The sequence below is a fragment of the Gopherus evgoodei genome, chromosome 4 (assembly GCF_007399415.2).
Source record: "Gopherus evgoodei ecotype Sinaloan lineage chromosome 4, rGopEvg1_v1.p, whole genome shotgun sequence".
Classification (NCBI taxonomy): Eukaryota; Metazoa; Chordata; order Testudines; family Testudinidae; genus Gopherus; species Gopherus evgoodei.
Window position 1 is genome coordinate 32842319 of NC_044325.1, and position 127290 is coordinate 32969608.

At 42.1% G+C, this 127290-nt stretch overlaps 1 protein-coding gene across 1 annotated transcript; it reads left to right on the forward strand.

Moving 5' to 3' along the window:
- Positions 1 to 22296: 22296 nt before the first annotated feature.
- CATSPERB (cation channel sperm associated auxiliary subunit beta) lies at positions 22297 to 107957 on the forward strand. The gene is made up of 30 exons (XM_030559495.1): positions 22297 to 22381; positions 24372 to 24469; positions 26529 to 26681; positions 28023 to 28083; positions 30012 to 30107; positions 33007 to 33156; positions 39466 to 39558; positions 40539 to 40657; positions 43460 to 43492; positions 44086 to 44152; positions 46615 to 46661; positions 47443 to 47595; positions 51615 to 51767; positions 52401 to 52545; positions 54344 to 54495; positions 55808 to 55962; positions 57949 to 58142; positions 62699 to 63055; positions 67722 to 67861; positions 74322 to 74519; positions 78271 to 78381; positions 78972 to 79109; positions 79348 to 79525; positions 80590 to 80746; positions 81563 to 81734; positions 86276 to 86386; positions 88561 to 88699; positions 93826 to 93926; positions 96221 to 96295; positions 107748 to 107957. Exons 1-30 carry the CDS (start codon positions 22297 to 22299, stop codon positions 107955 to 107957), a joined length of 4041 nt encoding a protein of 1346 aa, XP_030415355.1.
- Positions 107958 to 127290: the final 19333 nt, after the last annotated feature.

Sequence of the window (127290 nt, forward strand, 5' to 3'; positions counted from 1 at the left end):
CCTTCTGATTCGCAGCTACTTTATTTCCTCAGCACCCTCTTTCTCCTCCCCACAATTGCACCTCTGTATTAGTCACCTGACAGGCCAGGGGTAGTCAGATATGTCCAGCTATTACTACTACTACCTCTAACCTGCCAAACAGTAAGTCATTGGGGTGATAACTGTCTTCTATCCTCTGGGACAAGTTTGAAAATTATTTGCAAATGACCAGCTGAATGACCAGATCAAAGAGGTCCACAAAAGCAGCCAGAGTATCAACCTTGTCACCTTCATCAACACATCAGCTTCTGGCAGAACATGTGAGTGAGAAATTTGACTCTGAGCTAGATCACAACTGGACTTCACTTCAACAGGGCTATGGCAGCTTAGCTCAGAATCTGGACCTATAGAGATGAATCAGCTCTCAAATCATAGAAACAACAGTCTTTGGTTACAAAGTGATAACCACGGTTACAGCAATGGATGCAAGAGTCACCATTCCTTACCCAGCAAGGCTGCAATTGAAACTCAGAAGTGGATATTATGGGATGAAAGTTCAGCTTCAAAGTTATAAATAGAAATGAGGAAGGAGATGCATGGCAAAAGTTTCAAATTGACGCTGATTATTCTTCTCTTTTCCCTTTCCCATGAAGCTCCATGAACTATCTGAGCTGAATATTTTAAATACTAGTAGTTAGAATATGGTTTTAATATCACTTAATAAACCTCATTCATTTTTTTTTAACTTGCTGAATGAGATTTCTTATTTTTTGTTGGGGGTGGGGGACGGCGTATTGTAACCTTTGTCGACGATTAGTGAGATACTTTGATAATTTCTTCTGCCTGACAGAACTCTGGTGTCAGTGAGCGGCAGGCTGACCCCTTTGTTAGTTGAAGGATGGCCTTGTGGGTAAGGTGCTGGAACACAAAACCCCAGGGTTTTATTCTTGGCTCTGTTCTATTTATTGTAATTTTAGGAAAACCACTAAATCTCTGTGGGCTCACAGGGATTTTGTGAGGCTAAATTCATTGAGAAGTGCTCAGATAAATGCTATGGGAAAAAATCTACCAATAAAATACATTTGGAATTACAGTAAATGCTACACATATTGTGACATTTGTACTATTTTAAACCTGTTTTTTTAAGTCCTAACCTTTTATTAAACAGTTTAGATCATGAAAACTGCACACATTTGTGTTTATTTTTCACTATTTATGCTGTTTGTTAAACTCTCTTGCATTTCTCTGAGCTCAATCAATGCAAATAGACTAGTCAAGTTTACTTTTCTGAGTGAATTACACATTTCTTCATACATGAACAAAATGTTTCAGTGTTTGGGCTCCTGGGTGTGTCATTCCCCAGGGTACAATCTGGACTGTTGAACAGCTGTGTCCCCTCTCACTCTTCAGTCTGGGGTGCCTTTTACACTGCTTGGCAGTGAGAACAACCATTCCTGGGCTGTTCACACACAGCATCTAGCATGAAAAATCACTCCCAGCTGAATATATGAGTGCTTCTAGACAGCCACTCCTGAATCATATTACAGAGTGACATCAGCAAATTCCCAGTCCCAGACTTGTCCCCAGAAATGTGTACTGTCCAGCTCTTTCCTTCTGTGCACTACAAGCTCATAGCAAGTCCATCATTTCATTAGTAGAAAATGGTATTCACAAACTCTGTTTCTCAATGGGGGTTCCCAAACACTTCAATCCACACAGACTTGCTTAGATAAAACAAGTTTAGTAACTACAGATAGATTTTAAGTGACTACAAGTAATGAGGCATAAAAGAATTGGTTACAAAGAAATAAAATGCAAAACTAATACCTAATTTATCAAGCTAAGTGAACTCACAGCAAAGATTTCTCTCACTATATGCTTACAGTAGTCTGGCTGGATCTTTCAGCCAGGACCACTCTCCCAGTTCAATGGTTCTTCTTTTGTCTTTCAAACATTTTGGATGCCGTGAGTAGAGATGAGGGGACAGAGGTGACTTATGTTCTCTGTTCTCCCTTGTTATAGCATTTCTCTTCTTTGAGAATCATCTTCAGCTGTGGTTCAGGCGATAGCAAGTCTGACTGCCAAGATGTAAATTTCTCGTTCACACTCTTCTTCCTGCTCAATCCAGTAATAATCCATTTGATTATGTGGACAACTCGCTGAGGTAATGCCTAACCTTTTGTCTCTGAGGAACTGATCTGCGCCTGCTTTTCTAAACTTGGAACATCTCAATGTCATTCAGTAAAATCTTATAACTTTACATGCAGTGTTGCTACTCACATTTTACCAGGATAGTAGTGCTCAGTAGATTGAGTTTTCGAAGGATACCTCACAAGACATACTTGGTACAAAATTTATCAGAGTCTTGTAAAAATGGTGACTATAAGGGTACAGGCTGTGACACAGGAGCATGTTTATTTGTTCAATAATTGTTTAAATGGATTTTTTTTCTTTTTAAATGAAGCCTCTATCACTGATAGGGTTTGTGGAAGTTTGTTCCAAAACCTGAATGTACAGTTCAGTTTGACATTGCACTGTCCATCTAACTGCAATGAGCCAAATAAAGTGTGATGTAAGCATGGGCAGCGTGTATTGTAGGCTTGGGGAGGCTATGCCTCCCCCAAGCAGCCCAGCATGGCTCTGCCCACACTCTGTCTGGAAGGCCCCCTCTTGTCCTGCTTGCTCTTCCCCCTTGGCCCCAGCCCAGGCAGGCTGGCTGCTTCTCTTAAGGGGAGTGTGCTGGTTGGTACTACACACAGGTCTAAGGTTGCCGCGGCCGGCCAGGCCAGGACTTGGGGTGACCGGGGCCACCCAGCGGTGGGGGCCACCAGGGTGCTGGGGCTGTGTCACCTGGTGTTCAGGGAGGAGGGAAGGAAAGACTGTTGGGGCTGCCCACCCGGCACTCAGGGGTTAGGTGGAAACTCTGGGCTGTAGCGGGGATAGGCGGTGGGGCCGGCCAGGGGCTAGCTTCCCTGAGCCAGCAGGTCACCCACTGCCCATGGATGTAAGATTGGTCAGATGTGAAGTTTGCTATTAGTCTACTCCAATGTTGTAAAATATTATTGTGAGTTGGTTAAACCTTGTCATGGCTTCAGTTAAACACACTGAAACTGATGGGTGTGAAGGTGTGCTTCATTTAAGACTGCTGTAAGAGACAGTTAAGAAGCCCTACCTGAAACAAAGCATTATGAAGTCTGCCCAGGCATTTGCACTGAGTATTATTTGGATGAGCATGTGGAACAGACAGCACAAGGAGTGATGTGCAGGGACAGAGAGAGCGCACAGAGATAAAACCCAAGCGCACACAGCCTGGAAGCAAAGCAATGTGGCCCTTAGCTTTATCTAAATCGTGGTGTACACTTAAAGTTTAGCTCAACCTAGCTATGTTGCTCAGTGGTGTCAAGCCCCAGACTTATGCTGATCTAATTTCTGGTGTAGATGAAGCTAGAACGATGAAAGAATATCCAGGTTGAGTAAATAGACTGCACATCTATTTAAACCATATTACCTTAAAAATGCAGCAATATTTCCATATTTATCTATTGATAAATTAATCTTATTGCTGACATCTACAGTAAGGATGTAGGAAAGCAAAGGAGAAACAGTAAAACACTAAATCTATGGAGCACCCCGTTCAAAACTCATTTTCAGTGGAGGAAATAAACATACTTCAGAGCAAACAAATTACCTTCATTTTTTCCCTCCTGCCTTTGCCCTACCTAATCCTGTGTTGCACATCACACTCCTCCTCAGTATGGGATGGTTTAAATTCTTTTATGTAGTTAACAAAACAGAACTTTACACTATGAGGAAAAAAATCATTATTAGAGGGTGTCTTTCAGCTCTTAGTCAGAACCTAAATGACTTTAGCACATAATAAAGCATTACAGCTTGATCTAATAAGGGAGGACTTCACTTTCATCATAGATTCTACGAAACCATTGCTTTCAGTAGCTCAACCCAAAATGTTCTGTTTGCAGCAATTTTCCCAGTCCCCTTTAGGCCTGGTCCATACTCGAATAGTAGGCTGGCATAACTACACTGCTCAGGCTGTTACCCAGGGTTCTTTTAACCCAAAGCTCTTAGTAACTTTTAGTCTGTGCGAGGAGGTGTCAGGAAATAAATCAGGGGAGACATGGCTGTCCGACAGACAGATGGCTGGCACAAACAGGACAATACAAGAGTGCTTTCACTTAAAGCTAAACTTTACTAGTCTCAAGCACTTACACACGTCCGCAATAAGATTAGTAAAACATCCCCAACCCTCAATAATTACCGAAGCTGAGTGCCGCTTTCGAGGGACACAGCGGCAGACTTCCGGTGGCCAAATCTTCCGTCTGCTGGTGGGGACCGCAAGATGTATCCAGAAGGAGAGTCCAGAGAGAGTTCAAAGGAGTCCCCAAACGAGTCCAACTATCTCAAGCTTTTTCCCTTTATTTATACATTAGTAATAGAATGACATGTCCCTTAAAGAAACCTTGTTAAGTAAGCAATTTCAATCATCAAGCAAAAGGTTCCTTCTGATTATTGATTAACCAGGTGTGGGTTTTTTCAGAGGTCTCAAGGCTGCAGACTCAATAGACATTCCTGAGGGCACATCCTGCTCTTTTAAAATGCATGTATCAGCAACTTCAACACAATTCTTATAAGGAAGGACGGGGGTGGGGGTCAAGCTGCCCTTGCTGTGGCACCCAAAACTCCTTCCTCTCCTGCCTTGGTCAAGATGAGATTGCTGAATGGCCAATTTACACCTTGCTGACTAGGTCGCCTTTAACAATAAGCCATAGTGGTTTTAGGCACTTTACTGGTTTGCCGAAGTTGCCCCGTACAAGGGGTGTGAAAAATTGACATGTCTGAATGGCAGAGTTAAGTTGATTTTAATCACAGTATAGATGGTACTAGTGCCTCTCAGGGAGGTGGATTACCTGTGCCAACAGGAGAACCCAGTATTGCAAATTTTCTTTACTCTACCCCTTCTCCCTTGCCCCTTTCCAGATATTGGTACTGGTACTACCCTGGGTGCTCTGTATGGGTCACTATAAATATTTAAAGGGAACATTTCCAATGTTTAAAAGACCAGCCAGATGACAAAAAGCACTTTCAACAGGAAATTAAAGCAAACTGCAACCCTTAAAATTGTGTTAATCTGGTGAAATGTTATGGGATCTTCAGCTCTGCAAATCAGGCCATTCACTGAGGTGTCTATATGGGTTTAGGTACCTAATTTCAAACTCTTGTTTAGGACAGTCTAAGACTATATAGTAGGTCAGTATCAGAAGCTGGAGTAGAATGCAGGAGTTTCTGACTCTCCCTCCCATGTTGAATTCCCTAGGCTCTAATTAGCAGGGAAATTCTTTACCACTTTTCCGTAAAACTTACGCTGTTTCATCAAATGCTGTTTTAAATAGATATGGCTATTCCTGCCTTAATGTTCATCACATACATTGCTTTGAAACTGAAAAATCCACAGAAAACAGGAAAGTACTTTAGAAACACATCAGCTCTTTAAATACATATGTAAATATTGTAAATCCTTTAGGGAAGAATTTAAACCAGAAAATCCAGAAGCCTGAGATCTTTGTATGGTATGTCAATGCAGGGAACAACATAGCTGTTAGCCTTATCTCTGTGCATTAAAATAAAAGCAACACTAAGTCCATCTGTGACTGCTGTTCACAAATAAACGTCACCTAGAGAGTCTCTGCTTCTACCTTTAAACTGTCTTCACCCCTCTATCTTGTTATAGTGTTTAAACAGCTAAGCAATGCAAATATGTTGGTGTAAAGTGAATGCCACAAAAACTCACTTATAAAGAATAAAACCTATAAAATCCTTCCTTTAGGAATTTACATTCTGCTCAATACAAGTAATTATCAGTCCATTAAGTAACTTTAATGCCACTATTACCATAGCATAGTGGTGTAGAGTATGCAAGACCCAGGCTCTGCATACTGTGCCTCATCCACTAATTCCTCATGGTCTGGGTCTGGCCCACATAAGATGTTTAGCTTTGCATCATAAAAGAAATGGATGAAAGTTTAAAATTGAGCTTTACTGACTTTCTTATTCTTGGGCCCTAACCTGTCTTCTTTGTCTCTCTCCCCTCCTTCCTTGATTTCAGAGGGAGTTTGGGGTGTGCAAGGAATGTATTTTCAGGCCACTCCTGCATTAATATGTATCTCCAAAGAGCTAGTGAAAGTTTTTTCAAGCATTTATTCAATGTCACTTTGAACTTGCTTTGGAGGCTTTAGTATTGATTTCCACTGACTCTATCCATCCTCATCTGCTTAGCTGATGACAAAGATGTTTAATAAAAGAGGATAACTGTGTCCACAGGAAAGCTGCAGTGGTATGCAATTGAAGGGGGATTTGTTCCAGCAGCGTGAGTTCTGGCTGCCTCCTGGACACATCCAGGACTGGATAGAAATTGGTGAGAATGCTTTCTTTTTTTTCCTTTGAGAGGGTGTCTCCACCCACACCACTATCATTTTCTTCTTTTACTTAACAACAGGAATCTGAAATCTCTGGTATTATGCAACTCTGTGGGGATTGCAACTATTTATTCATGGAGACTGACTAAGTTAATAATGTGGAACACAATACAGACAATAATAAAAACAATTGTTCTGAATTCAAAGCAGGAGTGAGAAAAATGTGAGTTGTTTTAGTGTGTTGAATTGATGGTAAATTTAAACCTGTTTCTGCACTGGCTTATTAAAGTTCAAAGTGTCATTCTCTGGTAATTTATGCCCTGAAATTTAAGATTTTTTTTTAAACGTAAGTCCTAATATCAACAGGAACATTTTCATAAAGTGAATTTCAGAAAATTGCTTGTGTTGAAACATGATGTTTTCATGGGTGGCAAGTTTGTAGAAATTTTGGTGGTGCCCAGAACCTGCCCCCCCCCCAACTCCGCCTGCACCTGCCTAAGGCTCTGAGAGGGGTTTGGAGGGGGGAGGTCTGGGGTGCAGGTCCTGGGCTGGGGATTAGGGTGCAGGAGGGATGCAGGGTGCAGGCTTTGGGATGGAGTTTGGGTGCTGGGTGCAGGCTCCGGGCTGGGGCAGGGGGTGGGTGTGCAGGAGGGGGTGAGGTGTGCAGGCTTTGGGACGGAATTTGGGTGCAGGCTGTGGGCTGGGAGTGAGGATGTAGGAAGGGGTGGGGGTGCAGGCTCTGGGAGGGAGTTTGGGGATAGGAGGGAGTGCAGGGGTGAGGGCTGTGGGGCTGAGGATGAGGGATTCATGATGCAAGACGGGGCTCAGAGCTAGGGCAGAGGGTTGGGGTGTGGGGTGAGGGCTGTGGGGCTGAGGATGAGGGGTTCATGATGGGGGGGCTCAGGGCTGGGGCAGAGGATCAGGGTGCAGGGGGATGAAGGTTGGGGCTGAGGATGAGGGGTTCATGCTGTGCGGGGGGCTCAGGGCTGGGGCAGAGGATTAGGTGCAGGGGGATGAGGGGTTCATGATGTGGGGGGCTCAGGGCTGGGGCAGAGGATTAGGGTGCAGGGGGATGAAGGTTGGGGCTGAGGATGAGGGGTTCATGCTGTGGGGGGGCTCAGGGCTGGGGCAGAGGATCAGGATGCGGGGGAATGAGAGGTTCATGCTGCTGGGGGGCTCAGGGCTGGGGCACAGGATCAGGGTGCGGGGGAATGAGGGGTTCATGCTGCGGGGGGGCTCAGGGCTTGGGCAGAGGATCAGGGTGTGGGGGGATGAGGGGTTCATGCTGTGGGGGGGCTCAGGGCTGGGGCAGAGGATCAGGGTGTGGTGGGGGTGAAGGTTGGGGCTGAGGATGAGGGGTTCATGCTGTGGGGGGGGCTCAGGGCTGGGGCAGAAGATCAGGGTGCGGGAGAATGAGGGGTTCATGCTGCGGGGGGGATCAGGGCTGGGGCAGAGGATCAGGGTGCGGGGGGATGAGGGGTTCATGATGCAGGGTCTCAGGGCTGGAGCAGAAGATTAGGGTGCTGGGGGATTTGGGCTCTGGCTGGGGATGAGGGGTTCATGATGCAGCGGGGGGCTCAGGACTGGAGCAGAGGATCAGGGTGTGGGTGGATGAGGGCTCTGGCTGGGGCTGGGGGATGAGGGATTCATGCTGCGGGGCGGCTCAGGGCTGGGGCAGAGGATCAGGGTGCGGGGTGATGAGGGTTGGGGCTGAGGATGAGGGGTTCATGCTGTGCGAGGGGGCTCAGGGCTGGGGCAGAGGATCAGGGTGCAGGGGGATGAGGGCTCTGGCTGGGGATGAGGGGTTTGGGGCATTGGGGAGGCTCAGGGCGAGGGCGGAAGCACAGGGTAAGGGCAGCCTGTCCTGCCAGTAGGGCTTGGCAGGCGCTAGGACCCTGGGGCAGCAGACAGCAGTTCTGCCGGGAGCCCAAGCAGGCAGGGGAGAGGTGCTGCGCTGTTTTCTGTTAGGAAGGGACACAGCGGGGGTACATGCAGGGGGAGGGGTGGCAGGCGGGGCCTGGGACCTGCTCCAGGCAGGGACGCGGCAGGGCGGGGGGAGGCCTGTAGGGGCCGGAGCCCGATCCAGGCAGGGCCGGGAGAGAGCCCCAGCTCCAAATATTGCTGGAGCAGGGCCCCCAGCCCTGAATATTCCTGGTGCTCGGGCACCGCAAACATATATAACCTGCCGCCTATGGGTGTTTTTATTGTACTTACAATAACACAGAGCTGAAAACTCTGCAGCCCCATGGCACAGTGGTATTGAGACAATGTAGATTTTAATGCCTAATATTTATTATGCATTTATTATTTCCTTTTCAATCTTGGTTAAATGTTCTTGAACTTTAAAACCCTTGGTGACCTAGCCTGAATGGCTGTTTTATACATAAAATTTTTAAGGCCTGATACTGTTGTCTTCATTCAGGCAAAACTTCAACTGGCTCATCTGGGAGCCATCCCTCACTGTCCCAAGTCCAAGGGCTGCAGGGCTAGGCCTAGAATGTCTGTGTGTTGACTCAGTGATGATCCTTTATTGCACCTTACTGACATATGGAAATCTTTTTCCTTTACAGAGCTTCCTGCTGGCACACGGGGTTTTCTGAAAATACATAATCTCGGCTCGTTATGCAATATAGTGCAGTCTAGTGCCAGCTCTTTGTTTAAGAAGGGTGTGAAAGGATTTGACCAACGAGAATGTGATGCCAAATGTTAACTGCAACGTCATTCAAGCACCTGCCTTCATGAATAATCCCGGATCCTCTCAAAGATGTACGTACACTTGGGACTCTTATCAACTTAAACATGAAACCAGCCATAAAAATCACATGACTCCTTTTTATCTTTAGTTAATATACTAAATAAGAACTAGTTTTTGTTTTATATGAACCATGAATGCAAAGGACTTATCAGACATTTAGTACTTCTCAAACTGCTTTAAACTCTGTTGTAGACAAAATTCCAATTGTAATAATTACATCTTGACATTGTAAATTTCTTCAGCTGTTTCATTTTGGTACCGCAATCTTCACTTCCCATCTTAAGCTATTGTGTAGTGTTGCAGGGTGCTGCTAAACAACTGAGTCACATCGGGGTGACTGTACTTCACTGGCTGTCAGTTATTCCTATATATCCCTTTCTTGAAATAAAAGGTTGTAAAGAGCTTTGGTTGTGCTTTACCAATGCACAATTATTCAGCAAGGCAACAGCTGAGCGTCTTTTTGCAGGACCTGACGAAAATGGATACTGAGTAGTCACAAGATTTTGGTTCAAAATTTTATTTTCTAACAATGTAGGGCCTTCTGCCTTTGCATGCTTATATTTATTTAGATAAAAAATGCCAGATCTGCTCTTCATTACTTCGGTGTCTCTTTAGTAACTTCATTGACATATAACAGTGAATTTGGCACAGTAAGCAAACTTCAGTTTTTGTATGTGTTTGGGCATATATGTAGAGTACTTCTAGCAATCTTTAAGATGAAAAGCACTGTGTGAAGCTAAGAAAACAGTACAGATTTTAGAAGATTTACTTCTGTATTTGTTGTCCATCTTGTTGAGGGCTGGGATTTTTTATGTAAACAAAGTTTAGATATGAACAGAGAAAGGGATTTAACAAAACACTGATTGCAAGTAAGGCTGCTTTTTGAAATGGTTGGCTTAGAGCTCAGGCTAGTTTAGGACTCCAGGTAGGGTCCTTCAGTAAACAAGTACTGCCTTCGCTATTCAGTCAGTGATTATGAATCTTTTAGAATTGTCGAATGCTCAGCAATGTAGAATTCAGAGGAAGAGGGTCCTTGTTGAAAGGTGCAATTTTGTATTAGAATTGTTTTTAAAAGCCTCAGATTTATAACAATGAAATTTTTAAGATGGGAAAATATAATATAGGTGTGAATTAGTGAAACCATTATCCCCTGATACAACAGTAAAACATGTTTCAAAGGTGACTGAAGTTTGTCATATAACATCTGTGTTTACACACACACGTGCATCGCTGGTATACTGCAAATGTCAGAGATCATCGGATTCTCTGTTATGAAGCTCTGTGTGTGTTTATAAAATGAAGTTATAGGTGGGGCTGGTAGTGTTTCCTATTATTAAGGTTGCCTGACACTTCCCATTATAAGACCCTGTTCTCAGTTGCTTATAACTTTGCTAAATTTTTATGGGCTGGGCTAAAATTTTCCTTGCTGGGTGTCTGCCTCAGGTTGAATTTGTTTTGGAAGATTTCACCCAAACAGTTCAGCTGATTCCAAGAATAAGGCCAGGAAAAAAATACATTGTTTTGCTCATGTTAAAAAAAAAAAGAGAGAGACCTTTTACATGAAATGCTGAAGGACCCTCTGTTTTAGAGTAAGGACTTGAAAATCGGTAAGGGGGGGGTGACCTTTGCATCATGGATGTGCTTTTTGCCATCCCACAAAAATCTGTCCCAATTTTGACAAGTTATAAACTTTTGAAAAATCTCAATTTGCACATGCCTAGACACTTCTTAGCTTTTAACAGCTTAAAATCTCCAACGTCCATCCTCTCTAAGCATGTTCCATCCCCTCTGCTGACTAGACTGCACATGAGCAACTGAATATGCTCCAAACCAGGGATACAGATGTGAAGCAGGACTTGCCCTGGAATTGCTGCTGCCAGGCACTGAGAATAAGCAGCCTGTCGGCCCTGTGCTCTCAATGATCCACCATCCATGCTGGCACCCAGGCATATGGAGAAGGAAGCCATCTGATTCAAATGCAGAGGGGACAAAAGCCAGACCAAAGGAAAGGGAAAGAAGTAGATTTGGAAAAGGAGTCTGATGAGATTGGGGTGGAAGGGGAGGAAGAGACAGAGTTGCCAATTTTGGCTGGATGTATTCCTGGAAGTTTCATCACATGACAATCTTTAATTAAAGATTAATCGTTAATTCCTGGAGACTCCAGAACAATCCAGAAGGGTTGGCAACCCTAGGGAGAGAAACTATGACCGACAGTTGGAAGAAGGAAACTGGGCCTGGCTGGTCAGGGAGAATGGGATCAGGAACCAGTGGGGAGAAATGGGGCAGAGGGGTAGGAGAAGAGAGAAGTCTGAGAAGCAGCTGGGGAGAAATGGAACTGGCTGGGCAAAAAGACTGGGATTAGAAAAGAAAAGACAAGAGACTGAAGGAGGAGAATAGGACTGGGTGGCTGGGACAGAAAGCTGATGTGGGGAAGAGACAAGCCTAGGACAGGGACAAATTGGAGGGGGTGGAATAAAAAGAGTCAGAATTGGGGAAAAAGGGGAAAAGGTCTGTGTTAACTAGAGCACACTCCCCATTGGAGCCTGGAGTGGACCCCAAGATGTCTGAGTTTCTCCATTCCTCTGCTGTGAGCAAATATCTGTGAAACCCAGTGGCAAAGTGTGTGCCCCATCCCCCACTAATGCTGGTCCACACAGAGGATGACAACCTACTATTCCTATCATTTTCTCCATTAGTTCAAGTCTCCATTAGCTCAAAATCTCAACAGAGGTCTGTGCCTTGGATCTAAAGGTCCAAACTCTGCTGATGACCCATGTAAGTGTTAATAAGATGCTACATGATGGAATTCTTGTGTTTTTCCGTTTGCTTTTACAAAAATCTAGGACATTTCACAGGAAAAATGTTAGAAGAACATTGAGATTGCAAAGTCAAGCACTCAAAAGTTAGGAAATACAAGAATTGAGGTTGCTCATGTGCATTATAACATCATCTTTAGTTACATGATCACATACTATTTTTTTTCCCACAAGCCCCTCCACCTCCTTCAGTACACAGTGTAGACCTGCTTTTGGGATGGATCAAGGTTGTGTAGTGAAGGAGACTTTCTGACTGAACCCTGGCTTTGTTATTTGAGTAAGATGGAAGATGTGTAGTGAATCAGGCAGGGGACTTCAGAAAGAAGAAAATATGGTCTGATGGTTAAGGTAGTTAAATACTGCTCTGGGTAATTGGATTCTAACCTTGACTATGCCATACTGTTCCTGTGTGATGCCAGCCAAGTCACTTAAACCAGACTTTTCAGAGGTGGTCATTAATGTGTGTTCCTCATTTTATGTGTGTTTTACTTCAGACCATGAGGGTCTGATTTGCAGAAGTGCTAAGCATTCACACAACTCCATCTGACGTCAATGGGAGCTGTACGTTGGATGTAATACTAAGTACTCCAAAAAAATCAGGTCCTAAGTATCTCACATTAGGCACCCAAAATTTGTGATGCCTTTGACTCTAATTTCTGTTCCTCTACCCATCTGTAAAATGAGGATAATAACATTGTAACCTCACAGGGGATTTATGAAGATAAATTGTTTCTGAAGCATTCAGATACTATACTGGAGAGTGCCAGAGAAAATCCCATGAGGAAGGCATGAATAGTGTGCAATACATAAGGCATGAAGCCACATGTGGAAAAATGAGGATAAAACAAAATATTGAGTAGTTGCTTATTAAATGAGCACTTTCCATCGTATGCACTGAATAAGGCAGGAGTCCTGTAGACACACTAGAATGTGATCATGTAATTAAAGACTGTATCATATCATATGCACAAGGGCAAAAATTAAGGTTGCCCAGGTAACTTTAATTCTGACATTTCCTAACTTTTGAGTGCTTGACTTTTCAACCTTTAATGTTTTAACAGGTTTTTTTGTGTGTCTTATATGAATATATGGGGGTGTCTGTGTAAAATATATATAGGAGTCAATCATTTAAAAAATGGTTAGTGATTTTGGGTCCCAACTTAAGACACTACAAAGGGCCTGATTTTTCAGAACATGGCTATTCAGCTCTTTCTGAATCACAGACCTCTTTAAAGTGTCAGATCACCTCAAATGGGCACCCCAAATCATTATCTCTTTAACATGTTTGGATTTCTTTTAAGTTTAACCTTAACTCTGGATTGATAATGCTTGGTTTTGTGATTATTATATCATTCCTGTAATAGATTTTACCCTAAATTATTGATCAATATGCTCAACCTACCTGTATCTTAATGTAGTTTTTGTCTGGGAATATAATTGCTTGAGCTGGTGGAAAGTTGTCTGATGAACATGTTGGGTTTTTGGCCAGAAAATTGGGTTTTTGACTAAATGCAATTTTTTTGGTGAAAGTTGCCTTTCTGTGGAAAATTTCAACTTTTTAATTGAATAACCAAATACCCCAAAACTATAATGTTTTTTATTTTTGGCCAAAACTTGAACATTTTCTATTTGGAATTGCCAATGTGATGCATTATGGGAGTTGTAATTTGGGTTTATCACTCTCCTCAATGGGCAGGGTTTCCCAGCCAGACTACATCTCCCAGGATACACTTCAGCAGATCATGTGGTGTATCTTGGTAGTTGTAGCCCAGCAAGGGATCCCAGGTCATATGGGGAATGGGGACATGAGGTATCTGAACTATGAGGCACCATGATAACATGTCTGAATTTAATTTTTTTGATTTTTGATGAAAGGTTGGTTTTTTTGGGTTGTGGCTGAAAATTGTCACATATTGGTTTTTTTGTTAGTTTGTTTTAATTATAGAAGTCAAATTTTTCCATCAGTGGATGGGATTTCCAGCCAGCCTTACAAATCGCAATAGAAATAATGAGCATCATCTCTCTCCCACTCTCCAGTCCCATCATCCTTACTCTTTCTTTAGATATTGCCTTCTCTGAGGTTGTAAATGGCCCTCATTTGTACATTTTAAGCTTTTCATTGAAAGGAAATCCCTTCTAAAGTGTTAGAATTGAGAGGACATGGCATCTTTCAGGATTGGTGCCACTACTTTCAGCTAACAGTTCCTCCAATTGACAACTAATTTGAATACTTTAAAAACCTGCTAGCTCAGGCTCTGTTTGTCTTATAATGATACTTTTGAAGATGTAAAGTGCTACATTTAAGCAATGTACAAACATGATCTAATCCTTAGAATATCCATTTATGAATCTTAAACAAATAGTCTTACCCTCATTTTACGCTATCCTCTTCATCTACCAGTAATTCACACTCAACATCTGGTTTCATCTGGAAAGAGCAGACTTACAGTAACCTCTAGAGTCACTTGACTCTGGTCCAAACAAACAATAATTCATAACAGAACATCTGTCTGAGAGAGACTGTCCACATTTGATGATAGATGTTTAATGGGCCTTAATATGATATATATATATATTTAATGGGTGTTGTTTAATCTCTCTAAGTATTTCACAGACAGACATTCCCCCAAAATATTAGGCTATTTTTTTGTTTGTTTTTTATATAAAAAAGTACAGCTTAGCTTTTTATTACATGTCAGAGAAACCATGACCAAGGTCCCCTGTATCAGAAGCAAATTGGATCTATATTTTGCAACAAGAACATAAGAATGGCCATACTGGATCAGACCAATGGTCCATCTAGCCCAGTATCCTGTCTTCCAACAGTGGCCAATGCCAGATGCTTCAGAGTGTGTGATATTCTATATCTTGGGGGAGCATCCTGTAACCCCTATATTCCTCATTTATATATAACTGTGATATTGCATAAATAGCAGGCCATGTGAGGTATCCAGGGAAAGATTATGATCTCCTGAAAGTCATTTTTCTATCTAAATATTTATATCATTAATGTATATGAAGTTATGAGAATGTGTTGTATGGTTGTCACTAAAATATGCTGTGGGTTTGGGAGGTGTCCAGATACTAGCTCTCCAGAGACAATATCAAGGGAGGTAACCAACACCTGGGTGCGTGCTGAACAGACATCTCCAGCAATTGTCCAGCAAAGAAGGTACAATTCAGTGACTCACTCACAAGAGACACATCAGGGTACTGCTTCACCTTGTGACTCTGCAGTGCTCACCAGACATGCCTGGACTTGTGTTCTCCAAGCACATGGACCAAGAGTATAAAACAGAACAGTGGCCACGTGCTTGGCCTTTCTCCTTCCCCCACCTATGCTGGAAGCAACAAAGACACTCAGAAGACTGAATACTATGAACTGCAATGTCCAGTGGGGTGAGAAAAAACTGCTTCATCTAGATGTTGCAAAGTCTAATAGGGTTGAGAGTTTAGACTGCGTGCTTATGTTTTATTTTCTTTTGGTACCTAACTCTGACTTTTTGCCTATCACTTATAATCACTTAAAATCTATCTTTTGTAGTCAATAAATTTGTTTAACTGTTTATTTTTACAGGTGAGTTTGCCTGACATGTTTGGTAAGGGTGTTTGCTCAGATTTACAAAGGCTAGTGTACCAATTAATAAATTTGCACTGCTCATCCTGAGGTACAAAGCTGAGAGCGGGGGGATCTGGTTGATGCCTTTCTCTGTGTGATTCATGAGTGGCTCTGGGAGCATTCATGCAATATAGCTGTGTGTGGGGCTCCACATGCAGTTATGCTGAGTGATAACAGTGCTTGGAGGAGCTTGCTGCTTGTCACTAGCAAAGCATTGTGAGAGACAACCCAGGTTGGAGAGTTAAGGGAGCACAGCAGTCCCAGGCTGCACACCAGAGATCCAGTCACAGAGGGAATGAACAGAACAGGGCAACCATCAAGTGATCCATCCCATCACCCATTCCCATCTTGTGGCAAACAGATGCTAGGGACACTTAAGACACTGCATTCTGGTGAGATACACTGCAAATTCTGCAGCAGCATTTACATTTAAAACTGGGAGTTTTAAAAATGAACAACATCACAGGGACATCGGAGTCATTTTGATAATAGATTCCCCACCAGGGAAGCCAGGTCAGGCTAGGGATAGGCACACTTGATGGATATAACTGCTAAAATGAATACAGTGGAACAGCTAAGTGTTGACATTTATATTAGAGAGACAAGGTAGGTGAGGTAATATCTTTTATTGGACCAATTTCTGTTGTGTAAGCTTGTCTCTTTCAACAGAATTTGGTCTAATAATAGATATTACCTTATCCACTTTGTTTCTCTAATATCCTGGGACCAATAGGGCTACAATAAGACATTTAATATTGTTATCTTTCATTTTCAGAGTCAGAGTTCATGGGGCAAGTAATTTTTTATGATTTTCTTCAGAGCCTTAAGGACTAGAAATTTATTTTTAAATGAGTGATTTTGCAGCAATTAATGGATCCTGTTGCAAATTCTCTAGCCACAGAATTGTGGAATATAGTATAATATTATAAATGAGTAAGAGTAAAAGTTGCACTTTTAGTTAGGCCATATAACTGATGGTCATTTCTTAACTTATCTATCTGCGCTTTACACTGCACAATGCGGATCAAAACCGTTTGACAGTTCTGAAGACATGAAGAAAAGCCAAATGAACAGAGATTTCTATGGAGAAATTAACTTGAATAATATTTTTCTCTTAAGCGCTCTCATTTATTCCACTTGCAAAATACTGTACAAAGAACAGAGTAAGGGCCTGATTCCACATTCCATGCACAGCTGATACTCTCCTTTAGTGTTCAACAGGAGATTTGGGTGTAACAAGAAATGTGGGATCAGGCCCAATATTTGTGGATTTTTACACTTTTTTGTGTAAATAATAAAGTTAGTTGAACTGCTTATCAGCTTTCTCAGTACTTCTGCTGTTCCACTGATTTCTCATTGCTCTATTACCCAGTTTTATTACCTGTTTAACTTGTCATTCTTACTTGGAAACTACTTCACATTTTAAAAGGGCATAGGATGGGTGTGAATTTGTTGCTCATGAAAGTGAGGAACTGCTAGCATAAAACAGGGAACTCATCTCGTAAAAGATTCAGCTCTCCGGCCCCAGTTTAGCAAATGACTTTAAGTATAGGAGTAGCCCCATTGGCTTCATTACAACTAATGGTTTGCAGAGTCATATCAGATGGCTTAGTGCACTAAGTGACTTTTTTACTCAGAGAGACTGATAAGTTTTCACTATTGAAACAATGCACAAGTTGGTAGGACAGAATCCATCTCCTCATTCTCCAACCCAGAGGTAAGGTGCCCATCTACTACTGAAAGCTCCAAAACACAAAGCTGAACAGCCACATCTTGCTTTGTCCTTTACACAGTTTCAATAAATAAATAAACCCATGTGTACTCCGTTTGCAGGCTGTTTTCAAACTTACATGAGTTTTGTGTTTGCAGGAAAACTCCAAACTTTGGTGATTTTGCCTGGTTTCTCATTTCATTATGAGTATTTCACAGGGCTGTGCTTAACACTATTCTCCAACCACAGCCTGGTTTAGTTCTGAAGTGTATTTTGGTACAATGGCCTTGGCCGGGGGGGCGGGGGTGTTAATGGCAAAGCTAGTGTACTGTGACCACTGCTTACTACACCAGTCATAATTGTCTCACTGTTTCCTTGTATTCCTCCACATCTGTTTGTTATAACTATCTGTTGTTTCTCATCATATACTTTGGGGCAGGGACCAGCTTCTCTTTATATGTGTCTACAGAGTGCCTAGCACAATGAGTCCTTGATCCCCGGCTGAGAGTAGTATTTCATTATTATTTGGACAATTGACCAGGACTTATTTACAAAACAAAGCGCGTCTCATATCTCTGATGATCATGTGCAACATTTTATTTTAAATGATGATTAAAATGCTTGTTTTCAAGACATGTTTCTTGCTGTAATGTCTGTGGATCACCAGCTTTTATGTTGCTGAGAGAACGGTCTTTTGGTTTTTTTAGGCCTCAGCGCTTAATTTGACATGTTACATTAGCCTGGACTTCCCCCCGTTTCATTTGCTGCCTTCTTTGGAGAGGATTGCATTTAATTTTATTTTTTCAAGCCATTTTTGAGTTTTGCCTGGCTGACCAGCCCCTTCTGACATGTCCACATTCAATTCATGCAGCCTCCATGCCTAGAACCACCTTCTTGGCTGGATCTTCCTCCTCCTCAAGGTCCTTTTTGAAACACACTTCTTTAATAAAGTTTTGTATCAACTATAGCCATAAGCATACAACAACCCCTTCCCTGTCTTCCCTGGTGTAATGCTCAAGATATGTGCACTAACCTAGCCAAACAGCAGCATAAATCTATTTTCTTCATCCTTCTTCACGTTATTCTGTTTGTCTTCTCATGGTGTATCTGTTTTCTTATTAGTACTGTCTGTAATTATTTATTGTGGGAGTGCCTAGATGCCTGAATCAGGATCCCATTATGCTACGAACCCCACTCCCCACTCACCCCCCACCCCAAAGATGGTTCCTGCTGGCAAAGGTTTATGATCTAGGAGAAAGTTTGAGCGCTGCCCCATGTATCTGGTGAAATGTTGGCCTTCTAAGGGGGAGGAAAAATAGTTGTGTTCTACTGCTACACAGTGGCTACTGTGAAGAACAGCAGAGAAATTTAAGTCTTGTCTAAGCTACGTAGTATTGGAATTATGATATGGACTGCCAGAGCTGAAATCCCAGACCTCTTGTGGTAGGAGGTGTTAGATTAAACTACACAAAAATTGGCCTCCTAGCTCTGGCTGTGGAATTCCAGTACAGGTGTGTGTCTTCAAGATTTGCTCAGGTTGGGGAAGCTTGTTTCTCTAATATGAATAGGTGAAATAGGCTAGCAACAATCAGTCTCTCTTGATCCACAATATCTACAACTGGATTTATGTCTGAGAAGATGGGTCCCCAAAGAAATCTTTATTTAATGATCATTCTGGAGGGAAAGGAGGTGTTTGATGTGTATCAGTCTTGGAGGGTCTGATACACAAAGTTCAGGTAATGCCAAAGTTGGGAGATGTTTGCAGTCAGTGTTCCAGTTTGGCTCATAGACGAGAGAGCAGGAGAAGTTAAATTTGGACCTGGATCAGGATCAGAGTTTTTGGACCCATTATTCCATTTCAGGCCCATTTCTGATTTTGTTTTGAAGAATTTCTGTGCTTCCTTGAAAAAGAACACTCAAATTTAAGGGCATCCACTCTGCATTCAGAATTTTTCATTTAATTAACTATGGCATTATTTGTATTGCCCAAGGAATTTACAATCTAAAAACTTAACTGTGTTATAGAAGTGGTTGGGAAGTTTTCAGCAAATCATTTTTATCAAAAAAATGCAAATCTGTTTTTGAAACAGGGTTAGTTTCAGAGAATTTCCCAACTTGAAGAAAAAGTATCAAAATTGTCTAAACCTTTTGCTTTGATGCTTCCTAAATGAAAAATCCCAGTTTTCCAATTCAAACTGATTTTGTTTTGAAATTAAACTAAGTAGACTGAAAAAATGTTTTGGAAAAATTAAAGGAAAAAAGAAAAATGTTCAAAATAGAACCAAAATGTTTTGTAATTATCAAAACAAAACATTTACCCAAACTGAACTCTATTTTCAGTTTTTGATCATGAAGATTTAAGATTTTGACTTTCCAGATTTGGGATGGGAAATTTTTTAAAATTCTTGAAAATATTCACGAGAAAGGATAACCAGAACAAAAAGTTTCTGTCCAAAAGAGTTTACAATCTAAGCATGAGAGAAGAGTCATCTGCTATTGTTCTCTATTCCAAGGAGACAATTTGAGTGCCCACAAACTCAAAACTTAAAGGAAATCCCATTGTCTACAGTAGTTTAAATATAATGTGCTGGAGTAGCACAAAAGAAGTCAATGGTTGATGTACCAGAGTTAGTTGTAGAGTAAACTTTGGAAAAAATCTTACATAAATTAATTTACCTGGCTGTGTTGAGGTATACAAACCCCACGCTGGAACAGTACCCAACCCTGCAGCTCATGCTCCAACTGGAGAAAGGGTTGAAAAGGCAGAAACCCAGCTCAGAAGACTGGAGAGGAATACGGACCTACCCCACAGGCTCCCACCAAAAGGGGCTAGAGACACTTCCCTAAAGTACCAGGACTATATGCTGAGCCCAGCATAGGGGCTGACAATTTGGTTTCCTTTTTATTTTTCCTTATCTGGGACCAGGAGTGTAGTGAGCAGTGCTTGTGTTAGAAAAGAGAATTTAAATCCTAATCAGAGAAGGCAGAGAGACAATAATGCTCTGCAGAGTACAGTACTACCTGAAAAGTAAGGCCTGAAGAATAAGAGCAATAAAAATGTCAAAGGTAACTAGAAAGTCAACCCAATTAATATTAATAACAAGGGGAAATGAACTGCAACCCAAAACGGGAAGAACGCATTAGCAACTTATTTGGATAAATTAGATGTATTCTAGTCTGCAGAGCCTGATGCCATTCCCTGCACCAGGTTACCCTTCCCTGTCAAGGGTCTCATCATCCTTTGAAGTAGCTGCTGCAGCATGTGCGATTGCTTATAAAGTCAATCATGTCTTCTTTTTTCCCTGCCACTTGGGGCAGCAATAATGCTGGAGCTAGCCCTGATCAGAGAGATGTGCCGCATTCACTGATTTGAGTGCTCACACTGATGTTATGGTCTCTATCCTCCAGCCATACAAGAAGAAAGATGGGCACATTTACAGAAAGGTGGCATGCTTAGAGGAAAAATATATAATGTGAGAGACTGTGTTTGCATTACACTTTTACTGATTCCCATTTGATAAGAGGTGTAAGAAATCACCCTATGAACTCAGTAACTTTCATGAGCAGATCAGGAAATCCCATAGGTCATATCAAGTTATTTAAAACTTATCCAGTCTCTTTCAATCCCCCTTCTTGTGTGGACTGGAGAGGAGGATGATTTAATATTGATTCACTCCTTTCTTAGTGATCCCAATCTAACTGGGATTGTCCTTCCTCCCCAGTGAGGAATTTTGCTTTCTTTAATTCAAGAGTCTCTTGGAGCAGAGTAAGGGGTTTTGAGCAGGCAGAGAGACCAGAGTATCAGTCGAGACAGCCATTGCGTGGATCGAAGAGCAGAATTTTGTCCTAAGTTTTTAGCTCTCTCTTTGTCATGCAGTGTGTCTGTTTTAATTCTAAAAGGAAAGAAACAGCTCCTGGCCTGGTGCAGGAGCAGCCTGTGTTACAGGATAAGAACCAATGTGTACATTAGCCTGTGATCCCTGTTAACTCAGTAATAAAGACATTAATTAAGAAAAGCCTGTTGTCAATTATGTGAAAGGGGGTGAACATAATGGCCCCTTGCCAGTCAGGCATCTGCACTACAGTTCTCATTGGCAGGGACTTCTCAGAGCCCTATGCCTGCTGCTCATGGAAGCATGGAGAAGAGCTGCGGCTCATCCATCTGAGGGGACAGTTGGAAAGGCCAACTGCCATCCTTCAGAATCCTGAAGCTAGTCCCGGGTTAAGGAACTGCTGATGGGCTGCTGCGGAAGGTAGGCATGACAGCACAGCCATGCAGATGGGGAAGCAATGGTGAAGAGACCAGTGTGGAGTTGGGGGGAAGAGAGGACTGGGTCTATTTTACTCGCTGTTTTAGAGCTGCACTCAGAGGAAATGAAGTGTCTTGAATACACAAAAAAACAAGAATAAAGTGAGCCAAATGGGGACAGCATAAAGAAGAAAAGATTAAGACATAAAAGGGACTTATCAAGGGTTGGGAAATCCTGATAGTTAAGTGCTGTATATTTTATATAACACCTTCTAGCCCAGGGTCTCAAAGTGGTTTATAAATATTAGTTCTCACAATGCCTCTGAGAGTTCCCATTCTACAGATGGGAAAACTGAGGCATAGAGAGACGAAGTGATTTGCCCACAGTCGCACAGCTAATCAGTGGCAAAAGTTAAACATATACCCTAAATACTAGTTAGCATTGTCTGTTCTGCAGCATTCCCTCTACAAGAGATAATTGCATTGTGGGGCATTGCAGGATTGGTAGCGTAATCCAAATGATAAAGAAAAGTATGGCACAGAGAAGTCAAGTGAGTTGCTCAAAGTCAGGCAAAAAGTCAGTGGTAGAGAAGGGAGTAGAAGCCAAGAGTCTTGCAAGTCTCTAGCATAATTTTTTTGGGAAACGGTCTCAGTTTCTGTAGAACTGATATAAGATTCCCATGATATATTGTTAAGATTATAAAACAAGGGTGGTTGTTTTGTTTTGTTTAAACAGATGGACTCACTGGTTTTATATATTGCAGTTGGAGCAATTTTAAAGATGCCTAATCTATCTTCAGGAATCACTTATAATGTGGAAGGCAAGTTGTGACATAGCTCTGTCAGGGGGCTTTCAGATATGTTAACTTACTGGTAGTTAGTGTACAAGGTGAATAGTTACAGACTCACATTCAGAGATGTAAAGTGGTAATATTGAAACTATCGGTACCATAGTGCTTTGTAAGTCATCATGGGCCTGTCTTCTATCATGTGGTAAGGTACCATAACATTTTTATGCACATTGGGCCAAACCATTCCTTTGTTCAATCTCATTTGATCTCTTTCCCATGCTGATCACTACAGCATTTGAGCGCCTTACAAAGATTCTATAATACCAGTAGTCATCACTCACACTGGATGCCCAGATACTGACACAGGCGAGATGCTTTCTTCCACCTTCAGCTTGCTAGAAGACTGTGCATATTCCTTTAAGATGAATCCATGCATTTGTCACATCCAATCTAAGTAATGTAACATTGCTTCTAGAGTTGAAGGTGGAAGTAATACAGAATCTCCAGCTTGTGCAGAATGAAGCAGTCTGTCTTTTCAGCAGAAGAAGCCATTGAAATCACATGACAGATTTCTGCATTCCCGTCTCCCTCCCAATTTGTTTTCAATGCCAATTTCTAGGTTTTAGCATTGTTCTACAAAGCCATCAATGGATCACAACCCAGGTTCATTACAAAATACCTAGCTACCCACAACACCCTGAGAAAACTGTATTCTGCTGGAAGACGACAGATAATGCCCAGAACAATGGCTAGTGAGCGATTCCAAATAATGCCTGCTTGGTTGGGTTGTGAGTATTTTGTGGTTGTTTATTATGATAGGAAAGCTTTTGCAAAAAGATGCATCTGGCCATATCCTTTCAAAGCAGTCAGACTTTGACTCAGTCCAGTAGCCACTGGTATTAAATTTGAAATCAGTGCCCTTGGACTCACACACACACACACTCGCAGCCTAACCAAGCAGAGCTCCTAGATTGACTAAGAGTAGAACCCAATATGAATGTCCACTATTGGCAAAAATATGCAGATTTAATTTACCACGTTCATCATACAGATACCCTTGTGGGGAGTGTTGTAGAAATGCCAGACAAAAAGAGCGTTGTACAACTTTTTCTAATTCATACCTGAAAATCAGCAGGCACTTTGGAATTTGTCAGGAACTAGAGCCTTAAAGATTGTTTTTTAATAGTCATCTGAGGTTACTGGCGTTATAGTGGACCACAAACTAAATACAAGTCAACAACGTAATATTGTTGTAAAAAAAGTGAATATCATTCTGGGATGTATTAGCAAGAGTCTTGTAATCATGATGGGAGAAGTAATTCTTCCACGCTACTCAGCACTGATACTCAGCTGGAGTATTGTGTCCAATTCTGGGCATCACGCTTTGGGAAAGATGTGAACATATTGAAGAAAGTCCAGAGGAGAGCAACAAAAATGATTAAAGGTCTAAAAAACATGATTTATGAGGAAAGACTGAAAAAACTGGGTTTGATTAGCCAAGAGAAGAGAGGAATGAGGGGAGACATGATAACAATTTTCAAGTATGTGAGAGGTTGTTGTAAAGAGGTGAGTGAGAAATTGTTCTCCTTAACCACTGAAGACAGGACAAGTAATGGGCTTAACCTGCACCAAAGATTAGAAGTTAGGAATAACTTCCTAACTGTCAGGTTAGTTAAACTCTCAAACACATTACCTTGGGAAGTTGTGGAATCTCCATCAGAGGTTTTTAAGAATGGGTTGGACAAACAACTGTCAGAGCTGATCTATGCTTACTTGGTCCTGCCTCAGGTCATCTGGACTAGATGACATATGAAGGTCCCTTCCAGTCCTACATTTCTATGTTTCTATGGTCAGATCCTGACAGATTAGCATAATTTTTTCAAATGTGCTTGCTAATTTTCCTTATACCTAATACAAGTTAGTACATTACCATTTTTCCTTTCCAAAATTAATATTTAGCTTTAACAGACATTTCTACAAAGGATATTTAATGATAAAAGTATATTTTTGTCTCCCTCAGTGAATGAGATTTCAAGTTTCTCTTGCTATACTGAACCATTAGATGATGCAAGCCCAAAGCCCAAGGTCATTAAATTGTACCTTGGTTCACAAAATTTGGTAAGTTCCCAAGGTAAGTTTTATATTTGCACTTGTTCAATGCATATAGACAAAAAGTACAGCACTGTGCTTAACTATTTTATTATAATTTGAGGACTGTGAATTAATTATTTTTAAGAGTTGAAGGTATTACCGTATGTGTAAACCTGTCATGTATAATGAGGACTTCATTAAAAGTGAAATAATTCTCATTAGATTGACTGAATGATGACCTCAAGGTAACAAATTAGACCTGAGAGTTGACCTATGGCATTGAAGAGTGCAATGATCTGGTATCATTCAAAAAGGTAATTTTCCCTAGATTTGCAATGGATTACTGCTTTTACGTAATATCACAGTGACCAAATAATATGGATATTTCTTCATCAGCTTACTTTTACTAATGGATATATTTTACAATAGACTGGAATTATCCCAAGAGAACTATTCCTTCCAATGAAGAATGGATATATGAAGAATATCCAGATTAATCAGTCACTGCATGTGTGTGTATATATATGCATGCAAAAGCAAGCTTTTGTCACTGTGATGGGGTGGAACTCACCACTGCGGCACCTCCTGCTGGCTGTATGGGGAATTAGTTCTGCACCCTCTTCTGGTGGTGTCTCACACACTGTCACCTCTGCTCTTGGACCCATGTCACTCCCAGGACCACGGTGTCCTCTTCATGACACTGCCCTCCAGCTGCACCACACTCTGCGTTCTCCCCTTTTGGGGGACCTGCAATCTCCATCTAGCCACTTCCCTCAGTGGTAACTGCAGTCCATTGTCACAGGGACACTTCCCATGTAGCTCCAGCACCCTCTTCTGCCCTTGCCTCAGCCTCCAGGCCCTAGCAGCCAGCCAGGAGTTTTCTCTAGCTCCCTTTTCTGCAGCTCTTCTTATATAGGCCTGCCGGGCCATGATTGGCTACTCCTCTCAGCCCCTTTCTAATTGGCTGCCTCTGGTGCAGCCTCCCTAGGGCTGCTTTTAACCCCTTTTCTGCCAGTGAGGGGCAGCTGCCCCATTACAGTCACCAATGTGACACTAAAAATGGCACATTGGTTTACTGCACATGCACAGTAGCACTTTTTAAAATATATTTAGAGTCATATGCACTTGTATTTCATAGGCAAATCAGGGCCACCCAGAGGATTCAGGGGGCCTGGGGCAAAGCAATTTTGGGGGCCCCTTCCATAAAAAAAAGTTGCTATATTATAGAATACTATATTCTTGTGGGGGCCCCTGCATGGCCCAGGGCCTGGGGTAAATTGCCCTACTCCCCCCCTCCGGGGCGGCCCTGAGGCAAATATGCATGTTCTACTATTTCAGCTGCAAAGGCTACTTAACTGCAGAACAGCATTTTGTTCTGTCTCATGCATCAATGGCAAGCTTTCCAGATTTCAAAATCTTACAGCCAGATCTTGATCTTAAACTCAAGCCTGTACTTTATAGGTGTGTAATTGTGCACCTGCAGTCATTTGCAATTGTAGTTTTTGCACACTATCGCTTTGATCATTTGCCTGCACATTTGTATGACTCTGATTGTTCAGACTTGCTTGCACAAATTTGTTTTCCTTTTACAGTTAGTGCATAAAAATCGTAGCTTCAGTGTGTAAAGCTTACATATAGAAGTGATGGTGCATGTGAAGTTGCTTTAAATTGAAGTTGTAATAACATAGGATTTTGTGTTTAATTACATTGTAATTACCTGTACTGACATAATCCAAACTCCTCAACTGACCCTGTTCTGTTAACTATTAATGAAGATTCTCCTTCAGCTCAAGTGGTAGGGGACTGTCCTTCTGAAACTAGAAGATCTTATTCATATGCCCACGGTTGACTTGAAGTTCAGCATGGCTGTAATGTGCATTGTAGTGAAAACTGTGAAGCCCTAGCTGGTCAAGGATTTGTTACTATATGTTTATTTGCAGGGCAAATTGATATGTGCAATCAAATCCCACTAATAAATCCACCTAAATTGGCCTGTTGAGTGGTTGATAATTTTGGTAACTGAAGCATGTTAGGGGAAGAAAGGTGTTCCCCTGCTAACAGTTTGTGGGTTTTTTCCTCGTCAAAGAAAATCAGCTGTCATTTATATAATGTAAATGAGGAGGATACTTTGGAGAACAGAAAAAAGCTTCTTCTGCTATATACCTCATCAGGGCTTGCTCCCACCATTGAGATCTTCAACAGTACCTATTCTGGGATCTTCTACTTCAGAATGAAGCTGGTAACATTTTGTTCTTTTTCAATACATGTTTGATAAACAGTAATTTGGCAAGCACTGGACAGTGTAAAAAAGCAATTTTAGCCAGTTCCTCTTATTTAACCCTTTTTCCTTCCTGCCAGGCTGTTGGATTACCTTTGCATTTCTGTCAGAATTAGATATAAATACAGAAGAACTACACTTAAATAAGGTTTAGTCCAGTGTAACTCCTTCATTCCTGAGTCTTTTTTATAGTTCAGCAATGAAGCGGGGAGAAATGGTAGTAGCAACTGAGCGATCAGGTTAGGAGTGGTGGCTTGGGCTATTTCTGAGCTATGAGCTATGGAATTTGGAGAAGTAAGGAATGGAGTGTGAGAGGTAGGCGGAGAGAAGTGGCAGCAAATAGGGGATGGGGAGAGGAACAGGAGGCAAAGCAGCATTCAGGAGAACCTAGGAGAGCTAGCTACAGGCCAGCAAGTCAAAAGACTGGCAAGCTGCAAACCAATTGAGAAGGAAATGCACTGGATTGGGATCTGGATGGAATGCCAGAGCCTTATCTGCACAGAGAAAGGAAGTGCTGCAACCTTTCAATGTTTCAAACTATTCTGAATGCACCATTTTAGTGACAGGTAGGAATTAAAGCATTAAGCCCAGAAGAAACAGAAATTCAGGTTCCAGATGCCACCCTTCTTCCCCACACTTTGTTCAGGCTTTGCAGGCATTTCAGAATAGTGGCTTACAGCCCAGAATAAGTATGACACAATCTTATTTCTTCCATTTTGGGACATCAATTGATGAGAATGTCTGAAATTTCAGCAGTGTTGAATCAGATCTGAATGCTGGTTCTGCTGTGGCTACCTATTCAAGCTATCCCCAGAGCTTTAAATGAGGCCTCATCTATACACACAAGTTGTACCACTATACTGTAACCCCAGGAGGTGACTGCAGCTTGAGCTGACATACCTGAGCTAGTTTTAATCTTGCTAACTTGGGTACTGGAGCAGGTTAGCCATAGCAGCACATGCTTCAGCATGGGCTTTACAAGCCCATCTGGAACCCTGGGTAATTACTCGTTGGGCCAAGTGCACTCTGCCATGGCTTCACGGTGAGGAATGGAATCATGCTTATTCTTTTCAATGAGTTTTATCCATCATCCACACATAAAGTGTGGATTGTAATGAATAAGTACCATAAGAGAGAGAATCTAACAGCAGCTTGTGTGATTGCAATGCTTCCATTTCATCACAGATGATTTAGCCCAAAGTTTTGACACCCTTTAAAAATAATGGGAAAAAGGGAAAAATAAAATGTGTGACTTAGAATCATAGAGAAATAAAATATTTAACTGATTTTTTTTAATGAAAGGAAGAAAGTCAGTCTACCTGGACTATTGATATCCCCAGAAGAAATATTACATATAATACAGGTAAAAACTATATTTTTAGTTACATACATATCACTGTCACCATGTTCTCCCTCAACTTCAACTGAAGCTTTCCTCTTCTTAATTTCAGCCCATTACTACTAGGTTTACCTGCTCTTTGCCTAGGGGGTGGGGGCTAGCACTGGGGCCAGAGACTGGGACAGTAGCTCACGATGCCAGCAGGAGGAGGACATAACACTGAGCCAGGATCGGGAGGGGTGGGCAGAACATGAGCCCAAGTGGGCCCCACCCACACCCTATGGGCTCACCCCACAGCCTGTGCACTCCAGGTGCCTGCTGAGCAGGAAAGGGAGTGGGGGGAGGCAGAATCTCCCATCCCTCCTGCCCCCCTACCCAGGTCACTGGATTCCTTCTGTGGTCCCTCCCTTTCATGCTAACTAGCCCTCCCGCCCTGCCTCTCCAGGGCATGGAATCCATCCTGTGCCCCTCTGGTCCTTCCTGTCCCCCTCCCATCATCCTCCCATCATTGCCCGCCCACCCAAAATCCAGGACCCACCCAGGTTTCCTGTCCTAGCTATGCCGCTGCTTTGTACCATCCTATGTAAGTCCTTTTCATTCTTGGCCCCCGTCATATACTTGTAGATCATGTCCCCATATAGTAATCTCTGCCCCATTCTGTAAATAGTTAGCCTTGTTAATCTTCCCTTACAAATCTAGTAATTTTTATTTTCTTTACCTTCATTTAATTTGTTAATATCTTTTTGATATTGAGTTATGCAATTCTGAATGAATTTCAGTGATAGCTGAAGGTGCTCATCACTTAACAAATCAGGCCAGAGTTATTTAGGTGCCTAAAATTAGGCACCTATTTTTGAATAACCTTTGCCAATGACTATCTTCTCCCTGGTTGAGATTTCATGACTTTGTGGACAAAATTACATTGGCATATTGCATTGGAAACCCCAGTTTGTTTTCCACTATCACCTCTGTTTCTTATAGTGTTACTGCTTTCCATATTCATTGCCTGCCTTGTGTATCTGTTTTTCATATTGTTTTTCCTCCTCTGTATTGGTTTTCACTTTCCCAATCTGAATCTTTTTGTTATGTTCTGTCCTCCTTTCTAACATATCTAGAAATATTTCTCTGCTGTCACTGGTGTTCACAGTTCCTCCTAGTGTAATATAATCCGTTAATTCGTTATTTGGTTTACTCCCACTTCTTTAAAGATGTTAAATAAACCCATGTCAGACTAGATAGATCCACAGCTATATTAGCAGTTGCCTAGTTGGTGGTCCTACAGCTCTTTTTCACTCTGTGTGACAGTGTTCGTATCTAAGACAATGCAGATAAATACTTTGACTAGCAGTCTGTGACACACTATATCTTTATCTTTTTAAAAATCCAAATATACTTTCTTATATATTCTCTGTATTGTGTCATCTTGCTACGTGAAATGTTGAGAAAAGAAGCCACATAAATGAATAGTCTTTGGGCCAGATCCTGATGCACTTCACTCAGTTTTATTCAGCACTTATTTAAGAGACCTTCCCATTGATTTCAATGAGTGTTTTTGCTAAATAAGGCTTCAGAATTCATAGAATCAAGGATAATCATAGAATATCAGGGCTGGAAGGGACCTTATCATCTAGTCCAACCCCTTGCTCAAAGCAGGATCAAATCCCAGACAGATTTTTACCCCAGTTCCCTAAATGGCCCCCTCAAGGATTGGGCTCATAACTCTGAGTTTAGCAGGCCAGTGCTCAAACCACTGAGCTATCCCTTTGGTTTCTTTTCATAAACAGGAATATTATGGGAAGTTATTCAGTTTGGGTGGCTTCAAGTTATGAGAAAATCCTTGTATGAAGGCAGACTGAAGAATGAAAAAAAAAACCTTCTTTGCAAAACACTTCTGTTGTGTCTTGAGAAGACTCTAAATGCTGTCCATTTGTATTCACTTTATGTTCAACCAGATATTGCTCCAATAGAGGAATGGTTTGTAAGATTCACCATGCATCATAGATTAAACATGTTTACTACTGAAGGAACACTACTAGATGTTTTTAGAGGTAAGATACATTTAGAAAGAGAATCATGTAGAATTCTGAAAAAAAAGGACCCTGTAAAAATGGAGTTAAGGATGATATTAGTCTGAGTTAAGCTTACACTTAAATCTAACCATTTTAAGATATGGAAACATGCTGCTAAGGCACACAAGTAACCTTAACTCTGCACTGTAGTGACACCATTAGGGAAAAATTGAAAAAAATCTTTAAAAATCAATGTATTCTACACATGCTAAAATGCCTTAATCATATTCATATACTTATTGTACAACCTCAGTACAGGACAGAGTTCATCTAAAAAGTTCTGTCTGTAGAAAGATATAACAAGATGATCAGTGCACCTTTCAGTTAATTTCATTAGAAAACTATGTCCCTTCTGTAGAGCAGGCTAAAGAGCCTTCCTAATTTCTTTATCAAGTCTATTGTCTTGTAACATGGTTATTATTGAAGAGGCTGGCAACACTGCCTAATTAAGGTTGCCCATACTTCCCATTAAAAATCTCCTGTTTTCAGTTGCTTAGAAGTTTGAGAAATTTCAGTGGTTTGAGCTGAAGTTTTCTATGCCTGGTGTCTGCCTCAGGCTTTTTTTTTTTTTTTTTTTAATTTCAGCAGTTTTCAAGAATGAGGCTAAGAGGAAAATATATCCCCCCCCCCTTAAAAATACTTTGAGATTATCTAAAAGCCCCCCCTGTTTTGGAACAGAGACTTAAAATTTGACAAAGGAGTAGCCTTTCTATTAGGCCAACCTCTGTGCTTTTTCCTGACCCTTTAAAATCTACTCAAATTTGGCCAAGTGTCACAGGATGCCTCCATAACTACCTGGTGAACCTCACTACCTGGCCAGTTCAGATGGTTCATAATCTCAAATGTACACCATGCCATTTATCTTTCACCAAGGCATGAATTTATTTCCCTCTTTCTTCACAAGAATACACAACACAGGCTAATAGCAAGAACCAGCTTCCCCGTAGCCCTCACACCTCAGCCCTGGCTCACCCACTGAGCTGAGCTCCTCTTGCACTGCTGTTGAGTTCCCCTTGCTTCCTGATCATCCCCTTATATTCTCCCCCAGTAACCTTGTTAGCTCAGTGATTGTCAGCCAGGTGCTCACAATCCCCAGAAAGTGTGTAATTGCCCTCAGCTAGGCTTCTGTAATGTCAATAATCAGGGTGATGCTGATAGTATCCTGTCACACCAAGTTATAAACCTTTGAAAAATCACAGTTTGCACATACTCAGTAGAGATTTCTGGACTTTTAACAGTTCAGATCTAGAGATTCCATCCTCCCTGAGCATGTGCCATCCCCTCACAGCTCCTAGTGCTGAACACACTATACATACACCATCTCGTCAGAGTAAATGAGTATGCCTCAGTTCAGAAGCTCAGAAGGACTCTCTGTTCCAGTCCTGGGTGGGACTATGCAATGTAAGTGAGTTTTCAGAGCTTGTCTCTCCTGTGCTCTCAGGAACACCTCCCACCTGCACCCAGGTAGTGTGGGGGAAGAAGCCATCTGATCTGAATGCGAAGGGGACAAAATCTAGAGCAGGGGGAGGGAAAGGAATAAATTGGACAGGAAGTCTGGAGAGACTGGAGTTGAAGAGGGGCAAGAAACTGAGGAGGAGTCAGAAGGGGAGATTAGAACTGACTGAGAGAGAAGATGGGGAGACCAGCTTTTGTGAGGGAAGGGGAGTACTGGTTGGGCAAGGAGACTAGGAATAGTAGTTGGAGGAATGAGACTGGGAGCCAGTGAGGGAAACAGGAGGGGAGGCTGGGAGCCATTTGGCTCGGGTAGAAGTATACTGAAGTTGGACAAGAAGCTGGGGGAAGGGGAGACTGGGAGTAGGAATGAGTGGGGGAAGAAGAGGGATTGAGGAAGGAGGATAGAGTTCTGACAAGGAGTTGGATATAGGGAGAGAAATGAGATTGGCTAGATGGAGACTGAGATGAGGAGCAACAGTTTGGATGAAGAACCCCGAGATGGAGACTAGAACTAAGAGCCTATGTAGGGTTGGGGAGACAGATTGGATGAGGAGTCAAGAGGGGACAATTGGGCCTGGCTAGGTAAGAAAGCTGTGGGGTCAAGAAATTGTGAGGTGAGAAAAGGGGGAACTGGTATTGGCTGGGAAAGGAGACTGGAACCAGGTGTGGGAAAAAATAGTATGTGAGCATTCAATTAAAGACTATGTCATAATGCTTAGGCACAAAGGGGCTAAAATAAAGTTGTATGGGCAACCTTAATTCTGGTACTTCTTAACTCTTGAGTTCTTGACTTTGCAATCTCAATAATGTTCTTTTAAATTGTTGTGTGCATAATTTTATTTTAAGCAGCAGGATATGCATTCTCCACTAAGCTGCATGCAAGTACTTTTTGCCATTGCACTTTCTTTTCCATGTGATTAACATGTTTTATATTTCAGTGGCATCCTTCATCTTAGGCCTGGTCTACACCTAAAACATTAAAAATGTTTAACACCCGTGAGAGACATAGTTAAGCTGAACTTAAGCCCCGGTATAGATACTGCTAGGTCAATGAATGAATTCTTCCATCAACCTGGCTACCGCCTCTCATAGGGGTGGATTTACTCTAGTGAGGGGGAAAATCCCTTCTGCAACACTGTAACAACTGTCTATGCTACAGCAGCATAGCTGCAGTGCTGGAGCTGTACCACTGTAGCATCTGTAATGTAGGCAAGCCCTTACATATGCGCTCGTCCACATGCACGTTATTTCTCTATTGCACTCCAAATGTGAAGCCACTTTAGGTTCAGTCTCTTATAACCAATTATATTTGTCTTCTGTTTATCTATGAAATATATAGGACAAGTGGTAAGGATGGTTAAATAAACATGTAGTGTATTCATGCTTTATATATTTTAAACATCTAGACTTGTTTCTTCTGCAGAGCCTCTTCTTCAGTGGCACCTTGGCAAACCAATAAACTCTACTGAAATTGATGCTCTAATACCCGATGTAATAAATATCACAGTGTCAAAATGCCCCTGCGCTAATGATGTGGCAGTAATTGCTCTTATATGCAACGATACAGTATATGGTAAGTTGTGTATCTGTGAGTTTGAATATATTCACCATAAATCTGTAGACCAGTGCAAGGCAACGTAAGTTGGATCAAACAGTTTGTACTATTCACATACTCTCCCTAGTTCTAAAATAAATAGAACCTCTTGCATTACCTTATGTAAACATCTGTACCCTCCCTTCCAAAATTAGACAGTTCAGTGACATTGTCTGGCCTAGTGTGCAATCACAGCCAAAAGGTGAAAAAAGAAACCTTCCAAAAAACTATATTTCTGTTATGCAAATCAATGATACCTCCTCACTTTGACTGTTGAATTTAGGGGTGCATCCCTTCATTTCAAAAAGGCAAAGCAGAAAGAGAAGAGGTCTGGAAAAAAGCAGCTGAAATTATCTGAGACATTCAGAGAGATTTAAAGGCCAGCACTGTTTAGAGGAGAAAGAAGGAAATAGGATTGTCACCTGACCTAATGAATGGTATAGAAAGTCTTAATTGGGCACTTCTGTTTTGCTCATTCCCAGAAGAGGACATTCTATGACATGCTTTTTTACACAACACATAAATAACTTATGGGTCTCAGTGCCTCAGATTCCCGGCTGTAAAAATGATCTGAGGGACGGAGGAGTGATGTAACTTGACCACAATCACTTATCAAGTTGATGGTAGAGTTGGAAATAAAACCAAAGTTGTCTCCCAGTCCAGCAGCCCGTCTAATATATCAGATATATTCTGATCATCATTTGGGTTCAGGAAAATAATTCCCAATAGGATAGTGTTGCACCCTTAGTTGAATTATGAAGGTTTTAAACCTTCCACTGAAGAAGCCAGCAATGAACCCTTGCTGGAGGATGGACCATTGGTTGATTTTTAGTATAGCCTTCTATTATTAGGTGTCTTTTGGTCCTGATAAACTTGATCACATTTAGAAAATCACTCTGAGGGTATGTCTACACTACCCGCTGGATCAGTGGGAAGTGATCAATCCAGTGGGGATGGATTTATTGCATCTAGTCTAGATGTGATAAATCAACCCCGGAGCTCTCTCCCATTGATTCCTGGACTCCAGCACTGCGAGAGGCGCAGGTAGAGTCAACAGGGGAGTGGCAGTAGTTGACTCACCACGGTAAAGACACCACAGTAAGTAGATCTAAGTATGTCAACTTAAGCTATGTTATTTACATAGCTGAAGTTGCGTAACTTAGATCGATTCCGCTACCACCACCACCACCCTGTGTAGACCCAGGCTTATACTCTGTTGTACAATATGGTGAAACTGGCTTTAATATCTCAGACAGACTAGGCCTGAGATGCAAATAAAAGTGAGCACTGCCATCTAACGGTAGATGTAGGAAATGCTGAAAAGTAAAACCAGCACAAACTTGCTTAACAGTAATTTTGTAAAACAAAAACCAAAGTAAAGATAGAGATATTCAGTAACTTACTATTGTTTAGCTATATCTGTTGGAAAAAGCAGCAGAGTTTATGGGTAATCTGGTCTGTCACACCATCATGGGAAGAGCTACCAAACCAAATGTTAATCCATTTTAGAGATGGGCAAAATGGTTTTATTTATTTACTATTTATATAGCACCATACATATTGGTCTGAATCCTGAAGTTACTACTCACTTTTTACTCCATTTTTACTCAAATCAAACTCCTTTTGGAATACATGGGAGTTTTGACTGAGCAGAGACTTCAAGATTCAGTCCATGGTGGTCAAATCATAATATAGAATAAATGAAAGGATTATGGAGAAAGGGATAAGTGAAAACCTTGCTGAAATAAATGCATTTTGAACAGGGATTTGGAGGAAAGTGAATTTGCAAGGCATACTAGATCAGGGAATCTGTTTCAGGCATAGGAAGAAGCATGAAAAGAGGTAGTCTCACAAGTTGTAGGAGATGAGAGGTGGTTTTGCACTTGCTTGTCCACATATAGACTCATAGACTTATAGACTTTAAAGTAAGAAGGGACCATTATGGTCATCTAGTGTGACCTCCTGCACAACGCAGGCCACAGAATATCACCTACCCGCTCCTGTAACAAACCCCTAACCTATGTCTGAGTTATTGAAGTCCTCACATCATGGTTTGAAGACCTCAAGGTGCAGAGAATCCTCCAGCAAGTATCCTCCATATATTCCAGTGTTGGTTGTCAAGATGAATTTTTTTGCTCAGCAGTGTCTGTTGAGGCCGCACTTGCACCCTATGTATCTTCATGCCTCCAACTGAGGGCATAAAGAGTTATTCTACCCCTCTGTTCCTTCTCACCATATGTGGCTACAAGTCAGTCAGAACTTGCAGTGTCTGAGCTTTTTTTGAGTTGTGTAGCCTTTTTCTGCATATGCGAATAGTCGTAGGTAGTCTGATAACACATACTTAGTGATTAGTATAGTTTTTGTCTTTTTTAATAGCATTTCCTTTCATCTCTTTGTGAGGAAACTAGTTTCATTTTGCTTGAGGGAGGTACTTTCAACACTGAGTTCAGTCACTTTGTATGATCATAAACCCAGGCTTTAAGAATTTCCCTTTGTACAAGGCCATAGTGCCTTTAAACTATGGACATCCTAGATGCTATTGTGTCTAAGGGAAGGGCACATCACGGGAGAGATGTGTCAGCTGTAAGTCACGTTCAAAGACAACCAAAGAGCCAGGAAAGCTCAGCTAAAACTTTTTCTGATGGAGAGATTGATGCATCCTTCCTCTGATCATGGATCCTGGGTTTCCAGGAACAGAAATATTTGAGCACTCTCATCTGAATGTGCTCCTGCTGCCTCTGCCACTTGTGTCTCTGATGTTCCTGTGCTGAAGGATTTGTTCTTCTTCTCCTCTAGTAAAACATTGGATGGCAGTGGGAAGAAGGAGCTTTAAGAGGAAAAAAACAGATCTCCTTCTCTGGGTCCTTCTACTTCTAAGGCCCATTAATCTTCTTGAGCATCAGAGGCCAAGGGTAGCTCATGAGACAAAAAAAGGTTCAACCAGTGCTCATTCAGGCACCAGTCACTTTATCTCAGGACCTTCATCTTTGGTGCTGAAGAGATCACCTGATAATGACACCTCAGTGCCAAGGAATCTGGTACTGATATCCCCAGTACTGACTCTTCCAGTAGCCTCTACCCCAGTACTGGTAATGGCAGCTTGCTTACCATAGGCACTATCATATTTAGTACCAAAGATTTACATAGCATCCAAAGACCTATCAGTCTCCTCAGTAGCAGAATCTCCCCTGTTACCAGTGGTAAAGTCACCTCTGCCAGTACTGGCCACTGTCTCAACTATGGTACCGAGTGCATTCTCTGTGAACTAAAACACATTCTACGGTGGCTCCATGCAAGCCTACTGGTACTGCCTCTCCTCTTAAAGAGGAATATTCTTTTTCCTCTTCTAGCTCAGAGGACAGTAGAGAGCCTTCATCTGCTAAATTGCTACGGTCAAGGTATTCAGGAACATTTACCCCTGGGAGAGATTCCCCTGGGAGAGTATTCCATTCATCATGTCAGCAGCAACCAGTTTTCACAGAGTGCCTCATGGTAGTGGCAGCTTCCCTCAGAAATCTATCAATTCAAATGTTCCCATAGCTGGATGATTGGCTTATTCATGGGAAATTATAGCAGCAAGTTGTGGGCTCCATTCAGCAAACTGCTTCTCTCTTTGGACTGGAAATAAACAAAGACAAATCAATAGTGACTGAAAAAAACATAGACCTCATAAGAGCCAGTCTCTACTCCACAACAGTGGTGGCTTATCTACCATCAGAGATTCCAAGCCATTTTAGACCTATGTTCCATCTAAGAGTTCACCCCAGGACATCAGTAAGAACTTGCCTCAGACTGCTTGGCCACATCGCTTCCTGCACCTTCATAAAATCATAGAATATCAGGGTTGGAAGGGACCTCAGGCAGTCATCTAATCCAACCCCATGCTCAAAGCAGGACCAATCCCCAACTAAATCATCCCAGCCAGGGCTTTGTCAAGCCTGACCTTAAAAACCTCTAAGGAAGAAGATTCCACCACCTCCCTAGGTAACCCATTCCAGTGCTTCACCACCCTCCTAGTGAAAAAGTTTTTCCTAATATCCAATCTAAACCTCCCCCACTGCAACTTGAGACCATTACTCCTTGTTCTGTCACCTGCTACCACTGAGAACAGTCTAGAGCCATCCTCTTTGGAACCCCCTTTCAGGTAGGTTTTTTCCATCCACGTTTGAAAAAAAGGTGAGGGAATGCTGCATACATTAGACGGCCTCTTATTACACACAGATAGAACTAGGCCACTCAGAGCATCCCCAGACTACTCATAGCATATAGAGATAGGGTTAAGGACCAGGTCTTTTCTACTCCAAGACTCTCAAACTGGATTTTGGTCTGTATCAAGCTATGAGTTGGCTTCTGTAATCCCACCATTAAGAGTCATAGCCCACTCTATGAGAGCACAAGCAACTTCTGTTGCCTCTCTGAGAAATAAACCAATCACAGACTTTATAGAGTAATAAGCATGGCCTTTAGTTCCCATATTCATCCAACTCTGTTCTGTCATGGAGCATCCAGACCTGATGCTGACTTTGGCAGAGCTGTCCTATGGTCATCATTTAGGTAGACTCTGAGTACTTACCTCCTATAATTTCACTAACAGTGAAATATATACTGTATATACACAAGCAACAAAGGAGAAACAATTGCTTACCCTACAGTAGCTGTGGTTCTTCAATACATGTCCCTATATATAGATTAGACTAAATACATTCCACAATCTGCCTCAACCTCTCCCCCATACTCGGTGCTATAGAATCTGTTAACATCAAGATTTCATGGGGCAAAGAATCTGAGGGCGTAGTTGGGGCAACACCTCTCTTCAATCAGAGGCATAAGGATATATAGGGCATAGACCCCCAACAGACAATGCTGGTCAAAAGAATCTATCTAGAGTGCAGCTGGTGCATGCACTCAAAAAGTGGAATATATATGGACAACACATCTTGAAGAGCCAGCTATTGTAGGGTAAATAACTTTTTATTTCATGAGGTAGCAAAGCCTGAAACTTCTCCCAAAACTAAAACTAAACCAAATCTACAATTTCTTTGCAATTTTTTTTCTTTTTAAAACTTTCCATACTCCTCTGCCCTTCCTGCTTTTTGGCCAGGACAGGAAAAGGAAATCTCATGACTACATTCATTAATGTCACAAAATTTCAGAGCCAGATGATCTACTAGAACTCCAATAAAGCCTGTTTGTTAAGATTTACACATTAGTTTTTGGAGTTTTGGGTAACAAAAACACTATCTGAACTTTTGTGCAGTTTCTCAGTCACTAATTTCAATGAAATCATAACATCAGTGCTTGAAATACAGGACTGAGACACCTGATAGAATTCCCACTGAAATGTTTATTGTAGCTGCTGTTCCAAGTTTCATTACAAACACGACATGGTCAAACTCAGCTGAGGAAAAACCTGATCCCATAAAAATGAATGGTTAAAACTGGCTTTTAAGGGACCAGGGCACTTCATAATTCATGACAAACTCACCGTGTAAATCTTTTCACTCTTGTCAGATACATCTTTCCTTCTTCCTTTTTTTATCTCTGTGCTGACTGACTACTCTCATTCCATTGAAATGCTTCCTGAACTTTCAACAATAACCCTCAAAAGCAAGATGTGCTTAGTTAAAATAAGGGAAGAAATCTGCACCACTATAAGTCTGGACCTTCATCTGGTCAGGTGCATTGAGCGTTTAATAAATAAAAATCACGGCTCAGTTTGTGTTCCTAAAAAGTCTGCAAATCCTTAAAATTAGTTCTAGTCTCACATTTCAATAATAAATATGGGTCTCATTTATGGTGTTCATATCAAAACTATGTGGTACTGATTGATTTGGAAAGTCACCATCTGAACCTGATTGTGGTTTCCCAATCACAGTATGAAAATGGGTAAAACTTGGCAGTTTCAACTGAGCTTTACTTTTTGATTTGGAGTTTCAGACCCAAAATTCAAGTTAAAAGCTCCAAAAGTGGTTCAAAACCAAGACAATGGAGTTTTCAAACACCTCTGATGTCTGTAGCCAGATTCTGAAGTCCTTACGCAGTTCTCGTTCACTCAAAAGTTACACAGAGTTGCTGTATTTGAAGTGATCAATAGACGATAGCATTTCCAACCCTGCAGTTAGTCCTATGAAGTCAGTGGGAGTTTTTCCAGAGTGAAGAGTATAGGATTTGGCCTCATATGATTATACCAGAAGATACTTTTACAAATTGTGAGACATCTGCTTTTAGGTTGTCCTTTTTTCCTTTCATTGCTACATCAATCTTCCTCTTCTTTTTTTTTATTTGTAGGAATTTATTTAGGAGTTACCCGGTCTGGATTTATATCTCGAGAAACACAGTGGTTCAATGTGACAAACAGCCTGTGTAGTCTCCTAGATGATGGTACTTCCTTCTTGTTCTTAATAATTTAACAAGTGCAGTGTTCATGATTGCTTGGGTGGCACATTCATTACGCTGTCATGTGAGAGACTCAAGTCTTCACTTAGACTTGTGTTGACAGAACCGTGATGGGATGCCCTGACCCATTTCTGCCCACATTTTTTGCTGCCCTTGAGGTCAGTAGAGATCATCTTGAATTACATCAAAATATAGCATAATGTGTATGTAATTGTCAATAACAAAATCAAAAAACTTAAGAAATAATAATAAAACCAAAATTTATAAATGCATAGCAGGCATGCATAGAGAAGGAAGGCCTGCTTAGATCAGTGGCAAGTAGTAGAAACTAATTTGAAATAGCCTTGGTCCCTTGCTGGACCACATTCTCAATCCCGACTAGAGAAAAGGTAAATATCGCAGGTAGTGCTTTGAACCCTGTCAGAGAGGAGAAAAGGACATTACAGAGTTGCCCCGGTGGTCCCTTCTAGCTAACTGGAGTGGAAAGTGTGCTCTGGAAAGGGACATCTTCCAGTGCTTTGTAAGATGAGAAGTACTAAAGTACAGGGTGAGTGCTGAGCTGACCTAGGAAGCTCTTAAAGGGTCCGTGCTATAACCTGCAAGGCAAAAGGAATAATCAGTTCCAATAGGAAGAAAGAGATATGGTTTTTGAAGCTATTCTGAAGCAGCAAAAAAACAATCCTAATTCCACTCTACCTATCCTTTTGGCCTTATTTTCAGGTTCAGGCTGGCCAGCTAAATGGCCTTAGTGTCAAATTCTAAAACCTACATGATTTGTAAAAATGTCTCTCATTATTTTATATGCTGAATCCAGAGGGGAACTGAGCACTTGTAATGATACCCACAAATGTTCTAAATGGCTAAGTGATTCTTTGGCTTGAGCGTAGACTACAGTCATGACAGATTTGTGAATGCACAAAACAAAGCAGTGATTATTCATAGTGCTGTTTTTTCTCTTCCATAAGACTGTGCTGGCCTTTCACTTGTGAATATAATCTTAACGAATAATCGTTTAATAATCCTCACTACATTGGGCCTTTTCATCAGTCAAGATCTACGCTATCCAACTGGAAGGATTTTAAATGTATGTGAGTTTGTTTATAAATTATGTAACTTATAAAGCCATATTTGCAAAGTTTAAGACAAATAAAAATTTGCATAATTGTGCAGTTATTTTTGGAGAAATCCTCGTGGAAATATAGTAAGGGAGATTTTAACTTGTGTGGCTAGCGGGATTACCTTTTTCTTAGCCTTTTAACATGAGATTAGGAAAGTAGGAATAAAGGAAGATTCAGAATTGTTAAAATTCAGAACAAGGAAATACAACTGTCCCATAGCATAATGGTTAATTTGTAGAGTAATCTTATTGTAAGAATGTTTTGTGAAAAATGTAGCACATTTAGTAATGCTCCTTTTAACTATTTATTAGATTAATAAACTTTAATGCCAGAAGAGATCTTTTGGGTCATCTAATTTAAACTATCCATACAAGAAGTTCCTTTACTCTGTTAGTCTGAAAGCAGGGTTTTCAATGGATTTGCTAACTTACATGTTCCGAAACCTACATATGGATGTGTTGACCAGAGTTGCTTTGCCAAAGGATTGGATCCATCTTTTCAAATGATTGGCTGTGCCACAAGTAACGTGGCAAGGCCAATTCATTTGATCAGCACTAGTGGTAAGTGGAAGGTTGGTTGATCACTTAGAATTTGATGCTGCAAGATGCTGAGCCTTCTGGTCTTCATCCAGAAAAGCACTTAAGCACACGCTTAACTTTAAACATGTGAATAGTTCCACTGAAGTGAAAGATATTAATTCTTATTTGCAGGCTCAATCTTTTTAGTCGCACACATATACTCTCTATAAGCAACTTATTTCGTTATGTCCCTAACTGCTTACAGTGGACCAAATTCTGAAATCTTCTTCTATTTTTAACTCCACACTACGATGCTTTCTTAGGATGTCCAGGACTGAGAGTCACCCTGTTACCCACATCCCTGTCTCAGTGAGAAAGACAAGCTTGTGCTGAATTGCTTGTCTGCTCCCTGACACCACCAGTCTGTTAGCTACTCAAACAATCTCCTTAGAGCTCTACCAGTCCTTACTTTGCCTTGCAGGTACAAAAGGTAGACTCCAGAACCTCAGCCTCTCTAAAAGCAACCCTTCCAGGTTCAGCCCCATCACTGGATGCTTTCACGAATTACCGGGTTTTGCTGTCATCAAAGGGAGCTATATACAGTACACATCAGCTTATTTGATTCAGCTGACCACTTTGCTTAATAACACAGCACTGATATGTATTATATAAAAACACAGAATAAGTTTATTCATAAAGAACAGAGATTCAAAGACTTAAATAAGTAGAGAGTAAGAATATTGGAACAGAAGTATAAGATGGCTCTTAGAGTCTTAACTTAATGTTAACAGCTCAAATCCTTGTCTGAAGTAGGTTCTCCATCTAAACAACTTCCCAGCACTACCACCGAGCATGGCTGGGATCCACTTTTTATGAATGCAAAATGTGCTGCCCTTCTTTCCTCCCTCGGTGGTGGATAAAAGCTGTCCCTTTCCCCCAGATACAGTCCAGTAAACCTTTGAAGTGTATTCTTTGAAGTGCACTCTAGATAAAACACTTCTTCCCACATTGTTAATTTCCTGTGTGCTCCTTTCCTGTTGACTTCACTGGTCTCTGATGACTTGGATGTATATGTAGCTTCCCTGTGTTTGCCTCACTGGGCTAATTTACATCAGAGACAGGGATAGGTGAATAGGCATGCTTCATTGGCAGAAAACCATTTGCAACTCTGCCTTGTTACAGCTTTAGAATATATTTCAGTATGTATACATAACTCCTTATACAGTGTCAGTACATACATTTCATAATGTATTAATGAAGAGTGTGTCACTGGCTTTCATTTAATACCTTAATGACACTACTTATGGATAATACCATGAAAGCAGGTTTTAGGTATAGTGAGTGGCATCAGGTTTGATAGGAGTTACTGTACAGAACAGCAACCCTTTATCAATTGGTGTTGGAGGTTCTGAGGGTCTATACTCACTCACTAAATGGTCATTTTGTCTGCAGTAAGGATTTATGGATTAAGATTTAAGGATTTGGCCCGATTTGATACTAGTTTACCTTATTTAAAGCTCAAAGACATGTCACTGGCCAAATTTTGTCCTTATTTACACCTGAGCTAATCAACAGAGATCTGTGTGGGTATAGCTGCGAACAAGAATTTGGCTCCATGTGCTTCTATATACTTTACAAAATGAAGCTATGAGAATAAAATTAGACTGACTGTAACTGAAATATTATATAATTAAAAACTCCTAATTACAAGTTGTCAAAACAAATCCTATTAACTTTTAAATAATTTGTACTGTACATGTTTCTACAGCTTGTTATTGCAGACTGGATAACCAGTGATTTTCAATGAGTTATATTGGAGATGGGCCCTGAATCAAAACCATGGATTCAAATATCCCAATAACTTGAAGAAATTCCAAAACCAAATTGAGATCTGAACTCTGGAGCTCAAACGCATCTATCATTTCTGTTAATCATGAACATATTTAATAACTGATAGGAAAGGCATTTCTTGATAAGACTGGTTGGAGAAATTGAATATGCTTATATTCATGAATGCCAAGAAATGCCCTCCCCTATTGATTTTTTATATGTATATTATATGCAAAAAACTATGCTAAAAGAACATTATTAAGGTTGAAAGTCACGCATTCAACATTTAGTAAATAACCAAAATTAAGGCTGTGTGTGTGCAACCTTAATTCATCCCCTAGTGCATATGTATTATGATAATCTTTAATTACATGATCACATACTAGTTGTACTAATTTTTTGCTTTCTTTTTTTCCCTAGTTCACCAAACCAAGCTTCTGTGGCTTTGAAAGGGTGAGAATCTTGGAAAAGCAGTTTTCTTAATTTTCTGTTTGCTTTACATGGTTCACAATACGAGATCACTTTACACAAGTGAATTAATATTTAAAAACCCAGAAATATTTTGTAATTTCTGGGTTAGAACACACAAATGCCTAACAGTTCACAAAAACATTTTAAGTTAGGCCAGCCTACTAAGAATATACAGCAGAGTAGAATTGTAGGCATGCACAATTTACTTTCTCAGATTTGAAACTTGGCTGTAGACACTGAGTAGCATTATCACGGGATCTTTTAATGACTACCACTTATCAAGGCTTTAGTTTCACATGTTGTTTGAAAAATTACACCTCCAACAGCTTTATGTTCAGGCCTTTCTTATTCCTGACTTGGAAATTCAGGAAGTGGCTGTATTCTCCGACTCTTCTTTCCCCATCAACTTGTATTTATTCTTATCTACATTATTGATCAAGCCCAACCCTCCTTGCACCCTCCAGTGCCTTTGCAGGATTCTTTAATGCAAACTAAGCCATTATTTATGTACAGAAAAATTACATCACAAAGGGATGCAATTATTTTAATTATATATTTCCCTCTGTTTCTCACAGGATGATTATTTCAGCGCAAATGTATGGTATAATGTGCAATGTCTAGCTAATGCAGAGAGCTATGAAGGTGAGAAGTTCAGATGTAAACATTTTTAAATCTATGAAATGGAGGGAGAAAAGGAAAAAATAGTAAAGCATAGTTATGAACTGAGTTGTGTTCGCATTAATCACTTAACTTGGGGGTTGCACAGGAGTTCGGCACCCATATCCCACTCAATTTCCATGGAATTTGGGACCAAACTCCCTTAGGATCTTCTGAAAATCCCAGCCTTAACTATAAAGTGTCTTTTTAGTTTAGGGGCTGATCCCCAAACCATCTCCACAACTTATGTACTCATGAAAATGCTAAAAAACAGTAGCAGGTGCTGTGTTCTTCTTTGAGTGGTGTCTCTGTGGATGTTACATTTAGGTGCGTATGTGTTCTGCACCTTTGATGGGAGATTTTTGGGTAGCAGTGCATGTTCTCCCATGCATGTGCCACAACATCCTTGTGCCCCATACCAGGCTATATAGGCTGCATGGGCAAACTTCCTCAGTTCCTTCTCACCCACCTGCATCCCAGAAATGTGCCTGTTTTACTGTGTATCTGTTCTCACTCTTTATTAGTGTTTTTGCTTATAGTTAGTTTCTTAGTCATAGTAGATTAGTACCTGATAGTTGGAATGGTATGTTCCTCTTTTTTCTTTCTTTTTCTTAAAATATGTACGTTGTGCACACACACATACACACTTTTATTTTTATTTTTCCCCTATTGAGGGGTTTGAACAACTTTTTCTTCTGTTGGGGATGCTGGGCTCCACTGAGATGTAAAAGGTCTTTCTCTTGTCAACAAGCAATCCCTGTTAGATGACAGGCATTCCCCCTGCATTCTTGTTTGGGAGGACTCTCACATTCCCAGCAAGTGTAAAGTCTGCTTTTTAAGGGAAGATTCCATAAAACAGGGAAATTAAGTACAGATCTATAATGATGGAGCATGCCTTAAGACTGGCTTTGGATCAAGTACAGAAAACCCTCTATATGGGGATCCTCTCTGTCTGTCAGTGCCCCGTCGTCATTGAGATCACAGTGATTGAGAGCTTCCAAGGGGAACATATCCCAAATTTGTCATTTACCTTACTCATTTGTTAATTGGTTATAATTTCCCAGATTAGTGGACCACTTTAGTGTAAGAGAGGGGAGTGGGGAAAAAGGATTAAAACAGGAGGTATGGAACAGAATACAGTAGAACTTCAGAGTTACGAACACCAGAGTTACAAACTGACCGGTCAACCACACAACTCATTTGGAACTGGAAGTACGCAATCAGGCAGCAGCAGAGACAACAACAAAAAAGTAATACAGTACAGTACTGTGATAAATGTAAACTGCTAAGTTAAAAAAAAAAAGGAAAGTTAAAAAAAAGATTTGACAAGGTAAGGAAACTGTTTCTGTGCTTGTTTCATTTAAATTAAGATCATTAAAAGCAGCATTTTTCTTCTGCATTGTAAAGTTTCAAAGCTGTATTAAGTCAATGAAAGAACAACCATAATGTTTTGTTCAGAGTTACAAACATTTCAGATTTACAAACAACCTCCTTTCCTGAGGTGTTCGGAACTCTGAGGTTCTACTGTACATATATCTTCTTGCAGATCCACCTCCCCTCCAAGCCTCTTCATCAAGGGGAAATAAAAGAAACAGTTATCCTAAAATTGTTCCCCATGTAGCTAAGTGCCTTTTTGACAGTGCTTTCTGATCTTTCAGCCGTTTTCTGTTCTCACTTGGTATAATGACGGCTTAGCTGCAGGAGGTTCTAGCTTTGCAACAGACAGCTTTTCACTTTTTCATTTTTAGACTTTTCCAGTTATCCTTTGACTAAAAAGTACTTTTCATATCTAAAAAATATTTTTTTATTTTACTGCTCTAACCCTTAAACTCACAGATTTTGAAGAATCCTCCTGAGGATTCTCCCTTTAAGAGGGACTGCCACTTAAAGGCTTCCTGTCTCTCCACGAGTGCTGAGCCAAACTCCCAGCAGCCTTCTTGGAGTTCCCTCAACCAAAAGTGTTATTTGAACCAAACCCTGAAGGGGATTTTCAAATGGTGGAGGAGGACACAATGTAACTGACCTAAACTCTGGTGGGATGGAGAATCAGGTAGAACTGGAACCCGAAAAAGAACCCAGGGAAGAGTCTCTGTAGGGTTGGATGAAATGTGGCACATACCACAGAGGCAATCATTTCCTTTCCAACCTGCCGAAACCCAAATCAGCTTGTACAGGTTCTCCCTCTGTATAAGGAACAGAGTTGGTGTATGTGAAGGAGGGAGTATAAATTTTTTATATATATGATATATATATTATATGAACTGATATAAGCCTTTATTTTCAAAAGTGCTGAGCATGTTGGGTACTGAGCTGTTTTGAAGAACTGGCCCCAGTTCTGGGAAATCTGTCCCATAAAGATGAAACCATACTGGTCTTTTTACAAAACTATATTACAGCTATTGCATGCTGACTTCAGTGTTTAGATAATACCTTTGTTTTTTCCCTAGTGGATTACATTAGTCTCTCATTCAACAAAGATAAGACATTAAGCCAGGTATGGTAATGCCGTAAACCAGGTAAGGTTTGCACTGGTTGATCGTAACTGCAGTACTAATGCAACAGTATTCCCATTGATATCAGTCTATATTTTTAACTTCCTATTTCTGTGTCATTTTTCTGTCTGAACATGTAAAATCTTGATGTCATAGCTCATTAGTAAAAAGTCGGCACGCTATATGTCTCCCAGTTAGTTTCCTAGCTTTAAAATTGCTTTCCAAATTAATATGCAATACCATTTAGCTCATACTATGACCCCATTGATACTTCCATTGGGTAACACAGGTGGCCCCAGCACCAATGTGGATCCCACTAAAGTCAATTAGGCTCTATATGGGCACAAAGGGCTGTCTACATGGATGTAGTTGCAGCTTAAAGGGCCTAAAGTTGCAATTGTTTACTTGAGCTGCTTCCTTAATACTCCAAGAAAATTCTCATTAATTTCCACGTACTTACTAGTTCCCATTTGTCCATATCACAAATCCAATGTAGAGGTTGGCTTCCAGATAGTTGTCAATTTCTGCCCAAAAGAAGAAACCCAGGAACTGAATAAGACTGAGTTTGGTCTTGCTGAAGGGATTTGTGCGAAGGCTTGTGCAGTTTTGTTAGTCTCATGCTCACAAGCATTTCATGAAAGTCGATGGAGCTGAGCCAATTTACACCAGCTGAGGATCTAGTCCTCCATTCTGTTCTGAAACCAAGCTGATGATACACTACATACAAACCCATTCAAACTTTCACCACATTGAGTTCCTAATCACATATTTCCTTCCTCTTAGGTATCTACCTGTTTCTATAGTAATGATCCATATACAGAATGGTACAGTTGTTTGCCCCATAGATTTCATGGTGGAAAGACACTTTCTAGACGAGTAGTGGCATTTCTTATTGACTATCAGCAGAACACTGGAATAGGTCTTATAACTGTTCAGGTACAGTATGGAACCCCAGGCATAATTTCCACCACTTAGCACATCTGCACTTTAATTTATAATCTAAATTAAATTGTCCATCCTTCCATGCCATTCTGTTGTTCTGTTCAAGACAATGTTTTTTGGATAAAGGATGCCAAACTGTATCAGTGAGTATTAGAGGAGGGGAACTGAAACTTAGGAGATCTGAGTTCCATCCCTGACTCTTGCACTGGTTTGCTTTTTGGGCAAGTCATTCACCTTTCTGTGCATTAGTTTTCCCATCTGTAAAATGAAGATAATAAAAAATTATTAATCTACAGTGACATTCTCCCCTGTGCAGAAGTCCAGAGCAAGGCCTGTATTGGGTGGAAGTGGTGCATTGGCTTGGTGTTGGACTTCTGCACAGGGATGAACTTCACCCTAGTGTTTGCAAGTACTTTTTGAAATCTTTGCGTGGAATGTGCTACAGAAGTGTGAAGTAGTAATGGGATGTTTCTCCTTTATTTCCGTATATAAAATGGGTCCTTCTTTAGGTGCCTTGCACTGAAAAAAGGTTTTCTGTGCAAATAGCTCTTCACGAGCAACTATATTTTGACGAGGAAAATCAAACATTTAATAGCAGTTCCCAGGATGTCTTGTAGCACAATTGGAAACAAAACGCAGCTCTCCTGGTTCCCAGTCCTCTGCTTTATTCACAACCCCTTTTCTATCTTTTCTAAATGCCACAAAAGCCTTTTCCTTCAATTACTAGAAATTAGGGAATGTTTCTATTTGAACACAAAGACCCTATTTGCACACAGACTGGCTAACCTAGTGAGGAGGGCTTTAAACTAGGTTCCACGGGGACAGGTGAGCAAAGCCCACAGGTAAGTGGGGAACATGAAGACCTGGGAGATGGGTCGGAAACAAGAGGGAGCGTGGGCTATAATGGCAGAGAGAAAGGAGGGTCAGGGCAAAACTGGGAGGCAAGATCAAACCAGTATCGTAGATGCCTACATACAAATACGAGAAGTATGGGTAATAAGCAGGAAGAACTGGAAGTGCTAATAAATAAATACAACTATGACATTGTTGGCATCACTGAAACTTTGTAGGATAATACACATGATTGGAATGTTGGTGTGGATGGGTATAGTTTGCTCAGGAAGGATAGACAGGGGAAAAAGGGAGGAGGTGTTGCCTTATATATTAAAAATGTACACACTTGGACTGAGGTGGAGATGGACATAGGAGACGGAAGTATTGAGAGTCTCTGGGTTAGGATAAAAGGGGTAAAAAACAAGGGTGATGTCGTGCTAGGAGTCTACTACAGGCCACCTAACAAGGTGGAAGAGGTGGATGAGGCTTTTTTTAAACAACTAACAAAATCATCCAAAGTCCAAGATTTGGTGGTGATGGGGGACTTCAACTATCCGGATATATGTTGGGAAAATAACACCGCGGGGCACAGACTATCCAATAAGTTCCTGGACTGTATTGCAGACAACTTTTTATTTCAGAAGGTTGAAAAAACTACTGGGGGGAAGCTGTTCTAGACTTGATTTTAACAAATAGGGAGGAACTTGTTGAGAATTTGAAAGCAGAAGGAAGCTTGGGTGAAAGTGATCATGAAATCATAGAGTTTGCAATTCTAAGGAAGGGTAGAAGGGAGTACAGCAAAATAGAGACAATGGATTTCAGGAAGGCGTATTTTGGTAAGCTCTGAGAGCTGATAGGTAAGGTCCCATGGGAATCAAGACTGAGGGGAAAAACAAATGAGGAGAGTTGGTAGTTTTTCAAAGGGACACTATTAAGGGCCCAAAAGCAAGCTATTCCAATGGGTAGGAAAGATAGAAAATGTGGCAAAAGACCACCTTGGCTTAACCACGAGATCTTGCATGCATGACCTACAAAATAAAAAACGGAAACTAGGTCAGATTACAAAGGATGAATATAGGCAAATAACACAGGAATGCAGGGGCAAGATTAGAAAGGCAAAGGCACAAAATGAGCACAAACTAGCTATGGGAATAAAGGGAAACAAGAAGACTTTTTATCAATACATTAGAAGCAAGAGGAAGACCAAGGACAGGGTAGGCCCACTGCTCAGTGAGGAGGGAGAAACAGTAACGGGAAACTTGGAAATGGCAGAGATGCTTAATGACTTCTTTGTTTTGGTCTTCACTGAGAAGTCTGAAGGAATGTCTAACATAGTGAATGCTTATGGGAAGGGGGTAGGTTTAGAAGATAAAATAAAAAAAAAGCAAGTTAAAAATCACTTAGAAAAGTTAGATGCCTGCAAGTCACCAGGGCCCGATGACATGCATCCTAGAATACTCAAGGAGTTAATAGAGGAGGTATCTGAGCCGCTACCTATTATCTTTGGAAAGTCATGAGAGATGGGAGAGATTCCAGAAGACTGGAAAAGGGCAAATATAGTGCCCATCTATAAAAAGGGAAATAAAAACAACCCAGGAAACTACAGACCAGTTAGTTTAACTTCTGTGCCAGGGAAGATAATGGAGCAGGTAATCAAAGAAATCATCTGCAAACACTTGGAAGGTGGTAAGGTGATAGGGAATAGCCAGCATGGATTTGTAAAGAACAAATCATGTCAAACCAATCTGATAGCTTTCTTTGATAGGATAACGAGCCTTGTGGACAAGGGAGAAGCGGTGGATGTGGTACACCTAGACTTTAGTAAGGCATTTGATACGGTCTTGCATGATATCCTTATCAATAAACTAGGCAAATACAATTTAGATGGGGCTACTATAAGGTGGGTGCATAACTGGTTGGATAACCGTACTCAGAGAGTAGTTATTAATGGCTCCCAATCCTGCTGGAAAGGTATAACAAGTGGGGTACCGCAGGGGTCTGTTTTGGGACTGGCTCTGTTCAATATCTTCATCAACTACTTAGATGTTGGCACAGAAAGTACGCTTATTAAGTTTGCAGACAATACCAAACTGGGAGGGATTGCAACTGCTTTGGAGGACAGGGTCAAAATTCAAAATGATCTGGATAAATTGGAGAAATGGTCTGAGGTAAACCGGATGAAGTTCAATAAAGACAAATGCAAAGTGCTTCACTTAGGAAGGAACAATCAGTTTCACACATACAGAATGGGAAGAGACTGTCTAGGAAGGAGTATGGCAGAAAGAGATCTAGGGGTCATAGTGGACCACAAGCTAAATATGAGTCAACAGTGTGATACTGTTGCAAAAAAAGCAAACATGATTCTGGGATGCATTAACAGGTGTGTTGTAAACAAGACACGAGAAGTCATTCTTCCGCTCTACTCTGCTCTGGTTAGGCCTCAACTGGAGTATTGTGTCCAGTTCTGGGCACCGCATTTCAAGAAAGATGTGGAGAAATTGGAGAGGGTCCAGAGAAGAGCAACAAGAATGATTAAAGGTCTTGAGAACATGACCTATGAAGGAAAACTGAAAGAATTGGGTTTGTTTAGTTTGGAAAAGAGAAGACTGAGAGGGGACATGATAGCAGTTTTCAGGTATCTAAAAGGGTGTCATCAGGAGGAGGGAGAAAACTTGTTCACCTTAGCCTCTAATGATAGAACAAGAAGCAATGGGCTTAAACTGCAGCAAGGGAGATTTAGGTTGGACATTAGGAAAAAGTTCCTAACTGTCAGGGTAGTTAAACACTGGAATAAATTGCCTAGGGAGGTTGTGGAATCTCCATCTCTGGAGATATTTAAGAGTAGGTTAGATAAATGTCTATCAGGGATGGTCTAGACAGTATTTGGTCCTGCCATGAGGGCAGGGGACTGGACTCGATGACCTCTCGAGGTCCCTTCCAGTCCTAGAATCTAGAGTCTAGAGAGACCAGTCAATGAAAAGCAAAAATTTGTGTCCAGTTACACAATAATGTGCAGGTTTCTCTCTCTAAGTTCTGTGTATTACTGTCACTTGCCAGACATAAATTTATAACCACTTAAATATGCTGTACATTCTGTCTCTTATGATAGTCTCTAGCTAGTGGTTTAATGACTGTGCAAAATTTTTACCTGCCTATGGTTAATATTTTTTTCTCTTTAGAATAAAGCACTGGTCTCGGTGTACAAGATAACAGACCACAAATTGAACAGGCAAACAAAATTTCCAGTATTCTGGTTTCCAGACCCCAAGTTTTTGCCTTTTGGAATGTTTTTTCACCCAGGAAGTCACTTTCTCTATGTTTATGGAAGCCAGGTGTGCATCTCTGGGAATATATATGGAAGTGAGGTATAACTTTAATGGTGATTTTTAGGAATGAAAGGTCCAGTTCTATCCTTCTTGATGAAATTTTGTAAAACTCCTATCAACTTCAGCAGAAGCAAGATCAAATTGAGAAAATGTCATGCATTTTCTAACTGTGGGAAGAAATAACTTCTCACAGGGCCTCATTCTGCAGTGCTTGCTACCACTGAACAGAGTCTGTGAATAGTCTCATTTAAATCAAGCGAGACTTTGTGGGGTGAAGTACTGCTCATCTTAAGTAAGGATAGACCTTTAATTCCAGGGGGAGAGGGAGAGAGGAAATACTCAAGAAGTGAGTTATACTTAATTATGAACAAATTTTAGTTACAGGGAAACGTATTGCCAGATAGGGGTTATTTTCTAAAACATCAAGTTGTAGATTTTGGGACAGCCTGATATTTCTGTAATACTTATGTATGTATGCAATAAAATGTATTGCATTTTTATAACTGTGAGGCTGGGGTGTTTACTTTGATTATTTCCGGCAAATGTTAATTTGAAAAAGATTCTGTCTCTATAATACTCTGTGAGCAAACTATGAAGGCAGATAGCAGTTCAACAGTTACACTAGTTTCTTTTCCACAGGTCTGGTTTTCTGATGATGGAGGCAACACTTTTATGTTGTTAATCACTCTGGAGAATGAAATAATTATAAAAACAAATACGTGTGTTTATAGTCACTCAGTTGCATTTGTGACGGACAAGGGAAACATCTTCTTTACTAAGGCAGGTGAGGAACTCAGAATTAGTTCTGCAGTGATCAGGAACTGACCCAGGGCAGCTGCTTTGCTAACCATGCACCGGGAAAAACAGTTAAAGCTAGTTCTTTGTTACCATTATTTTACAGTACATTGGCTGAAGGGATACAAGAAGTCTTTTAAACTGCTACAAAATATAATTATTCAATTCATATCTTCTGTTAAATTCTGAACCAACTGTCATTAGGTTGGAAAAACTCTTTGTATTGCTAACATTAACATACACATCTAAAACTGCAAAGCAGATAATCTGTTTGGGCTGAGCATCAGTAATGGTATGCTCCACACTGTGACTGAAGTCAGTGGGAGTTTTATAAAAGCAGCAAAGAATCCTGTGGCACCTTATAGACTAACAGACGTTTTGGAGCATGAGCTTTCGTGGGTGAATACCCACTTCCTCAGATGCATGTAATGGAAATATCCAGGGGCAGGTATATATATGTGTGCTAGCAAGCAAGCTAGAGATAACGAGGTCAGTTCAATCAGGGAGGATGAGGCCCTGTTCTAGCAGTTGAGGTGTGAAAACCAAGAGAGGAGAAACTGGTTCTGTAATTGGCAAGCCATTCACAGTCTTTGTTCAATCCTGAGCTGATGGTGTCAAATTTGCAGATGAACTGAAGCTCAGCAGTTTCTCTTTGAAGTCTGGTCCTGAAGTTTTTTTGCTGCAGGATGGCCACCTTAAGGTCTGCTATAATGTGGCCAGGGAGGTTGAAGTGCTCTCCTACAGGTTTTTGTATATTGCCATTCCTAATGTCTGATTTGTGTCCATTTATCCTTTTCCGTAGAGACTGTCCAGTTTGGCCGATGTACATAGCAGAGGGGCATTGCTGGCATATGATGGCATATATTACATTGGTGGATGTGCAGGTGAATGAACCAGTGATGGTGTGGCTGATCTGGTTAGGTCCTGTGATGGTGTCGCTGGTGTAGATATGTGGGCAGAGTTGGCATCGAGGTTTGTTGCATGGATTGGTTCCTGAGCTAGAGTTATTATGGTGCGGTGTGCAGTTACTGGTGAGAATATGTTTCAGGTTGGCAGGTTGTCTGTGGGCAAGGATTGGCCTGCCACCCAAGGCCTGTGAAAGTGTGGGATCATTGTCCAGGATGGGTTGTAGATCCTTGATGATGCGTTGGAGGGGTTTTAGCTGGGGGCTGTATGTGATGGCCAGTGGAGTCCTGTTGGTTTCTCTCTTGGGTTTGTCTTGCAGTAGGAGGCTTCTGGGTACACGTCTGGCTCTGTTGATCTGTTTCCTTATTTCCTCATGCGGGTATTGTAGTTTTGAGAATGCTTGGTGGAGATTTTGTAGGTGTTGGTCTCTGTTTGAGGGGTTAGAGCAGATGCGGTTGTAAACAGTGGGAGTTTTGTCATTGACTTAACTGATTGCAGGACTGAACCTTGGGGCTTTGAGCCTGCAATGAGCATGTATGCACTGATCCCTTGAGCCAGGCAGAGCCTCTTTGATGATAATGAACACACGGGCTTATCCCAGTGCTCAGGGCAGAATCAGGACCTTGTATAGTATGTGCCTTAGGAGATAATCATTCAATTACATTTGTTTGTGATTTTGTTCTAAACAGTTTTTATTTATTAACTTACCATAAGCTTGTTTCTTCTGAGGCAGAGGCCTCATCCTGAGCCATCACAGCTCCCTCGGAAGCCAACAGCAGCCTTCAGCCCTATTGCAATAAACCGAAACTCACTATGCTACCGAGTTTTGCTTGTGCAGGTGACCTATTTTCAGCATCTTCTCCTACGTTCTTTCTCTGTAGGTTTAGAAAGATATGCCAAGCTTACGACATCAGCACACAATGTTTTCAATTTGTACTATGACCACTTGGGGTCTTTAAATATAATTTCACTGAATGAATCAGTCTCTGATAGTCTGGAAATACACCTGCTTGATGTTATCACTCTAATACAGGTTAGTTGTATAACAACATTATCAAACTCTTGTAGAATACTTTTAAAACCACTCCTGCCTCCCCAGGCACAAAGTTTAAGGACATTTCAAGGAAATTTCAAGGAATCCACTCTCAGCCTTTGGACAAGCTACAAGGCTGCTGTGAAACCCCTGTCTGGGTATTTCTAGTCCAGGACCTGGAATAAATCACAGACCTTTCTTCACCTTTATGCTGAGTACAATTAAGTGTGGATCCAGTAGTCCATCTCTCCATTCCACTTCAAACATCATCGTCTGGCTCTCCTATTTGGATTCAGCACAGGTTTGCACAGGCCTTTCCCCACTAGCAGATGGTGCAATGCTATGCTTGAATAGAGCAGAAGGTTTTGAGTGTGCCCTCCACACACAAGTGGATTTCACCTTAAATGGAAGAGAGCCGAATCACCCAGTGCTGCTCACACATAGAGTGGGTGCTGGTAAATTGTATTTCTTTTTATATTGTATCTTTTATGCCAATTATTTCTCAGTGCTTTGCAGAATTTGAGTTTAAATAGTAACATTTTAATTAAGTGAGCAGAGCAATTCCCAAGTATATGGTGAGACGGAATAATGTACTGACTAATACCAAAAGAAGAGAAGGCTTAAGAACTATGAAGAAATGAACTTTCTTTCATAGTAATAGACAGAAGCTCATGATGCAGGAATAAGAAGTGGGAGGCTGAGTGAAATTTAGGTAAAATCTGATCAATCTATGGGCCTAAGCAACATGGTTAACCTAAAAAAAAAAATCACATTTCAATTATAAATACTCCAGGAAATGTGACCGTCCATAGTTGCTAATAACGATGTAGTAAGAAGTTGGCATAATACCTGTTAAATCAAATGGGCAACACGTAATTGTCCAATAATATAGTCCTTGTACTTACTGGGTTTTTTAATTACTATTTAAAAAAAATAATCAGTGAACTCAAAAGAAATACCTTTGTTGCCATTTAAAAACATTTGCCAACAGTTTCACATCTCAGATGCTGCAGTTTTCCCTTTACTTAGCAAAGGAAATAACTGCTGTACCTCAAATACCACTCTCTTAAGCTTGGCTACTGTTGCCTTTTTAATGGGATGGTCTCTATATTTACAGTGTCCTGTAGGTGTTAGAAAACTTTTGTAACATTTTATATGGAGGGAAGGAACAGATTATTTGAAATGTCCTTATTTTACTAATTTGTCTTTATTCAGTTTTCAAGGCATCAGCACAATTTTATATTTTACATTGTTTAGGCAAAGAAGAATAAAAAGAAAAAGGATAACAACTACTATATTCCCTCCATTCTAGGAGGACGACATAGGTTTTGATGGCCCATTGTCGCCACAATACATCACTGAACAGCAAATGGTATTTTTGGAACATATCCCATTGAATGCAAAATCAAGAAGTGTTCAAAAGTCAAGTTTTTATGGTCTGCACAAAGGCAAGGTGTTACAATATTGGTAAATAGATGAACTCTTGCTATATTATTAGTATCAAAGAACATTCAATATTTTCATGTGGTAATCATTTAAAAGAGCATTGCTAAATACTTTTTTTCATAGTTGGTATTTTATTAAAATGTTTTATATACCATTTTAGGAATGTGGAAACATTGGCAAAGAGCTGCCCTCAATCATACTTTCCAAATCTATTGGCTTCAATGGGGTTACCGGGGTATAACCAAGGGCAGATTTTAGCTGGATATGGATTTTTCTGTCAATTTTTACTTTTTCCATTCTGCAAAGGATGGGTACAGTCTTGGTGTACTCCAAGCAAAGCTTGCACTGAAGTCCTATAGATGGTCAGTGGCCTTCGGAAAGTCTTTCTTTACCAGATGGTTAGCAGCAAACATTGCCCTCTAATTGTCCAATGGAGCAACATCAGCGGCAAACAATCTAAATAAAATGGCAGAATCATGAAAGAGAGCCATAAGTGGAATTTACTAGGATACCATTAAGTCCAGTGGGAGTTCAATGGTAGTTTTATTTAATTTGGGACTGTAGTATCTAGCCCTTACATTTTGTGTGTGTGTGTGTGTGTGTGTGTGTGTGTGTGTGTGTGTGTGTGTGTGTTATAGTGGAGCTTGGATTTATTGCAGCTTTTTATTTACTTGCTTCTTGTGTACACTAACATCATGTGTTAAATCAGCACAACACTGGTGCGAAGGGTTTTTAGAAATAACTGACAGCACATAAAACTTCATTTTGGTCTAGCTCCTGTATTGCTTGTGGTTATTTTTGGTTTTAAATTTTGTAAATGAATGTAACGCTTATGAAAATGTCCTAATACTGCTCTGCCAGTTTACATCAACTCTGCTTCTCCAGCCCTGTGCCTCATTTGCATAGCAGCAGACAGTCATAACCTAATTATGTGTTGACTTTGTGTTGAATGTAAATGTCTGTTAGAGCGTTCAATATCATTAAAGACAGTTTCTCTGTCTAATGGGCTAAATCTTACCTTCTGGTTGCTGTGTGAAGGACATTGTGGCAGTACTAGTGAACAGGCATCCACCTGACACAAACCGCCACCACTACAACCCTTTGCTTGCCGCAGCAGACAGGCAAAGGACTTCATAGGTAAAGAAGCTAATCAACTATGTCAATCAGCAGTTATGTTTTAAATATACTTTGAGCTCTGCAGCAAACTACACTTCCCCACTTTACCCTTGCCAGCAGTCACCTGTCTCTCTTCAGAAATAACAGTAGAAATCATCAGTATAGCCTCTTTCACTCTTCTTTCCCTTTGCATCTGGATTGAGTTTTTTCAGCTGCAGCTTTCTGATGCACCAAGAATTTACTTCAAACTTTGTCTACATTATGGAATTGTTACAAAAAATTGCTACCATTTCTAAGACCAGTTCAGCTGCAGTGGTGATGGGACCACTGGGAACTCTAGTACCCTTGTTTCTCTGGCTCTGGCAGCATTTTTAGCACCACATGTGTTAAAACAACATGGTGACTGAAAACAGCTGCCATCATGTGAGAGCCTCTGCACTAAGTTCTCCAGAGGCAGGACCATAGTAGAAGAGGAGCAGAGTGGCAGTGACTGCTTTTACAGTCCATGGGCTGGAATAGCAACTTTAGAGGAGTTGCACTGAAGCTCCATAGCCTGCCTGCAGGTTAGGAAGTGAATTCTATCTCTGCTACTCGCACCCAACATTGGACACAGTCCAGTTGTTCTGGCTTTGTGTTGGAGACAGACATGGGTAATTTCTACTCTAATGGACCTGACTAGCACCTTAGTTCATGACAGCATATCCATTCAGGAATGGTGTTTAAACATATGCTTAGCTGTCTAAACTTATGCTTAAATCCTATTGAAGTCAATTGGATTTATGTCTCTTCTGTAAGTACTGTTGTGAATAGGGTTGGACTTAAGCATGTGTAAATTCTTTAATTAGCGAATTGTCTAATGTAATAACAAATATATGCTTCCTGCCCATGTAGGCCAAGTGGATCAGCTACAATAGTCAATGTTTTCCATCATGAATATCCTCCACAATATTTATCCTCTGTCATCGTAGACGTTCTGGAAAAGTTTCCCTTTGGATCTGAAGAGAAAAACTCCTTTATACATAATTCTTTAAGTATTTTGAAGGTGTCAGACACCACCAGAGTTAAGCTTCAGCTTGTTTCTGAAGGTAAGTTACAGATTCCATTGATTCTGTACAGTAATGAGGTACTTTTTTTTTTTGGAAAATAACCTCTTATATGACCTTCTACAAAAAAAAAATCCCCATTCTAGTAGTCTGAATGTACACTATATTTAAGCTGCAGATAAAGGAATTCACATTTCAGTGGGGTTAGTTCTCCAAAAGCATAAAACTGAATTTCTTTTCTATTTCTTCATGGCTAGATATCTCAAATCCTTCTCTGAGTGCTTCTCTTTGCTTTGACAAGCAAGCAAGTTCTGGGCACCAGCAAAGTGGTTGGTTCTAAAGAGTTATTCAGTATTGGCTAAATCAATGACTCCACTACCAGTACTAGCTACTTCTTTCCATGTAGGATTAATATAGCAAGTGCCTTCTCCTCAATTGACACCAGCACCAGATAGATTTATTCTACCCCAGGATCTCCTAGTACCAAAGGAATTAGAATCTCTTCTTTTGTCAGGAGATATGCACCTGTCAATATGAGTCACAAGACTGTCATCAAAACCAACTGAATCTTCAGTACTGACCAGAGCATAGACCTTACCACAAATTACTCCACCTTCTACTGCATGCCACACTTTTGAATTTGATGTCTCATCAGATTCACAACATAGAGATGAGAACACACAACCTTATTTTTCTAGGAGTCCCTCCCCAGAATATCAGTCAGAAAGGGTATCTTGAGTGTCCAGGCAGGATAGAGATGCACAATTCCCCCCACAGCAGAAAACCTTCTACAAGAAGGACATATGGGAAATGCTTCCTCGTGAGTGACAGTCTACATTTGGTCTGCTTCCTCGTGAGTGACAGCTATCTCCTGTTTTAGATTACTTATTCCTAAAAAATAGGGGGCTGTCACTGAGTTCCATTAGAGTGCATTTGGCAGCTATTAGCAGCTTTCCCCTCCATTAGAAGGTTTCTTGATTATTTTTTTTCCCTCGCCCAATGACATAGGTTTATCAAGTGGTTACTGAAACTTTTTCTACCTATTGAGATCCACTTTGGGATCATAATTTGGTCCTTATAGCACTTGAGTCCCCTGTTTAAGCCTTTAGCAAGATGTTCTTTTCTACATTTGCAGTGAAGACATCTTTCCTAGTAGCTATTATGTCAGCTAAGATGAAATAATATCCAAATTCTACCTTAATTAGGACATTCAATTACTAACATTTTATCCTAAATTTCATGCCAATCTTGAAGAAGCAAGATTTCACTCATTAGAGAGTATTAGCCTTTTATCTCCAAAGACTAAAGTCCTGAAGAACCTCCCGGATGCTCTTTATTTCATTTGCAGAAAGGTGCCCCTGTTTCTACTCAGATTATTGAAATCGGTTTTAGGGTGAATAAGAACATGCTCTAAAATCATGACATTAGACCCCTCCCCCAGACTATTCTTAGAGCTCACTCCACTAGACTTCAGTCTACATCTGCAGCCTTGTTGAAAATTATCTCTATTATAGATATTTGTAAAGAGGTTATTTGGGGCTCTATTCACACTTTCTCAAGACATTAGGCTAGAAGTCTAGAGACTTCTGGATTGGAATCCTCTTTTGGCAGGGCAGTACTTCATCTGTACTAGATAGGATGCTGAACACCCAGCTCCATAATTAGTTTACTGCTTGGGAGGCATTTACAGTGGAAAACCCATAGGGACAATTGCTCAGAGAGTTTACCTGTACAGTAACTGGTGGTCTTTAAGATGTGTTGTCCCTGTTGATGTTCTACTACCCATCTTCCTTCACCTCTGCTTCAGAGTCCCTAGCTTATGCTGGGTACTGTGATGGAGTGGCGATTGATCCTGCCACACTACCCTTTATACCCTTGGAATGGTGCACAAAGATAACCAGGATGCATGTGTGGACCAAACAGTTATTGCTGGCAAAAATCTCCAATCAAAAACATATTGCATGCATGCACATCTGAAACAGAACACCCATAGAGACAATGCACCTTGAAGAACTCTAGTTACTGTACAGGTAAATAACATCTCCTTTCTTTTCCAAAATCTTAAATGTTTGAATATCAGACAGGTGATGATTTCAAATTGCACTACTCTATTCTCTTCCCTGAAACTCCATACAGGTAATGTTCTCTAATAGTTAGTGGTATTTCTAGTTAATATTATTTAAAAATTTAATTTAAAACTTGCTAGTTTCACTTTTATTTCGAGTTATCAACTTTTAAATTCCATCTGCCTTCTCTGATCAACTTACTACTTCATTACTTACATATCTGTCTTCTATAGAAAAGTTGGGGGACAACTATATAGGTTTATTATTACTTAATATTTATATTATGGTAGCACCTAAAGGCAACAACCTCACTGAGCTACTTTGTGCCAGGCACTGTATAAATACAAAATAAATGATAGTCCCTGCCCCAAAGAGCTTACTGTTTAGGGCCAAATCCTTTAACCTGGAGAATTCAGGACCTGTGTAGCAAGGAAGGGTTGAAACATCTAGAGGAGGGGGAGCAGGAGCAGCTATGAGAATGGGAAATGTAAGAACCAGCCTCCGATTTGGAAAAAGATGACTCTCCTTTTGCTGACCACAGAGGTGCCATTCCAGATGGTGCCAGCAATTGGTGCAGAGGAGAGGTCCATAGAGAAGTGAACATCATGGGTTTTATCATTCCCAGTACCAAAGTAAAAGCTGTCAGGGGTACATGAATCTGGCATGGTACTGAGCTCTATAATGATCCTGCTGGTTCTTCTGTGTCCACCAGCACCAATAGCATTGGCTCTTGTACTACTGGCGATATTGGCACCGACTGGGTCAGGAGATCCCTGGCAACCACAAATGCCTTTAGCATGGCTGGTACTGAGATAGTGTCAGTATGTGGTGTGGTGCCACGGATGTGGAAGGAGTTCCTTCTGGCTTTGGACTTGACGTCATCCATCTAGGTGCCAGAATCAATGGTTCTATCTTCTGCGGTACCGAAGCAGAGGAGTACTTAGACTTAGACTGCACTTTACTCTTATCCCCATGCCTAATAGACTTCAGTACCAATGATTTCCCCTGCTTCTTATGCCTCTTCTTGGGCAATGGTGATGGTAAAAGCTGTTGGGATTCAGACATGGTATGCACAGGTGCATCACTCAAGAAGAACAAAAGTATATATACCAATTGGGGGGAGGGATAGCTCACTGGTTTGAGCATTGGCCTGCTAAAGCCACGGTTGTGAATTCAATCCTTGAGGGGGCCACTTAGGGATCCAGAGCAAAATCAGTACTTAGTCCTGCTGGTGAAGGCAGGGGGCTGAACTCAATGACCTTTCAGGGTCCCTTCCAGTTCTGAGAGATAGGTGTATCTCCATATATTATTAAACAATGAAATCAGAACTGTGTTAACAAATTTGAGACAATTTTCTCTTGCTTCATTGTTAATTATTACCATAAAATATTCATATTTAATCCTTTTATTACATGGTGTCCAAAGGCCCCATAATGGTAAATGATATCTTCATATGTGTTTGTATATCTGAACCCTGAAAACCTAAGGAGACAAGTGACATAAAAAGAGTGGAGGGAGAGAGTGTTAGAAGCACAAACACACTGAGAATTCTGAGTTGTTTGCAGACGTCCTCATTTTTCTTTCAGAGTAGCCAAATGAGCAATATTACCACCACTATTAACATATTTTGAAAAGTCATTGTATTCTAAACCCCAATTTTCACTCCCTCTAAACACTTCCTTTGAGTCTGTAACTCCCCATGTTTTTTTCTCAGCCTCAAGCTGAAACTGGACATTTTACAACCAGTTCAGATGAGCTGTCCTGGAGTTATACAAGCATGAAAAAAGTGTCTGTTTTTTTTATATAGATATATAATCTTTCAGTGGAATCTAGCTTGAACTCCACTCAAAATGCTTGTTTGTTTGTTTGTTTTTTAAGAAATGCCATGGACTTAGTTTTCCCAGAGGAAAAATGACTATGACATACTTAAAGAAATTTATGTACAAATAAATTATAAGCAATTGAAATAGTGCCACTGAAAGAGAGTATATTGCCACCCTTAAACTTATTCCAGAAATGGTCATTTGTATCAATACTGAAAGCTGCAAATTCACCTACCCAAAAATGCCCTTCTATAAACCTAGGGCTGGATGCGGCCTCCTGCTGCTGTGCACAAAGCAGCTGCAAAACTGGCTCAAGCAACTACCCGAGGGTTTCCTCAGTATCAAAACCCCGTGTTGGAGTAGAGCTGGAGGTGCAGCTCTCATGTCATGGTAAGAGGAGGCACACAGCATTTCACAGGATCAGAGCCTATGTTTAGTAAAATGTATCGCAGTTACAACAAACACAAATGTTTGAAATCCAATATGAGTTTTTATTTCTAAACTTACTTATGAGCATTCTTTATTGAAATTATGAGCCAGATTTGGACACCATGATTCACACTGAATAATATGTTAATTTACATGTGGTCATACCAGTGAAGGAATAGGGTACTGCTCAATTTTAGTAAGGGTGCCATAATCTGGCCCAAGATTTGCATACTAAAAATTACTGAACAGAAAATGTAATTATTCTGTTTTCTTAATTTAGATAATAGTTCAGAGAACATTGTTTCTTCAAGTCTTAATGTATTTAAATCTTCTGATATTGAGAAGACTGTGGTGATTCCTGGCTTTAGCAGCTTCCTGATTGTTGAAGTTCTGGATAGTCTGAATGCTTTGGCAGATGCCACCATGCCTGAGAGAGTGCCTTTCAACAAAACCTTTACCTCAGACATGTGGTTTGTGTATGACTTTGGCACTAAGAATGGAAGAAAATGGAAGATTATAGTAGACACCTGTAGATACTGGGTACAAGAACTTAATAATCTACCACTAAATGCCATTAAATACCTGGATCTTACCCAAACCTTCAATTTTGGTTTCAGAGTAACCCCTGTTAATACAGGTGAGACATTTTGAATTTTGTTTTATCTCTTGAGCTCTATAGTCTGAACACAAAACATAAAATAGCTATGAGGCTGGTTTGGGTGAATTTTATATGATAATGGCCAGATACTGATTTCAGTTAGATGTAAATGTGGAGTAACTCCAGTGAAGACGATGTCCTACATTTCAAGCCCCTGCCACTTGCTGGAATTATAAACTGAAATTATACATGGTTGTTTTGAGACAAAAGGAAGTTTTTTAACCATATTCTGTTTACCTCCACTCTCTCCTCACCCCCAAAACTAAGCACCTTAGTATGGCTATTGTAACATTAAAACATTTTGACAGATGGTTTCTCTTTGCACTTATAACTAGGTTAATTTTAAACCTTCAAATTTGCTATATGTGATGGGTTCGGTCACAGAGACCCCCTTGGGACTGTGACCTAATGTGCTGAAATTACCTCTGAGCCTGGTTTCCCTGCCAGTTTGGAACTCCAGAACCCTGCCTTGTTGAGCCAAACACATTAGCCTGCTGCAGCATAGACCCAGGGTCTGGGCCACACCCCCAACGCTGCAGGTTTTAAGTGAAAACAGCTCTGCAGGTTACTTGACTCCAGCACCCAGACACCCAGCTCCCAATGGGATCCAAATCCCAAATAAATCCGCTTTACTCTGTATAAAGCATATACAGCATAAACTCATAAATTGTCTGCCCTCTATAACACTGATAGAGAGAGATGCACAGCTGTTTGGGTTTACTAATAAACAAAAGTGATGTTATTAAGTATAAAAAGTAGGATTTAAGTGGTTCCAAGTAATAGAAAGAACAAAGTAAGTTACCAAGCAAAATAAGGCAAAAACATGCAAGTCTTAGCCTAAGAAACTGATTACAGGTAATATCTCACCCTCAGATGTTCCAATAAGCTTCTTTCACAGATCAGACTTCTTCCTAGTCTGGGCCCAATCCTTTCCCCTGGTACAGTCCTTGTTAGTTCCAGCAGACATCTTAGGTGTTAACTCGGGGGGTTTTCATGACTGGCTCTCGCTTTGTCCTGCTCCACCCCCTTTTATAGCTTTGGCACAACGTGGGAATCTTCTGTCTCTTTGGGTCCCCACCCCGCCTTCTAAATCAAAAAGTACCAGATTTAAGATGAATTTCATTATCAGCAGACATAGTCGAATGTCCCTGTGAGACCTCATTCTTCATTACCCACGGGCTGGCCCACATGTACACAGGAAGCCATGCAAGTAAATAAACCATTTACAACCAATTGTCATAGTCAATGGGAATCATCAAGATTCTAAACCACCATTAATGACCTAAACTTTGCATATTTATAGCTTCAGATACAAGAAGGATGCATGCATACAAATAGGATAAACACACTCAGTAGATCATGAGCTTTGTACTGATACCTTACAAGAGACCTTTTGCATACATTATATTCACATTCATAAACATATTTTCATAAAGCATATGGAGTGCAACGTCACACTATAGACTTAAGGGCATGATCCAAATTTCATTATGTCAACGAGAGTCTTTCCATTGACTTCAGTGAACTTTGGATCTGGCCCTCTCTTCTTAGCAAAGGCAAGTAGATTTTGACATGCTTGGAGAAATACAGTTGAAGAAATTTAATTCAAAGGTGAAGCTGAATTTTTTTCTTTTAAAATGTGTTTTCATTGATTTTTCAATTACATATAAGCAACAGATGACACTCTGACTTTTGGACCCTTTTTTAAAAATAGTTGGCCAAAATTAGATGTATGACTAAATCAAACCAAAGGAATAAAATAATAACAGGAAAGAGAACAGGAAGTGCCAGAGACCACAATGATTAAATACAATTTTTTATGTAAACAGTGCAGTATGGGTGCTTTTTCCACTTGTGTGTTAATCCCCAGTGTCACTAGGCCAGGCTTCTCCCCAGCTCCAAAATATATGCTGCCATGTCAATTGTCTTGCAAGCAGGGCCAGTGCAAGGATATTTTGCACCCTAGGTGAAACTTCCACCCCTACTCCCCCCCCTCCCCCCCCCGGAGCATTGCTTATTATAAACTTTCAAAAATGAATACTGCATAATGTGGCATTGTTACTTAGAATTAATACACATTCGGCTTGAAAATGTATTACTTTAATTATTTAGACTACATATTTAATGAAAAGAAATGAATAATCTGACAGGGTGTGGGGCTGGCTGGCTTTAGACAGGGCAGGGGATGCAGAACTGGTTGGAGATGGGGTGCGGGGTTGGCTGGAGATGGGGGTGTGGGGCTGGCTGCTTCAGGCACAGGGGTGCAGCAGGGGCTGGCTGGAGACGGGGGTGTGGGGCTGGCTGCTTCAGGCACAGGGGTGCAGCACAGGCTGGCTGGAGAAAGGGGAGTGTGGGGCTGGCTGCTTCAGGCACAGGGGTGCAGCAGGGGCTGGCTGGAGAAAGGGGAGTGTGGGACTGGCTGGCTTCAGGCAGGGGGGTGTGGCAGGGGTTGGCTGCAGGTAGGGGGTGTGGGGCTGGCTGCAGGGGGGTGGGAGTGAGGGAGAACCACCCACCAGCACTCACCGGCAGCATGGCTGGGGCCAGGTCTTTGCACTGCCCCCCACTGGTGAGTGCTGGCCTGGCCCTGCTGCAGAGTTCAGGGGAGTGGAGGCGGGGCAGAGCTGAGCAGAGGTGGGGGCCGTGTGGCAGAGCCAGAGCAGCATGGAGCAGTGCTGTGCCTCCAGCAGCCGGAAGAGGAATGACGTCACTTCCCGGCCAGCCGGAGCTGATCAAAGCTGCAGCGCCCCCTCGCACAGCAGTGGGAAGAGGGTTCCACATTTAGCTGGCACTGGGTGAGCATCCCAGATATTCTGGGCACCGCTTTTTGGTGCCCTCAAATCTTGGCGCCCTAGGCGGCCACCTAGTTTGTCTAGTGGTTGCACCGGCCCTGCTTACAAGGAGGCTTACTTTCTTAATAGAAGCCAACAAATAAAGAGAAAAACAATTTTAACTCAGTCCTTGCTTTCAGGTTGCTGCTCTACTCGTCTCAGGGCCCTCTGGCAGGTTCTCAGTTCTTAGCAGCCTCAGGGCTGTCTCCCTGAGTACCAACCCCCACTTTGTTCCAGAGGACCTACCAGCTGTATTCCAGTGTGGCTCTCCCTCCCCAGGCACAGCCTGTGTCAATCAACCCCTCCTCTTCCTGCCCACCACCAACACTTTATAGGTACAGGGGTAGCTCAGACCTCTTTAACTGGCTACACTGAACTCACCTGCTTGGTCCAAGGGAGGTAGGCCTAGTCTTTCCTTAGGGACTAACTGCTTTGTGACGCCCAGTAAGAATCAAAGAAAATTAAGAGTTGGTGAGAGTGTTAGAAAATTAGTGTCAGTATTTTAGGACTTGTTCCTGCACATTAAGTAGCTTCAGTCTTGTGAAGAGTCTCCTTGACTTCAGTGAGTGTCCTCACATAAGTCAAGATTCTCACATGTGTAAATGTTTGCAGGGTCAAGCTATTTAAAAAGATAACTATCAGAATCCCTGGTATAGATCTCTCCCATACATGCCAATGTAAGTGAATGTAGTTGCGTGGGTGTATTTGATAGCAGATTTTGACCCTAAATCTGCAATTCAATCCCAGGTTGAAAATTTTAACCTTTATGATAGTGTGGTTGATGATGTACAAAACAAAGAGCAGCACAGTACCTAGGCAAGGATGTTGCATCCTAAATTAGGGGTACATAACAGTTCCTACACATCTGGTGGGATTTTCCAAAGCACTCAGAGAGAGATAAATACAGGTCCCACTGGAAATTTAATGAGACTCGTGCTCCTAAATTCCTTAGGCACTTTTGAAAATCCCATTTTAGTGCAATATATTAGCAGAGGATGGTCAAATTGCTAAGTGATGCAGAGTTCTTCTTCCTTTTAACACACACACACACGCACATGCACACGCACACGCACACTATGCATTGAAGAATTAATGTTGGTAAGCTTTGTGGCAGAATTCTGTTTTAACAAAGAAATGGAATGAAGAATGAATGTTTGGAAAATAACAGGAAGCATGATATTCTAAGCAAAAGAGGTGGCATGGAAAAAGGTGCAAAGGCCAAGGTGGGTGAGGCATACCAAAGCTGCATTGCTGAGGCCGAGTAACAATATTGGTGAGAAATGAGAGCTGAGATAAAGGCCAGCATAAAATTGTGCAGAGCACTGAGAATGAGGGTGAGAAGCTCGATTGTGAGAGCGTATCTGATTCAAAGACAACGGGAGTGACATGATCGAGTGGTGAGATGGGAAGATGATTTTAACAGCAGCACAGACTAGAAAGAATGGGATGAGATGAGAAGCAGGGAGGCCAGAGAGGAAGAAGTCAGGAAATTCTCAGCTATGGTTCCCACAAAAATCTGTACTCATCTATGTAAGGACACATTACAGTAACAGGTCAACTAACCTGTTCAGCCAAACTAAAAAGCGACTACTAATGTTGAGGAGGAGGACATTCAGAACTGAGAGTAGGGGATAACTCTTGCCTGTTGATGCCATATGGACACAAATCTCTTCCCTTTGAGTGGAGCATTAGATGGCAACTCTGAGTTCAAACTTTGAGTCCTGTGCTTAATTGTTCCTCACTGGAGTTTTTCCTGTAGTAAGGGAGCACATGGTTCCAAGTAATTATGATCTTCATTTCTGTGCTTGATTTCACAGCCTATCCAATCTTTCACATGCCACTAATGAAGCTAGTAGTTGGAAATCCATCCATATTTAAAGTGAAGACAAATGATTACTGGGATGACACTGATAGTTACACCATGGAATTCTCTGTTACTAACAATTTTTACAAACAAGTAAGAGCAGACAAGTAGTGAGTAACATACTGGCTCCTACAATAATATCTTTCATTTTTTATTTAGCAAAGTTTTGATAAAGGGGAGCAGAGCAGATGATTATACATTGAGAGAATTTACACTTCTGTAGTGACTGGGTCATGTAGAATATCTTTGTTAAAGGACTTTGCTATGAAACATTTTCAACATTTAATCAAAATTTTGTGAATATCTATTGCCTGTTGACCCTCAGTCCTTGTGTAAAGTTCTCATACATGTCACTGCGAGTTCCATCTATGGAATGAGTATGGCTCAAGAATCTATCTAGTATATATAATATAAAATTATTGCCAAGTGACATATTCTTTTTCACTTGTTTCTGTTCTCCCCCACATCTCTACCCTTAGTGTAATTTGTTATGCATTTATATGATTCATTATCAGTGCAGTTTATTTTCTAACTTCTTCAGGGCAGAGGCCTTGTTATTCTAGTTGTCTGTATGTGGGTCTACATGAGCATATTGCCTATGAGGCGTAAAAGATTAATGGAGATCAGAATGTAGGCTTCGAGGCCAATTAATATTAGTGTGAATGCCCCACAGGGAAGTGACACTGCCATGCCAGAGCATGGAAATCTTAGATTAATGATGGAAGAGTTACCCCCCCAGGTTTCACCTTGACAGTCTCTTTCTAAGCTTTCAGAGTGTTTGATGTTGGGGTAATGTCAATATTTGTCAAGTAATATGGAGCAACTCAGGAAAAAATTACCCCTTTGTAAAGTTTTTCTTTTTAATCTTTCACCCCCCGCCCCTTCCATTGCTGTGGGCTTTTTCACAAGCACAGGGCTGCCCGGGGGGGGGGGGGCAAGTGGGGCAATTTGCCCCAGACCCCCACGAGAATATAGTATTCTATGGTATTGCAACTTTTTTTATGGAAGGTGCCCCCGAAATTGCTTTGCCCCAGGCCCCCTGAATCCTCTGGGTGGCCCTGCACAAGCATGGCAAAAACACACAAAAATAAAATCAGCACTAGTGAGATAATGACTTGTCTACCCAAATTCATATGCTATATGTACCCACATTAATTCTGTTAATCAGAACATCCCCTCTTTTATCACGTCATAATCCTTAATTCACCCCCTTCCCCAAAGCATCCTGGTTAAAAAAAAATGGCCTTTACAGCATGACCAGAAAATTAACAAGCATGGGCTGTGGTAGATTAAGTGGAACTGTGAATTCCTGAGTCAAGGATGCCTCACAGGGCATGTCCTACCATCCCCAACCCTTTCCCCTTCCCCTTTAAAACAGGTAGCTTGAGTACCCCGCTGATCACAACCATAGTCCTATTACATGTAGAGAGAGGCAGCTGTTGTGGTAATTAAGCATAGAAATTTATCGCAATTGTGAGCTCAACTGTGAGAAGTGAGTGCAAGTTTATAAACTATCCCAATAAGCTATACAAATATTGATGGGAAAGGTGCAGAAGGGAGACAGACTGAATTAACCCAAACAGAAAGGCCTACTGATCTAAGTCAGGGACTTTATTAAGATCATGCCTGGTATCCAAGAGAAGTGTGGGTCCAGAAATCAATGAACCAAAATCGATGTGTCGGAATTTAGTCCTATTAGACAAAATAATGAAGAGATGGGCTATTTCACCTATCATCCCTTTTGGGGTTCTTCAAAAAAATAAGATTAGGGGAGGGAATTCAGATGAATGGAAGTGAATACAATAATTGCTGACTGCATAATTGTACCTGTAACTGTAATTGCACAACTTCCTGGTTCAACTACTGGAGGAACCAACCAGGGCCATTTTCCTCTTGACCTGTTGCTTACAAACAGGAAAGAATTGGTAGGGGAAGTAGAAGCAGCTGGCAACCTGGGCAGCAATGACCACGAGATGGTTGAGTTCAGGATCCTCACAAAAGGAAGAAAGGAGAGTAGCAAAATACAGACCTGGACTTCTGAAAAGCAGACTTTGACTCCTTTAGGGAACTGATCAGCAGGATCCCTGGGAGGCTAAGATGAGGGAGAAAGGAGTTCAGGAGACCTGGCTGTGTTTTAAAGAAGCCTTACTGAGGTATCAGAAACAAACCATCCCGATGTGCAGAAAGAAAGCAAATAAGGCAGGCGACCAGCTTGGTTTAACAGTGAAATCTTCAGTGAGCTTAAACACAAGAAGAAAGCTTACAAGAAGTGGAAACTTGGACAGATGACTAGGGAGGAATATAAAAATATTGGTCGAGCATTCAGGGGTGTAATCAGGAAGGCCAAAACACAACTGAAATTGCAGCTAGCAAGGGACATGAAGGCTAACAAGAAGGGTTTCTGTAGGTATGTTAGCAACAAGAAAAAGGTCAGAGAAAGTGTGGGACCCTTAATGAATGGGGGAGGCAAACTAGTGACAGATGATGTGGAAAAAGCTGAAGTACTTAATTATTTTTTTGCCTCGGTCTTCACAGACAAGGTCAGATCCTAGACTGTTGCACTGGGCAACACAGTATGGGGAGGAGGTGAGCAGCCCTAAGTGGTGAAAGAACGGGTTAAGGACTATTTAGGGTATGTCTACACTACTTGCCGATCGATGGGTGGCGATCAATTTATCGGGGATCAATTATCACATCTCATCTAGACACGATATTTCGATCCCTGAATGCGCTCCTGTCGACTCCAGAACTCCACCAGGCTGAGTGGCAGTAGCAGAGTTGACAGGGGGAGCCGCAGCCATTGATCCTGCACCGTGAGGATGGGAGGTAAGTTGAAATAAGATACGTCGACTTCAGCTACGCTACTCCAGTAGCTGAAATTACATATCTTACATCGACCCCGCTCCCTAGTGTAGACCAGGCCTGAGAATAGCTGGACATGCACAAGTCCATGGGTCTAGATCCAATGCATCTGAGTGTGCTGAGGGAATTGGCTGTTGTGATTGCAGTGCCATTGGTCATTATCTTTGAAAACTCATGGTGATCAGGGGAGGTCCTGGATGACTGGAAAAAGGCAAATATGTGCCCATCTTTAACAAAGGGAAGAAGGAGAACCTGGGGAACTACATACTGGTCAGCCTCCTCATCTCAGTCCCTGGAAAAAAACATGGAGCAGGTCCTCAAGGAAACTATTTTGAAGCACTTAGGGGAGAGGAAGGTGATCAGGAACAGTCAACATGGATTTACCAAGGGCAAGTGTCATAAACAGATAGTTAAGGGTTAATGTCTCTTTTACCTGTAAAGGGTTAACAAACAGGGAACCAAAAACACCTGACCAGAGAACCAATCAGGAAACAAGATACTTTCAAATCTCGGTGGAGGGAAGCCTTTGTTTGTGTTTTGGGGGTTTTTTTTTGTTCCCTCTGGGTCCTGAAAGGGACTAGACGTGCAACCAGGTTTCTTGCCAATCTCCCTGCTCTTATATATTCAGAATAGTGAGTATTAAGTAGAAAGGCGGTTATAGTCTTTTGATTTTCTGTATTTGCAAATGTGTAGTTTGCTGGAAGTATTTTAAATTGTATTTTGCTGGGGGGAGGCTTCTCTTTAGTGTCTACAAGCTGAAAGACCCTGTAACTTTTACCATCTAAATTACAGAGACAACTTTTACTTTTTTTCTTTCTTTTTATTAAAAGTTTTGCTTTTTAAGACCTGTCTGATTTTTTTCTCCCTGTTGAGGCTCAAGGGAATTGAGTCTGTACTTACCAGGAAGAGAGGAGAAGGGAGAGAGGAAAGGTAGAATCCCTTTGTTAGATTCACGGAGCTTGAATCTGTCTATCTCTCCAGGATAGCCCAGGGAGGGAACGCCTGGAGGGGGAGAGAAGGGGGGGAAACAAACCTGATTTCTCTGTGTTGTGATTCAAGGAGTTTGAATCACAGTAATCTTCCAGGGTAACCCAGGGAGGGGAAGCCTGGGTGAGGCAACAGTGAGGGAAAGGGTTTACTTTCCTTGTGTTAAGATCCAGAGGGTCTGGGTCTTGGGGGTCCCCAGGCAAGGTTTTGGGGGGACCAGAATGTACCAGGCACTGGAATTCCTGATTGGTGGCAGCTTATCAGATCTAAGATGGTAATTAAGCTTAGAGGAATTCATGCTGGTACCCCATTTTTTTGGACTCTAAGGTTCAGATTGGAGAAATATACCATGACAGCAAGTCATGCCTGACCAACCTGATAGCCAGTTATCTCATCACAGAAGGTACTGTAGATATGGGGAAAGCAGTGGACGTGATATATCTTGACTTTAGCAAAGCTTTTGATGCTGTCTCCCACAGTATTCTTGCCAGCAAGTTAAAAGAGTATGGATTGGATGAATGGACTATAAGGTGGCCATATTGTCGGGCTCAATGGCTAGTGATCAACAGCTTGATGTCTTCTTGGCAGCCGGTATCAAACGGAGCACCCCGGGAGTTGGTCCTGGGGCCGGTTTTGTTCAACATCTTTATTAATGATCTGGATGAAGAGATGGATTGCACCCTCAGCAAGTTTGCAGATGACACTATGCTGGGGGGAGAGGTAGATATGCTGGAGGGTAGGGATAGGGTCCATAGTGACCTAGACAAATTGGAGGATTGGGCCAAAAGAAATCTTATGAGGTTCAACAAGGACAAGTGTAGAGTCCTGCACTTAGGATGGAAGAATCCTATGCACCGCTAAAGGCTAGGGACTGACTGGCTAAGAAGAAGTTCTGCAGAAAAGCACCTGGGGATTACAGTGGATGAGAAGCTGGATATGAGTCAGCAGTGTTCCCTGGTTGCCAAGAAGACTGACGGCATATCGGGCTGCATTAGTAGGAGCATTGCCAGTGGATCGAGGGAAGTGATTATTCCCCTCTATTTGGCAGTGGTGAGGCCACATCTGGAATATTGCATCCAGTTTTGGGCCCCCCAATACAGAAAGGATGTGGACAAATTTGAGAGAATCCAGTGGAGGGCAACAAAAATGATCAGGTGGCTGGGGCACATGACTTACGAGGAGAGGCTGAGGAAACTGGGCTGAGTTAGTCTGCAGAAGAGAAGAGTAAGGGAGGATTTAATAATAGCCTTCAACTACCTGGAGAGGTGGTTCCAAGGAGGATGGAGCCTGGCTGTTCTCAGTGGTGGCAGATGACAGAACAAGGAGCAATGGTCTCAAGTTGCAGAGGGAGAGGTCTAGTTTAGATATTATGAAACACTATATCACTAGGAGGGTAGTGAAGCACTGGAATGGGTTACCTAGGGAGGTGGTGGAATCTCCATCCTTAGAGGTTTTTAAGGCCTGGCTTGACAAAGCCCTGGCTGGGATGATTTAGTTGGTGTTGGTCCTGCTTTGAGCAGGGGGTTGGATTAAATGACCTCCTGAGGTCTCTTCCAACCCTCATCTTCTATGATTCTATGAAAGGGGAAGGAGTGAGCTTTCACCATTGTGGGTGCTATCCCCACTATCTCCTGGGATCCTTGAATCCAGCATGATAGCATTGTGCTTTGGCAGCCTGATCCTGAGAGATCCTGGCCAGACTGGGCCAGAAAGAGGGACCTAGATAACAAAACCATTTCCACCAGCTTTGGCTAAATCCCTTTTTATCTCTCTCCTTTTTCTTCTGTTTAATAAGAATTTGGTTTAGCTAGTTGGGACTGTATATTTTGCAATATTGCTATAAACTTGTGATTAGAAAGGCAATTAAAAGCAATTTCCTACATTGCCCCGTGCTGGAACAAATATGCCAGGTCTCCAAGTGGCTGAAAATGTTGTTTCTTCAGCAGTGTGATTGCAAGTGAGATTCTACACCAGGGACAGAAGCTGCATTTTCTATCTTTATTGTTATTTTCTCTTCTCTCTTGTGTGTGTTTGTCATGTTTTGTCTCCTACGAAAGAGGTTTGGACTTTAACAACAGCTTCAACCTATCACAACGAAGTTCTTCTTTTCTCCAAAAGGACAATTATTACCATCTTTAATTCCATCTAAGAGACGTCAGACAAGGGTGGCAGGGGTGGGGTTCCTTCCAAAGATTCTCTCTCACTAAAGGGAAAGGGAACAAGATATGTTGTTAAAAGGAAACCTTTGTTTAATACTTTACATTTCAAATGCTTTAACCATTTTCCCTTCTGTTTCTGTACTTTCAATAAAAGATTTGTAATGTGTTTGCCCTGGTACTAAGCAGGCTGAGGTCTCTGTATACCAAATCCCGAACCTTGTTTAAAACTGTTTAATGTGGAATGGTGAGTGGGTCATGTTAACAACTTTGACTTTTTGGCCCCATATATTCCATTTAAATTAATACAAATTCTCCAGATAAATGGTATCAAGTCATACAGATTAAAATTTTCCCCTTTAACTCCACCCAGCCAACCAATCAGAACAAATTATGAAGCATTGCTGTGTCTAATGGTACAGACCATTCCTGAAGAAGACTGTATAAGCTATAGGCCATTTCTAGCTATATTTGCTATGTTCATTGTAATGGTATATTGTATATGTTTTGGATATACTCATTTATTTTTACCATATGAACTTCCACAGGGTAAATCTTCAATGGCTGTCATTCTCACAAAAGCATCACTTGTTTGTGATGTGTCAACAATTGTGCTAACAGTGAAGAGTGGCTGTTCATACAGTAAATCAATGCACTACATTTCTCCAGTTTCAATCTCTGCCCAGAGTTGGCTGCATGGGGACCCAAAAGACCCATATGGTTTCAAACTCTTAAAACAGTTGCCGGTAAGAAATCTAAGTAGTCAGTAAATCTATATCCAAAGAGAGTAATGTTCAGCCTCTGATTTTGTGCATCCACTTTTGTAGAAAACACTGATTTCACAAGAAAAAGTGGAAGCGCTTATTTGCACACAAAAGTTGAGGAAGTGAATATATAAACTAGTGTCATATTTTTGTAGATGATTTAGTTGTGCACAAAAATGGGTGTGCAAAATTAGAGGCCAGGGCTTGAAAGTTGGATCAAAAATTATTATATTTTGTTACAAATATGCCATCAATATTTAGTATGTTTAGGCTGAGTAAATCAAAATGTTTATAGAGTCCCAGGCCAGAAGGGACCACTGTGATCATCAAGTCTCACCTCCTGTATAACAGGCCATAGAATGCCTCCAAAATAATTAGTTGAATTAGGACATATCTTTTTATAAAACATCCAAATTTGATTTACAAATTGCCAGTGATGGAGGATTCACCATGACCCTTGGTAAGATGTTCCAAGGGTTAATTATTCTCACTTCCAAAACTTTTACATCTTATTTTCAGTCTGAATTTTTCTAGCTTCAATGTCGAGCAGTTGAATCATGCTATACCTTTGTCTGCTAGACTGAAGAGCCCATTTTCAAATATTTATTTCACCATGTAGATACTTACAGACTGTGTTCAAGTCACCCTTAACCTTCTCTTTGTTAAGCTAAATATATTGAACTCCTTGAATCTGTAAAGCATGTTCTCTAATCCCATAATCATTCTCATGGCTCTTCTCTGAATCCTCTCCAATTTATCAATGTCCCTCTTGAATTGTGGATACCAGAACTGGAGTCAGTATTTCTGCAGTGGTCATGCCACTGCCAAATACAGAGATAAAAAAGCTTCTTTACTCTTAGTCGAGATTCGCATGTTTATCCATACCAGGACTGCATTAGCCTTTTTGGCTACAGCATTGCCACACGTTTGGCTGATTATCTGCCATGACCCCAATATATTTTCAGAGTCAATGTGTCCTAGGATAGAGTCCCCCATCTTGTACGTCCAACATTCATTGTTCCTAGATGTATATATTCACATTTAGCCATATTAAAACTCATATTCTTTGCTTGCACTCTGTTTACCACATGATCCAGGTTGCTCTGTATCAATGAACTGTCCTCTTCATTATTTACTACTCCCCCAATCTCTGTCATCTGCAAATTTTATCAGTGATGAGTTTATGTTTTCTTCCAGGTCATTGATAAAAATGTTAAATAGCATAGGGCCTAGAACTGATTCCTGAGGGGCTCCACTAGACATCCATTTGATGATGGTTCCCTATTTACCGTTACATTTTGAGATCTACCAATCAGCCAATTTTTAATCCTTTTAATGTGTGCCTTGTTAATTTTGTAACATTCTGTTCTTTTCAAAGAAAGAATCACATGGTATCATCTCAAATGTTTTGCATAAATATAAGTATATTTCTACACAATTACCTTTATCAATCAAACTTGTAATCTCATTTTTTTAAAAAGATATCAGATTAGTTTGAAAAGATCTGGTTTCCATAAACCCATGTTGATTGACATTAATTATATTACCCTCCTTTAATTCTTTATCAGTGAAATCCTGTATCAGTCACTCCATTATCTTGCCTGGGACTGATGTCAGACCGACAAGCTTATAATTATCCAGGTCATCCCAATTTACCCTTTTTAAATATTGGCATAATGTTAGCTTTCTTCTGCCAATTCCCCAGTGTTCCAAAACTTATTGAAAATCAACATTTACAGTCCAGGAAGTTCGCCCACCAGGTCTTTTAAAACTCTTCAGTGCAAGTTATCTGCTGATTTTAAAATATCTAACTCTAATAGCTGCTGTCTAACAGCTTCCTGATGCTAGTGGAATAGAAATAGTGTCAATGTTATTATCATCATCATTATATGATATGACAACATCATCTGCTTTTCCCCAAATACTGCACAGAAATATATATTGAATACTTCTGCCTTTTGTGCATTATTATTAATAATTGTATAATTTCCATCAAGTAATGGACTAATACCATTGTTAGGTTTCTTTTTGTTCTTAAGAAAAAAATTTTATTACAAAAACGTATTTTATTATTGTCTAACTCTGCTGGCCATAAATTTGTCCTTGTGTCCCTTGGCTTCTCTTATCAGTTTTCTACAATTCTTAGATTCTGATTTATATTTATTACTATTGACTTCTTTTTTCTTCCATTGGTTATATATCAGCTGGGAGGAAGAATTTAATCAGAAAAGACAATGATAATTGGGAATTGTGTAAGATATAATTATTCTTAAACAATTCCCAATTATCATTGTTTTTTCTGATTAAATTCTTCCTTCCAGATGATTTGGTTCATAATTATTTTCAGCTTTGTGAAACTGCTCCTTTTCGAGCACCAAGTATTACTGATTTGGGCTTTTTTCTGTTGCACATTACAATATGATCAAGTTATGATCACTTATACCAAAGCGTCCATTAATTTTTAGTTCTGTAATCAATTCCTGTTTAGCTGTCAAGATGAGGGCTAATATAGAATTTCCCCATGTTGGATGCAATACTGTTTGAGTTAAGCAATTGTCATCTACAATATTTAGAAATTCCAAGGACGTTTTAGTACTGGCAGCATGAGACCTCCAGCATGTCACTCAGATTGAAGTTCCCCATGATCTCACAGCTTTTTTCCTGACACTTTGTAGATAGGCACTACAGGAGTAGGTCATCCTGTTCTCTACTGTGACTTGGTGGTCTGAGGCAGACACCAATTAGTATCCTATCTTGTGCATTATCATCTGTTAGGACACTTGATCTCTAAGCATTCAAGAGCATTTTTTTCAAAGTTGTCAGTGACTTAGAAACAGCTAATGCCATTTTTGGCAAACAGAACCACTCCCCTCCCCTTTTGCCCACTCAATGTTTTCTAAATAGGTTATAATCATTGCTTTTAACATTCTAATCATAAAAATCCTCTCACTACATGTTAATTCATGATTTCAAGGCTACTACTGTCCTCCAGAATATTTTATTTTTTCTCTCAAGATTCCTAAACTCCACAGATACAGAAGCTCTGAAATGGGATTGGAAGCAGGGAGAAGGGCAAGATAGAAAACCAAGTTACCGAGTTATGATATTATTAACTTGACTATTGAATACCTCATGCTTGACACTGGTTTATTTTATACACATCGCCAATTCATATGACTGAATGGTTCATTTTCTAACATGGCTTTTTAATCATGTGAAATGTTCTAGATCAGACTTAATATTGGACAACTCTGTAATATCTTCATTGTATTTAAGATACAAAATATACAAAACTTTGCACATTGTTAGACCCATATTTCAAACATAGATGCCTAAATAAGACAACCAAATCCCTTACTAGGATCAGCATATAGACATGTCAAATGTGTATGCATATGTGTCAATTTGAACATTCAAATATAGGATCTGAATGTTCCATTTAGATGTCCATGTTTGAATATTGAGTCCACTTGGTTTATAATTCATTTTATTAAACATTATAATACATATATTTTAAGGAGATAGATACTTTTCCATTTGGGACAACGGTGGACATAGAAATGTGATAAAAAATAAATGAACAGGTCAGTTTTGTGTCCTCTGTCTTATTAATACCATATACATTTCTCCTGCCAGTTATTCTGACATTAAGAAATTCTTGGATCATCCTTTTGACTACATCTGAATGTATATTTATTCCATATCCATCTCTCTTCTGTTGTATTATGTACAGGTAAACTACAGGCCTCCATCTAAACTGGGAATAGCTGTTCCACTCACTGATAACTTTTATAATGCTGACCCCAGCAAACCTAGAATGAGAGATTATTTTGCTGGATCAAAAGTAAGTCTTCTCTAATCATTTCACTGCTGCTGAATGTTCTGGGATCATGGGTGCTTTCTCAGGCTGTAAGCTAGCTAAGTTGAGGAAGTAAACATGCCACTGACAGCCCAGCCAGCGGGTGGCTGAAAACAATGGCTAAAACAACATGGAAAACCAACTCTCAGTTCTCAGCATGTCCCTCTATCCCCACTCCGGAGGCAGTGAGACATTCAAATGACAAGAGGCTGCAAAGAATCTCAGATGCCAGGTCACCAGAGGGAAACCAAACAACTCTCTCAGTATGCACTTGTAACTGCAGAACACTGACCAGGGAGGAATCAATAAACCATTTCATGGAGGAAAAGGCAAAAACAGCCTGCAATGTGCTGGGTGTTTGTGAAACATAATGAAAGAAGGAGATGGAGTTCAGCTGGAGGGATGGAAGCATGGTCATTCTAGGAAAAGGAAAAGGCACAAGGACAGTTGGAGGAGTCGGATTCATCATAAACAAGGAATGGTCTTCAAAAATTGTCTCATGCCATTTGAAGTCATCGCGTATCAGGGTGCTTTACCTTCGACTGAACTGAAATAACACCCTTAAAATCATCTAGATCTACACTCCCACAAGTGCATGCGAAGATGATGATGTGGAAGGATTCTATCAGGAACTGGAGGAAACCCTCATTCAGAGTTCCACATATACGATTCTGATGGGAGATTTTAATGTCAAGGTGGAAGAAGGAGAGAAGGTGAAAAGTTCATAGGAAGGTGCAGTATCGGAGAACGAAATGCGTAAGAACGACTAGCTATATTGACAGAGATGAGGAGAAAGTTCATTGGTAATACCTGGTTCCGAAGGGAGGCTAACAGAAGATGAACCTGGATCGCACCAAACGCGAAGACAAAAAATGAAATTGAATAGTTTCTGATCGATACATAACGCATTGTGCAGGATGGCACTACTGAACTATCATTCAATATTGGTAGCAGTCATGCCTACTGAGAGCCAGATTCATGTTCACTGTGAAGGAGGAGAAAAAGGTGCTGTGTATGGCGAACAGAAGGCACCAACCAGTAGCTTTTGACGAGGCAATTCTGAAGGAAAACATTTCTAGGGAAGATTGGAGCCTCTTGAATGACTGCGACGATGATTATGAGAACTTCAGTAAGAAACTGAAGAGACTCAGCTGAACGTGAAAGACCAAGAAGAGCTAGCAGAAGAATCTCGGTGAATACAAAGACTTTATGGGAAAGAGGAGGAAAATGAAAAGAAATGGTAGCAACAGGCTCAAGTACTCCCTTCTCTGCAAGCTCATACAAATTAAGTTGAAGGAAGACTTGGAGAAATTTCGAACCAAAAAGCCCCTAAAGTCTGCTGAAGATCGTAAAAGTCTCAAAAAATGCAAACAGAAATTGGCATTGTACAGGTCATCATTATCAGCTTTGAAAAACAGGGACGGAGAATCAGTAACTGACTGAACAGAGATGGAGGCAATCTGCAGGGATTTCTATACCCAGCTGTTTGCATCTCATATAGACATCCCAATGCCATCACTTCAGGAAACCAATGAACACATACTTTGGGTTCTCATTAGCGAAGTCTGTCACGCAGTCCATCAAATGACAGAGGGGAAGGCTCCAGGTAAGGAGGGTCTGACAGCAGAAGTGCTTAAGGTGGGAGGTCAGGAACTTTGGAAAGCTCTTGCACAAAGGTTCAGCTGCTACCTGGAAATCCAGATGATACTGTCCAGTTGGAAACAGTCCAATACCATCTTGCTACATAAGAAAGGCAATCGCCCAATCTGCCTGCTTTCACATATCTATAAATTGTTCACTAAATAATAAATCAACTGTTGTGAAACCTGGATGAACAGCAACCTAGAGAGCAGGCCAGCTTTCGAAGGAATTACAGCATGATAGATCACCTCTTCACTCTAAAACAACTACTAGAGCATTGAAGGGAATATAAGCTCCCTTTGTGCATTGACTTCATGGACTACGAGAAGGCATTCGACAGCACAGAGACTAACACTGTCCTTGAAGCTCTTTCAGAACAGGGCGTCAGCGTGAAATATATCACATTACTAAAGGAAGCAAACTCTGGCTGCAGCACGGACATATCGCTGTTTAGTACTCCCCTCCAAATCCCCATCGAGAAAAGTGTGAAACAAAGAGATACAGTTTCACCAAAATTTTTCACAGCCTGTCTTGAATCGGTTTTTTGATTAGCAGACTTGAAAGGTGGGATTAATATCAATGGAGAGCGGCTAAACCATCTCAGGTTCACAGATGATATAGTGCTGATAGCCAAAAATACAGCCCAGCTTGAGAGAATGCTTAAAGAACTGAACACAAAAAGTAGTAAAGTCGGATTAAAAATGAATCAGTAGAAAATGAAATACATGAGATCAGATGTTCTGCCAAAAACCCAAATAACTCTTGGAGGAGAACAGATCCAAGAGGTTGATAAATACGTTTATCTGGGCCAGGAAGTCAACATGCGACAAGATCAGAAAGGCGAACTGTCACGCAGAAAAAAAGCTGGATGGTACGTATTCAATGACATCAAGGACATCCTCCAAGGAAAGATCAGGAAAACAACTCATGTGAATCTTCTCAACTCAACCATGCTTCCAACAACGTTATATGGCAGCAAAACATGGTCGCTGACGATGACTGAAGAACATCAACTATCTTTCACACAGAGGGCAATGGAACAAACATTTTTGGTCATTTCTCTCCGTGATCACATCCCCTGTGAAATAATTAGGCAGCAGTCTGGAGTGCGAGACGTTGTTGTTGAAAGCAGGCTCAGCAAAATGCAGTGGGTGGGACATGTGGCCCAATTCAGCAACAACAGATGTATATCCGTGTGGTATCTATGAGAACAGAAATGGCCATGCGGTCAGCCTCCAAAGAGGTGGGATGATTTCCTAGCAAGCATGGCGAAGGGTTGCCAGAGTGAGAGAAGATTAGAAGACGTGTTGTGATTGGCTCAGTTTCAACTGAAGAAGGACTGACAGTCTACGCAGTCTATGCTGCATACTTTGATGGAAACTGTAGTGTACAACTGTGGATCCTGCAATGATAGAGAGGAAGGACAGTGGAAACTGACTGGCACTACAGCTGCTGGAAACTTTTTCAATGGAAAATGTCAGTTCCTCAAAAACATATCCATTTTGATTAAAATTTTGTTGGGAAGGTTTTTCAGATCCAGGATGGAAGTTCTGGTGAAAAATGAGGTGAGGGTGAATGGAGGAAGAGACCCATCCCAGAGTAGCCAGGTGGTTGAGGCACTCACATCGGATGTGGTTCAAGTCCCTGCTCTGCCTGCTTTGGAACAGGGACTTGAACATGTGATTCCCACATCCCATGTGAGTGTCCAGCTACTGGTCTATTGGATATTATAGGGTGGAAGTGGAGGGGTCTCTCTCTCTCATTAACTTGATGACAAGGCTGGTCAATTTCACAGTTTCTATTCAATGATGAGCAGAAGTGAAACTGACAAGGATCATGTCTATTTCAATAGCCGCTACCAGACCTTGCAGCATTCCCAGCTTCACTGCAGTGGGAGATTCTAGGGAATATATTTTGTTTTGGAAACACCATACTCTTTTTCAAGTGGTTGCAGAGATGTATTCCACTCAGGTGTGCATGTGCCCAGCACGCTAAAAAGGGAGAACTTTGCTTAGCAGTACCTGTCAGGTAGCACATGCGCCCTCACACCTCCTTTTGGTCCTTCTCAAGGCTATATAAGAGTGACACTGCCCCAGCTCTCCTCAGGTCCTTCTCACTCCCACAGCTTGGTGTCACAGTGGCTTTCTCTGTGAATGCCTGTAAACAGTTCTAGATAGTGGTAGTGGTAGTCCTCTTACTATTTAGTTAATTAGTGTGATGCTGGTAGCACTGGTGCCAGCTCTTGCCAAGGCTGTAGATGTCAGCTGAGCACTGACAAATTTATAGCTGGAATCCAGACCAACTTGTATGTATGTTAGTATTATTCAAGGCCAGTGTTAAACTTGTACTGATGTGTTTAGACTCTAAAATGCTTGTTAACTGCTTCATGCATTAATCTTGTAGTGTCTGGATCCCATGCTATTAAGTAGGGCTGTCTATTAATCACAGTTAACTCATACGATTAACTCCAAAAAATTAATTTTTTTGAGTTAAATCACACTGTTAAAGAATAAAATACCAATTGAAATGTATTTAATATTTTGGATGTTTTTCCATATTTTCAAATATATTGATTTCAGGTACAACATAGTATACAAAGTTGACAGTGCTCACTTTATATTATTTTTATTACAAATATTTGCACTGTAAAAATGACAAACAAAAGAAATAGTATTATTCAGTTCACCTCATACAAGTACCATAGTGCAATCTCTTTATTGTGTAAGTGCAACTTACACATGTTGATTTCTTTTTGTTACATAACTACTCTCAAAAACAAAACAATGCAACACTTTAGAGCCTACAAGTCCACTCAGTCCTACTTCTGGTTCAGCCAATTACTTAAATAAACAAGTTTGTTTACATTTATGAGCGATAATGCTGCAACACTCTGATGCGGAAACTACAGAACCCGAACCACCAAAAAAGAAAATCAACCTTCTGCTGGTGGCATCTGACTCAGATGATGAAAATGAACTTGCTTTTGGTCTGCACTGCTTTGGGTGCTTATTTCTTTTAGGGCTAACCCAAGTTGCTCCTAGGATGTCTCTGCTTTGTTTCCTAGTTCCAATCCTGGGAGAGTTCAAACAGGAAAGTAAAGAAAAATTTCCTGTTGGCTATCTTTCCCTCTTCCATGGGCTTATAGGACAGCTTCAGATTTGCTCTGCCTCTCTGTCTCTGTCTCTCCTTTAATACAAGCATTCAGCTGTGATGGTTTCTTCTGCAGTCTCAGGACTGCCTGAACTGATTTCAGATTGTGCGCTGTTTCCGGTGCTGCCTTCAGCACTGCTTAAAACTCAGTGCGCAGAGGCAAAAATCAGTTCCTTTTACTGGTACAAAGAGATCCCTTTGGCACTGATGGCAATGTTGGCTTGTGCAGTTTCAGTGCAGACCAGATCTACAGGTTCAATACTAACATTCGTTCCAGTGCCAACTGTCTGTGCAGCCTCAGTATCCCTACTGGTACACAAGGCACTGGTTACCATACCATCTTTAATACCAATGTGGTCCACATTTTGAACCTCAGTCAAGTATGGGCACTTGCTGACTCCACCAGGGCTGGCTCCTCTGTTGTCATCGGACTATTTGGAAGATTCCTTGTGTTTGAGCTCAACGTCATCTACTGCCTCTCTCTGTCCTTCCAAGTACCAATCTTGAAAGTCTTTGAGGCCTCCAGGGAATCACTATCATTACCAGAACTAGCACCATTCCCACAGTAGGGGTAGTGGCTCCCCTGAGTTCCCACCAGACTCCACTTCAAGTTGTTTATAATGTCTTTCTCTTGTTTTCCCTTTTTAAGCTCCTCCTCTCCAGGCACAGCAAGCCTTACAGGTGTGCCTAGTTAGTGCTGAACAAGCCCAGAAGAGCTCATTAGTCTCCTCTCTATTACAGTGAGGGTGAACTTTGGGATGCTTCCCAATCTTCAAAGACCCAATCCTCTGCTCATTGCAGAGCAAGATCACTGAACCCTCCTATTGTCTCACTTTCCGACTCAGCTAGACTGGAGTCTCATACTCATTGCTCCCTCTGAGTTATTACAGTCTGAAACAGTATTGCAGGAGCAAGCTTTGCTATAGGAGATTCCACTGGCTCCTCTTCCTTCCTCATCTTCCTCACTGGATGATTCAACAATGTTGGATTTGTCTTCTTCTGTTACTCAAGACCCTAAGTCTTATTAAGATCTGTTGAGGCGAATGACTACAGCCTTGGGCATTTAGACAGCGTTTGCTCAGGAGAATACCCATAAGTTGGTGGACATTTTCCAACCATTAGCTGCAGGAGCTCTCCCTGTAAATGAAGCTCTTTTGAAACACACAAAGCATATGGCTAAGCAATACTATGTCCCTATGCAAGGCTTTGAGAGTTTCTACTCCCATTCCACCCCATACTCTCTCCTAATAATGGCTGCAAATGGGAGGTTGAGACAAGAGAGATTCAAGCTGACACCTGAAGATAAGGCGACTAAGGGGTTAGATTTAATGAGAAGGAATATTTATTCTACCTTGTCATTACAGATGCACATTGGTAATCAGCAGGCACTGTTATTGAAATACGACTTCCTAAATTGAAACACCATGTCTAAATTTATAGATAAATTGCCAGAAAACTCCAGAGTTCAAAACTGATTGGCTTTACAAGAACCAGGATCCAGTCTTTCATGAAAACACCCCACCTCCACAAGATGTTTCCTCAGTGAATGGATCCAGAGTTCCTCTTATTAATCTGTGTTATACTGAAACAGTCTTTTGTCTCTACTCATAGGCAATGTGATCCCTCTGTTGTAATGTTCCTTTTTTACATCTAGCTGGTTTCAATTGTTTACAATTGTCTCTGATAGTTTTCCATTGATAGCCTTGCTCCATCCCAAAATTAGATAGTTGCCTTGCATCCCGCCTGTTCGAATGTGCCATCACCAAGACATATTTTTATCCCTTGGTAACAAAATTCACTCCAAGAACATACTTTCTATATAGTTACATTTTTCCTTAAATATTATCCATACATAATTATTATAGGCCTTGTTACAAGCTATCTGTCGATGCCTTGCAGGTTACCCCTATGGATAAATACTCTTCAAGACATGTGTTTGGAGTAGTGAGTCTGTCAGACTGGAGATGAGAGTTGTTTTCAAAGAAGAGAGGATCCTTTGCCAAGGGGCCTCTGTGTCTCAATGGGCCACATCTACACAAGAAACCAAGCAGCTTCAGTCACGTTTGTCAGTGACGTTTCCATATTTGACATTTGCTGGGTCACTACCTGGTCTTCTGTGCATACCTTTACCAGACACTATATTATACTATTATGACTGCATCTAGGCTAGATAACAAATTTTGGAAAGTCAGTTCTACAGTTGCTGTTTAAATAGCCTCAGAGTCCCACCCCCTTCTATTACTGCTTGTGAGTCACCGGAGCAGCATACATGTCTGCAACCACTTGAAGGAGAAAAAACAGTTAATTACTAGATTGTGACTGTTGTTCTTTGAGACGTGGATGCAGATGGTATTCCATGACATATTCTCTGTACCTTCCAGTGTGAAGGAACTGAGGAGGATCAGGGCAGTTCCACCCTTAAATAGCCTTGGGAGGGACCAGAAAATAAGGCATGAGGGTATATGCACAAAGTTCTCTGTCTTCAGCACACTGGGCATGTGCACATCTGAGTGGAATATACATCTGCCCCCGCATCTAGAAAAACAGTTATGGCACAAGTAAGTAACTCATTTTTCAATGTTTCTGAAATAAAATATCATGGGATTTCAGTTCGGGGAAAATTTTTGAAATTTTGACTTTTTGTTTTAGTATAGAATTTTTTTTTCCCCAAACTCAAAAACATTCACAAAATTAAATTCAGCTTCCTGAACAGCTCCAGTTAATATAATGTAACATAAAAGTCAAAATGATATGGTCAAGATTAAACTAAACATTAATTAAATATTTTGGGAATATTACATTTCAGGGAAAATTCTGAGATTTTGTTTTTTTTCAAAACCACATGAAATGAAACCATGTTTTGCAACCTCATAATTTCCCACAGAATGTAAAATCTGAATTTTGACCTTCTCTGATACCTAGATTGGTCTTTAGCAAATCACACATTTACATTTTAAAGCTCTCTAATAAATGCAGATAAATAATTGCATTTGTTTACTCATGTTCTTTCTTTTTTAAAAAAAATAAATCTTGTTTTCAGAATTTAGGTAGGAAAGTGAGGTAAACTGTTTTTATGTCTTTTCTACAGAATTCTGGAGCCTACAAGCAGTGTGCTAACAAGTCAACTCGAGCAGAATGTAACTGCAATGATAATGAGAAACTTTCCTTTTTTGTTGCTTTCTCAGATTGCAAGGAGAAGGTGAGAACTGTAACAAGACAAGCTTGAAAATAATTTTTATTAAGACTGAATTCTGCCCTTAGCTATGTCTAGGCAACTCTCTTGACTTGAGTAAGAATTGTATGTATGAAACTGGGGCAAAAAATCTGACTCTGAAAGAGACATCCCAGCTCATCATTCTAGGTATGTGAATGTGGAAGAGTTGACTCACTGTTAACACTCCCTCTCCTAGCTGGGCATGATGTAGCAGCTCTTTCTGCTCTAGTACTCCCCTGCCAACAGTCATTCTGGTCCTGTGGTGGTCTCATCTCGCAATTCATCCTCTGGCCAAGTCACATTTTAATTGCACCCCTTCTAGTGTAACAAAAGTACAACTGAAAGTCCAAAACTGTTGTAATACAAATTATCCTTTTGCCCCCTCTTGGGCTACTATTTAGCTATTTCTTGACGTTCCATCTTCAGCCACACTCTAGGCTAAACAGTCCTTGTATCAGGCTTATACATGCCTTTCTCAGGGCTGGTTGGAGAACTCAAGCCCACCTTCAAATCTATGTTCTGGCCTAGAGGACCTTGTCTTAAGTAGCTAGGTCTTCTTCAGACATGCTGCTATTTCTCTGGGCCCATCCTATCTCTCATTCCTCTTGTGCTACTTCCCAGCATCCGGTGCTTAACACAGACTCTCCTCTGTTTAACCAGGCCTCTGGCTTCTCTCTAGGCCTTCCCAGCTCCTCCTTTCTCTCCTTGAACACCACTCCTTCAGGCAGGGTCGGCTCTAGGTTTTTTGCCGCCTCAAGCAAAAAAAAACAACAAAACCTCTGAGACCGTAACTGCCAAAGCAAAACAAAAACAAAACACCTCAGAGAGCGCAACTGCCAAAGCAAACAAAAAAACCAACCCTCCCAGAATGCCGCCCATGAAATTGTGCCACCCCAAGCACGCGTTTGGTTTGCTGGTGCCTAGAGTCAGTCCTGCCTTCAGGACTCTTCTGTGCCATGCTACCTTTCCAGGGCCCACCACTGGGATTAATTTCATCTCTGTAGCTTTCTTCCATCTGCTTTCCCCAGGCCTTTCCCAGACAGAGGGAATCTCACTGCCTTTTCTCTCCGGGGGTTTCTCTGTCTGAGACCTCCCCTCTAGCTTTCAGTTCCTTCTTTTATCCACTTATCCCCAGCTGGGTCTAATAACAAATTAACTCTGACAAATCCTCCAGGTGCGTCAGGGTGGGCTAATTGAACTCTCAGATGCCTGTTAACCTTTGTTCATCTGTATGGGATAGACACCCTGTCAAGGTTCCTTCCCCACTCTGAACTTTAGGGTACAGATGTGGGGACCTGCATGGACACTTTTAAGCTTAATTACTAGCTTAGATCTGGTATCACTGCCACCATCCAGAATTTTCAGTGTCTGGATTACTCCCTGTCCCCCCAAAACTTTCCCCTCCCTGGATAGCCTTGAGGGACTTCACCAATTCCCTGGTGAACACAGATCCAACCCCCTGGAATCTTAAAACAAGGAGAAATTAACCATCCCCCTTCTTTTCCCCCCACCAATCCCTGGTGAGTCCAGATCCAATCCCCTTGGATCTAAAAACAAGGAAAAATCAATCAGGTATTAAGAAAAAAAGGCTTTTAATTAAAGAAAGAAAGGTAAAAATCATCTCTGTAAAATCAGGATGGAAAATACTTCACAGGGTAATCAGATTCATATAGCCCAGAGGAACCCCCTCTAGCCTTAGGTTCAAAGTTACAGCAAACAGAGGTAAAATCCTCTCAGCAAAAAGGAACATTTACAAGTTGAGAAAACAAAAATAAGACTAACACGCCTTGCCTGGCTGTTACTTACAAGTTTGAAACATGAGAGACTGGTTCAGAAAGATTTGGAGAGCCTGGATTGATGTCTGATCCCTCTTAATCCCAAGAGCAAACAACTCCCAAAACAAAGAGCACAAACAAAAGACTTCCCCCCACCAAGATTTGAAAGTATCTTGTCCCCTTATTGGTCCTCTGGTCAGGTGTCAGCCAGGTTTACTGAGCTTCTTAACCCTTTACAGGTAAAAGAGGCATTAACCCTTAACTATCTGTTTATGACACACCCCCATCACAGTGAGGCTTCAGTGTTTAATGAGTGAATTAAAGAAGCAACACAATCTTTTATTTTAAACATAACTAAATAGTAATATACAACTTCAATTTTAGGCTTTGAGGATGAAATATCCAGTTATAAGACTTCCAGTCCATTTCAGAGTTGACAGTGAGAATGAATATACACCACTGGTATCTCCCTTTTTTGTCACCGTCACAGAGGTTAACCATAGGACTAACTGGGAAGTTGCAGGTATGGATAGAAGATTTGCAGAAAAGTTCTTTTTGATAACAGACAAGATTAGGAACAAATGTTAAAATCTGTAAGACTTCTCTCTAAATGGGCATTTCTGCTGGAAGTTTACCTTTCCTTTCTCATCTATTTTCTTAACGGATCCAGGCAAGGACTCCTGTTTAACCCCTGATGTATGTACTAGATCTGTCTCAGTGGTCAAGAAGGACAGCAGAGGGTTGTGAGAGTGAGCATTGTCTGATTTCTCTTAGCCAAGACATTCCACTGTTAAAAATACAGAGTAAAAGATGCAAGAGAAAAATGTAAAACCCCAGTCATTTACCATTGAGTTAAATGGGAGCAGGATTCAACCCCCTAACATTTAAAATGTCACTTAGGACCCAACTGGGTAGTCTCCTTCCACAGACACATTGAAGACTATGGGAGTTTTACTTTCATGAGGTACCGCAGGGTTGGAGCTATTGAATTTTTGGCCCAATAGAAGTCAATGGCAAAATTCATAGTAGATAGGATTTCACCCATGGGTCTTCAAATTTAAAAATTATGCAAGCTGTTCAAGGCAGGGACGCTGGCTTTAAGTGTATTTGTACAGAGTCTAGCCCATGGGTCCTAACGCTGATGTGGTTCTCTGAGAGCTATTGTAATCAAATAAAAATTAGCATCATAATATTAGAACAGAAGGACTTAAATTTGTCCAAATTAGGATGCAGAGTGTAATCAAACATATTAGCTGCCTAGGTTAATCCATTACCATTTCTAAAAGAAATGATTGAACAAAATCACCATTAAATCATTTCTGTTTGGGCCATATATACACCTCTACCCCGATATAACGCTGTCCTCGAGAGCCAAAAAATCTTACCACGTTATATCGAACTTGCTTTGATCCACTGGAGTGTGCAGCCCCGCCCCCCGCAGAGCACTGCTTAACTGCGTTATATTCGAATTCGTGTTACATCGGGTGGTGTTATATCAGGATAGAGGTGTAGTAGCAAAATACCTGGGAACCAACTTCCTTTCTGAGCATTGCTTAAGAACAGTTGCATATAAATAATAAAATAATGCTCCTGCAAGAATATTATTCCCTTTTCCTTGTTTTCTGTTATTCCTCTTGCTTTCCTACTTTCACTATGATTTGTTTTTATTCATTGGGGTATCAGTATAATTTATTTTCTAACCTCCTCAGTGCAGGAACCATATTTTTCTCTTTGTATATCAAGAAGCATGAATACCTATGGAGAAACAAAAATAATATTTGTATTCATTAAATTTGAGGCACCATATTATAAGTAAAAAGAAATTGGGAGGAATATTAGGTGACTCACCTTACACTCAACTCTCTTCCACTTGTTCTTGCTTATCTGTAACATTGTATGTAAGAATCTCTCCAGAGGCAGGGTTGGAAGAAGTGAGCTCTGGGGAGGGGGATGAAAAAGAAGGAGGGGCAATCACGTGACATATGGGACTATGGACAGACTTCTGCACAGAATGGGGAATAAAGGTGATGGGGAGGATACAAAGGGGTGCTGAGGAGAGAGTCTTGGGTGAGTGAGGTGGGAGCAGGAGGAGATGCAGGAGGGAGTGGAGCTGGGTAGGGCCTAGCAGGTGAAGAGAAATATGACCTTGATGAAGAAGTTTCAGGGAGGGCAGTTCAGGGATCTAAAAAAAAAAAAAAAAAATGAGTGACATGAGTAGAGTCACAAGTGAAGAAGATAATTTTAGCAGCCGCATTTTAACTAAGCTGAGGGGAGCAAGAGGAGAGGCACTGAGGCCAGAGAAGAGAAGGCCACAGGAGTAAGGTGACCAGATGTCCCGTTTTTAAAGGGACAGTCCCATTTTTTGAGACTTTTTCTTATATAGGCACCTGTAAATCCGGTGGTGTCGGGGCTCGTCCCTCTCAGGCGCGGTGGGGAGCCAGGGTGCCTCCTTACACACAGCAGTCCGGGTAGGCCTAACCCCTCAGCAGGCGTTGAGGGAATAAACGGTCTGCAAACAAAGTATATCAGCCCAGGCCCTTGGGCAGGGCGCGGCAGTAAGCAGTTCAAGCTCAGGCCTCCAGCAGGCTGAGCAAACACAGTATACCAGCCCAGACCCTTGGGCAGGGCGGGGCAGTAGCAGTTCAAGCTCAGGCCTTCAGCAGGCTGAGCAAACAAAGTATACCAGCTCAGAAGGCTACACAGAAGGCCTCCTCAGGCCAGGGAGAGGGGGAGGCTGCCACCCTTGGGAAGGTGGCAGGGGGAATGCAGGCCCTCCCACTCCACTGCGTTCCAGCCCGGGGCCCTAGCAGCGGCGAAGGCACGCTGCTGTCAGTGGGGATCCTGGCCGAAACACACTGACATGGGTTCAGGCTCTTCAGGAGCCAAACCAGGGTCGGCTACCCCCGGGCCACTTCTGACATCCCCCTCTCTGGGTACCTGTCTCTCGCCAGCGTCGTCTGGGGGGTCCCAGACCAGGGGCTCCTCGGGGTACCGGTCGTAGGGAGGCTCAGGCCGCTCCTCGGGATACCGGTCGTAGGGAAGCTCAGGCCGCTCCTCGGGATACCGGTCGTAGGGAAGCTCAGGCCGCTCCTTGGGGTAGGTCAGACCGACATTCCTCCGGGAACCGGGTATGAGGCAAGTCTGGCCAGCGTTCCTCCGGGTAGTGAGCGCGGGGTGGGTCAGGCCAGCGCTCCTCCAGATACCGAGCGTGAGGCAGGTCAGGCCAGCGCTCCTCCGGATAGTGAGCACAGGATAGGCTGGGCACGGCGGGATAGGCTGGGCACGGCGGGAGCTCAGGCTCCAGCATCTGGCCTCTCCGGCAGCCGGCCACCAACTGAGCGCTTGGGCCAGGCTTTTATACTTTCTGTCCCACCCCTTGACTTCTGGGGGGCGGGGACAGGTGGCGGTGGCTCCGCCCACTGAGGCACCTGCTCTGGCTCGTCCCTCTCAGGCGTGGCAGAGAGCGAGGGCACCTCCTTGCAGCACCTATTACCCCCCACTCCCTGTCCCATTTTTTCACAGTTGTTATCTGGTAACCCTATGCAGGAGTCAAATGAAGAGATGACCAAGGCAGGGAGCAGAGGTTGAGGGGTGGAGAGGAAGAATAGAGGGGATTCAATAGCACCTATCCGCAGGTGACACAGTGGAGTAAAAGGCAGCATGCAGATTGCAAGTCTGAGTGGTGGGAAGGTCAGGGACAGACTGAGGAGCAGGAGTGGCTCAAAGTAGCAGGAACTGCCTTTAATGAATCTTATTTTCCTTTGTCTCCTGTTGGCCTAGAGGGAATCCCCTCAGGCCTGAAAAGCACTTTGAAGTCCTCTAGGAGGCCAGGACATTCAGGTTCAAGATAGAGACTGCATTTCTGCCACTTCCACGCCTGTTTCAGCAGACAATCCTGCTGAGTCCTTAGCAATCACATAAGCTTTGGTTTGAAGGGTTGTGATACTGCATAAGATAAGAGCATTGCAACATTTCAGGGAATGCTGTAGCCCTCAAAGGGCAGAACCCTATTGATTTTTGTTAAAATCAGAAAACCTGAAAACCTGATTTCCACTGTGTGATTGGAAAATCTGCCCCTCAGAGTTCCCATTTGGTGCTGCAGGCAGAGGAATCTTTATGGTGGCACACATATCCTAGCAGCTTAATATGCTGCTCTTATGGGGTACACAGCTTAGCCGATATAAGTAATAAAGTGTATAGCCCTTCAGTTTGAAGTTGTCATCTGTAGCAACTGTCAGAGTTTCAGGATAACTGCACCTGTATTTCCCCTCCATGGTCCCTCAAGGGCACTCACTTAAGATTTCAGGCTCCCAGCCATCACATCTCTTAGGTGGAGACTGGTGTTTCTTTCTCCCTCCTGACAAGGAGTTTTAAGGCTGCACAGCCCATGCCATCCACTGTGATATCCCCAGCAGGCCAGGTCACCTAATGGCCAGCATTGTCCAAGGACAATGTTTTCACCAGTGACCACACAGCTCTTCCAAAGCAAAGTACATTTATTCTTAGCCAAAAGCATCACAGAGAAAACATATTAAAAAATCAATGAACAGATTTAAACATGCACTAAGTGGTCCAGGAATCAACTAGAAATCTTATGGGTACTAGTAAGCCAAAGTCTTTCCAACTTTTCAGCAAGGGCTGGGGTCCTCTCTAGGACCTAAGGTCTGACCATTTTTTTAATCAGATGCAAGAGACACACACAAGTCTCTTTAAACTCAGCCCTAAACCAGTATATACAAACAACCCCATTAGAGAGTACTCCTCTGGAGCTGTTTACAATCTGTGGGACTGGAGTGATCACACACACACGTTCTAAGTTCCTGGAGGAGCTCTGATAACCCTGTCCCATGGAGTTGCATACAGTCTTTGGCCTACAATGATACATAAACATTTGAAACTTAATACGATAAGATCCCCAAAGATACTGCATGCAGTTGCACTATCTGCAACAGCAATCTTAAAGTATGTTCCTTTATTTTGCTTTTTTGTAATACTGTATAATTGGAGTCCCCACTCTGTATGTTTTTGTGGATGCAGCGAAATTTTTCAAGAAAAGGGAAACTTTTTTTAAAACAAGAAGGCAAAAATTTCCTAATTATCCTTTCTCTGTGATGCTCAGAAACTCAATGATAGATGAGTGATCAAAACTACATAAAGGCCGGATTCTACGAGATTCTGAGCACCTCTCATAGTACTGAGTATCAGAGGGGTAGCCGTTTTAGTCTGGTACTGTAAAAGCAGCATAGAGTCCTGTGGCTCTTTATAGACTAACAGACGTATTGGAGCATGAGCTTTCGCGGGTGAATACCCACTTCGTCGGATGCAAGTGGGTATTCACCCACAAAAGCTCATGCTCCAATACGTCTGTTAGTCTATAAGGTACCACAGGACTCTTTGCTGCTTTCATAGTACTGACTGCCCCTAGCTCCCACTTTCTTTCATGGAAGTTCATGGTACTTAGCATCTCGCAGGAAGCTCTCACCATCTCACAGAGGTAGGCCTTTAGACTAAATGGGCTAACACATTCCTCTTCCCTTGTCTGTCTGTGAGTCATAGAACCTAGATTACCAACTACCTGTAATAGAGAAAATGGAATTATATAAAAAATGTGGGGGAAAGAAAAAATGGAATAACTCTACTCTTTTACAGGTACCAATGAAACACCAAGCATGTTAAAAATGAGAGCATATTTAGCTGATAAACTCAACATTACACTGTATAATCCAGAAGGCCTAGCCCTAAACATATATGTAAGTTGTTGGGTTTTTTTATTTCAGATAAAAATAAATATTTTGGACAAAAATGAGCATGAATCAAAGCTACATATCCAAACACCATTCAGCTCTGAGGAAGTTCTGATCTGAATACAAACTTCCTTTCCGTATAAAACCGAGATCCAAGCACACCCATTCATAGATCAGACCCATCTGTAATCTGAATAAACTGTCTTTTATACTTTATGACCATACCACATGTAGCCTTTAAAGGTGCTGATCCTTTAGGTAGTAAAGAAAGTATTTTGGCAGTTGTTTCACATATGATCCTTTTGACTATATTACTTTATAAGTTTTGTTCAAGACATTACCATCACTTATTTCACCAGCCTGTTGTATATGCAGTCACCAAGAAGTTCCTTTGGAAAAAATACTGATTACTAAATAAGGGCATATTTGATCTATCAATCTAATTTATTTTATCTATCTAATCTAATCTAATCTATCCATGAATTATGTTTTCTAAGCGGTTTTAGTAACCCTCTAAATTGCTCCTGGTATACGAAATTCTGGGTACAGTCTTTCAAAGCCACTTTTAAATATTTTGCCTAAACTTTTAAATATCAAAACTGCATATTAGAGCTGAGCAAAATTTGGAATTTCAGTTCCATCCCATAAGAAATTTTGGGGGAAGTTCTATGACTGGTATTATGCAAGAGGTCAAACTAAATGAGCACATAGGATGAAACTTTGAAATTTCTATTTTTTTTTGCTGAATGAAAATTCTGAAAATTTTCACTGCAGAAACTTCAAAATGTTTCATTTCAACATTTTTCATTGTTGACAGAATCAAAACATTTTGACATTTCTGAAAACTAAATGTTTCATTTTGTTTTGTTGAAATGACCCGAAAGCTTCTTTCAAGTCAGATCAACATTAAATTCATTTTCCTAGCTTAGTGAGCTGGATCCACATTGCATTGTGGGTTCTTTCAGGGAACCAGTCTAAAACTCCCATAAGGCCATGTTCTAGGGACATACAGTTTATATCTTGTATTAACTGATCTGAAGTTAAATGTTTTGGGGCAGTTCATTAAACAAAATATTCTAATTTTGGTTAAACTGAGTCCAAAAAAATGTCATTTCATTTTTTCTATGGAAAATCAAAAATATTGGCATAACTTTATTTTTGTTTTCAGTTGAAAAATAATTCTAATGGAAAATTCTCAAACAGCTCTCCTGCCTAGTACTCTAGCAGCCCTTGCTTCCAAAATGTTTTTTAAATAATTTTATTAAAATGAAGTAGCATTTTATTAAAAATATTCTTTGCATATTTTAACTTTTTTGCTTTCTTCTAAAGTTTTCAATAAATATATTAAAATAATATTAAGCACAGATTAAAGATTAAATTTTGAAAGATTTTGGTGTGTTTAGGAGAGTCTTACACTTTTCTTCTGCATAAAAGAGTATGGGCCAAATTCAGCCCAGGTGTAACTCCAATGAATTTATGGCCATTTATACTGGGGCTAAGATTAACACTTGGTTTTTCATTTAACTTCTTTCAGAAGTTAGATTGCCATTTCAAAACTAGGCCATTTATGGAAGCAGAAACCAACATTGGCATTTTCTAGTGAGGTATTCAGGGGACCAGTTATGGGCCCATTTCCTAGTAAATCTACTTAGAAATGCCACTTTCTGAGAGCAATCCACTCTGCATGTTTTGGAGCAGTAGAACCCATTTCCTCTGCCCCTTCAAAATGTAAAAAACACTCTATTTTGTCCTAGAGTGCTAATGGGATTGGGAACTACTCAGTCTTTTGATTTCCACATTAGCTATTCTGAAGTGGAATTGGAAGTAGGCAAGAGTATTCTGTTCCCTTTGCCCCCATGCTGTCCTGCTGCTGAGTCTTCTCTGATAATGAGGGAAATGAAGATGACCCTCTAGATTTTAGGAGCAACCTCTGGAGAAAACATGCGGTTTGCAGTGGCTTTCTTCATGGTCTGCTCCCCACCCCTTGCCAATTTTATGTTGATGCACACCACAATCAAGAAATCACACACTGTTAGAGGAAGATTGTCAGCACACTGATGGCCCCAATTAATCCCCTGCCCAACTGCATCTGCAAGCAAAATAGGTTTGTCCCTCACTAGTTGCTCTTACTTTTGCCAACTTTGCACGCAAAACTGCAAAAAACTTCAAGAAACCAGTTGAAAATGCTTTCTGTGCATGTTTCTGCTCAACGGGGCCTTCAATATGTATTTTCTTTAATTAAACAAATTTTGTTCTTAAAACAAGAGATCCATCAATGCTGTTCTGTTTTGTTTTCACAGGGGTCTGAGCTTTTTCATTTCAGGGTAGCAACTATTCCTGGAGTCTCCTTTTGTAATCTACTTGATGAATTTCAGGTACAGTAAATAGCCCATAATTTCAACAAATGTCACTTTAAAAAAATGATCATAGCATTTCAAATGAAAGACGAGAGCTGTCACAAAAGGTGTACTTGCTAAACTTGGATTTACACTTTTTGTAAAACAGGGATACTGCCCCCACATTCTGCCATTCATACAACTGGTCTTCCTCAGATGCGTCCCAGAGTCCAAATTTTCCACAGGATTTTGTGGAAGTTGCTGCGCCTTGCAGCTCTCCAAAGGAGGTATATAGGAGTTGCACGATGGCAGCCAGGGCCGGCTTCAAGGGTTTTGCCGCCCCAACCAGCCCCCCCGCCCCCCAAAAGCCACGATCACGATCTGCTGCAATTCAGCGGGAGGTCCTTCGCTCTGAGCGGGAGTGAGGGACCCTCCGCCGAATTGCCACCAAATACCTGAAAGTGCCGCCCCGCTCCGGAGTTGCCCCCCCAAGCACCTACTTGATAAGCTGGTGCCTGGAGCCGGCCCTGATGGCAGTTGAGGATGACCAGATTCCAAGTGACAGAGCAAATTAACAGGAAGTAGATACTGGCAATAAAAAGTGAGTTTCAACTTCCTTAAATAGCTGGCCATTCCATTTTTGGTGGTCGTAAGCCAGAGGAAGAAGGCAAGTATCAAATGGGAACAGTGTCCCATTCATACTAAGCCACTCTCTGCAGCAGGTATGGCACTCCTGCAGCTCTGTCCTGGCTCCCTGGTCAGTATGGTGCCTGGCCTACCCATTCCCAGAATTCACGCTTCAGAAGGGATTACAAAAGGCATGGAAAGTTAATGAATGCAAATTAATACAATCTCCAGTCCCCTTCCTGTAACCTTTGGGTGGGCCAGAGTTTACTTCATTGCCCTTCTTCAATGCCTAAAAACCCCAACTCTCATAGAAATGTAGCTGGAGACGCAGAGTTCAGTCTCTAAGGATTTTCAGCAAGGATTGCACAGGGTCAACCTCCCCACATTCAAGTTCCAAAAGGAACTAAAGAAATGAATTTAATTAAATAACTTTATAAAATCTTACTATAAAGAAACAATCTAATTTTTACAGCATAACATGGCTATTTTATAATCCACAGACATTATCTTCACAGTTATACATAAATATAAATAAAGAAAACAAATTGAGATCTGAACAGTAAAGTCCTCAAAAGCTTAGGTTCACCTACGTCTCCATTAGAGTTTTTGATCAACAAATTTATACACCCCTCCACTTGCTTATAGGAAAATTCAATTGGAATCCATATAGACCCTTCTGCTGCTGAAATCACTGTTAGCCAGTCAGCTAATTGGTTAACTAATCACTCAGTTAAGAATTAAAGAAAACCCTGTTACAAGAAAATACAAAACTAGAAATAACAAAATATAAATGACTCTTTTCCCTTTACTACATTTAAAGAAAAGTTGGTGAGTCATATTAGTTGGGACAATTTAGCTAGAACAGTTTAGCTAAAATCAAAACAACATTCAAAGCATACAACTAACATAGAAGTTATTTTCCCTCCCAATTTGCTATAATTAATTTTCTATACAATATAAATAAAATTTGCTGTAATTGACATTGCCCATGCTTCCCTATTAGAGGGTTAACAATACCACTAACCTGCTGCAAAATGCTTCAGAGTTAGGGACAACCGCCTGATTTCTGCTCCTGGACTCAGCTTCTGTCAACTCACACAGGGGACATGGCCCTTTGTAAAGCAGCTGCCCTGACTGCTTGCCCTCATGGAGTCTGACCCCATCAACATGGAACCTATTGGAGCATACCCAAAACTTCCACACCCAGATCCAGAAGCTTCTGGATGTGGAGTGCTAAATCTGCCAAGCAACAATGATCCAGACACTACTCACGTCTACCTCCCCCAATGAGTCTCTTAAAGAGATATCACCCTATTAGGCACATGGGTTACATTCCCGCTTGCTGATGTCCACATCTGCAGAGAGTTCTCCAAGTGGAATGCTGTTGCTGAGGTAGCTGACTCTTTTTCCATGTGGAGTGAAAGAGCTGCACATGCAGAGCGTCCCATTTATGTGCATAGTATTATTATTCATTATTTTATGTAACTACTACTACTAACAATAATAACACGTGAGTACTTCTATAGCACTTATCCATAGATCTCGAAGTACTTTAAGAAAAGGTCAGTATCATTATCCCCATTTTACAGAGGGGCAACATAGCACCTAGAGGTCCAAATCAGGATCAGAGCTCCATTATGCTGAGTGATATACAAATCCATAAAATAGATACATAATCCATAGTGAAAGAAGACAAGTGATATATTAAGGGTGGGGAGAGAGGGTGTATATGAGAGACTTGGACTTACACATGACTGGAATGTCGGGGAGAGAGGGTGTATATGAGAGACTTGGACTTACACATGACTGGAATGTCGGTATAGAAGGGTACAACTTACTCAGGAAGGACAGGCAGGGAAAAAAGGAAGGAAGTGTTACTTTGTATATCAAGGATATATACACTCAGACTGAGTTTGAGATGGAAGTAGGAGACAGACTTGTTGAAAGTCTCCGGGTAAGTGTAAAAGACGTTAAAGAAAACAACAAAGGTGATGTCATGTTAAGGGGCCTACTATAGACTACCTGTTCAGGAAAAAGAGGTGGATGAGGCTTTTTTTAAACAACTAACAAAATCATTCAAAGCACAGGACTTGGTGGTGATGAGGGATTTCAACTTCACAGACATCTGCATGGGAAAATAATACAGCAGGGCACAGATTATCCAACAAGTTCTTGGAATACACTGGAGACAATTTTTCATTTCAGAAGGTGGAGAAAGCAACTGGGGAAAGGCTGTACTAGATTTGATTTTGACAAATAGGGAGGAACTGGCTGAGAATTTGAAAGTGGAAGGCAGCTTGGGTGAAAGTGATCATGAAATGATAGAGTTCATGATTCTAAGGAGTGATAGGAGGGAAAACACCACAATAAAGATAATGGATTTCAAGAAGGCAGGCTTTAGCAAACTCAGAGAGTTGGTAGATAAGATCCTATGGGAAGCAAGTCTAAGGGGAAAAACAATTTGAGAGAGTAGTCACTTTTTCAAGGACACATTATTAAGGGTACAAGAGCAAACTATCCCGCTGGGCAGCAAAGATAGAAAGTATGGCAAGAGACCATCCTGGCTCTTCTAGCAGATCTTTAATTGTCTGAAACTCAAAGAAGAATCCTACAAAAAGTGAAAACTAGGTCAAATTACAAAGGATGAATACGAACACACAACACAAGGAAAATTAAAAAGGCCAAGGCACCAAATGAGATTAAACTAGCTAGAGATGTAAAGGGCAACAAGAAAAAATTCTACAAATACATTAGAAGCAAGAGAAAGACCAAGGACAGGGTAGGCATGTTACTCAATTAGTAGGGACAGACAATAACAGAAAATGTGGAAATAGCAGAAGTGCTAAATGACTTCTTTGTTTTAGTTTTCACCCAAAAGGATAGTAACAATTGGACATCTAACATAGTGAACATCAGTGAAAATGAGGTAAGATCTGAGGCTAAACTAGGGAAAGAACAAGTTAAAAATTACTTAGACAAGTTAGACGTCTTAAAGTCACTAGGTCCTGAGGAAATACATTTTAGCATGCTCAAGGAGCTAACTGAGGAGATATCTGAGCCATTAGCAATTATCTTTGAAAACTCATGAGATGAGAGAGATTCCAGATGACTGGAAGAAGGCAAATATAGTGCCAGTCTATAAAAGGGGGAATAAGGACAACCCAGAGAATTACAGACCAGTCATCTTAACTTCAGTATCTGGAAAGATAATGGAGAAAATAATCAAGCAATCAATTTGCGAACACCTAGAAAATAATAAGGTGATAAGGAACAGTCAGCATGGATTTGTCAAGAACAAATCATGTAAAACCAACCCAATAGCTTTCTTTGACAGGGTAACAAGCCTTGTGGATGGAGGGAAGTGGTAGATGTGGTATATCTTGGTTTTAGTAAGGCTTTTGATACTGTCTCGCATGACCTTCTCATAAACAAACTAGGGAAATGCAATGTAAATGGAGCTCCTATAAGGTGAGTGCATAACTAGTAGGACAACCATTCCCAGAGAGTAGTTATCAGTGGTTCACAGTCAAGCTGGAAGCCCATGTCAAATGGGGTCCCACTGGGTCCAGTTCTGTTCAATGTCTTTGTAAGCAGAGTCAGGATGAGCTCTACCATGACATCTGGTGGAAAGAATTTCAGAGAGTGTATTTGCATAGGCACGCCTACCCCATCCCATGCTGCCGAGCTGTGGGACTGCTTTGTGACAGAAATGACTCAACCTCAGTTGAGTGGTACTTGCTAGACAAGGGACATGGGTTCCAAAACCCAGTGAATTGAGAGAGGCTGGGGACAGGTATTTGTGCCTGGTGGTGCAGTCTCCTTGTGAAACCAGAAGCACCAGTTCCACCCCGTCCTCTCTCCACTGTGGAATATCAGAGTTGATTTTTTTATTCCCTCAAGAATCTAAATACAGGTTACTGAGCTGAACTCACTTTGGGCTAATGGTGCACTAGCACTGGGGCTCCCCTACTAAGAGCTGAGATCACTAAGAGCTGAAATCACTAAAGAGCTGAAATTACTGATCTGAGAGCACTGAGTACTGTGCTAACTAGTGGGGGAGCCTGAAGCTATACTGTGGAACAGAGCAGCTGGCGGAGTGGAGCAGTTGTGGGGACGGCTGGAGCGGATCACGGGACAGCTGGTGGCAGCAGAGCGGCTGGCAGAGCGGAGTAGCTGTGGGACGGGTGGAGCGGCCCACAGAGCGAGCGGAGCCGAGCAGTTTGCAGAGAGAACTGGAGCAGCTCATGGAGAAGAGCAGCTGGTGGAGCGGAGCAGTTTCTGAGGATGGCTGGAGGAGCAGAGTGGAGCGGCTGGTAAAGCGGAGCAGTTCGTGGAGAAGGCAGAAGCAGAACTCACGGAGAGGCAGGGCAGTTGGCCCCAGACCACGTAAGGTGCCCCTTTCTACCCAGGCTGGGGGGAGGGACCTCTACAGATAAACTCTCGAACTCTGGGGTGGCATTGACTAGAGACTTTTGGGTTGTTGGACTTTGGGGTGATTGGACTTAAAACCCTAAGGGGAAAAAGGACAGTGCCAAACGTACTTGGAGGTGGGTTTTTGTTTATGGTTTGTGTTATAACCCTGTTTGTGGTGTTTCTCCAATGGGATGCCGCATTGATTCCTTCCTTTATTAAAAAGATTTTGCTACACTCAGACTCCGTGCTTGCGAGAGGGGAAGTGGTATGTGAGTGTCCCAGGTCACTGGGTGGGGGCTTGAGCCGGTTATGCATTGTGTTACTGAAACGGAACCCCTGGATACTGAACCCGGCCCTTGTTGCTGCCAATTCAGAAGGGCAGAAGGGTTACATCTTCATTAATGATTTAGATAATGGCATAGAGAGTACACTTGTAAAGTTTGTGGTTGATGCCAAGATGGGAGGGGTTGCAACTGCTTTGGAGGATAGGATTAAAATTCAAAATGATCTGGACAAACTAGAGAAATGGCCTGAAATAAATAGGATGAAATTCAATAAGGACAAATGCAAAGTACACCATTTAGGAAGGAACAGTCAGTTACACACATACAAAATGGGAAATGACTAGCTAGGAAAGGAATCTGAGGTTATAGTGGATCACAGGCTAAATATGAGTCAACAGTGCAACACTGTTGCAAAAAAAGCAAACATCATTCTGGGATGTATTAGAAGGAATGTTGTAAGCAAGACACAAGAGGTAATTCTTCTGCTCTACTCCATGCTGATAAGGCCTCAACTGGAGTATTGTGTCCACTTCTGGGTGCCACATTTCAGGAAAGATGTGGACAAATTGGAGAAAGTCCATAGGAGAGAAAAAATTATTAAAGATCTAGAAAACATGACCTATGACGAAAGATTGACAAAAATGGGTTTGTTTAGTCTGGAAAAGAGAAAACTGAGGGGAGAGACATGATAACAGTTTTCAAGTACATAAAAGGGTACAAAGAAGAGGGTGAAACAATGTTCTAGTTAATCTCTGAGGATAGAACAAGAAGCTATAGGCTTAAACTGCAGCAAGAGCGGTTTAGGTTAGACATTAGGAAAATCTTCCTGATTGTCAGGGTAGTTAAGCACTGGAACAAATTGGTAAGGGAGGTTGTGGAATCTCCATCACTGGAGGTTTTTAAGAACAGTTTAGACAAATACCCATCAGAAATTGTCCTGGCTTGATGGCAGGGGACTGGACTAGATGACCTCTTGAGGTCCCTTCTAGTTCTACACTTCTATGATTCTGTAATTTCTACATAATTGTTTTTATTTACAAAAATACATTTCCTCACTCCATCTTCTCACTGTGCCTCTCCCCCAGCTTTGAACCTAGCTGTTCTGTGCTGAAATATTTGTTGTAGGTGTTGTGACAGAGATGGGTCTTGGAGAGAGATTTGTAAGAAGGGATGAGTAGTGGCTTTATGAATCAGCTTAGGAAGAGCATTCCCTGTTTAAAGAACAAAGTGTATAGACATCTGTCTGAGAAGCTGAATATGAGGCCTTGAAGCTGGCATCACCGGAAGAGCAGATGAGGCAGGGAGTGATGCAATCAGAGATCAGAGCAGATAGGTAGGGAGAGGGAGCTCCATAACTGGTCTTGATAGGAAGAACAAGAAACTTGAACTTGTACAGTGGCTGAGTGAGCATAGGTGCTGGAACTAGGAGTGCTGGGGGTGCTGCTGCACCCCCTGGCTTGAAGTGATTTCCATTAGAGACAGGGTTTACAGTTTGGTTCAGTGGTTCTCAGCACCCCCACTATACAAATTGTTCCAGCACTCCTGTAAGTGAGAGCCCCATGGTAGGAAGGATCCAAAGAAGGGATGATTATGTGGTCAAAGCCATGGCCAAGGAAGATGGACACCAGCAGTTGCTTTTTGTATAGACTGGAGGGGGTGCTGATTTGAGTATGAGGGAGGCCAGAGAAAAAGAGGTTGCAGTAGTGAACATGGAAAATGCTGAGAGCCTGGGTCAGAGCATTAGCGCAGAAAGAAATGTTCAGATTTTGGATGATGGAGGCAGTAGTGGCAGGGTTTGGACATAGCCTTGATGTGCAGGTCAAGAGAAAGGAAGGAATCAAAGATGACCCTTAGGTTAGTGAGCAATGAGGAGGCTGGTGGTGGTGGTGACTGTCAGGAAGAACGGGCAAAGCAGAGAAGGTTTCAGATCATGAGTACAATCTCTTGCTATGTTCCTAACACGGTTCAGTTCATGGCACTGCTTGATTAAGAACTAAGTTTTTAGGGCAGTTTTGCTGGTCTTCCAATACAGCTGCTAAGAGAACCAAAGCAATTTCAGTGATGGAAAACCCAGAAAGAAAGATTTTATTTACTAACCATAAATATGTGCTTGGATATTATGGTCATGAGTGTGTTAGAAATAGTTAGGTGGGCAGATTAGGTAGCAAGAGCTTTTATGTCTTTAAGAATTATAGTTAGGATTTGATAGGCATCAATGACATGTTGAAAAAATAGGTATTTTTCTTACAGCAAGATAGGTAACACATTGTAGAGTCCTAGTGTTGTCATGTCAAGATGTAATTTTACCTCTGTGTAGCTGGTCAAGATGAATCATAGGCTAAGCCAGGCCTGCACAACATACGGTCACCGGCCGCATGTGGCCCCTCTTGGGCTCACTGTGCAGCCTGCGGGGGGTGAGTAGGTGGGCTCACTGTGCAGGCCCCCCCCGGAGCGTCACTGCTGGAACAAAAGCTGTGCACAGCTCTCCCAGCTGCTTCTGCCTATGGCAACAAGAGACGCCGGCAGCAGGTTGAGGCAGCTGGCTGCTGCACGTCGGGGGGTAAGGGGGAGAAGGAGGCACACACTTGTTTTGCAGCCCTCCCCTCCCCCAGCACCCACCTGGAGGAGACGCCAAGGGGGCTTCAAACGGGAGACAGGATCATCTGCAGTGGACCTCACTCACCTGCTGGGCCTTCGGTGAGTGTTTGACCCTGTGATCCACCTGCCCCCCCCTCGCCCCCGCCAAGCCACCACTCCTGCAAACACTGGGCAAGGGGCAGCCCCATCCCCACCCCCAGTGAGGCTATGGTGAAGGGCAGCAGAGGAGGAAGGAAGCCACCTGTGATGGCAGTCCCCTCCCCCCAGCACCCACCATCCCCTCCCAGAGCCCACACCCCCTCTCCTGCCCCCAAACTCTGTCCCAGAGCCTGCACCCAGCCCTCTGCACTTCCTCCCAGAGCCTGCACCCCTCCATCCATCCTGCACCCCAACTCTGTGCCCCAGCCCAGAGCCTGCACCCAGCACCCAAACTCCATCCCAGAGCATGTACCCCAGACTCCATCCCAGAACCCAACATCTCAACTGTCCTACACCCCAATCCCCTGCCCCAACCCAGGGCCTGCACCCCAGACCACCTCCCCCCAACCAAACTCCCTAGCAGAGCCTTATGCAGGTTGGGGGCGAAGTTCAAGGGGGCGGGCTCTGAGCATTATGGGCACCACCAAAATTTCTACAAACCTGCTGCCCCTGATACTTGGGGTGCGGGGGTGAGGAGGTGAGCAGCAAGTCGATGGATGGAGGAGGGCATCCATTTTCAATATTTTAATTTTTGGTACTGCATTGATTGACTGCTGTGTGCATTAATATAGTGACCCCCTGGGTCTTTGAATAAGGCTTTATACTTGGGGGGAGTGAAGAGGGGAGTGGCGAGTCAGTGGCTGGAGGGGGGCAAATCTCCCAGATTCAAAATCTGGGACTGTGTCCGTTGGTCCCTTTTGCTGCTTTTCTCTGGGCTGGGGGGTGTCCCAATGCTGCAAAGGAAGGTGCTTGCTTCTAACCACAGAGGCCATCAGTATGTCTGCTCTTCTCTACTCATCCCACTTAACAAGTTTGATTGTCCGTGGTCTGGCTCCCGGCCCCTTTCCAAGAGTTGCAGCTGTCTAGAGAGGTGCCTGCCTTCCACGCCTTCCTCATTCACACCTCATTCATTCAACAGGGCATTTGATTCCACAGTAGGGGGATGATCTTATTCTACTTCTAGCAAAAAGACATTTTTCTTTTACCTTAATTATACGACCTTAGGGGCCCGCTATAACATATTACCAAGGTTCAATACAAAGTCATTTAAACGTTATACAAAAATGCGTAATGCAGAGAGTAATCTACAACTGCATTGATTGACTGCTGCATGCAGTAATATAGTGACCCCTGGCTCTTTGAATGAGGCTTTATACTTGGTGGCGGGGGAGGGGGGCGGGAGGCAAAGAGGCAAGCAGTAAGCCAGCAGGGGTTCTAAGAGCAGGCATGGGGGGTTCTGGCAGGGGAGGGAGAAGGTGAAAGGAGGAGAGGGGTGGGTGGTTGACTGACTAGGAGGGACGCAGCAAGCCGGCTGGTGGCTAGGGGATGAAGAGCGGTGTGATGGTGGGGCTGAGCAGGGAGGGGGCAGGTCCTATTTTACTGCTGTGATCTGATCACCCTATGCATGCCATTTCTTTCCCTCCCCCCACCTTCCTTTTCGGCCCACAGCTGTTTCGGTGGGGAGGCATTGGGGAAGGAGGGTTTGTTTCTGCTGGGCCAGGCGACACTGGGGTGAGGGGGGGGATGTTTCAGGGGGAGCTGGGCGGCACTGGGGAGGGGGGTATTTCAGCGGGGCTGGGGTGTTTCAGCCCTCAGCTGTTTTCTTTTGAGTAATATGGCCATTGCCGCTTTACGAATTGTGCAGGCCTGGGCTAAGCAGAATTTGTAAGAGGAAGCTGCTGATGAAGGAAAAGATAATGTAATATTTAGCCAAGGAAACCATTTTTATGAGAGATAAGTGTAAAGAACTATTAGATTCGGAGGGATAGCTCAGTGGTTTGCGCATTGGCTTGCTCAACCCAGGATTGCAAGTTCAATCCTTGAGGGGGCTATGTGGGGATTGGTCCTGCTTTGAGCAGACGGTTGGACTAGATGATCTCCTGAGGTCCCTTCCAACCCTAATAATCTATGATTCTAAGACAGACAGTTTCACAACTTCAAAGATCTTAACTAACTAGTGAAGGTTGAAAGCATGGAGTTTTATGTGAAAGGATTGCTGGGTTTTTAAAAAAAGTGTAGACTCTTTTTTCACTGAAGCAATTGCTAGAATATATTTACAGCCATAGCCATGGCAAATTGCATTCATTAAAACAGTGGTTTTCAAACTTTTTCTCTGGCAACCCAGTTGAAGAAAATTGTTGATGCCTGTGAACCAATGGGGATGAGGGGTTTGGGGTGTGGGAGGGGCTCAGGGCTCGGGCAGAGGGTTGGGGTGCGGGGGTGAGGTCTGCGGGGTGGGGCCAGGCATGAGGGGTTCAGGGTGCAGGGAGGGGACTCTGGGTTGGGGGAGGCCACAGGGCTGGGGCATGGGGTTGGGGCGCAGACTTACTTCGGGCAGCTCCCAGTCAGCAGTGCAGCAGGAGTGCTATGGCAGGCTTCCTGCCTGTCCTAGCACCATGGACCGCACTGCACCCCAGAAGCGGCCAGCAGCAGGTCCAACTCTTAGGCAGAGGCCCACAAGTGGCTCGGTGCAGCTCTCACACGCAGACACTGCCCCCCTCCAGCTCCCATTAGCCAGGAACCAGTCAATGGGAGTGTGGTGCCAGTGCTCAGGGCAGGGGCAGCCTCTTGGAGCCCCATGGCCCCCCACCTAGGAGCTGGACCTGCTGCTGACCACTTCCAGGGCACAGTGCGGTGTCAGAACAGGCAGGAACTAGCCTGCCTTAGCCAGGCAGCACTGCTGATGGGACTTTTAACAGCCCAGTAGGCGGTGCTGACCAGAGCTGCCGCAACCCAGTGCCTTACGTTCCACGACTCAGTACTGGGACGCAACCCACAGTTTGAAAACCACTGCATTAAAGGACATTATGGTCCTTAAAATAATATCTAAAATCAGTGTTCTCTGTAGGAGAAAAGTATTTCCTTTTATATTGTACAAAAGACTGTCCTGAGTATAACAAATGCAAAATAATGGTTCATAAAAAATGATAGTCTAGAGTATACTAACCAAACTCATCTCTGGTATAACTTCTTTTGTGGAGTCATACCAGGAATGAATCAGACCCAGTAAACCTTCTGTGAAGCCAATCCGGGTTTGTTAATACATCAAAGTAAGAAGGCATGTGCATAATCTGAAGTTAGACCAGTTTTATATAGTTCAAAATATTATATCTGAACTGTTTAGTTGTCTAATTTAATCCCCAACATTGGTCCCATTGAAGCAATGGCAAAACTTCTGCTGATTTCAATGGAGCAGAACTGGGTCCTATGATTGTCAGCTCCCGAGGAAGAGAATCTCCCTTTTCTTTCTCTTTGTTGAGCACACTAACAGTATTAAGAAATAATCAATAGGACATGTTAAAACTTTGATATAGTATTTTAGTAGTTAAATTAAGACAATATAAGGATATGTTAAATGTTTTCTGTTGCAGATTTATGTTGATGAAGCTCCTTTGGCTTTCCCAGGACAATATCTTGTTAGCACAGTAACAGCTGTATTAGTAGGAGGCATCATCTTTGTCATATTTATGATGCAAATATATGAAATAAACATATGGAACAAAGTGAAAAGTAAAGTGAGGAAAAAGAACAAAGTATCGGTGTCTGAAACTTCAGCAACAGTTACTTCTACTTCTTCCTAGGTTGGACAACCACACTTCTAAATGAAATACAAGGTGACACCCAATAGCAAGTTATTCCATCCCCCTTTATTAAATCTATCTCTTACCTACATTTCTCAAGACATACGTTGAAAGTAATTCCTATTTAATATTGTTACCTTTTCTATCTTCCTTCACTGATATTTTTACATATGTAATTTTTCCATCAGGATTTGGTTTCTTTATAAATGTATGTATTGAAATGTACAGGAAAATATATTCATTTACAAATTATTTTATTAGGAAAATGTTTTCAGATGTTGTAAAGAACTTCATTTGTAATAAGGTACTACTTAACATAAGTGAGAGTGCCAATACAGTAAAAGTCTGTAACAACACTTACACTTGGTTATGAAGAGAACTGGGAAGCCTTGGCTAGGCAGTGCTGCTAATGTTGTTCCGTTTACTCACCTCGGCGAAATAAAAAGAGACCTGCTTGCTACAATATTGACCTCCTATGGTTCAGCAAATTTTCTGGTTTGGCTCTGGTCAGGTCCCGAGGGTACCAGGATAGAGAGGTTCAACCTGTTTAAATTACTCAAGTTTGTTGTATTTGGCTATTAAAGGGCAGACACAAGAACAGACTTACCTAATTAGTGTTCTTACATCCAGTGGTTGGATGTGCTTGCTGTGTGATGCCCTGCATGTTACTGCAGCTTGCAGCATAATCCTGTCTGCACTATCCAAGTCTCAAGGTTATTGTTATGAGCACTAAATGCACTCTTAAAACTGAAAAAATAAAACCTTTTGTGGGTGAGTAACTACCAGTAGTGGGTGAATAAATGTTCCTTCAAGATTCATAGCTAAAGTTCATTCTTTTTGAGAATCCTCACAAGTTTCTGGCATTTTGTTACTTTTATCTATTCAATAAAATCTAATATGTGGTTCACCTGTTTCTCCAGAAGGACTTGATCACTTTCACTTTAAATCTTGAGTATTGGAGCTTGAATATACTTTAGAGTGCAATATAAAATTAGGTGGATTCATGGAGCCAGTAGAAGAAAAGCTGGATCCAACAACATAATTTAAAAAATAGGGAGAGAGAAAGAAGGCTGGGATTAGAACTAGCTGGGAATTTTTTAACAAAACATTTTTCATAGGAAAATCCAATCTGTCAAAACAAAAAACTTTTTGAGGAAACATATTCATTTCAACAAAACATTTGTCAAGAATAGAATTTCAATCGAGAGAGGCATGCACACACTCCACCTCCATAATATCCAATTGTTCAGTGATTAGGGGACACAGTTGGATTGTGCGAGATCTACGTTCAAGTCCCTGCTCTGCCTAATTCAGGGCGGGGACTTGGGCTGGGATCTCCCACACACCTGTTGAGTATCCTGATCACTGGGTTATAGAGACAATGTTCTCTCTTGCATGAATGCTCTCTCTCCCATTCCCTGCCCACTCTTTATATTATTAATACAAAGTGGAACAACTCCAGTTGGTGAGAGATCAAGGCTATAACCCGGTGATTAGGGCACACTCTTGGGATGGTTATTGGATATTCTGGGATTGGTATCACCCCAGGTATGGTTATTGGCTCACCTGGCAAAAGACAACTCATCTGGAATAGTTATTAGCTATTCTGGGGTCTGTCATAGTTTTTTGTGAAATTTTTTTGAAAGGTCTCATTTTCATTCTGATGTGGAACAAACACAAATGTTGAAAGCTTGAATTTTTTTTACAAAATGGAATTCTTTTTTACAAAATGGAATTTCCAGTCAGCCCTAGTTGGGATATGCACCACAAGGAATTGAGAGATAAGAAAAGGGAACTAGAAGGAGCTGGTATGACAATACATGAAAGCGTTTAGAAGAGGGGAGAAGATAGTATATTTGGAGGTAATGAGGGAGGTCAGGGCATGTTAGGTTACAGTAGAGGTTTGGTTGAGGAGGGATTTCCTTAAATTAACCTAAAAGAAGACCATCAGTACTCAATATGTTAGCCTGTTGAGTTAGCTGGAGAATGACACAATGTGCTTCCATGCTCAAAGAGCTGAGTGTAATGCTTAATATTATGGAAGTTCCATATATATATATATATATATATATATATATATATATATATATATATATATATATATATATATATATATGGTAAATGATTTTACTTGGCAGGTTTCATATGTTTATCCAATTTTGGAAAAAAGTAAACCATAGGTCTGAAACAATCTTGCATACTTTCCTCAAAGATTTTCCAAATACTGTAGGCCAGTGTTGCACCTGGGTATGGTCAGAGGGACCAAAACAAGTTTGCGGCACACCAGAAAGAAGCCACGGAATGGCTCTTAACAGTTATGGAGCACCAAGTGGACATGCTCTAAGAGATACTAGCTCTTCAACTGAGTAGCCTCACTCCCACCCTCTCATGCAGCAGCTGTAGCAATACCCTTTCCCACGTGCTCCCTCCACACCACCAACACACTCTTATCAATCTCCTGGCTCCATTCTCTACCCACAGCATTCCACTCCTCCCTCCTCACCAGGGGTGGCTCTAGGTATTTTGCCACCCCAAGCATGGCAGGCAGGCTGCCTTCGGTGACTTGCCTGTGGGAGATTCCCAGTCCCGCAGATTTGGCGGCAGCCTGCAGGAGGTCCACCGAAGCCGCGGGACCAGCGGATCCTCTGCAGGCACACTGCCAAAGGCAACCTGCCTGCCGCCCTCGCGGCGACCAGCAGAGCAACCCCCTCCCCGTGGCTTGCCACCCCAGGCACACACTTGGCATGCTGGTGCCTAGAGCTGCTCCTGCTCCTCACAGTCCCGCAGTGCAGAATCCCACTACCCACTGCATTCAACACCCGTCCCTCTGCTGCTTGGCCCTGCTGAAGTACAGCACCCACTGCATCATACTCCAAAGGAGAAGGCTGGGTATGATCCCTGGACATACACAAATCTGTACCTGTCCTGGGACCTCTCCTCCTCTTGAGACCTTCCATTCCCCCATTCCTTCCAGTTTCCCCCACACCCCTATGGCCCTCCCTGCTGATGAATTTTTTCATTTGACTCTCCTCTGGTTGTTATCTTCAGGGCCACTGAGAGTGGACTCGGGCCCAGTGAAAAAAAATTTTCAGGCCCCCCCAGCAAGGGCAGACTGGCTAAACAGGGCCAACAAAGCTGGGCCCCGGGCCCCCTTCCGGACTGCCATGCCCTGGTAATTTGTACCGGCTTTCCCCACCTCTCGTCGGCCCTTATTCTTTCAATAAAATAATTGTGTTTATTTGAAAGCAATTTTTATTCTATTAAATGAAAGCAAAAAGAGCACTGCAAAGCAACATAAATGCAGCTATGTTAAGGCCCCTTCTTGCATTGTGTGCACCAATCACCTCCTAACATTACAAGCACTGCAATCCCAAGCACAGCAACAAATATTAGTGGCTTTCAGCTTCAAATTGCTGCGTCAAAGCCAGGGACAGATCCAGGGTTTTTGCCACCCCAAGCAGCGGGAAAAAAAAAAAAAGCCACAATCACAATCGGCAGCACTTCAGCGACAGCTCCACCGTGCCACTTTCTTCTTCGGCGGCAGGTCCTTCCCTCTGAGAGGGACCGAGGGACCTGCCACCAGATTGCCACCGAAGATCTGTGCATGCCGCCCCTTCCTCTTGGCCACCCAAAGCACCTGCTTGCTGCGTGGTGCCTGGATCTGGCCCTGTTCAAAGCATCCCTGATCCTTATGGTCCCGTGCTGTGCCCCTCTAATAGCCCTGGTCTTTGCCTGTTCAAACTTAGTCTCCAGGCTCTGAACCGCTGCAGTCCAGCCCTGAGTGAACCTTTCACCCTTCCCTTCACAAATATTATGGAGTGCACAGCACACATAGGAAGCATAAGCATAGGAACATTATCATCGGCAATGTCCAGCTTCCCATACAGGCATCACCAATGGGCTTTTAAATGGCCAAATGCACACTCCACAATCATTTTGCACTTGCTCAGCCTGTTGTTGACCACTCCCTGCTGCTGTCAAGTTGCCCCGTGTATGACTTCATGACCTATGGCATTAAGAGGTAGGCAGGGTCTCCCAGAATCACAATGGACATTTCTATTTTCCCCCATTGTGATCTTCTGGTCCGGGAAGAAAGTCCTTGCTTGCAGCTTCTTGAATAAGCCAGAGTTTCTAAAGATGCATGTGTCATGCACCTTTCCAGACCAGCCTGCATTAATGGCTGTGAAAGGCCCATGGTGATCCGCAAGTGCCTGGAGAACCATTGAGAAATACCACTTGCAATTAATGTACTCGATGGCTAGGTGGTCTGGTGTCAGAATTGGAATGTGCGTGCCATCTATCGCCCCTCTGCAGTTAGGGAAGCCCATTTGTGCAAAGCCATCTACAATCTCACGCACGTTGCCCAAAATCACAGTCTTTTGGCACAGGATACAATTAATGGCCCTGCACACTTGCATCAACATGAATCAAACGGTCAACTTTCCCATTCCGAACTGGTTAGCAACCGATTGGTAGCAGTCTAGAGTAGCCCGCTTCCATAGTGCAATCACCACGTGCTTCTCCAACGGCAGGGCAGCTCTCATTCTCTTGTCCTTGCACTCTGTTGGGCTGGTGTGAGCTCATCACACAGTCCCATGAATGTGGCTTTCCTCATGCAAAAGTTCTGCAGCCACTGTTTGTCCCCACAGATGTGCATCACAATGTGATCCCACCACTCAGAGCTTGTTTCCCAAGCCCAAAAGTGGCGTTCCACAATGGTCAGCACCTCCATGAATGTCACAAGAAATCTCATGTCATAGCTACTACGCATGGCAAGATCAATGTCGTACTCCTCTTGCCTTTGTAATTTAAGGAATAACTCTACTGCCACTCATGACACGTTGGTCAGTGCGAACAGCATTCTTGTCAACAGCTTGGGATCCATATTTGCAGCCAGAAAGAGGCAGGGCAGAGCATGCAGTACCCAAACTATTGAAAGATAGCACTAAATGCAGATGGAAGCACAGGGATTGCTGGGATATGAAGAAATGTATCATGGGGTATTGGGACAGGAACCAGGATGCCTCATGACCCCTTCCACCTTCTTACAAGTCTTAGCAGCAAAAGAGAAAGAGGTACTCTGTGGGATAGCTGCCCAGAATGCACCACTCTGAATAGCGCCGCAAGTATGAACATGCTATTGCGCTGGCAGCTATCAGTGTGAACACACAACAGCGGTGTTCCTTTGGCGCTCTCTGAGAGGTGCTGTAACTGACGGCACTATAACTTTGTCGGTGTAGACGTCCTGATTTGCTGCGTGACCTTGAGTATGTCAAATAACCTATCTCTTCCTCAGTTTCCCCTGTAGCTTTTAAAATAGTGATAATTACCTACCAACCTCACAGGCTGTTTTGAGGCATAAATAGTTAATGTTTTATAGCATTTTGAGTGTGTAAATTGTGATGGGAACAAATTTAGGCCAACGCTGAGTGCTTCTAAAAGTTCTACTCCAAATTCAAAAATGAGACATTGTGAATGTGTATTTGCATAAAAGCATGGACTAACCTATCAAATAAGCGACTATACTATAAGAAAAAGTTAATCACTCATGGAAAGTTAGGCATTTTCAAATGTAGCTGCAACATTCCAAGACAATATAAATAAGTGATTCAAAGTTCTGTAAACAGAACTCATATGTGTAGTAACATTTTGAAAAAGTTTTATTTCTGAGAAAGATTTAACATTCTAATAAGCTTTTATTTTCATGATCCATGTAACCTCATTTACTAGCAATTTTCTAATATTTACATATTAACTTGACTTAAATGAATAGTATAAATAGTGAAACAATAATGGAGTTCTGTTAAAATCCATAAGGAACATCCATGTCAATCCCTGAAGTTACCAAAGAGCCAAATTCATCCCTTGTGTTCAAATGTCATGTGGGGACCCAGTTTGGAGAAGCAATGAATGTTTCTTGGAACAGCTAGTTCTGGAGCATACAAATAGTCTATTCTCTTGTTGTAGGGTAATTGACTGCCCAGATGGCTGATTAGTGAATAAGCACCTGGATCTAATAATGGTTACCCAAGCTCATTTAGAGAAACTCCACAGGGAGACAAGAGGCTCCCATAGAGGGGAGCCCTCAAGAGGAACCTGAGCCAGAGGGCTGAATACCTAGAAGGTGAACTCTCTGGGGAACCTGTCAGTCTGGGGAGCCTGTAAGAGTAGCTCCTGGAGAGGGGAGCCTCTGAGGCAGAAGACTTTACCATTCATGCCTCCAAGCTCAGCCTGGCAAGGATCACCTGCTGTCCCTGGAGAAGCGTTACAGTGGATAGACCTCCCTGGAACCCAGATTCCAGAGAAGAACATTACTCTAGTAGGGGCAAGAGACCTAACACCACAGGTAGAGTTTGGAACCAGGGAGGAAGAGCATGGGTAGAGGTGAATGTAACTCAGGTGAGGAACATGGACTAAAAATGACCTGGTCACCCCACTGGGATATTGGGGTGAAAGTTTTGTTTATGTTCTGCATTGTCTTTTTTGCTAATAAATTAGACCCTCCACAACAAGGGCCTCTTTAGCACTTATCTGGCTGTTTGGACTTATTGATACCCTGACCAAGGGAAAAATCAAGTAAGGGCTTGTCTGCAACATTGTGCCTGCCGGCAAGGTGCTGAGCTGGGTCAGACTGGAATGGTGACAGGTAGGTTTGCAAACACCAATGTTGGACAAAAAGGAAAGGTTTATGATGCCAGGGTTCTCAAGAGAGTGGAATTGTACTTGAGAAGGGAAGAAGAGACTTAATTCCCCAGAAACCACATAATTCTCTAAGGTATTTCTGTACCAGCAGTTAATTTGGGGAACCCTGTATACCAGCTTCTAACTTGGCTAATGTAACAAAACGCCAACATCCCTGATCCAACAAAAAGGGAATTTGGTTACAGACTGAGTTGCTGCAGAATGGTCATAGAGTGTGCATTTGGGCAGCTGAAAGCTCATTGACAACGTCTGCATACCTGTCTGGATGCCATTGTGGCCAACACCCTTTGCATAATCGTGGCATACTGTACCCCTCACAACATACGTGAAGGGAAAGAGAAATAATTCAGCATGGAGTGGGCACAGGACAAGAAGTGCCAAAAGGGCCATGGCTTCCCCCTCCGCCCCACCTTTTCTGGCCATAAGGGTGAGCAACAGGGGGAGGCTGTGGAGAGAAGTGAGTGGTGGCTCAGCAAGAAGGGGTGGGGCAGGGCCTCCAGGGTCATGGCCATCATTCAGGTGCCTATGGTCCCCTCACTTTCAGGGTGCTTCCGCCATGCCACACCTGCACAGGACAGAACTAGTTTGCAAAGCTTATACTAACAACTAAATTCCATCCATGTGAACACTAGTCTTGGTTCCTGTTGGGCAAGTGAAATCCAGGATGCAATATATTCTCACATCCTGAAACAGCAGGAAGGGAGATAGTGACTTCTGCCTCTGCTGAGGACACTATCTCCAGGAGCCACTTTTAAAGCACTAGAGAACACTTGCATAGAGTTGCAAGTCAATATACATTTTTGTAGGTTTTGATCTCCTACAGCCAACATTCTGTACCTATTGACCATAGGCAATATTGTGAAGGCACCTCCTCAAGGTTAACACCTTTAGCCATGTGTTTGTGTGGTGGAGAGTGCTGACACAGTTCTATTAACAATACAAAACATTACACAATTATGGCAACACCTCTGTTAAGCAGTTCCTTATCAAGAGCAGTCAATTAGTTGTAAACTACTTTAAAAACAGTTCTGGAAGTGATTGTGAGGGGCTTCAGAATATTTCTTTTCACCATTCACTGATAGCCTTGCCCATAACATTTATTGGCAGTTATGTCTGACTACGCCCAATGTTTAAAGTGGTCAAGGTTTGTTGGAGCTTGGGGGAGGGAAGGGCCATTTAAGCATTGTTTAGTGTCTGATGTCTTTACTGTTAGTTTGTTTCCTTTTTCTGTATACTAAACTAATATATTAACCAAGCCACAAAGATATGTATGTAAACTTTTCCCGTGTGTTTAATTCTGCTGCTAGTGAAAGTATCCAGTGCATTCTGATCACACTTTACTTTTTGTATTCTGCCAGTGGGCTTTTTTAAATTATGATATTTAGGGCCCATGGAGTGGGCATGGGGGAGAAAGGGAATTCTTTGCAATGTTATGGCTGCAGTGGTTTATGGAAGTCGGTCACGTGCTGTGTATTTTTGGGGCAGATGCCAAATCTGGAGAAAATAGCCCACTGATCATACTAGAAAGGAGGGCCAATGCACAAGTCAAGGGAACAGTAACATTACAAGTGACAGATGGAACATAAAAGGCTGGGGTGGGGATCTTGTCAGAACTGCAAATCCAAAAACAATGGATCAGGCTCCCTGAGCAACGTGCACACATTATTGTTGGTGAACCTGCCTCCTTGTCTTTTCCCTCCCCCTCCCCATCCCCCTGGAAATGGCAGTGGAAAATTGTCCAGGCAGGGACATCTCCTGTGTGGAGTTAGAGGGGCAGACACAAGTTGGGTTTCAGGGAGTGCTACAGGCTCATTGTTGCCCTTCTGCATGTTCAGGGTGGTTCCCCTGTAAGGGTTTTCAGGTGCTGGTAGAGGTTGTTGTGCCAGGAGTCCTGAAGGATCCTTCCTGTCAGTTAGGAGGTTGTATCCTCCACCTCCGCAGAGCCCTGGGGAACAGCTAGAGGAGAAGGAGTAGCAGAAGAAGGAGATGGCGCCAGCTCCCAGAGGGGCACAGTGGCCCTGGCTGATGGGGCCCCAAATTCATTTGGCTACCAGCTGAATGAGTGACTACATCAGGGCTTGATCCCATTCCTTGAGGCATGCATCCTGCTTCAGGAACTGGTTCATCAGTGCCTTCTCCTGCCGAAGAGTCTCATACTCCCAAGCCTGGAGGAACTCAAACTGCTCCTGATTTCTCCTGTCCGTGCCACTGAGAAGGACCTCCAGGGTCTTCCTTCATCTGCCTCTGATGTCTCTGGGGTGCTGCTCCTGCCCTCCTTGCAAAAATGGTTTTCATTTGGCAGTGGAAATTCCTGCCAGTTCAAAGGCAAGGGTAGCATTACATTTTTATGTCCTTTGAGGGAAGCTAATAAATCCTCCCCCGCAACATAGCTGTGCTGCCAAAGGCCTCAATATTGATACTTTTCAGCAGTTCAGGAATGCGACTGTTACACTCTCCTTCAGTCTCAGACTTCTGCAGTCCTCTAGGAAGGAGCAGAGGTTAATAATAGTAAGATACCTGTAGTAATGTGTAAGCAGGTTCTGAATGAGCTCTCCCATGCTGGAATCAGGGGCCCATGCCCTGCCCTCACCACTTTTTAATAAAATAATCGCATGCACTCTGGGGAAAAAACATGATCATACTGCTAAAGGCCAAGATGCATGTTGTACTCCTGGGAGAATTTAGCGCAACTGAGCAAGTGCAGAATTCATGCCCCTGCAGATTTACACACACACACACACACACACAATAATAGATTCTGTTGGGGAGGCCCTGCAATTACATCTTTTGCCTACCAAGGGCTGCTGTGGCACCAGAAGAGAGGGCAATTGGCTCACCATTGGAGCAGACAGCTGTGGAGAGAGACAGAGAGAGGATGCTTTGGGCATGGCCCCTCCCCTTCCACTTCTACAAAGGTTCTGGCACCTTTGGCTCTCCCCTGAAATCTACGGATGAGCTGAAGGAAAAGATTTCAGGAACTCAGGTTGTTTGCATAGATACACCTACTCTGCCTAGGTGCACAGCATGATGGAGCTGTTTTGACCAAATGATCGCTTTTGGCTGTTGTTGGATTGCAAGTCACTTTGGCGCTGGGTGCAATGAAAGGTGTTTGTCCTTGTTGTGTGAGTGTGGGATGGCAGAACTGTGCTTAGCCTGCCCAGGTTGAGGGGGTTACCCTCAACTGAACTGCATTCACTAAGGAAGGGGTAGGGATGCTAAATCCCAGTGAAAAGGAAAATGGGTGGGGACAGATAAGTGTACCTGGTGGTGTGGTTTTTAGCTAAAGAGTCCTGGATACCATTTGACACTTTCCCTCTTCTGTGTTGAATGACAGAACTGATAAGACTCAATAGGAAGTCATTTGCTGACCAAGGACAAAAACTGTATGTGGGGTGCAGTGGAGGGAGTGAGGAGTGACATGTAAAAGGAATGTTTGTTAGACTTTCACATTGTAGGGTGAGAACCTGAGGCAAAAGTCACTGCCCAACATACTCTGGGGTGAGTGTTTTGCTCATGGTCATATGCTTCCAAGTCATGCTTGTGGCATTTTCCCAAACTAATGCCAGCTTCTATTCCACTTTTAATAAAAAGTTTTCTTTTCTATACTCAGACTCAGTGCTTGCATGACAAGAAGTATTGTGTCTTGGAGGAACCCAAGGGTGGAATGTAATTTTCCCAGGTTACTGGGTCAGGGCTTGAGACAGTTCTGTGTTAGGCTGTAAAAGGAACCTCTAAATACTGAACCAGACCATGTCACTGCCAACTACACCTGGCAGAAGGGTTACAATTTTTTTTTAAACTTAGTGTATCAAAGAGGGGAGGAGGTCAGTTCCTTCCAGGGGCTGTTACCAGTTACCTATTTCTTCTTTAAAAGCTGGTCATCATTTGGAGAACATAGCAGTTTTCAAGGTATCAGAATGGAACAGTGAGGTGGCTTTCCAGTCCTGTGGAAGAGATCCAGCCATCTACACAGTGAGATGTTTCTGCTACTGATCACCCCTCCACACATTGCTCAATGGAGGGTTTGGTCAGTTATGAAGGTGGACCAAACACATTTGCCATTAACCCTAAGAACGAGATGAAATTTCTGCTTCACCAGAAATTTGCTGATTTTTTTTATAGGACTGGGAGGCAATTTGAGAGAAAATTGACTATATTCTAAGACTAGCAGATGGAGTGTCTATGGAAGCGAGGAAGCAAACCACTGAGAATGCCCAGCCACTCTCAACTGGCATTACCAGAAAATCTGGACCCTGTGTCCAGCAAACATCTTTGAAAGGGACAGGGAAAGAGATGCACTATAATTTTATTTGTTCCCTGAACTTTCTGATCAACACTGCAAGACACTAGCATCTCCACTGCTAAAAGATACCACATTGTGTTTGTTCAGACATCAGAGTGGATCAGCCCCGATTTCTCCCAGCTTCTGCAGCGTGCGGTAGAGTGGGGAAAGGCCACACACCAGGTATGAGGAATGGTGAAAACATTTGTAATGGTCACAGAGAGAAAGGACTGCTGCAATTTTCCTTGGACAACCAAAGTTTCCTTCCCAGACTTAAATGACTCTGCACCTAACCCAGCCCCACCTCCTTCAATGCAGCTACCATTTGTAAGGGGACTGGAGGACCAGAGGGAAGTGGAGGAGTGGTTTTGTGCCTTTGGATAGCCATAAGTTTTCTACTACTGTCCTATCCCTGACTGGTCCCTTTCCAAACCTGTCTCCTCCCTCCCTTTCCCCCACTCTGCGTGGGGTTCTTACTTAGGGGGTCGCGAGCTGTCAGCCTCCACCCCAAACCCTGCTTTGCCTCCAGCATTTATAGTGGTGTTAAATATATAAAAAGTGTTTTTTAATTTATAAGGGGGGTCACACTCAGAGGCTTTCTATGTGAAAGGAGTCACCAGTACAAAAGTTTGAGAATCACTACCCTAAACTATTGTACCTATTGTGCTGGCCTAGAAATGCACAGACATAGGGCACAATGACAGTTCATTAATAATTTGTTTTATAGCATTTGCTGAATGCATAATGTGGCCGATGGGAATTCAGTGAAATTCTTGATTTATAGCCATGTCTTGCTCAGGGACCGTTTTGGGGTGGAGCAGGGACTGGGGTTCAAGCATGAAGAACCAGGAGAAGATGGGATATGGGTGGTAGCCCATTGCAGCTTAGCAGCCTCAGGTTCTGGTTCCTGCTGCAGCTCATTGTTGGCAGGAGAGGAGAGCTCCATTGGGTAGAGATACAGAATGAAATGCTTCTTTTCCTCTGGGGCTTCCAGGGCTTCCTCCATAGTCCATCCTACCTCCACACCCTAGCCCCTAGTGGCATCCCATTGTATGATGAGGCAGTGGGGTTGAGGAAGTGGTCATGAGATACTGCAGGATACTCCTGGGAGCTCTGGAGAACACCAGGTCTAGGTCATCGTAGTATGGGGCATGTATGAGAGTTCCTTTTGGAACGATTGTTGGAGTCCTCTACCCTCCAGTATTGGAGTCTCGGGTGTTTCTTTCATTCCTGCCATTGGACTGGAGTGCTGTGAATTCCTGCCTCCTCCAGCCTCCTTGAAATCTTCCAGCTCAGGTGAATGTTCCTGCTGCTCTGGGAGAAGTCCTGGAGGATGGTATAGTCTAACCGCACATTTCGATCTGGCCCAGGTATGCTTGGCAGACAATGCAGCTGCAACCAGAACAGTTTTCTGCTGCACTCTTTTGATGAGTACAGAAGTGGTCAGCCCAGTTTGCTACTACCACTGGCAACAGAGTTATGAGGCTTTTATATAGATGTGGTAAGGCTCAAGCAGAAAAGGGTTCAGTGCATTGTGGGAATGGGTTTGGAGCAATACTGAAACTTGGGATCTGGTACATGCCTCTTGCCCTGTCCGCACACTAAACTCTACCATGGGTACAGGTCCATGCTACAGAGGAGGCACGTACATACCCATGCCCTCAGGCATGCTAGCTTCCTCGTCCTGTACTCGCCTCCAGACTCAGGCTTCAGGGATTTAGGGGTGCGTGTGTGTGTGTGTGTGAGAGAGCTATAGCACAACAACACACATGGAGACATGCACATTCACTGGTATTGTAGCCTAAGAGACACTGTTTTCCAGGATACAGTCCCCCATTCTGTTGGTATGACCTGCATTCTTTGTCCTAAATGTATGATGCTGCACTTGGCTGTAAAAAAATGCAGTTTATTTATATGGTCCCAGATAAACAAGTGATCCACATTACTCTGTATAACTGCTATGGCCTCATCATTATTTACCCTGCTGCCAATCTTCGTGACTGCCACAAATTTTATACACCAGGAGTTTACATTTACCTCCAGATCATTGATAAAAATGTTGAATAGCATTAGGCTTAGTAATGATCCCTGCAGAACCCCCCCTAGAAACACCACATTTGATAATGATTCCCTATTGATAACTACTATTTGATATCTGTCAGTTAGCCAGTTCTTACCCCATTTGAGATTGCTCTGAGATTTGCTGCCCTGGCAATGAGAGTAACCTGTCTCCTGGTCAAAACTAAAAACTTGGCATGCCTCTCTGACATCTCCTTGTGGATGTCTGACCATTAACTTAAAGCTCAGCAGAGCTAATATAGAGCTCTTAAATCTTTCCCCCAAAGCCTTCCTTCCACCTCTTTTCTTGATCACTCTGGACAACATCATCATCCTGTCTGTCACTCAGGCCTGTAACCTGGGCATTATCTTTGACTTGGACCTCTCTCTAGGTCCTTACATCCAGGCTATTTCTAAATCTTGCCAATTATTTTGGCATAACATCTCAACAATATTTCCTTTCCTATCTATTCACACAGCTAAAACTCTCATCCAAGTTTTCATAATCATGTATCTTGATCTCTGGCCTTGATGAATGCTCATGTTTATTCTGCGGAGATGATTCTCTAGCTCATCTCTTTGACCATGTCACTCTTTCCCTCAAATCCTTCCACTGGCTCCCTCTTCTCTATTGCATTAAATGTAAGTAGCTTGTCTTCACTTTCAAGACCCACAACAGTCATTCTCCATGCTATCTATCATCTCTCACTGGCTATTGAGATGTCAATTCCTGCCTCCAATCATTTCATGATGCCAGCCTCCATTCCCCATTTGTTAAATTTTCAAACAAGCACCTTTCTACTTTCTTTTAGGACCCCCTGATACTTCGGAGGATCTCCCTGTAAATATCCACAAAACTAACTCATTATCACCTTCAAATCCCTGCTTAAAACTCTCCTTTGGTGTGATGCCTACAAAAAATTTGACAATGGCTAGGCCATTGTTATGCTGAGCCCACTGCCTGTCATACTTGACCAACATTGCTCTGTTGTTTCCTTGTGCTCCCTCATCTGCATATCTGTATCTATCTAGTGTCTCTTGTCTTCTACTTAGATTGTAAACTCTCTCTAGAGTATGGACTGTCTTTGTCCTGTGTTTGTACAGGGCCAAGCACAATGGGGTCCTGGTCCATGACTGGGGCTCCTAGGTGATATAGTAACACAAATAATAGCAACCTGCACCTTGTTCAAGTTAATTTTCTCACATCTTCTGCTACTTCCTTTTCTTCAAAACACCCTGCCTCTATGCTGTCTTTCCTAGTATCCAGCACCCCAGTCTCAGGAAATGGGGTAAACCTTTGGCTTATTTTCCTACCCTGCTCTGCTCCCTGGTTTAGTTGCACATTTCCACAGAGTATACCAGTTCCTATTTGTATGTTTGCTCTCCCAGATCTGAAATGGTCCAGTCCTACATGGCAATTGCCAATGCTGTCAGATACATTGCATATGTGTCAACAGTGTAATGCTGTTGCCAAAAAAGCGAACATCATTCTGGGATGTATTAGCAGAGGTGTTGTAAGCAAGACATGAGAAGTAAATCTTCTGCTCTACTCCATGCTGATTGGGCCTCAACTGGAATATTGTGTGCAGTTCTGGGTGCTACATTTCAGGAAGGATGTGGACAAATTGGAGAAAGTCCAGAGAAGAGCAACAAAAATGATTAAAGGTCTAGAAAACATGACCTATGAGGGAAGATTGGGAAAAAATGGGTTTGTTTAGTTTGGGAAAGAGAAGACTGAGGGGGGACATGATAACAGTTTTCAAGTATGTAAAAGGTTGTTATAACAAGGAGGGAGGAAATTATTGTTCTTAATCTCTGAAGATAAGACAAGAAGCAATAGGCCTAAATTGCAGCAAGGGATATTTAAGTTGGACATTAGGACAAATTTCCTAACTGTTCAGAGTAGTTGAGCACTGGAACAAATTGCCTAGGGAGGATGTGGAATCTCTATTATTGGAGATTTTTAAGGGCAGGTTAGACAAACACCTGTCAGGAATGGTTGATAATACTTAGTCCTGCCATGAGGCAAGGGAATGGACTAGATGACCTCTCAAAGACCCTTCCAGTCCTATGATTCTATATGCCTTGCCTCTGAGCATGGCATGAGGGTGATGGTGTTTGGGAAGATCATGCCTATTACTCTGTGGTTTCTTTGGTCTGTTGTGTCATTTGTTCTCACCTTATATGTACTTCTCAGTGTTCTGTATATTGCCTTACTATCTTTTTTTTTCTTCCTCCCTTCAAGCATCCTATATTAGGAGATGTAGTATGGGCTCATCTCTGCCAGGGGGACAGGCCACTGGTTCCTTCTATGGTGTCCAGCCAGTTTTCTCCATCCTGCCTCTCTACCTAGTTCCAGTGGAGCCACTTGTGAAGACAGGGGATGACTACCAGATGACCAAAAACTATAGGAAGGTAAGTGTCCTTCCTCAAGGCTGTTTCAGATGGAACCTGGAGAAAGAGCCCACACTATGCTCTTTCATTGATGTACTAATTATAACTTATGTATATCAGCATGCTGGATGGCTTAAAGTGCTTCTCCAGAGATGCCTGAACATCCCACATACACCAGTTTCAGATATGTATCTTCTGGGGTGGGCGGTGGTTGTGCAGCATCCAGGGCCGGCGCTACCATTTAGGCAGCCTAGGCAATCGCCTAGGGCGCCAGAAAAATTGGTGGGCGCCGTTTTGCCGGAGGGGGCGGCAGGCGGCTCCGGTGGAGCTGCTGCAGTGGTGCCTGCAGAGGGTCCGCTGGTCCGCGGCTCCGGTGGACCGCCCGCAGGCATGACCGAGGGACCAGCGTGCGGGGTGGCGAAATTGCCGTGCTCCTAGGGCGCTCAAACCCCTAGCGCCGGTCCTGGCAGCATCCCATACCTGTCTATATTTTAACTTATATAATTAATCATCTTGGTTGAATTAGTTGTTTTTCAGACTGAACCACAGGAAACTGTTCTCTTTCCTTCTTTCTAACACAAAACAAAGTTTTAGTTTTGTATCAGCTCTGTGTCTTTACTTTACTTTACTATGGCACCAGTATTGCCAACCCCAAGCATTCAAAAATCATGAGACAGTACCCAAAATCATGAGATTGACCTAAACATCATGAGATACTTCGGGTGCTTTTTGGAACCTAAGAATGGCCATACTGGGTCAGACCAATGGTCCATCTAGCCCAGTATCCTGTCTTCTGACAGTGATCAATACTAGATGCTTCAGATGGAATGAAAAAACAGGTGATGGATCATGCAATATATTCCCCTGTTGTCCAGTCCCAGCATCTAGCAGTCTGAGACATAGGGACACCCAGAGCATGAAGTTGCATCCCTGAACATCTTGGATAATGGCCTTTGATGGACTTAACCACCATTAACTTATCTAATTCTTTTTTGAACCCAGTTATATTTTTGGTCTTCACACCATCCCCTGGCAATGAGTTCCACGGATTGACTGCATTGTGGGAAGAAGTACTTCCTTTTGTTTGTTTTAAACCTGCTGCCTATTCATTTAATTTGGTGACCCCTGGTTCTCATGTTATGTGAAGAGGTAAATAACACTTTCTTCACACCATTCATGACTTTACAGATCTCTGTCATATCACTTCTTAGTCATCTCTTTTCTAAGATGAACAGGCCCAGTCTTTTTAATCTCTCCTCATATGGAAGCTGTTCCATACCCTTAATCATTTTTGTTGCCCTCCTCTGTATCTTTTCTATTTTTAATATAACTTTTTTGAGATGGGGCGACCAGAATTGCACACAGTATTCAAAGTGTGAACATTGGATTTATATAGGGGCATTATGATATTTTCTGTCTTATTATCTTTCCCTTTCCTAATGGTTCCTAACAGTTAGCTTTTTTGACTTCTGCTGCACATTGAGCAGATGTTTTCAGAGAACTACCACAATGAGTCCACAATCTCTTTGTTGAGTGCTAACAGCTAATTTAGACCATATCATTTTGTAGGTACAATTGAGATTATTTTCCAGTGTGCATTGCTTTGCATTTATCAACATTAAATTTCATCTGCCATTTTGTTGCCCAGTCACCTAGTTTTGTTAGATCCCTTTGAAACTCTTAGTTAAGTCCAAAGTAGACTGCAATCTTGAGTAATTTTGTGTTGTCTGCAAATTTTGCCACCTCATTGTTTAACCCTATTTTCAGATCATTTATCTGAAAGTCCAAGTACACTATATCCACTGGATCACCCTTGCCCACATATTTGTTGACCCCCCTCCCAAAGAACTCTGATTGGTGAGGCATGATTTCCCTTTACAATAGCTGTGTTGACTAAACTCCAACGTACTGTGTTCATCTATGTGTCTGATCATTCTCTTCTTTACTATATTTCAACCAATTTGTCTGGTACTGAAGTTTGGTTTAGTGGCTTGTAATTGCCAGGATTGCCTCTGGAGCCTCATAAAAAAATTGGCATCACATTAGCTAATCTCCAGTCATCTGGTACAGAAGCTGATTTAAGCTATATGTTACACACCATAGTTATGCAACTTCATATTTCAGTTCCTTCAGAATTCTTGAGTGCACACTATCTGGTCCTGGAGACTTATTACTGTTTAATTTATCAAATTGTTCCAAAACCTCCTCAACTGACACCTCCGTCTGGTACAGTTTCTTAGATGTTTCACCTAAAAAAAAGGAATGGCTCATGGGTAGGAATCCCCCTCACATCCTCTGCAGTGAAAACAGATGCAAAGAATTTGTTTAGCTTCTCCACAATGTCCTTATCTTCCTTGAGTACTCCATTAGCTCCACTAATCGTTTGGCAGGCTTCCTGCTTCTGATGTCCTTAAATTTTTTGCTGTTAGGTTATGTGTCTTTTGCTAGTTGCTCTTCACATTCTTCTTTGGCCTGCCTAATTACACTTTTACACTTGACTTGCCAGATGTTCATGCTCCTTTCTATTTTCTACAGTAGGTTTTTACTTCCAATTTTTAAAGGATGCCTTTTTGGCTTTAATCACCTCGTTTATTCTGTGTTTAGCTATGGTAACTTTTAAATTTGGATTAGACATTATATTTGAGCCTCTATTATGATGTATTTAAATAGTTTCCATGCAGCTTGCAGGCATTTCAGTTTTGTTAGTTTCCATTTAACTAGCTTCCTCATTTTTGTGTAGTTCCCCTTTCTATAGTTAAATGCTGGTGTGGTGGTGGTCTTTGGTATTCACACCCCATCAAGGATGTTAAATTTAACTACATTATGGTTGTCATTAGTGAACAGCTCAGCTACATTCACCTCTTATACCACATCCTGTGCTCCACTTAGAACTATATAGAGAATTGCCTCTCCCCTTGTAGGTTCCAGGACTAGTTGCTCCAAGAAGTAATCAATACAGATTTCTAGAAATCTGTATTTTCTGCATCCCATCCTGAGGTGACACATACCCAGTCAATATGGGGATAGCTGAAATCCCCCATTATCATAAGCATCAACTTCCCCTCTTTCCTATGGGTGCTCAACCCCCCTGTCCCTACCCTCACTCCCACTCCACCCCTTCCATGATGCCCCGCCTCTTCCCACCCTTCCCCACCCCCATTCAAACTCCTTCCCCAAATCCCCATCCTGGCCCCACCTTCTCCCCTGAGTGTGCCACATTTCCACTCCTCCCCGCCCTTCCAGAGTGTGCTAATACTGCCAAACAGCTGTTTGGTGGCGGCCGGGTGGGAAACACTAGGCGGTAGGTGGAGGAGAAGGGACGTGGAGTGATCAGGAGAAGGGGAGGGGAAGAAGAGGGGGAGGGGAGCTTGGCTGCCAGTGTGTGCAGAGCACCCACTAATTTTTTCCCATGGGTGCTCCAGCCCCAGAGCACCCACAAAGTCAGCGCCTATGCCATTATTATTGAGTTTTCTACTTTTATAGCCTCTCTAATCTCCCTGAGCATTTCACAATCGCCATCCTGGCCACATGGTTGGTAGTATATTCTTACTGCTATCTTATTATTTAAATGTGGAATTTCTATCCGGTGGTACAGTTTGATTCTTTGAAGATTTTTCCAATATTTGACTTTATGCTTGCTTTCACATATAATGCCACTCCCCCACCAGCATGACCTACTCTGTGATTGCTATGTATTTTGTACCCTGGTATTACTGTGTCCCACGGATTATCATCATTCCACCAAGTTTCTGTGGTGCCCACTATATCAATACTCTCATTTAATATCAAGCACTCAAGTTATTATTCAGTTAGTACTTAGACTTCTAGCATTTGTATACAAGCACTTATCAAATTTGTCAATATTTATTTGTCTGCCTTCATGTGATATAACTGAAT

Coding starts and splice junctions, on each gene's coding strand:
- CATSPERB (XM_030559495.1), top strand. CDS start 22,297: ATGGACTCACTGGTTTTATATATTGCAGTTGGAGCAATTTTAAAGATG. Junction 22,382..24,371: donor AATCACTTATAATGTGGAAG/GCAAGTTGTGAC, acceptor TGTCTCCCTCAG/TGAATGAGATTTCAAGTTTC. Junction 74,520..78,270: donor AACTCTTAAAACAGTTGCCG/GTAAGAAATCTA, acceptor TATTATGTACAG/GTAAACTACAGGCCTCCATC.